The following is a 144179-nucleotide window of genomic DNA, read 5'->3' on the forward strand; positions in this document are numbered from 1 at the left end:
CTGACATTAAATTTAAAACAACAACAGCAACAACAAAACACAAGTCACAGAGCCCTGGCTGGTGTAGCTCAGTGGATTGAGCACAGGCCTGTGAACCACACGATTGCGGTTCAATTCCCAGTCAGGGCACATGCCTGGGTTGCAGGCCAGTTCCCAGCAGGGGACTCACGAGAGGCAACCATACATTGATGTTTCTCTCCTTCTATCCTTCCCTTCCTCTCTAAAGATAAATGAATAAAAAATCTTTAAAAAACAAACAAACAAAAAAACAAAACACAAGTCAGTGGGCTCAGCTGTAGAATGAAAGGCCAACCCTGAGCCCAGGGCTTACTTCACATTAGTTCTGACTAAAGACTTGGGTTTTCTGAACAAAACTAACTTACTTGGCCCTGGGAGGGAAAATCATAAACTATGTGCCTCAGTATTTCCATCTGAAAATTGAGCCGGACTGGGGAAGATGGACTAATGAAAGCACTTTGAGAATATAAAACTTCAGGTAACTGCAAACATTTAATCTAATAACATAATTAGATTTTGAAGGTTGTTTCTTGGTCATTTTGTTTTCTGAATGCAAGTGGGAAAGAACTCCTTTCAAGCTTGTTCTGTGTATCTTCCTGAAGTCATTAACTGTCCTGAAAAAATGGTGATCGGACTAGTGATCCCTTGGACAACGATGTTTTGAGACGCTTTTGTCTATTTTCTAATATCATTTATTCAATTCTTTGTTACCTTTTGCCTACGTGTTAACAGTAACTAACAATACAACATTATTTTGTGATATTAAATCTCTTTAGAACTTTTCGTTCGGGGCAGAGTGTAGTGAACGCAGGATGAGGCTGTGTTTTTGAAGGGGGGCGCACTAACCTCTTTAAACAGCAGAATACGTGACTTTATGAATTAGCCATGAAATTGTGCCTTGTGGAAGAGACTCATTAAAAAAAGATGAAACAAATTTCCTGTTTAGTGCTGACACTTAAAGGTCGGGGTTATGAGCAGTCATCTCCACCTGAGCCTCTGACTCAGTGTAGAGGTGGACGAAGTTTCCTTTCTCTGGGCTTCGGCCACAGGATGAGACGAGGGCACCAGACCACGAAAGGAGTAATTACAACGAGGCTCGGAAGGACACAGGATTTCTGTTCTTTGAGAAAGTTTCCTTCTTGTGCATCTGCTAACTATTATTACAAATTTGAGATACCATTAATCAGTAGCATCTTTTACAAATGAAGAGTGGATTGTTGCATAGTGAGGTTCAGCCAAGCAGCCCCATTAGCTGGCGTACGCTGACGCGCCCTTGCAAAAACATGTTTCTGCTATTATCCTTACAGAAGGCTGTGTGTTCACACACATGCACAATTAGGAGGCTGAACACTCCCTCCTTTTAGGGCTGCTCTTTGATCTTTTGTTGTTTTGCTGCTTGTGTCCATATGGAAATGTTACCAACCAGCAGGGTAATTCCTTTCCATTTTGATTTCTCATCCAGAATCTCCCCCCCTGGTAGTGTCTTATTTGCGTTGGGCTCCAGGTTGATGCTACTAATTTCAAAGGAGCACACCTCATCGGGTTCAAAAGCCCAATTTGCTTTAAGGAGCCATCAAAGAATATACTTAGATTTAAGAATCTTTTTGTGTCCGAGATTTCTGACATGCATTGACAACTTGGGCATCTCAAGAAAAGCACACAATTTTCAGAAACTTTTCAGCGAGACTGGGGGCATGTGAGATTAGGTAGGCAAGGTAGTCCATGCTATGAGGATCATGCTTGTTTTCAGTGTGGTGCTCTGCTCATTTCCACTGTGGCTTTCACCAACACACACACAAACATGACTTCGTCTCATCCAAAGAAAATTTACTGAGAATATTTAAACCCTTAAAAAGCTCAACTCATGGATGGTAGTTCATATTCATTCCTACATTTTCTTCCTGTGCACTGTAGCCAGAACTCTAATGCTAGAAATTCCGCACCCACCCCCCCAGCCCTTATTATACTGGAAAATACCAACAATATGAGAGCATAGAAGTATGTGCTTACTAAGGAGTGTTCCTTTTTTAAGAGCCTTCTGCAGCTCCTCCCTAGGAGAGATTAAATAAAGTCAGTGCTTTCCCACTTCCCAAGACTATCTCCACACATCAAACAAATGAAAATCCGTCCAAAACTCATCTCCCTTCATGCCCACACTCAAATGTGCTGTTTAATGTGGGTCGACCAAAGTCTTTTTCTGATTTTCCTCCCCATCTGTTCTTTGAATAAACATGCATCCCAAAAAGAAGGAGGACTTAAAGGATCAAATTTGGTTCCTGTATTTGGAAACGTTTTCAAAAGACCACACCGCACTTGGCTATTTGGTCAAATTAGGTTCCGTTTGCTTCTAATAGCACTTAATTACCTCCCACATGCTTCTCAGACTCTTTCACCTCTCAGTCTGCACAGCTTAGCTATTACAGAATCTGAAAACGTTTTTCAAAAATCCAAGGGTGTGAGCTGGTGGAACTGCTGTCTCTGACTTTGTCTCCAGCATTCCATGGCCACCTGTCGTTCAGGTGAACAGTGACTCCACCAGGGTCTAGAATTGTAGAACCCAACGAACCAGACACAGAATCCATTGGTTTTTAACTTTTTAAGTTGTTGTTTGGTTGCTATAGGCACAGTGCCTCGATTTCTTTCTTTCATAAATCAATTAATACACTTGAAGGATTTAAAAGTTGAATTGGATACAAAGCAATCCACATTGATGAATCTCTGAGAAAAAGTACAACCCAAAGTATGAAAAATCCAGAACAAATTATCTTATGGTATCTTCAAGATGGGATTTGGTTGTCCTAATTAATGAGCTGCTATTTTTCTTTTCCAGATTAAAAGGGAGGGGAGGAGGGCGTAAGGAACTTCTGTGGAATGTAATGCATTTTTTTCGGTTTTCAACATTTCCAGCTTAAAATCTTTAAAGAAGTTAAGAATATGTTTGTTATTTCGAATTGCATTCCAATGGCATAATGTATAAAAACTAGTTTTTTTCATTATTGTATTTAATTTAAAGCTGGGTTAGGCATTTTTTAAAGAGCCAGATAGTAAATGATTTAGGTTTCGAGGGCCCAGGCACAGTTTAAGATATTATGTGGGAACTTAAATGACAAAGAACACCTCTTATCCCACTGCAGTACCGTTTGTCTCCCAGGCAGTGGGCACATTTTGCACAAGCTACTGTCAGCTGGAGACATTCTCCAGTTCCAGGGTTCGGGGCCTAGTGGGCTGGCAGGAGTGTGTGGGGCACAGGGAGTGAGCATGTGGAGGGGTGGTGGTCCCCAGCTAGAGGGCCAGCACTATAAGCAGGAGGAGGCTCTGGGTTTGAGGGGACACCCTAGCTTAGCCTCTGTCACTGTGTCACAGTGTTAGCACGTGAGAGTAGTGCCCCAGGGTCACATAAAAAGTAGGCTTTGGCTAGTTTGGTCCATTGACTATGGTTTGCCAGCTCCTGGTTAAACACATATCTGGGCACTGATGACTCCCCAGTTTTTACCTCCAGTGTGAGCTCCAGCTATTTGTTGTACATTTCCTCTTAGCAACTTGGCAGGCACTGTAAAGAAAAGATGTTTTAAACTGAACTCATTATTACCATCTTCCCTTTGGTTTTACTTCTGTAAATAGCACCACTACTTGCCCAGATGCCCACATCAGAAACCTTGTGTTCATTTACAACTTCTTTTTTCCTTTGTCTCTTTATTCCTTTGCCGTATAGCTCCTGGGTTGGAAACACTTTAAAGGCGTAAACAGATCTAGCTTACATTTAATTTCTAACTCTTTGTGGAGTGCCCAGCATATAGTAGGCTTTTAAAAATTGGTTGTTGACTTCATCTAGACATTAACAAACTCAGTCGATTCTTCTTGATTATTTCATTCTTCTGTTAAAATTCTTCAATCGCTTTCCATTGGACAGAAAATAAATACTAAATATTTAGCAGACCATGCAAAATTTTTCCTGTTTTGACTTTGCCAACCATGAAAGACTGACCATATAGAATCACATTAAGGGTACCAACATCTCTCCTCCTTCATGTGTCTGTTCAGGCAGTGTAGTTCCCTCTGCCTGGAACCCTCTCCCCCACCTTTTTTTCCATGGTAATCCCTACTCATCCTTCCTGATGGATCTGCCATCATCGGCAGCAATGCTCCCCAGGAGCCTCCTTCCTCACGGGGTGTTTGTCCTCATGGTGCCAGGTATCCCCAGTCTTTCACAACACTCCGTCAGTGCCCCAACTGCGTGTTAGATGCATTTAGCCCTTACTGGATTATATACATCAGGAAGGCAAGATTTTGGCTACGATTCCTTGTATCTTAGTTTGGTTCTTGGAACGTGGCAGACAGGAAGTGATCATCCAACTGAACTAAGTGTGACCCCCTCAGTGTAACTGAGCATCCTGAGAACCCTTTCTGCATCTACTCAGACCTAAGAAGACCTATCCTGGGCCCCAGACCTTCTGTTTGTCTGGAGCCAGAGGGACCAGATGGCAACTAGTCTCTATCAAGGATCGTGTTGTGTGTGGAGAGGCCCAGGGCTCCAGAGGGACAGGACCGGGAAGGAGGGGAGAAGGAGGAAAGCACTTCAAAGACCTAAGACGTGGTCTTCGGTGTAGAAATTTCCTGGGCCCTTGGTTTGCATCGCACAAAAGGCAATGTATTGCACTTACAAGGCTAAGCCTGACTGTGGCTGGCCATTTGGGTCGGCACTGGTGTAAATTGGGTCTTAGAGTCACAACAGAGATGCTCAAACAACTCCAGAGAAGACTGTAAGAGCCTTGAGATAGTTCTTTCTATGCTTAAATGAAGGCAAGTCCAGAATGATTATTGTACTCATGATTATATCACCCTCAATGTGCATGTTGATATTCAAATAAAACAATCAAACAACAGCAATAGACTTAATTTCTTTCTGAAGTTTGGGTAGGCATAGAATTACAAATAGGCAAAAGTAGAAAGGATAAATGATCATATCATTGTGTTAATTTAGAAAGTCTGAAACAAGTCTTGGTGGCAATGACATAAGGAGAGAATATGTAGAATAACAACTAAGTTATTATTTGGATACAAGCATTATGTTGCTTAATGCATCCATCATAGAATTAGGCATTGTTAAAAATCTTTCAATGTACCCTGATGATTGGGATATAATAAAGGGGGGGAGATAATAAAAGGGAGAGATAATAAAGGGAAGGTTATAGATTTTTGGAGGAGGTTGGGTTTTTTAACTTAATAAGTGCCTAAGGACATGTATTCGGACTTTCTAGCTATATTCTTTCCTTAAGTATGAAGCACTGGAAGTTAGATAAATTTGGGTTATGACTATTTAAAAAAACGCTACACCATTGGGGGCTTGGAGAATGCCTATTTTAATTTGTTCTCCTTTTCATTTTTCTTATCTCAGTAAAAAGGGATAAAATTTTTTCAAAAGTTTTATTTCAAAATGATTTAGAAATAGGGCTTTTAGCAACTGGAACTCCCTCCTTCCCCAGTGATACAATCAATTTACCAAACCTGTGATTCAATAACTTTTTTAGGAAAAGAATCATAAGAAGGTAGAAAACTTCTTATGCTTTCCTATCTTCCTGTTTTCTGTAAAAGAAGACAATACATTATGTTGTTGACCAAAATTACAAGAGAACAGAATTAATTTTTTCCCTGAAAATGTTGATTTCTGAGAAAAGTGGGAAATTGGGATTTTTTTCCTTTTTTTTAAACATTAGGGTAGAAACTGGCAGAACTACATTGTGGACCAATCAGACCTCCGGAATAAATGAGATACCTCCAAGTAGAACTCTCTCTGAGGCCAGGTTTAGGCTCTGGGGGAAAAATGTGTATGTTTGTGGGACTTTAAAGATGACAACTATTTCCTTTGCATGATGATATGGAAAAGGATTTATGCCCCTCCAAATTTCTCCAGGGTCCTCACTAATAAAATAAAATCAGCTGAAAAATCGCTCTGCTCAGCATAGACTGTGACCTCTGAAAGGCTTCTTGAAATTTATCAGTATATTTTTGTCTTATACCATCTTTGTGCTTCACAACTAAAGATGCTTGTTAGGGCCAAGTGAAGAAGAGAGGTTTTCCCAGACAGGAGGCAGCAGCGATCTTGGCAGGTGTCACTTACTTGCAAGGTGGGCTGACACAGGCTGAGAGCAGTGTGCGGTCAAGGTTCTGTATGCTGCTGGGGCTGATATGCACAACGAATGGGGCTGACAAGGCTCTGTATTAGCCCCTTTCTCTGTTCTAGATGATTTTGCTCTGGAGTATTTCACACAGGCTTCCAAGAAAGACTGGGCCACCACGCTACCAGGCAGAATTTAAAGGGAGCAGCCAGGAGACATGCGCCATGTGCAGGGCACTGCACACGGCACTGGCAGAGTGGCGTGTTCCTTCTGGGAGACCCTAGTGATTCCTTCTAGGCCTGGTGTTTTTACGGTTTACTTTAAGACTCCGCCAAAGTGACCTTGTCCTTTTAATTCAGGCATGTCTGTTTTTCTCATCTTAGAATTGTTTTTCAGAAGGTAGGGACTGTCTCTGGATTTTTTCAGCTTTGTCATAGAACTTTGTTCACTGCTGTGAAGAAAGGAGAGAGCTGTTAGAGAGAATTGGAGAAATCCGATTGTGAAGTGAATGAGTCAAATGATGCATAAACTCTTAACCTAGGGCAAAATAGTGCTAAATTTTTTACTTTTGAAATTTAAATAAAATACTTAAGACGACTTTGCATGTTAATGTGTAGTTTCACTTTATTTAATTACCACATAAATTTTTTTCTGGCCTCTATTATTTCTGCTTCCTCCTCTTTCCTTAGTTGAATCAATACATTTATAGTGAGGCTTTATGTGTGTTTATTCAGAAAAAAATATTCTAATTCTAAACCTATAGTCTTACTTTCTGAGACTTACTTTCAAGCATTTTTTGGTATATTTTGGATCTATTTCTTAGTGACAATGTGGTAGAGATAATGTTATGTGTTCAACAATTTTCATTTGATTTTCCTCTTCCTTGGGTCCATGGCAAATCACACACCCCAGTCCCTCTAAATTATGTGCTAGCGGATGTTGGACTCGGGCTAATAAAGTGTGAAAGGAAGGAACATGTGTCAGTTCCAGGTTGAGACTGTGAATAGGCTTCCAGGATTTTTTGGTCACTTTCTTACCCTGCCATGGAGAATGCAGAGATCTCATATGGAAATGGAATAGTCTCAAGTTCAAAGCTACTTGGACCATTGTGTCACTGTGTGGAGCACAACTGCCAAGGAGAATGGCCGGAACCCACTGCCAGACTTTGCATCTGTTCTGCTTAACTATTTCAGTACTACGAAGGCGGGGTTGTTGTTTATGCAGCATAAACCTAGCCCAATCTAGCTGATACTGAAAAGGTGCTGTAGGAATGCTTGTTTATTTCCCTGTGAGCTTCTGTTTCATCTTTGGGGGTAACTTGAGCTTTAAACAATAGTCTTGAGCTGAGGATCACGGATTTTGGGGCTGGTAGACTACTAAATTATTATTAATGTGCTAGTCACATTAAATCAAAGGGCAAAATAATGAGAATTAGAAGAAGACAAGACACTGCAGTGGATAAACTAAGATAGTCCTGGATAGGATTCCTAGTATGCCTCTTACTATCCCTATTTATATGAGTTTTGTAATTTACTTTCTAAATCTTGGTTATCTCATAATTAAAATGAAGATAATAAATATCTGCTTTATAGATCTGGTGGGAGAATGTGTTGGCATGTGCTTGATTCTCAGTAAAACTCATTGGATTTTGTTTTCATCACTAATAAGCTACATGCCCTTGAGAGACACACTTGGCCTTTGTGAGCATGAGGGCTTTTTTTTTTTTAATGTTTAGAGGTAGAAGTAGTATCTGTCATGGGGGTCATAGTAAAGATTAGAGACAATGTGTATATTCTACACTGTCTGCCACATGCTAAAATCTCAATAAATGATGATTTCTTCCATGACTTGAGCAGGCCCATTGGGATTTACTCTCCAGAGTGATATTTTTTAAAAAATATTTTATTTATTTATCTTTAGAAGGGAAGGGAAGGAGAGAAGGAGCGAAATATCAATGTATGGTTGCCTCTTGTGAGTCTCCTGCCAGAAAGTGGCCTGCAACCCAGGCATGTGCCCTGACTAGGGAATCTAACCGCAATCCTCTGGTTTGCAGGCCTGTGCTCAATCCACTGAGCTACACCAGCCAGAGATCCAGAGTAATATTTTTAAAGCCTGGGTCTTATGTTTTGATCAGTGGCATGGAGAGTTTCCTCCATTCAAACAGTTTCCTTTTGATATACTTTCATTAGTGTGGCGGTGCAAACTGATAAAATGAAACTACCCTTTGTTGTGCTTAAGCCCTGTCATTCAATATATTTATAGACAGCTTTTCAAGTCCATTTTGGATTGTATAGGCTTCAAGTATGGCTTCGTATCCGGGGTTATTATGTCATAGAGATGAAACCTGGTTTGTGTTTTCTCGTAACTTTAAAAAACCAACCCCATTGTCTACCACTGACTTTCATTAGTTAGTTTCTTAAACCACTCTAATATGAGTTTCAGAACAAAAACTCAATGGAAACAAGAGATAGAGTTTGCTCTCCCACATCTGCTGACAGCTTCTCCCGTCCTGACTTGCTCCCTGGTTTTGACAGTTGAGTTCATTTGAGAAGTGGAAGCACAGATATCAAGCTGGCATCTTGCATACATTATCTTGCAGTAATTCACAGTACAATAAACAGCTGTTAATGAAGAATCATCTCAAAGCAGAGATATCTAGTTTTATGACTACTCTATGCAACTAATTAAAAAAGAAATCTTTATTGCCGCTCATATCCATCTAGCCCCTTCACATTTATGTCTTTTTAGCATTTTTCCTTCAAATTTTGTGAGTGATAGGGGCCCACATTGTCTCATGCTCCAGATGGATTAAGATATAACTGTAATCTCTTAAATGTGGGTGACTACCTTTCTTGGAGACTACTTTAGGCCTTCCACTTTTCAGGAGGAACAATACCCTCCGGCTGTCCTGGTCCACCCGCCAGCAATCTGTTAAAGGAAATAATCTTAAGTTTCTAATGACTTTACTTGCACTAAATGCATGAATTTAAGCAAGTCACTTAACCTTTTGGTGTATTCCCTCATCTGTAAAATAATGATGTTTGATGAGATTACACATTATAAATCTTTTAAGGGCAAGGGTTTTAGAGCAAAACAGAAAGTACTACATCAAGAGCTTTAGGGCTTTCAAACAGAAGACTGAAGGAGGGGATGCTGAATTTAACCAAATAATGAATTTCTAGTGATACCCTCTTATACTTGTTGACAGCTGTATGTCGGACACATCTCGCTGTGCAGCACAGGGGAACTCAAATAAATGTACACACGTTGCTCCTGCCCTGAAGCAGTTTTCAGTTTAGGCATGGAGGCACGTGTGACAAACTTCATGTCCAAGAGTTCAATTAAATCAATTGATGTCATAATGGAGTTACAATCAGCAGGGTGGCTGGTTTATGCCCATTTTAGTTAGCTGGAGATAATACAGCTTCTTATGCAATCAAAAATAGGGTCACTTTAAAAATGAAAAAGCTTATAATTGTTTCCTGCATTCTATTTTTTTAAAAATATTTTATTTATCTACCTTTAGAGGGGAAGGGAAGGAGAGATGAAGAGAAACATCAATGTATGGTTGCTTCTTGTGCATCCCCTGCTGGGAACTGGCTCCTGCGGGGAACTGGCCTGCAACCCCAGGCATGTGCCCTGACTGGGAATCGAACCGCGGTCATCTGGTTCGCAGGCCCGCGCTCAATCGACTGAGCTACACCAGCCAGGGTGTTCCTGCATCTATTTACAGATGGGAAATCCCCTTGTTTATTGCAAAGAACATGTTTTGTATGTTCTCTACACACACAGTAAAATCTACCACGTCGTTTTGAATTTCTAGGAAGCAAAGAGATGGATTCAGGGTAAAAAGGAGGCATTTTTGTGACTTCAGACAACCGTTGTAGCTTTGCTCACAGTTTTATGTGTGGGTTAGGTGTTTAAGAACGACTTGGCCAGGTATAATTCCTCACTATTCCATGTGGGATCACCCGGGGTTGGAGAATCCGCTCCCATGATGCTTCTTCGTGTACACATCTGGCACTTCTGTGTTCCTTGGCCTTTCGCCACATCCTATTTCTTTTTCCAAGGTCTCTTCACATGGCTGGAGCTTGTCTAGCAAGATGGTCTCAGGTAATCTTACTTTTTTACCTGCTAGCTGATTCTAAGAGGACGGGACAGAAGTATCCATTTTCTTAAAGATTAGGCACAGGAACCGTCTGATGATCACTTCTGTCATACTTCATTGGCCAAAGCTGTTAGAGCAAACACTCCTTTCAATGGGAAAATTTCAGGGGTGAATCATCTCAATCTGCCATATACTTTTGAGTAGTATGAAATCATAATGCTTGGATTTTTTGTTTTCCTAATTTCTTTAAGAGTAAAAAATAAATAAATGGTTAGTCCAGCCGACTTTCTTAACAGGTAAACTACCGCCATTTTGAGTGGGATCGTTCTTTGTGAGGGTGTACGCTGAGTTGCAGAGTAGATAGATCCTTGGCCAGCACCTCTGAAAGCCAATTGTGCTTTACCCCCATCATTGGACAATACAAACATGATTTTAAAACCCTCTTTGTTAGAGTGGACAGTACTTCTTCCGGGTGAAACCACAGACTGTGGCTTAAGGGGGTAGATTTCCTAGTGAGGCGATGATCAAGGTACTTTTTGGCTTGTATGGATGTAGATAACGATAAAATGGTTTGTTTCTGGTTCACTCCAATCCATGCAATTCACAGTTACTACTGAGTGCTTGCATCCTCCGTGGTCCTGTCTTCTACAGTTGTTGCAGAGCTGCAGGAATGTAAAATACGCACCCTGTCCTCAAGTAGGATATAACATTATTGTAGAAATATTATCCAGTCTTCAATAAAAACATTTTATGCTACTTTCAATATGGAAAAGGCATTTATTATAGGACACCGGGAATCAGAAAACTAAAAAGTACATACACACACTCCTGAAGCACACAATTCAGATGTACTACTGTTGACATTCAATGGTTATCATTCCAATTATTAATATGTGTATCTATAGGGGAAAAGTATAAGTGTATATGCATATATAATATATAATACATAGTACTTTATACTAATTTCTATGTGGTACAATAAAATATATAGTGCATTTTGTAATATGCTTTTGATAATTCTTAACACTAAGAAATAACAGAATTTATATTTAACATAAAACATTACTTAAGTTAGGTATTAAACAGAATCAAAGTGTAAAAATGTGTATAAGATATTGACTAGAGTTAGTGGGGAAGCCTTCAGGTGACAATTGAAGCTTCATAGGGAGTTTGGAGAATGGATAGATTTAGGATTACAAGGTCCTAATCAATAACTCCATGGTAAGAATAAGCATAATATAATTAGAAGACAATCTAGTTTGTATCTGTGTTTTCTTCTACCTTTAATAAATTTTAAAATTTTATTAGGTTTCACTGCACAAAGCTTTGAATTTGAAAATGCTAATGCATTCAAGAGATATGAGGAAGTTGGGAGCAAGCATCGGTTTTTAAAATGTTCTCAAAGATGTCACTAAAGTCTGAATAGTGTTCTAAATAAACCAACAGATGGATTCAGTGACAGCTGTGATATATTGGTCTTAAATGAAATTGTAGGGTGGGAATTTCAGAAGCTTGTGAGGGAGGAAATAATGAAAGGCACCCTCTAAAGGACATCCATAACTCACAGTGAGATAAACTCCAGAATTTCTATTTCTTATCCAAAGTGAAAGGAAGGACAAGGCTTCCTCTTATTGTTTTCAATTTACTGTTATCATGATATAGAGATTAGATAGTTATTGCCAACCACCTTGGCAGTAAGTATTATATTCTAAAAAATATCAATGCATTTATTAATGAGTTATAGAATCAATAACCAAATTACTAATATATCAATAAAGTTAGGAAAATGAATGTGAATTACATGAGGGCAGAAATTTTATTTTGTTCTCCTCTCTCTCCTGACCAATTAAGAGTAATTAGCATATAGGAGTGCTGATAACTGAATAAATGAAAGTCTCACATTAAGGAGAATGTACTTCTTTATGAACAGAAATAAGTGCTATAAAATAAAATAAAGAATTATTTCCATAGAAAATAAGAAGTTTTGACTGCAAAAACTAGCCAACAAAATGCTGTTTTGAGACTATTGCAACATGATTGAGTATAATCTATCCAATAGTAAATCCAGAACATCTTGGTGTAAGCAAAATAACATTGAGATTCTTACCTGCAATTAGGTATGGCTTATTTGGCTATAACTAATATAAAAATATTCAAAATGACTAAAAAATTATTTTGTTAAAATTTGAGAGTGTATGACTGTTATTAAAGTTCTTAATGTAATTATATAAAGAAGAAAAACAATATGGTAGATGGAGAAAATGCACTGAGACATACAAGACCTGTACTCAGAAAACTATAAGACACTGAAAAAAGAAATTGAAGGAGATATAAATAAGTGGAAGCATATACCATGTTCATAGATAAGAAGACTCAGAAAGACTGATGGATCCTCATCATCAGAAAGAAGGATCCTCAGAAAGAAGAATAAAGTTGGAGGACTTATACTACCTAGTATCAAACTATACTATAATACCATAGTAATCAAAAGAACATGGTACTGGCATGAAGACAGACGCATAGATCAATGGAACAAAATAGAGAGGCCAGAAATAAACCCACACCACTAGTCAGTTCATATCTGACAGAGGAAACAAACACATACAACTGGCTAAAATACTTTATTCAATAGTGTTGGGAAATTTGGACAGGTATGTGAAGAAAAGTGAAACTAGACCACCCTCTTACACCATACACTAAAATAAATTTAAAATGGATCATAGACTTGAATATTAGACCTGAAACCATAAAAATTGTGGAAAAAAGCAGAGCCAGAAAAATCTTGGACATTGCTCCTAGCAAATTTTTATTGGATATATCTCCCCAGGCAAGAGAAACAGAAGGAAAAAAACCAACAAAAAACAAATGAGATTACATCAAACTAAAAGATTCTGCGTAGTAAAGGAAATCATCAACAAAGTAAAAAGACAACTCACGGATAGGAGAACATATCTGCCAATACATCTGTAAGGGGTTAATATCCAAAATTTATAAAGTGCTTACAATGCTCAACACCAACAACCCCGCCCCCCAAAAAACAAACAACCGATTAAAAATTGGGCAAAGAACTTAAATAGACACTTCCAAAGAGGACATACAGACAGCCAATAGACATATAAAATGATGCTCAATGTCATTAATTATGGGAAAAATGCAAATTAAAACCACAATGAGATATCATCTCACACCTGTCAGAATAGCTCCTATCAATAAATCAACAAACAACAAGTGTTGGGGTGGATGTGGAAAAAGGGGAACCCTTTGGCACTGTTGGTAAAAATTTAGGTTGGTGCAGCCACTGTGGAAAGCAGAATGGAGATACTTCAAAAAATTAAAAATGATTTACCTTTCAACCTAGTGATCCCACTTCTGGAAATATATCCAAAGGAGACCCAAACCCAAATTTGAAATAATTTAAGCATCCTTATGTTCATTGCAGTGTTATTTACAATCACCAAGATATGGAAACAACCCAAGTGTCTATCAGTAGATGAGTGGATAAAACAACTATGGGAGATGTACACAATGGAATACTACTCGGCCATAAAAAAGAAAAAAATTACTCTTTGCGATAGTATGAATGGACCTGGAGAGTATTATGCTAAGTGAAATGAGTTAGTCAGAAAAATACAAATACCATGTGGTTTCACTCTTACAGCAGGTGGTAGTGGGAAGGTTAGGGGTGGAAGGACTGAGCAAAAAGGAAAAAGGACTCATGGACAGGGACAGCAGTGTGGTGATTGCTGGAGGGGTGGGAGGTATGAAAGAACTAAATGGTAATGGAAAAAATGCAATAAAGATAAAAAATGATTAAAGGATTATTTTGTTAAAATTTGAGAGTATAGGACTGTTATTAAAATTCTTGCAATTATATAAAGAAGAAAAACAATATGGTAGATAGAAAAATCTATAATTTTAAATAGCTCTTGGTGTATGGTAAATTAGATAATAAACATTATATAAATACTTGTTATTGAATGAATAAATGGTCAGTTTGTATTGTTTAATAATGGATGTGATTTGATAGAAAAAAGGTACCAAAGGTGGTTTTTTAAAAAAGTGTGTTAAAATAAGTTTTAGTTTATGAGCATATACTTGTAAATTTTTTATTAAAAATAATCTTTGCAAAATAACTTATAATGATAAATAGACCAAGAAATCCTGGCCAAATAAAAATAGTTTCTTAGTTAATAAGCCATACAAATACCTCACTTGATAACGTCTCTGTTGCAAGTAACATTGTTACTCTACATGGTAGGAATCATGAGTAGAGCCACTACTTAGGCGCAGCAGTGGTTAAATTTTAGTGGTCAGAAGAATCAGTTGAGAAAGTTGTTTAAAAGTCAGATTCCTGGGCGTCGACACTGAAGAATTCTCATTCAGAAAGTTTAGGGCGTGGCTCCTGTTTCTGCATCTGTAACCTGCACCTCGGGCGATTGTGGTGCTTTACCTCAGCAGTCTGCACTTTGAAAAACAGTTCTCAAAATTTCTGCTGCTGTATCCCTGCTCAGAAGGTTCAATACACTAGTAATTAATGGACCTGAAGTACTATAATTTTGGACGGTACATATTTGTTTTAGCTTCTGGACACTATTTTGGGTTTTCCCTTCCAACTAGATCAAATTTCTCTAAAACCTGTTTTGCCTTTCTGAAATAACTGCCTTCACTCAGGATTTGTATTCACAAGCAATACTGGTGTGAAAATGTATTTCTTGTGTAATCTTTATTGGGTTTAAGTAACCGTATTCTACATCTCTTCCTTCCTCTTCTATGCTGTGAAACAGATTAAATAGCATTAGAATCAACTGCTTTTACAAGCTTATAAAATTCCCTGATGAAACTGCACAAATGTGGTGCTTTTTGTAAAGGGGAAGACTAAACCACTGAACAATTCCCCCTATTTTATTTGTATTTGAACTGTTTGGCTACTTTACCACATTCAGAGTACATTTTACATTTTGGAAATTTATGTATTTCAGCCATGTTTTCAAAAATTTTTTGTTTATGTAGGATTCAGTAAACTAGTTTATATGTTTCTTTGTGTTTCATCTGTATTTATTAATAGTCTCCTTTCTTATTTTTTGTATTATTTTGATATCTCACTCTTTTCTCCACAGTTAGTCTATGGGCAAGCCTTAGAGAAAATGGCAGCAAGTAATTTAAAGAGAATGATTTTCAAAATAAGAAAAAAGCTTTCTTCCCCAGAAGATGAAAAAGCTATATACCAACACACATACATGTATTTACATAGGAATCTGCCATTTTCTATTCCAATTAATCTTGTAGTATCCTTAACAAGTGAGATTTGTGGTGTTCTAATGTATTTACACAACACTTATGCCTGTCAAAATATAAGTAAAAGAACGTGGCTCTAGGCCTGGCTGGTGTAGCTCAGTGGATTGAGTGCGGGCCTGTGAACCACACGATCGTGGTTGGATTCCCAGTCAGGGCACATGCCTGGGTTGCAGGCCAGTTCCCGGTTCCCGGCAGGGGACGCATGAGAGGCAACCATACATTGATATTTCTCTCCCTCTCTCCTTCCCTTCCCCTCTAAAGATAAATAAATAAAAAATCTTAAAAAAAAAGAATGTGGCTCTATTTTACTAATAGTGTATGCTGATTACACACTATTTAGTTTTATTTTTGACACTGATGTGCCAATGTTGATTACATTTTGAATATCTACCAGTCTGTATATCTACCCGTGAATTAAATATGATAAAACATTTATCAAGGGGTAAGAAAAGTTAAATATTTGGAAAATTCTCCTAACTACCTAATAAAGGCTGAGATCAGGAAATATAGCAGAATGAAATAAATAAGAAAGTGACACTTTATGTTCAGTGTATATTAATGTCAGAATGGTTATTTGTACTCACTAAATCTTTCCTAAATCTAACATTAAATTTTTATTAGTCATTATTTTATTGGCTGATCTGAAAAGTAAGAGAAATAATGCAATATTAAGTGTCTTCATTGGGTCAGCTAATATTAATCACATTTCACTTATTTTATTCTAATAGGTAAGGTCTCGTAGTCTTGCAAGGAGTACAAATTTGGAGGAAAAAGTTACTTAAGCTTGGCCTTTTTTGTGTACAAACATGAAATTTTCTTTTCTACAAAGCTCATTTGTAGCAACCAGAGAGGTCGTTTCTTATATCTGTAGGTAAGAGATAGGTTGAAGGTAGAATTCTAATAACTTTTCAACACATTGATGCCCGTAGTTTTTTCTTTCTCTTGAGAGTCGGGACAGTGGTGGCTCTAGTTATGTCCAGAATTGCTCTGACAAGGCTCTGTGTCATAATAGGTGCCAGGTGCACTGCTAGGGGCCAATAAGTAATGGATAATGATAGGACATATTCACACCTTAAACATAAGGTGGTGAATTTTTTGAATCTTCTTACAGAGTTCAGCACAATGGGAATTCCCAGGGCAGCGCACAGGACGAGGATCTGTCCCAGGGACAGCAGGTGATGACAGAGGGCCCTGCTCCAATATGTTTTGTACAGGAAATCACAGCTTTGGTCTGCAGAAGCTGGGGAGTTTTCATCAGTTGTACACCTGTGGTGTTACAGACTTGTGAAATCCATCAATCTGAAAGGAGTCTGAAAGCCCGAGCGTGACTTTTATCACAGATGACATTGGCATCCCCTGGCATTGATAATTAAATGTATGAAGTGAGAACTTCTCTAAAAACAATAAAACAAACACAACTTTAAAGGCAATAAGTAATGGTCATGATTTTCACGTTGAGGATGGGAAGAAAGAGCTTTTGACCTCATTTATAGCATCTCATATGACTACACAAAGTATAGACAAATAGATAAAATCAGAGTGCATTTAATCCTATTTCAATTCTTTAATAATTTCAGATTCTCTTTTTGTAAAGTTGTCTACTAGACAATTGTAATTGGGTGCCAGACTGACGCCTAAGGCCATTTCTCTCCTACGAGAAAAGGAGGAATTGCAGTATATTACTATCCCAGTGGGAGTCTGCATTGAATAGCTTCACAGAAAGTGACCCTGACTTAGTCATTTTGAACTTCACCAGGAAGACCGCAAAGTCTATTAATATTTAGTGGCCTTCATCCAGTATTACATGTGAAAAGTGAAGGTAACTCCATTGGTTCGGGGTTTATCTTTTTCCCGCTTATATACCCAAAGGGCAGCTCACTGCTATGAAGTAAGGAAAGGACAGATGGGACCAGTCCACCTGCTCAGTTCCTCACAGAGTCATCTTGGGTAGGTCAGAGAGCCATGGCAACTATATCCTTCCTGGGCTCACTGAGTCACCACTTGACCATGCAGTCCTGGCCAGCTCCCGTGGTCCTGTCTGACCTAGAGGTCTGCTCTCCACGCCACAGGAAAAAGGACAAGGTCACAGGAATAGACTCACTCCAGGTCAGGCTGACCTGTGGTTCTTAGACACAGACATTGGGCTTTTTTAAAGTAATTATTTCCCTTCTAATCTTTCCCTGGTATACATTTTCATCTCCTCTAATTCGCCCTAGTTTTTTTCATTGTTCTGGAAACAGCCTAGCCTTGAAAGGCCACCTCCCTCTGTTTTAGGGATTGCACAGAACTCTTTGAAAATCTTTGGGTGGTTTAATTATTTTGCTAGCAAGATATCAGCCCCTGAATATGTTATTTCGTAAAGCCTCATGCTAATGCTGTTTTATTACCATGTTGCAAACCTGTGAGTTTATAGCAGTCCAAAATATTTAGAAAGACCACGAAAAGGTAGTCAATTAAAACAAGTGTGATGTGTCTTAATGGCAACTCTGATTCAATTACTCAGCTTTAATGTCCTTGCTCTGGGATGTACCTAGATTTTTAGATTTAACCTGGTTCATTTCTGGTCCTCTGAAGAAGCGTCTTTGATTAAACGGAGTCCGCTCTCTCCCAGACCCTACTGTCTACCTCTAATTCATTCCTGGTGAATGATGGCAAATTCATAGCCTCAGGTAGCTTTTTGTTTCTTTCATTTCTCAAAGCCACCTTATCTTTTCTTCCTCTGTGTCTTAAAGTTTTGTTTGGGTATGCATTTGAGAGCTCCTAGGGTTTTATTTACCTTCAGATCTCTGGACTGGAGTCTTTGATTAAGTTCCTGCCAAGGACCGTCCAGGAGTCAGCAGTCCTGCCTCTCCATGTTGCCCTGTCAGCAGGATCTGCTCAGCACCGAGGCCAAACCCACTCTGGCCCCTGGAAGGATGGCTGAGACAGCTTATCCAAAAGCGCATGCCTACGGGATGCAGCTTGGGGCTCCCCCACAGCCTGCACCTCCACAATTTACTTTTGGGATTTAGAGAGGTAGAGTTAGATTCCACATATATTACCCATTTGCAAAATACTGACCCGTTGGAAAAGGCAGAAACCAATCAAGTTTATGAATAAAGGATGAGGTCGCCTGAGTATGGCATTGTCTTCCTTACTAGAATTTTCAGCTCTTCTCCCATGGGGATTAGGAGTAGGATTATATTACTGAGGGGGTGTCAGTCTTTACGTTGTTCCCACAAGTGAGCTAAGGGGCTTTTCTGAGCGAAAGTGCTATGATTTCAAACAATTCCTTTCTTTTTTTCCTAATGATGAGTGTGAAAGAGAAAAAACAATTGTGTTTGTTTTTTCAATTCTAAAAGTTTTACCTGTGGATCAACAGGTCATGAGTCTACACGTTGGGCTTAGAACTTCTGTGGGGGGTGAGTCTGAGCCACGTGAGACAGAGGTCTGGGGGGTACTCAGCTTGCCGATGTAGACTTCTATGCTGCCATCATTCACCAGGAATGAATCAGAGGCAGACAGCAGGGTCTGGGAGAGAGCGGACACGGTTTGATCACAGACTACCCTGACTACTGTTGCCTGAGCCAAGCGCTTGTCATTGTGTGTCTGAGGACAAAAGAACCAGGAAAAAAACAAAAAAACTTGTAATCAGTGAAAAAGCCTCTGCAAAACCTCTGTTAAGAATGTTGGATCCTTCATTGCATTTGACATGGGCCTCAGGTGGTCAAACACGTGTGCTTGGAACCAATGAGGAGACCTGAATGCCACATGGCTGAGGTTGATTTCAGGGTGGGTCAACACAGATTTTGTGCAGTAAGCTTTCCTAGGAACCAAGTTTAGTATATGGTTAGAAACTAAAGGAAAGTGAGTAGAAAGGCGAGGAACTTCCAACATAAGAATTCAAATGACAGCTTCTGTTGGCGGTGAAATGGTACCAGGTGTTAGTCTTTGGTTCAGCGTGCTCAGTCCTGGAGTTCAGGCTAAGAAACAATTCGGAGCCAAGACTCAAACTGTAGGAAAAAATTTGGTTAGAAAGTCACAGAGGTAGAAGAAATGAACCATAGAAGAAATGGGCTCGGGAAACAAGTTACGGAGGCAAAGAAAGGCTCTTGGAACTTAGCAGAGGGAGGGAGAAAGAAGGAGAGAAGCAAGAGGGAGAAGGGGAAGAGGGAAGGGAAGGGAGAGAGGATGAGGGAGGGAAGAAAGGAGGGAGAGAGAGAGATGTCTGTCTTAAGGGCTTTTATCTGGAGGTCTCAGGGGAGGTTATCAATAGAATACCATCAGCTTTACAGGTAGGATCCCTTAGGATCATGGTCTTCACTGGTCGGTCTGTGCCAGGGCAGGGGTACATTAGTCAATGCAGCTGGTGCTGATGTCAGCCATGGCATAACTTCATCTGATTTTGTCACTTCTCTGGGCTTGGAGCTGAAACACAGCTGAGGCCTAGATGTCATCTCCAGAGGTTAATGCTTCAGGGAGCAGTTGTGCAGGGGTTTGTAGTTTTGCTCATTGCTCGGCACCTGGAGCTTTCTGCCCTGGTGACCCTCTGCACCTGGCCTGTCTTTTCTCTTCTGCTCATACCTAATGACCTACTGCATTTTGAAAAGAAGCCTCATTTTCAGAGAAATGAAGAAAGTGCTAGCAAAACACTGAAAGGATTCAATGACAACCAGGGCACTCTCAAAAAAACTCTCAGGCAGATTGAGACAAAGGAGTAGATGGAAAAAATGCCTCATAATTTCTCTAGAAAATGGAAACTTAGGTTTTCTGTCAGAGGCTATTTTAATAGGATCTTGTGCTGTCGAGAGAAAAGTATAATCAGTGCAAATGTTGGGGTAATAAACATTATTACATATTAGGGAAAATCCAAACATAAATTATTTTTATGTCAGTAAAATTTACACTTAATCTGAATTATTTTATTTTTCTTTTTTCTATATTAACTGAATTAGTTTTAATCTAGAGAACGGCAGTTGGTTTTATCATGGTTTCCCTTGTTTTTTGGCCTATTAATTGATCATTTTATGTCTATTTTGGTCATTTAATATTAATTGATCATTTGACTATTTGGAGGAACATAAACTATTTCCCATTGTCTAGCTAAGGAATTAAAGATTTAGAATGTAGGCAAACCAGAAACTATAGCTCAGAGAAGCTACTGTGTCTCCTTAGAAGGAACAGTGACCTTTTTCTTTTTGTGTTTATTTATAGTTAGTCTTTGTCTGAGATTTTAACATTTATTGTCCACACGTTCATAATCTCTTTTAGGGCACCACAATCATGAGCCCTGTCTACTTTCAGACTCACATGGCAGGGTAATTTCTTAGAACGCACTTCTCAGAACATGTATCGCTGCCAGTAATTTGTACATGGGGGTTCGGTAGCTGTTCCTGTCAGTGGGACGGCGTTCGTTGTTAGGTTGGTCCCATTTTACAGTGATTAGTTCTTCCTTCCATACTCCAAGGGTACTGGTTTTCCTTTGCAGAGTATATCCTGAGCCATAGTTAAACTTTCCGCATTAATCTACCACAGCTCTCTCCATTGTGTGGCTGAAGGGAATTTTCAACTCACCCAGCTTTCTTGTATATAACAAATTGCATCTTGTGTTCCCACATGCCTTATAGTGTTGGCATTGTTTATTTGGGCATGGGAGTCCTAGGGACCTCTCAATCTCACTGGTTCTCCTAGGAGCTGTGCAGTAGACTTCCAGAATACCCATGGTAATGAATAATGATATATGATCATCACAGCTTATAATTTAAGAGGTTGTTGTGATCTTTTCTTGCCAGATAGGCCATTACAGTAAGGAAAATCTCCTGAGTGTTTGTACCTCTTATCCTGCCATTGCCTTATCACCAAACAACAGTCCATTGGCTACTGAATTAGAGATAATTAAAAATTTAAGAAAATGTCATTCAGCCAAGTCTGACTAGCACAGAGCAGAGACGCTGGAAATAGCATGTCACTTCTAAGTTAAAACGTCCTACTTTTTGTAGTGTTTTCATTTTAAAATGAGAAGAAGGATGACATTTGGCTGTCAGAGATAACATTTCTGACACGTTTTTCATGCCTACATATGTGGTTTTAGTTTTGGTTATGAAGTTGACTTAAAGTATTTTGGAACATTAGTATAGGACTTATAAAAGTAAAAGTTATTTCTTACACTCTATGTACCCAAGACTTTTGCTGCTGGGTAAACTAAATTCCTAAAAGAGTTTCTCTAGTCTAAATCACCAAAATCACCTCCATTTTATCTTCTCTTTGAAATAGAAGAGATGCATTAAATATGGTGAGATTGTGCTAAACTTTTACTTTATGTAGTACTGCAGGTAATTTGCCACTTACGTGTCCTTCCATTCCCACCTCCTGCCCCCAAATCAGTCACAGGATACTTCAAATTATGTGGGAATGGGTTCTATAGATGTTAAGACTGTACAATGTAGTGAAGTGCTATTGACTCCTTCAATCACCTCATTCCACTCCCCCAAATTCTTTCTTACCCTGCACGCAGGTGTGGCTCCCTGGAAGGGAGACCAACTGCCTTGGTTTGACTGGGCCTATTCCAGTTTTACAACTTGAAGTCACATGTTCCTGGAAATGCAGTCCCAGGCCGCCAAGACAGCTGGTCACCCTCCTCTGCAACTATGTTCTGGTTCATGAGTCTCTCCTATGGCCATTACTGATTCAGTGGGTGGTGCACATTGCTGTCAAGTTGGAACATTGCCTTCTTTGTCTTTGGCATTCTGAATGCTGAACTGAGAGAAACACACTGAGAACAGGAGGGTTTTTTTTTTCAATGTGATTTTGTTAAATGCAACTCTGTAGAAAAGTTCAATAATGCTTGCACTTTGAAATCACCTGGGATTCTTAAAACATACTGCTGAGTAGTCATTGCCCCACCCTCACCCCCCCAAACCTGGTTTAACTGGTTTGGGATGGGTCTGGGTATGATACTTCAAAAAAATCTTATCTGATGGTTCTTAGATGTGGCTAGGGTCCAATCCACTCCTCTAGAAAGACATAAAAACTCACAAACTGGTAGTGAGGCTTCTAGAATTGCCCTGATTTCTACTGTTTCTGAAGCTGGCTTATTCGACACTTTCTTGGATTTCATAATTTACAAAAACCCCTTTGAGACCTAGGTCCATAAATTTAGTGCCTATTTTTTCTTCTATGTATTTTATTGTTGCAGGTCTTACAGTCAAGTTTTCAATCTAGATGATACTCCAATATCTTTACAGTAAATAATTTAAAAAAATTGACCTTGAATTGTTTTCTCTGTTTTGCAACCAAACCCCTCCTCCATAAATATTATGCAAACATAGTTTTATTTTAAGTTTTTACTTTGGGTAAATTAAATGGAGAAGTAGATTGAAGCAGGGTACAGTGATGAAGGAGAGACTCGTGCTCAGAACTTGAAGAATAGTCTCCTAGTTAAGGCCAGAGCTTGTGCATGGCACACACTAAACAATGAACTGTTGTAAGTTGAGTGCATTCTTATTTCTCTTTTCCTCTATAAAGTTTGCAATTTTAAAAATTAAAATCATCTTCTTATATGAATCTTGTATATTAAGCTACTTTAAAGTTTCTTTTGAATTATCACAGACTAGGAAGAACAAAAGATACAAGAATGAAATGTTCCTAAGGGACACTATACCAGTTATTAATACTCATGTGAATGAGTATTATAGTAATACTAGTTATTAATACTTTCAGAAATTGAAGACCTTCTTTTAAGTTATGAATGCTGATAAATAAATAGTAGGTTAATAAATTGGGGGAAAATGTCAGCAGGTAAATTGGGAAATTTTAAAATATGTTTTATACAAAAAGCTATTATTTTAATGTATAAAAAGTTCTTATAATAAAGCTATATATAAACAAGAAGACAAAATGCCAATAAAAATGGGCAAAGATCATGATACAACAATTCACAAATAAAAAACTAATAATTATATCAAAACATGTTCAGCATTTAGAATAAAGCAATTAAAACAAAGATGAGGTGGTAGGCTTATTTGTTTATTTTTCAAATGGCAACAGTCTTAAAGATATTCAGGGTTGTCAACATTTTTTAAATAAAAATAACTGTTGGTTAGTATCAATAAATGAAAATGAAACAATATTTCTAGAGGACTAATTAACAATATAGATTAAACTATTCATATACTTCCACCATTCTAAAAATTAGTACACTCATATCAATGTTATACATGTTATGCATAATTTAAAATGAATACATGATAAAAACACATATATGTGCATGTATGTGCAAACACATGAATGCACAGACAATTAACTAAAATTTTTACTAGGGCATCGATCTGTACTACTACCATACATGAGTTTTTTATTTTCCTTTTTGTAATTTCTACACTTCTTCAACGGATATTATTTTAAAAAATAAAAAATCCATTTTCTTGATTTCACACTACTATAGTCTTTGCCGTTGTATCAGTTGTTTCTCCCAGATGCACTGCTGTTGAGAAGAGGGTGAGGCATCTGTCACTGCCATCCCATGTTGGGGACTGGAGGGTTTTTGCCAGACTCTGAATTTATTGTTAGTGGTTGGAACATATTTATCAATTGGGAAGGAGGGGGCATGTGAAGAAAGAAACCTAACAATAAAACCCAACCATGCTTTTATTCAATAAATTGTTTGCATAACTATGGATATATGTCTTGGTTATATATATTGTAGAAAATTATAAATTTGTATTTTTTTTATTGATTCTAGATAGAAGGGAAAGGAGGGAGAAAGAGAAGAGAATCATTGAGTGAGAGAGAAACATCTATGGGTCACCTCTCATAAGAGCCTTGACCAGGGACCAAACCCACAGCCCTGTTCTTTTAAGGATGATGCCCAACCAACCAAGCTGCACTGGCCAGGGCTAAATTTCTATTTTAACTTGTTTTTTAGAATCAATATTTTTCATATCATATTGAATAAGATATAGATGCTAATTATACTAACACAGAAAATCTCTTTGGAGGGTTAACAGTTATCATCAAAGCCTTTATGGGAACAGTTACATTTTGAAATAGAAGGTTTACTTAAAAGTTGGGAATATATTGATCATTCTTATTTCACTCTGAGCATTGTCTGTTCCTTATATGAAGTATATTTATATGCATAAGATTAACAATATACAGAAAGCCAAATTTTGTAAGGATTTGTTTAACAAAAAACTTTTGTAAAATTATTATTTGTATACATTCTTAAATGCTAGGTATGGGGCTAAGTGCTTTGCATGCCTGTAACAATCCTCTTATCAACCATTCAAGGCATTCTTCTCATACAGTGGTGATGAAAATAGGTAGTTTGCTTATAAGTGAAGTATCCGATTTCACCATCTTTATTTTTTAAATGTATAATTGGAATCTGCTCTCTTCTAAGTGATATACTCGTTTCATATATTTATTTAGTTCAATACAGTCTTGTAGGATATGCACTTTAAGTGGTCATAAACTGTGTATATGTTAATATAATTTAGTGAAGTAGAATTTGAGAATTTGAGGTTATTGCTTTAGAGTTCTTGCTCATAATTTTTGAATGTGTACTATCACAAATTTATCACTACTATTAATTGGTGAGATGTCTGAAAAACTCCATTAAGCATTGAATAGGGTGGTTCAGACTCACTATTTTAAAACAGCAAATACAAAGCCAAAATATAGTATAGGTGAAAGAAAAGTAAAAGAAAGTAAAATGCATATACATTATATTTCAAAATAATATTGGTAATATGAATTATCTTATTATTCTATTTTGTTTTATTAGAACCCGCACTTCCAAAAACACTCTCCCAAGAGTTTTGATGAAGCTGGTCTATACTATGCTTTTTAAAAACCCTTCAAATAAAGTGTTCCATGATTAAATAAGTTTGCCAAATAATGGGTGCAGTGAAATTGAACAAGTCACTTGGTGTGGGATTTCACAGTATTTTTAAATAGTTGATATACTTTGTAAATCTCCAAAAGAAAACCAAGGCATGCACCATTTCTCCAATGTATTTTACCACAGATTCATATTTAAAGGGAACATACCATGGGACTCTCATCCTGTGAAATAGTCTGAGAAAGAGTTTATGACATCTGGACCTGTATTGCTAGGCTGGAAATGATGAAAAGGACTTCATTGTTGGCAACTGACATGCACCCTCAGGTGACACTATTTATCCTCAAATGAGGAGTTATTTCCGGGTAATAACTATCAGACTTCCAAACAGCACCTGTATCTATTTCTGTTGGTTTGCTATATTGATATGTGATTTGAATTTAAGGGCAATTTGTTTATATTTTTTGGTTTATTTTTAATTTTTTTCTGTCTCTTTTTTTAAAAAATCAATTTTATTATTTTTTAAAAATATATTTTATTGATTATGCTATTACACTTGTCCCAGTTCTCCCCCTTTGCCACCCTCTGTTGGTACCCCTGTCTCTTCAGCAATCCCTGCACTTATTTCATGTCCATGGGTCATACATATAAGTTCTTTGGCTTCTCCATTTCCTGTACTATTTTTAACATCCTTATATATTTTGTACCTACCAATTATGCTTCTTAATCCCTGCAACTTTTCGGCCGTTCTCCTTTTTTCCCTCCCAGCTGATAACCCTCCATATGATTTCCATCTCCATGATTCTATTCCTGTTCTGGTTGTTTGCTTAGTCTGTTTTTTTTTGTAGATTTGGCTGTTGATAGTTGTGAATTTGTTGCCATTTTAATGTTCATAGTTTTGATCTTCTTTTTCTTAAATAAATCCCTTTAACATTTCACATAATACTTGATGATGATGAACTGCTTTAGCTTTAACATGTCTGGGAAACACTTTATCGGCCCTTCCATTCTAAATGATATCTTTGCTGTTTAGAGTAATCTAGGTTGTAGGTTCTTGCCTTTCATGACTTTGAATACTTCTTGCCAGGCCCTTCTTGCCTGCAAGGTTTCTTTTGAGAAATCAGCTGGTAGTCTTATGGGAACTCCTTTGGAGTTAACTCTCTGCCTTTCTCTTGCTGCTCTTAAGATTTTCTGATTATCTTTAAACTTTGGCATTTTAATTATGACGTGTCTTGGTATGTTCCTCTTTGTGTCCATCCTATCCATCTTGTGCTCTCTGGATTTGTATGTTTATTTCCTTCACCAAATTAGGGATGTTTTCTTTCATTATTTTTTCAAATAAGTTTTCAAATTCTTGCTCTTCTTCTTGTCCTCCTGGCACCCCTATCATTTGGATGTTGGTATAATTGAAATTATCCCAAAGGTTCCTAAGCCTAGCCTTACTTTTTCGAATTTTTTCCTGCTATTCTGATTGAATACTTTTTCCTTCCTTGTGTTCTAAATCATGGATTTGCTTCTCAGCTTCATCCTCTACACTGTTGGTTCTGTATAGATTTTTCTTTATTTCACTTAGTGTAACCTGCAGTTCTTCCCTTTTGTTTTTGCTGTACTCAATGAGTTCTTTGAGCATCCTGATCAGCAGTGTTTTGAACTCTACATCTTATAGGTTGGTTATTTCTGTTTCATTTGGTTATTTTTCTGTTTTTTTTTTAATTTAGGTCATATTTCTTTGTCTCCTCAATTTGCAGCTTCTTTGTATTTGTTTCTGTGTATTAGGTAGAGCTGCTTTGGCTCCCTGTCTTAGAAAAGGCACCTGCAAATTGTGTGTGGCAGAGCCTTAGGTAATCCCCAAGGTGGGGCAACCCCCTTCACCGCTTCACGGCTGTGTGTGTTGGGGAGGGTTTGGAGATGGAACAATGCCACTCCCTGACTTCTGGAGGTTTTCCTGGCACTCACCCTGTTTCCAATCATTTCACCCACTTCCTGTACACAACTGTTGCCCTTCCAGCGGTTGCCCTTCCAATTGTTGCCCTGATGGTGAATACCAGAGTGGGTGGGTTTGTGTACATTCTTAGTCCGTGTGGGCCCTTTAAATGGCTCTCCTGGAAATCTGTCAGTTTCTTCTGCCACCCAACCTCCACTGGTTTTTACAGTCAGAAGTTAGGAGGATTTATACTCCCGGCACTGGAACCCTGGGCCATGCAGTCTGTCCTGGGGTGGGAGTGCTCCCTCCTAAGGTATCCCTTCTGATTTGAGTCCTCCACACATGAGAGTGGGACTGCCCCTTTCTCTGCCCCCACCTCTCTGCACCGCCCTGAATCTCTGCACATCTCTCTCCGTCTCCAAGATCCCACCCCTCCGACCCATCTGGATGAATGTGGTTTCTTTAAATCCTTGCTTGTCAGACTTCCATATAGCATGATTTTCGGACAGTTCTGGTTGTTATTTGTTTTGAGATATAGTTGTCATTCTCTCTGTGGTTGTGTGAGGAGGTGAAGGGTGTCTACCTACACTTTCAGAAGTGGAAGTGTGATCTTGACCAGAAGTCCTGATTTAATCTTTATTGCATTTTTTCCATTACCATTTAGTCCCCCTTTACCCCATCCACCCAGCAATCACCACACTGCTGTCCGTATTTGTGAGTCCTTTTTCCATTTTGCTCAATCCCTGAACCACCTTATCTCTCCCCTACCCTCTAACAGTCATCTGCTCTCCTTCTATGAGTCTGTCTCTGTTTTGCTTGTTAGTTTGCTCACTAGATTCCACATATGAATAAAATCACATGGTATCTGTCTTTCCCTGACTCACTTATTTCACTTAGCATGATGTTCTCCAGGACCATCCACACTGTTGCAAAGGGTAAAATTTTCTTCTTTTTTACAGCTGAATAGAATTCCATTGTGTAAATGTCCCATAGTTGTTTTATCTACTCAAGTATTGATGGCCCTTGGGCCATTTCCATTTGAATGAGATATTTATTAGCATGTGTATAATAACATTTGATAAACAGAAACAAATAATATATTATTTAAGAAGGTCTTGAAATACATTGTATTAACACGTCACCAAAACGATTGCCTTATAATATCTTTAATAGCAACAGATATGTTTTTAATCTAATTTAGCATCAAAAAGGACAGAGTATTTTTAGAATAGTGGAATTAATCTGACTGATTCTATAATGGTGACTACATGTCATTAGACATTTGTCAAAACCCATGAATGTACAACACCAAGAGTGAACCCTATTGTCCACTACGGGCTTGGCGTGATGATGCTTCGGTGCAGGTTTATCGATTCTAACAGATGTCCTGATGTGCTGCAGGACACACAGAGAGTGGAGGAGGCTGTGTCTATGTGGGGGGTTGGTATGACTGGAAATGGGTATGAGTAAAGATAGCTTTCAACAATTAGCCATCTTTAATCTTTCTTTCATTACCTTATCTCTTAAAATAAGAAAAAAGCAATAGAAGTTTTAAAGACAGTATATGCAAGAAGAAAAATTATTTAGTAAAAGTTTAGGAATATTAATAACCACAATGTTATGAGAAATCAGTAAATGTCTCCAGTGGCTTAATATGATGCCACCTTTTCCAATATAAGAGAATCAAATATGATTTCCTTCTGGCTTGGTGATTCCCAGGGCAAGTCCTCTGGTGTGAGGGTGGGAAGAGACTTCTCTGTTGCAATGTCTAGTTACTGCAGAATATTTAATCTGCTACATGAAGTTAGCTCTCTCTGGGCATTCTGACAATGGGAAAACTGGTCCCTTTCCACACTTTTCCAGATGACCCCTAGGAAATGCAATGCCACTCCAAGGAGAAGCTTTCTGCTGGTAGGGTTTTATCGACTTAATTTATGGGAGATAACTTTGAGAGATAACTTTTTTGTACAAACTGGTGAATATTTGATGAATCAGAACATATTATCGCCAGTCCTTCTGACTGAGAATTCACTATTCTCTGTTTCTGGGTGCCAGTAATTACTATATCTTGTTCTAATGAAGACCAATTTCCCTCTCCACATGGTCTCATCATCACCCTATTAAAAGTTATGCTGACGTTCGCTAAGAGCTTTTAGCCATCTTTAATGTTATGACATCTAGATGATCTGTCAGAAAAATCTATTTAACCTTTTTACATTAGATATGAGAAGGAAATTGGCTAATTCTTTAATGAATATAATAATTTAATATGAAAGTCATAAATATTATGAGTTTAATTATTATTTACTTATTTAAATAAAACTGTAATAGGGAGATTAAATATAAGTAGAAGAGCAGGAAGGAATTTTACTTTAAAAAATAAGTGTAATTGAACAATAAAATAATTTAAAATAAGTAAGTGTAGTAGGGGACATAAGCCTTAAGCCTGGTGCCGATTATAAATAAATGTCCTCTCCGACCTGCATTTTATCACCACCTCCCTGGCCCTCAGTTTTCTCATCTATGAAATGAAGGATTTACATATTGTCAGTTACATTTAAAATTCAGTCTTTCCGTAATGTTCGGTTCATCAGTGTGAAAACAAATAAATAGCAAGGACACTTAAATCAGAAACAAGTATCTCCAGGACTACGTGTTATAACTGTCAAAGAATGAGATTTGATCCGGCAAAAAAGGCCAACCAAATTTTGTTGTTGCCGTGCTATTGATATATTATGGAGAAGCTAATTTACATAATGTTAACTCCTAGCAAAATTCTGGGTAAGGTAGCAATGACATCATTTTTATTTGGGGGTCAACTTTCTTGAGAGAGTTACAGTATGGTCATATGGCTGACTGAGGATTCATTCAGCTCTCTTTTTTAAAATGTGTCGAGTTGTAATACACTTACAGAAAATCACACGGAGTCTAGACATTATTGAATAGCACAGGCTGCCAAATCACACCAGAGGCAGGCCTTGGAGCTGCTTTCCCGCTGTTTGGAGTGTGACTTAATTCAAAATGAAAGACAAGTAAAGTATTATATAAACTTATCTTTTTTGTTCACCTAGTAGAATGAATTAATTGTTCTTATCCCAGGAAAGGCCAAAAATAAATTAGCACCTGTCGACAGTGTATTTGTGCTCATTTTCTTAGTTTGAATTATTGCTGGTGTGGCCAGTGATTTCAGACATACAGAACGTTTCCACTCATTGATCTAAGGCATTTGAAGTTCCAAAGAAGCAAGACTTAAATAATTTGTGTGTTTCATTCATTCATCCCCGATACATTTTGAGATTCTTCTTTATACCAGTCACCATGTTAAGGGATTAAAAAAGTGTGAACTGGGCTATTCTCAAGGGTCATCCAGTGGACAGGGAGAAACAGGCAAATCATTGCAGTTCTATGTAATTGCTGTGGTGGTGTAAGGTGTAGTAGTAGAATGGAAAATACAATACTGCAGTCAGTCCGGATGATCAGGAAAGATTTCGGAGAAGATAGTTAAGACTCAGAGAAAACTCAGAGGGAGCACTGGTCTTTGCTGTTACAGGCTGGAGCGGGTGGGTGGAGAGGGCTCAGGCAGAGACACAGCAGAAGTGGAGGCTCAGAGGACAGGGGGGCCTGTTGTGTGTGAGACACTGGAAGCAGGCGGGGTTTGTAGCTTGATCTGTTCGGGGAAGTTGAGACAGAGCAGGCCACAGAAGTCAGACCATGAATATTTTTACATTTTGTGCTGAAATGCTGCGTGTTGCTCTTGCTTCCCTACACGGGGGTAATTCAACCTCAGGGTTAAATGGGGATATAGCATTGGCTACTTGAGGTCATCTTCTGTGAACAGAAATGAAACTCCTCTTAAATAACTAGGAATTTCTATTACTTGACAAAAATATATAGTAAGAGCTAAAACACAAATATCATGAATTTTACAGATTAAACACAAGATTTCAAAGAAATTTCTCTAATGAAGGTGAAGTTTAGAGCTCTGTGCCCAGAGCCCCAGTGGGTTTTCTTTTGTTTCCCCTTAGTCCTTGGATTCTCTTTAGCACTGGGCTTTGAAGGCTTCCTGGGCAATGATGCACTACTGGCTTTCAAAAACAAATAGAGGGAGTTTAATTTTTTCTTGTGAGAATAAGAAATATGATATTTTCAGCAAAATAATCAAACTTCATTATCGGTATTGAAAGACTCGTCCCTTATAGTACTTACTGTGCTTAACAAGCTTAAGGAGTAGACTGAAAGGAATCTTTGACGATGAGGCAATACGGTGGTGTTTGGTATTACTCTGTGAACTAGGAAAATAAGGTAGTCCTGAAGGCAGACATATTCCCACACAGATCTCCCAGTCAGCATGAAGAGTTAATGACTAAGATTTGGGCAGTTTTGTTAGGCTGAAAATGACAGTTTATGTCATATTTCAGTACTGTTATAAAATGCTCAGTAGTTAAATAAAATGTATAACACGAAACCAAAGAGAGTTGTGAGACAATCATGAATATTTTCACTGGAGTTTCTATTATTCATGGTCCACAATGACTTTAAGTTTTTTAGCAAGTGATTGGTAATCTTTTTTATTTTAAAATGATTACTTCAAAGGAATTCAGTAACAAATGTCATATATTAAATCAAGTTTATAATTACTTAGCTTAATTAAACATAGTGATAACATGAAAGAGAACCATAATATCATTTTATTCAGTATTATTTCAGCAAACCAGTAAGAAAAAGCATTTTGTAATTTTAAAAAAATCAACTGTTGAAAGTTCTAATTACCATAAGAGAAGACAAAGGCTTTTGTTTATTTCCAAAGGTGGACAAAATAAAGATGTTAAAGAAAATTCTGCTTGCTCTTCTTATTTCACCCCCTGAGATCTCTCTAAGCTGGCAAGGGGGCTTCATCTCTCAGCTTCCGCTCTCTGTTTGGGAAAAGGATGTACAATTCACCTAGGATTAGATGAGATGATGCCTATACACTAGGACATCTTATGCAAATATAAGGTGGCACTATTATTCTGTTGGTTAGTGACCATGAACAGTCTCTCTTAGATTATAGTAATTTTCCATTCTTTTTGTGGAATTTAAATGACCCATTTTCTGTAGGCAAGCTGGTCTCATGCTTTAGGCTCTTTCATATTTTGAAACTAAATTTCATATTTTTGAAGTTTTGTATTGCCTTTTCATGACTTTGTGGTTGCCATATTCTCACCATTTAGGTAATTAAAGATAAAATTACAAGTAATAGAAATGTATTAAACCACATTTCCCCCTACCATCCACTCAAGTTAAAAATTATAGGAGAGAGGGAACAACCATATTTTACTCTCTAAATTCAATACACACACATATGGTACTCTACAAACACACATACATATATATAAAATATTAATGGCATCATATATATACATAAACAATAACCCATTTGTTGTAATAAGGTATTCATAGAACTTTTTTTAGATTTTATTTATTTATCTTTAGAGGGGAAGGGAAGGAGAGAGGGAGAGAACCATCAATGTATGGTTGCCTCTCATGCGTCCCCTGCTGGGAACTGGCCTGCAACCCAGGCATGTGCCGTGACTGGGAATTGAACCCCGATCCTTTGGTTCACAAGCCCACACTCAATCCACTGAGCTATGCCAGCCAGGTCTCATAGAACTTTTTACATAATATTATAGCATAAGAATTTTTCTAGGTAACAATCACCACCTTCTCTGTAAAGGGACAGGTAGTAAATATTTCATGTTCATAGGCCACAGGGCCTCTATCACCTGTACTCCATGCTGCCATCGGAGCAGCCATAGATAGTACATGAACAGATAGGTGTTGCTGTGTTCCTATAAAATTTTATTAACAAATACAAGCTGAGAGTTCTTTTGGAACCATGGGTCCAAAGTTGAATAATCTCTCATCTAAAGGATTACAAATCATTTTATTATTTAACCATAGAATTATTATAGTTTCCTACTGTTTTAAAAAAATATTTTCTTTTCCCTCACTTGGAATTTGCCTTAAAGCCTCTTATTTAATATTGGGCTTATTTTTTTCTACAGTTAATTTCTAAGAACATTGTTGAAGTAAAAATTACTGGTAGTTATATGTCTTCTTTTGTTTACTTTTGAGAACAGTACATTTTTTTCTTTTTTTATTAACTGAATAAATGTGATATGTAACATTGTGGAAGTTGAAGTGGTACAGGCTGTTATGTTGGTACACATATTTTATGATATGATTGCCACTGTAGCAATATTTATCATATTACATACTTTTGGTACACTATTATTGTCTATATTTATTATACTGTGCTGTAGATTTCTAGAGATTATTTACTGCTCATTGCAGGTTTGTACCCTGAAACACCATCAATCTTATTGCCACCTCACCCTCCATCCCTCGGTGATCACAATTTTACTCTGTTTTTTCTTTTTTTTCAACAGGTTTGGCTTTTTTAGATTCCACATGCAAGTGATATCATACAGAACTTGTCTTTCTCTGTCTGACTTAGCTCACTTAGCATAATGTCATCATGGTCCATTCATGTTGTCACAAATGGCAGGGTATATTCCTTTCTCATTGCTTAGTAATATTCCATATGTGTACATACCACATTTTCTTTACCGTTCATTCACTGATGGCCGTTTGGGTTTTTTCCATACTCTAGCCGTCAGGTATGATGCTGTGATAAATATGGGACTGCATATAGCTGGTCAAACTCTGGTTTTCATTTCCTGTGGGATATAACTAGAAGCAGAATTTTTGGATCACATGGTAGATTTAATTTTTTGAGGAACATCTATATTGCTTTCCATAGTGACCAGATCAATTTACATTCCCACTAAGCAGGAAGAATTTTGAGGAGGTTAGAATCCATATCATCAATTTACTTTTCTTTTTGAATGATTCTAACTTCCTACAGAAATTAAAAGAATAAAATGCCACTTTTCAGAAATTTTAATTGGTTTACTCAAGTTTATATACTCTTGACTTGACTAAATTACTCAAAAATTGTTTTTAACAGTCATACATGTGCATGAGGCAAAATTGTGAAACATACAAGAGAGCAAATAATAAAACATCTCCTCACACCGTGCTCCTCAGTCATCAGTGCCCTGTTCCAGAAAGCACCACTTTCCCCCCCCATTTCTTGTGTATTCCTTTACTGTAGTTTAGGCATATTTAAATTTGGTAGAAAAGTTTTGGTGAACAATATTATTTCTTTAATGATTATTGGTCTTGCTACTTTTAAAATTTTCTTTTCAGTACAATATTTGGCATTTAAATTTTTTTTGAAACATAGACATCTTATTAAATGTTTACACTTAATTAGATTTGTAGTTGTGTATGGTATTAACAGTAGTTAAAATCTTATTTGCAAGCAATTTCCCCAGTTATATTACATTGTATTTATTTGCAACTGGAATTAATAAGGTTAATAAGGGAGAAACCCTCTGTTTCGTGTTGGTGTATGTATGTGTTGTTGGCTCTTATTTTCATTGATTTTTTTCTTTTCTTTTGCTTTTTATTGTCTTGCTTTTAATTATATCTGCAAGTCTATGTTTTGTGAGAGTATAACAAATTGTTATTTATTAAGTTACTCATGTTAAGTTTTATTTCTCCCATCTAACTTGGTAACTTTTATCGAGCGTGCTTCTTTATTTCTTTTTTTAAATATATTTTATTGATTATGCCATTACAGTTGTCCCATTTCCCCCTTCATTCCCCTCCACCCTGCACACCCCTCCCCCAACATTCCCCCCCTTTAGTTCATGCTGATGTGTCATAAGTTCTTTAGCTTCTACATTTCCCACACTACTCTTGCCCTCCCCTGTCTCTTTTCTCCCCACTGTCTATGCTACTCATTCTCTGTACCTTCTCCCCCTCTCTCTGCCTCCCACTCCCCTGTTACTGACCCTCAATGTGATCTCCATATCTATGACTCCCCTTCTGATGTAGCTGTCCACTTAGTTTGCTTTTGTTTTAGGTGTGGTTTTTAATAACTGTAAGTTTGCTGTCCTTTCACTGTTCACATTTTTTAACTCCTTTTTCTTAGATAGGTCCCTTTAACATTTCATATAGTAAGGGCTTACTGATGATGAACTCCTTGAACTTGACCTTATCTGAGAAGCACTTTATCTGTCCTTCCATTCTAAATGAAAACTTTTCTGGATATAGCAATCTTGGATGTAGGTCCTTGCCTTTCATGATTTGGAATATTTCTTTCCAGCCCCTTCTTGCCTATAAGGTCTCTTGAGAAATCAGCTGACAGTCTGATGGGAACTCCTTTGTAGGTGACTGTCCCCTTATCTCTTGGCTGCTTCTAGGATTCTCTCCTTCATCTTAATCTTGGCTAATGTAATGATGATGTGCCTTGGTGTGTTCCTCCTTGGGTCCACCTTCTTTGGGACTCTCTGAGCTTCCTGGACTTCCTAAAAGTCTATTTCCTTTGCCAGATTGGGGAAGTTCTCCTTTATTATTTGTTCAAATAAGTTTTCCTCTTGTTTCTGTTCCTCTTCCCCTTCTGGTACCCCTATGATTTGGATGTTGGAACATTTAAAGATGTCCTGGAGGTTCCTAAGCCTCTCCTCATTGTTTTGAATTCTTGTTTCTTCATTCTTTTCTATTTGGTTGTTTCTTCCTTCCTTCTGGTCTACTCCTTTGATTTGAGTCCCAGTTTTCATTCCATCACTATTGGTTCCATGTGCATTTTTCTTCATTTCACTTGGTGTACCCTTCATTTTTTCATCTAATTTGCGACCCAAATTAGCCAATTCTGTGAGCATCCTGATCACCACTATTTTGAACTGTGCATCTAGTAAGTTGACTATTTCTTGGTTTCTTAAAAGTATCAGCTCTGGGGCTTTGATCTGTTCTTCTGTTTGAGCCATTTTTGGTTAGGTCATGCCTGTTACGTATGAGGAGTGGAGCCTTAGGTGTTCACCAGGGTGGGGCAACCCAATTGCTGGGTTATGATGCTGTATGTGGGGGCGGAGGCAGGTTCAGAGAGGGAGCAATGGTGCTTGCTCCACTCTCTCCGATTTTTGTTCCCTCTGCAACTTCCCACAAGCAAATTGGGCCCTTCTGGTGCTGGTTCCCTGGGTGGGTAGGCTTGTGTACATTCTAGTACCCTGTGGGTCTTCCCAACAAACTCTCCTATGAGGCTGGGAGCCTCTCCTGGCACCTCAACCCCCAAAAGCTTTTTCAATTGGTGCATTTAGGCTTTATTTCCCATCACTGGGGCCCTGGGTTGTGAGGTCTGTCCCACTGCCCCCTTTTTTGCTGGGTTTATCTGCATGCGAATGTGTGTCCTCAGTCAGCCAACCACCTTGTGTGCCTCATTTCCTCCCTGCACCCGGTTCTGCCAACCACCGCCTCTTCCTGCCCTGACCCCTCTCCACTGCCACTGACTCCGCCCCTCTTACCAGTTTGGATGAATGGTTTGTTGTTGTGGGACTTCAATACAGTTCAATTTTCTGTCTGTTCTGGTTGTGTTTTGGTTTCTAAATCTTTGTTGTCCTTAAGTTTGGTTGTGCGAGGAGGTACAGTATTTCCACCTATACCTTCATCTTGGCTGGAAGTTCGCCTCTTTATTTCTTTTTGCCTTTGTTTCTTTCATTTCATTGCATCTATTAATATTCCTTTATTAGTTTAGAAGTTATATATCCCACTCTAAGACTTGTAGGGCTTACACATAACTTGTTAAAGCCCATTCTCAATTTCTTAAAATTAGTAATGTATATATCTTCCCCTAAGTAAAACATCTCTTAGCACACCCCCCCACCTCATTCTACTTTTCTCCATTACTCCCATATTCATACTTCTAGAACTTATTTCTGGAGTGCTAACAATATACTTTTGTTACTACTTTGCTTACTTTGGCAACTCCACTAAGTTATTTACTTGACCTGATGTTTCATATGAGTCATAGTGTTCTGCTTGTTTTCAGAAATATGCTGAAACCTCTAAGGACTTGTCTACTTGTTTTGTCCTATCATTTAAGTGATGTTTAGTTGTTTATATAATGCTGGGCTTGAAGCTTTTATTCCTCATCATTTTGAATATATGAATCCCATGTTGCCTTATGACCTGGGTTGCTTTTCAAACCTGATTTTCAATCTAATTTTGTTCTTTGTGGGTGATCTGGTCTTTGTTTCAGAAGGTTTTAGAATTTTTAATTCACTCTGTTTTCTTAAAATTCTCTGTATGTTTCTAGCTGTGGAGTTTCTTCCTCTCCCCTTCCTTTCTTCCTCCCTCCCTCCCTCCGTCCTTTCCTCCCTTCCTCCCATGGCATTCTATGAGCAATTTTGTCAGAGGAAAATATTCATTATCAATTTGAAAAAGTCTTGTCCTTAGTTTTTAAATATGTCTTTTCTTTTTATTAGCTTTTATTTGGGAATTTCTATTATGTGAATCCTTCTCTCCTTCTATGTTCTTTCACCTTAATTTTTATTTCAGAAATCCTGTCTGTTTTCTCTCTCTCAGTGCCCTTTTGAAGAATTATCCTACCTGACCTTCCAGCTTCCTAACATTTTTCTTTGCCAATGTTAATTCTGTTATCCAAACCATTTGCTTAGTTCTTTATTTGCCCCATTGTATTTTTGATAGTATCTCCATTTGGTTTCTCCAACTGATGACCCATTTTTGTATCTTTTTTTCAATATCTTCCTTTATCTCTTTGAAAACACACTTATTTTATATTAATTCTGCTTCAATTATTATAATTTTTAAAAAATTGTTGAATTTTTCAAACAGCAGGTATGTTTGGATATTATTTTTCCTCATGAGATCATTTCCCTAGGGTATAATAATGTGTTCTTGGAGGGAAAGTCCTGCTAAAATACTTGATTGTATCCCTCCTGGAATATTTCAGAAGGAAGGAGATTGAGATTCTTTGTCATTGTAATCCTTCAAGGTGGATCATTCTCATTCTCCTTCCACTAGGAAATGACCTTCAACTCTGTCATTGTAATTCCCCAAATGCTGGCTCAAGCAGTTGCAATCAACTAGTCCTCAAAGTATTTTGCAAGCAGAGGGAATGCTCAGGGCCCACAGTGAGGTTGCCCTGGTTCTTATCTACTCACTTCCTGGGCCAGAACACTGCTTTCAAGTTACCCTTTCATTCTATGCTGGTGCTAGGCTGCTGTGACTGTGGATTTTATTTTACATTATTTACCCCAATTTTTTATATCCCACACAAGCTATGGAGGGCTCAACGGTGTGCTAAAGTGATGTCAAGGGGAATAACAAAGAATGACTAGAAAATCCATACATACTGCTATTTCCAAGTGGCTCCCGGCCTTCTCATTCTGGATTTCCGTTCCTGCCCCTCAGCACTTGTCACAAAATTCAGGCCCCTTCTACTTTCCTCATAGGGTTTTCAAGTCATCTAGGACATGTCCTCACAGCCACCAGTCTCCCCTTCAGTTGGGAAGTGCATCCCCAGGGATGCACTGAGGTGAAGGCAGCTGCTAAATCCCATGCCAATTCACTTTTTCATTAGGAGGTGAAATTCAGTTATTTCTTAAAAAAAAGACTTATGAAAACTGTGATTCCTCTACAGTCATGTCAGCTAAAAGTGTCTGTCATATGCTTGAATAATATTTTGGTGAGGTATGTTAATTAAGGGCCACAATTTCTTTCCTTGGGGCTTCATGTGCAGAGCTTCACTGCTGGAAGCCATTCTGGGAACTGATTATTTTCCCCTTTAAAGCGCCTTGGTTTCCTTGCTTTGACTTTCAAGATTGTTTTCTTATATGTTAGGTCTAGTTTTTAACAGTCTCCTTATTATGTCTGGTTATTAATTATGTAGGAATATTTATTTTTCCTGAGATACCAAGTGCTTCTTAAAGTTGCAGATCCAATCATCCTTTATTTCTGAAGCTTTTTAATTAAAAATTAAAAAAATCTGTTTCCTGCATATTTTCTCATTTTTCGGAGTCACCCATTATACCTGGATTAAATTCAGTATTACATACATGTGTTACATACATGTCATTTTCTTTAGAAATTCGTTGATAGTTTTTTCACTTCTGTTAAGCTTTTCTTCTATGTCCCTCTTATTCTTTATTTTTCTGCTTTCAATGTGGACTTCATTTTGTGACAGTTTTATTATTTACATCTTCTCTTTTAAGTTCTGCCAAATTACTTTTCATTGCCTAATCTAATGTTTCCTCATTGCTTTCTTAAATCCTTATATCTCTGCTGTAATCTCTTATTTTATAGACCTGGTATTTTCTTTAATTTCATTTGAATTCTTGGAAATGGCTTAGGTCAGGAATTTTAACCTGTTCTGTAACAGCCTGTTTTAAGAGCTATTTTTTGCCATTTGTTTTTTCTGGTTCCTTTCTTACTTTTTGAAGATACACACACACACTCACATGCATACATACACATTGCACTTGTTCTTTTTGATTATTGCTCATCTGTTTTAGTAAACAATACACAAGACTTAATAGCTAAAATAAGCCTAAACTGTATGGAAAACAAAGGAGGTCATTTAAAAAATACATGTATATGCTTTTCAAGTTTGTCTGATCAACATGTAGAGATTAAACATAATGATATTTTTAAATAACAGTAATTGTCACTAGGACTCATTCTAATCCTTTAAATAATTAGTTATGTGGAGGTCTATTTAGAATTTTTTGTTACCCACTCATTGTCTCCAGAAACAATGACTTATTATTTATTTTTTCTCTGGTACTCTTCCTTCTGGGATTCTGATGTATTATTTTTCTTTTTTAAAAAGTTCTTTTAACATTTCTTGCAAAGCAGGTCTACTGGCAACAAAGTTCCACAGTTTTTCTTTGTCTGAGAAAGTTTTTATTTCTCCTTCACTTTTGAAGGATAATTTCTCAGGATACAGAATGCTAGGTTGGTGGGTTTTTCCCCCTGAACTCTTAAATATTTTACTCACTCTATCATCAACTTGGTTACGTGGATTCAGAGAAGAAATCAGAAGTTATTCTTAATCTTTGCTCCATTATAGGTAAGTTTTTAATATTTTACTTTCTATAGTTTGAAAATAATATGCCTATGTGTAGTAAAAATGTTTTTCATTTATTCTGATAGTGTTTTCTCAGCTTTCTGGATCTGTGCTTTAGTGTCTGACATTAGTTGGAGAAAATTCTCTGTCATTATTGTTTCAAATATTTCTTCTGTTCCTTTTGCTTTCTTCTCCTCCTAGTATCCTCATCACACATATATGTCAGATTATTTTTAGTTGTCCCACAGTTCTTGGATATTCTGATATTTTGTTCTTCCAGTCTTTGTTTTCTTTGCTTTTCAATTTTGGAGCTTTCTGTTGACTTATCCTGAACCTCAGAGACTCCATGTGTAATCTACTAATAAGCCATAAAGGCATTCTTCATTACTAACACAGTATTTTGGAACTCTAGCATTTCTTTTTGTTTTTTTCTTAGCATTTCCACCTCTCTTCTTCCATTGTCGCTCTGTTTTTGCATGCTATCTACTTTATTCATTAGAGACTATTATTCATTAGCATATTAATCATAGTTGCTTTAAATTCTTTTTTTTAACTTTAATTTTTTTATTTTAAAAAGAAGGAAGGAGAGGAGGAAAGAAGGGGAGAGGAGCATCAATTGGCTGCCCTCCATAGGTACCCTGAGTGTGGACTGAACCTGCTACCCTGGCGTGTGCCCTGATCAGGAATTGAACTGGCGACCTTTTGGTTTGAGAGACAATGGCCAACAAACTGAGCCACACCGATTGGGCTAAATTATTGACCTACTAATTCCAAGATCTCTGCCATATGTGAGCGTTGTTCTGATGCTTTCTCTTTCTCCTCCACTTGTGTTTATGATGGTTAGTATCTCTTGCATTTTTTTGATAACCAGGCATTATGTACTCAGTAAAAAATTGCTATAAATAGGTCTTCAGTAGTATGGTGGTGGCATGTGAAGGGAGTAAAGGCATTTTACTGTTCTATGGCTTTAGTCTTTTAGTAAACTTATAATTCTAGAATGTGAGCTTCACTCGGGCTTCTCAGTCACACCCTCTAATCTTCCTGCCTTAGGTGGGGCGGGATGGGTGGAGTGGGCTGGAATTGGGTATTTCCCTTCCCCCAAGTTAGTTAGGCTCTAAAAGATCCCTAGCAGGTTAGGCTCTGGTTAAATAGTGTCTGTTCAGGGAGGAACTTTTTAAGAGGAATAGAATGCTCTGGTGTATTTCAAAATGGGTCTTTTCTCTGTGCCCCACTGGAAACATGAGGGAATTTTTCTCTAATATTCACTGTGAGGACCTAGCATAGATACAGGAGCTAAAAACTCACAGAAATGTGCCTGTCCATGACTGGGTCCCCCTGAAGTTTTTACCTTTGAGATTTGTTTACATGGAGCTTCCAGCCACTCCTCAATTTCAGTTCATCTTTCCCTACCCGCCCCCCGCCCCCAACCCCGCTCCCGTTCCACAACTTATTCCCACAGATGTTGCTGCTCCTGTAAATTGTTATTCTCTGTATTCCCTGCTGGTCTCTACAGTTTTGGAGGGAGTGGTTTGCCCTGTGGACTTGCTCCTCTTATTTTTCAGTTTGTTCAGTCTTTACTTATTAAGATGGAGTGATGACTTCCAAGCTTCTTATATGCTCATCTGGATACAGAAAGTTCTGCTTCTTGCTTTGAAATGTGTTATAATGGTTTCTATTTATGTTCCTGACATCTTGAGGGGGTCAAATGGGTTCTGAAGTAGCCGGCCCTTTTCCCTTAGTCTCTTGCCCTGAGTAAGGGAATTTTGTCTTGGTCCTTCATGACACGCCACTTACCTGAAGAGATCTGTGCCCCTCACACTGGTTTTGGGCTGACAGCTCTGGACACCTTCCTTGTGTGTGTTTTTTTACCGCTGCCCAATTTAATTGCCAGAGTCCTTTGTTTTATGTACATTAAATGTCAAGATCTTAATATTATCTTAATGAAAAATGGAAGAAAAAGAAGCAGAGATGTTACTAAACTGCCATCTTAAAATTGGAAAATACTCATTTTATTTTGCAAAACAACTGAACCTCTCTTCTTTTTTTCCACCAAATGTAAACATCATGCTATATATGTTTTCTTAAAGGAGTAGCCATGTAGCCATATTTCTACCCTTAACCAAAATGGAATTGTCAGGTTATGACTTTACAATCATGACTGTGTAACCTTCTTCAAACTAAATTCTTAGTTCTCCATCTCTCACATTAGTCTGTTGTCCCACTTTTTAGAAAAAAAGGAAATTTATGACCTTAATGTTCAAGACTTGTCCCAGTGGATTTCTTTCCCTTTCTTTTTCTCATTACATAGATTGAATAAAGTAAGATTTGTTGATCAATTGATTATGAAGCCTGACTTTCTCTAACTTCACTGCTGGTAATGTTTTTCTTGACCATTGATCTAATCACCTCAAGAACTGAGAAACAGAAAGTGGTATTTCTCCATGACACTATTAGTTGCCCGTGGGGACAATGGGTGGACTGGCTAATTTGAAGAAAGAAGGATAACTCCACCTTGACCTAGGGGAATCAGAGAGTGAATACATACTTGTTTTCTGACCCCTGAGAAATGGTGATGAGATTTGCAGACACATTCTTGTTCATAGATAACCCAAATTGGGAGAAACGTGTGCTGTTATGCTTTTTTCTTCTCTAAATTCCATTCAACCTGGAGCACAGAAAAGTTCAAAATGGGATTCAATATTTCTCTGCCAACATGCCAAACCATCAATGATGCTTTTACCTTATTGTTAATGTAGTTTTAAAAAATGCCACTAAACTATAAAATTAAGGTGAAATTGTTTTCATACCCATTTACTTCAAGTAAAAGGCATACTTTCTGTATCATCAGAAGGAGAAAAGACGCAGGGAGTGAATAAACAATTAGCGTGCTTTTAATTGAATTACTTATTCAGACAAGTGGCATCACTAGTATGGAGATCAGCATCCAAAGTCCTTCTGTTTAGTATCAATCTCTAACTTTGAATTAAATAGAAGAAACACCTCAAACTTTACAGCTTCAGTGTCTGATAGACAATTCTAGTGAACATATAACATCACATAAACAAAAGACTGATTTCAAAGACAACCCAAAGCATTAAGACCTCTAGGGTCAGATTCAGGAGAGTGTGTGTTTAGACTGGGTTGTCGTCAGGGGGATTCATTACTTCTCTTTGCTTAGATAAATCTATGTCTAATGAATCATTCAGGAGATGTTTATGGGGTGCCTACTGCCTTAGAAGTAGCAATGCTGGAGACAGCAGTAAGATATAAGGTAAATCAGGCATGGGTTCTTCTCTTTAGTAATTTACAGTGCAAGAGAACAAAGACTCTATGTAACATAAAATAGAAAGTAGAAGGTAGCATTATTGAAAGAGTTCTTGAAAACACCTGGGCACTCCATGTATTGTTGTACTGTTTTGTCCCACATCATCAGCTTAATATGAAGCTTAGCTCTTTCTGTGATTTCCACATTGAATATACAACCAACAACAAAAGGAACACAAACATTGACAGAACTTTGTAGATAGTTTGAAGATTTGGTGGAAAGAAAGAATGGATCATATCACAGAAATAAACAGAAGATTAATTTTTATATAGAATTCTTTTCATTAAAATATATTTGGCCATTCTGCTATTTTGACATTCATGCAGTCTTTGTATATAAGTACCATGTTCATCAACAAGTGGTGTGTTTTTAAGATTATGTTATCTGTTCTGTGTCAACAGCTTGCACATGAGTATAAATATATATCTCTAATAAGAAAACAAAAGTGTTGTTTCAAGGCAAGTAAGGAGATTTCAGGTCACTCATTACTTTGTTTAAGATCCACAAATATTCATAGCAAACTGTTTATGCAGCATGGGACGTGTATGGGGCATTGCTTTTCCATGGAGATCCAATTACTTCTATATGGTCCCTTTATGGGGAACTGGTAACCTAACAACATTTACGCATGGAATAAAAATTGGTCTTATGAACAATGGCCCATGTAAAAATGCATAGAAACTCAGGATACAAGACCTTGAAAGGATCATAGAGACCCAGAGCTTAACCCCTTATGTTACAGTTGGACATGGAAAGGTGTACCCAAGGACACCTGGCTGTCTTATGATTTCAAGCAATTTATAACCTTCTCTTATAGTTCCTAAGATTTATATGCCATAAAGTGATGGTATAAAGCCATAATACAGGGATTGTAGGACAAGATTTCACCCTTGAGAACTGTTCTTCAGACCTTTAGAATTTATGTGATTTCCCATCTCTCCAGATTGATCATTTCTGATGCTTTATAGTACATGTGAATGCAAAACTCAGATCCTAATCACTTCCATAGGAGAGCAAATATCAATTCAAAATATAATACAGAATCTGATTTTAATTTAAAAATCTAAATGAAAACCCTGCTTAGAATTAAAATCTTTTCTTCCTTAAATTTCTTAACTCTTATCTATCACTTTAATATTTGTTATATCTTTACTACTTATATAATTATTCACATATGATATTTCTACTAATTGACTATAAGCACTCTGAAAGTAGAGACTACCATAGCAATACCTTCATCCTAAGTGACCCCCTTATTTTCTTGTAAATGATCCATTAAATGTTTGATATTTTAATGAGTAAATGAAAGGAACTTCTGCCTGCTAAATTTGAACTCATTACCTTCTATCTCCCTTTTAAAAAAGGAGTATGGTAATTAAGGTAAAATGGAGCAAAGACCATTTTAGGTGAGTGGGCAGCTTTTCTGGCTGATTGAAGTTAACCTCTTGTCACAGTGAGATCTCTAATCATAAATGGGACTGCTTTTTCTATTATAGCTACCAAGCATTTTATTCTTTACACTACACAACACACTTTATGTTTATGATCCTTCTTTATTTCAAACCACTTAACACATAATGACTTACTAGGAGGATTTCTGATTTTTTTTTCCTTAACTGTAACTGGTTTCTTAACAAAACCAAAACTGGTTTTGTTTTATGACTTTACTTGTAATATGAGTTCATTTTAGCAGTCACACAGTGAGTTTGTGATGAAGATGAATATAAGGTTTGGTATTCTTCATTTTATTTGTTATTCCTAATTGCTGACTCTTTGAATTATTTAGAAGGATTTTTCATACACTATCTGCAAATTCATTCTATGGACCATTTTTCATCACAGATAAGGTTGGTAACATCAAGCTCATTTCATTAAGATCATCAGCGCATGGTCAAGCATGAACACATTTTAAAAGTGTCATTCCACATTGAGTCTTTGCTCACTTTCATTTTTGATGGAAAAAAGTTAAGGCTCTTCAGGTCAAACCCATTTACAATCAATAGCACAAAAATCACTTAAAAATAAAACAATCCATTATTGATGAAGCTGGATGATGGCATCACCCTATGTTAACATTTATAAGTCCCAACAGTTAATAATAAATCTATAGAGTGAGGAACATAAAATATTTAAAAAATGAATAATTAATTTGCTAGAAGATCATTCATTAAGGTTAAAAGTAATTCACTGATATGGAAATGACCGGGGAAAAGCCATACTATAATTCATCTTTGAGAAATTACCATTTGGCTGAGGAATAGAAAAGATCCAGAAAAAAAAAAAGAGCGAGAGAGAAAAGTCATTAATCTCAACTCTCTCCTCAGAAAAAAAGATGTAGGTTGCAGTACAGGTGGTTGAAGCTTTGTTTCTGTTGTTAGCCACACTATTAAAATCTTCCTGGGTGACATTTTACTCAGAATTGGTACAATAAAAGGGTTGAGGCAGGAGTAGGTCAGACGTTTGTGTTTATAGAAAGGATTAAAGGGCACAGGGCACACCTGTCCATTGTTGAGAGCGGTGTAGGGGACAGTCACTCTCCAAACTATTTTCTCATTTTGAGGGAAATCCGAAGATTATTTCAAGAAAGGAAGATTGCATTTCCCATCACGAAAGCCCAAAGCAGATATGAGTGGGCTGAGGAGATATATCCTTTTTATGGTTCCTGTTAACTAACATAGAAACACTTGACCTGAGCACAGCTCCTTCCCAGAACTCTGAAGTCTGGAGAAATGACCTGAGGTGCAGAGTCAGGGATTTCTACTGGTGTTGAGTAAGAGCCGAGAATCAGGTAGCAGAGCATCCAGAGGTTAGAGTGAGCATCGTGTCTACAGCAGCAGCCAGGCTGGGCTCTGCTCTCTTCCATTCTTCAAGACCTGATTAAATTAGTCAGAGTCCAGTCGATTTATCTGTACTACAGTTTCTTTATCAACAAATGGAAATTGAAAAGCGTACCCATCTTATGTGACTTTTGAAAAAATTTTATTTATTGATTTTAAAGAGAGAAGAGAGAAACCTCAATTTGTTGTTTCGCTTATTCATAAATTGATTGATTGATTTTTGTATGTGCCCTGACTGGATATTGAACCTGCAACATTGGTGTATTGAGATTATGCTCTAACCAACTGAGCTACCTGGACAGGCCTTACATGATTGCTTTGAGGATTAAATGAGATTATATGAAAAGTGCTTGGGCCTTGGCTCAAAGGAGGCAATCAATAAATGTAGGCTACTATAATTTTCACCAATATATCAACATAGTTGATATCAGTTAGATACTGCCAGAAAATATTTTGTCTTGGATGGATTGGTTAATTACCTTCTTAGTGCAGTGGACTAGATCAAATGACCTTTTATGGTTTTCTTCTTTAATTTCCAAAGGATGTTTATTCCTCTGTGGTAAGAGTAGCTTTTGGATTCTTGTGCAGGAAAAGGGTGTAGTTCTCAAATTATCATTGCGTGTTTAATACATAAGAAGATGCCATTAGAAATGTAGTAAAGCAAATTACAGAGTAATTTTAGAAATATCAGATTAGTGTTTTAAGTCAAAGTTGAGGAAATTCTATGGTGAGTTTGTGATTATAGTTCAGTGGACCTGAAACAAACAGCCTCTTTGTGGCGGCATTGGTTGGCTTGGCCATGGTCCCGTGTTTTCTGAGGTAGGAGACTGAGTCTAGGAAATGGCTGAGGACTCCAATTTTCTTAGGTCACGGAGCCACGGGTTCATATAAGACCAATATTCCCATGTTGTTGGGGAGGAAGTTACATTCGGTTTCTTTACAAGAATCACTCTGTCTATCTCCCTCCTGAGTCTACCCAGCATTAATATCTGCATCATATTCCTCAGTGGGATATGCATATACCATTTGAGCTCCTGTAGAAATGAGTGTTTTTCAACAGAAGTGCTATGCATGTTTCAATTAATTCTGTACACCCATCACTAGGAAGGATTATTACTGTTTACAAGTGGAAAAAATAGGCATAGAAATGTTTCATAATTCCTCCATGTGAGATAATTTCAGAGTGAAACTGGGAATGAAGGATTGCTTTCCTGAAACTCAGCTTGAAGTGTAAGTATATGTTAGGTCTTTGATGAAAAGAGACTATTTTTCTAAAACCCTCTATGTTAACTTTTGATGCAAACAGATCATTTTTCTGAAGTTTTGATTTAGAAATAAAAACCTCTAGAGAGGTCTAATTTTAACTGATGAAATGGTGGTACTCTGTTAACTTGAAGATATACCCTTTTAACCAAAATCACTTAACTTTATCATCCATACTCTTCTCTTTTCACACTTATTTATCTTCCTTTCACTGACTCAGTTATCTCACAGTTTTTGCATTTGTATTTCTATTATGTGTCGTGTATTCTGATAATTTCTGAGAATGTCAAGATAAATAAGGCATTGTTCTTACCTAAAATTGTCTCACTTTGATGGGGATGATGGAAACTTGATAGAAGAGTATAATTTAGCAGTAGATTATTTTATGCCTGTGCCACCAACTATTAGATTATATGCACCAAGAGAACAGAGACCATCTGGTTTCTAGCACAGTGCCTAGAGTATAGTAAGCACTTAAGGAATATTTGTAGAATTGATGGGAATAGTGAATCAAGGGGAAGGACAGCTCATCAGAATGGATAACTGATTTTATCTATTTCCCACAAAAATTACCAGAGGATCCCATTACATATTGTATTCTGTAATTCACAGATTACATTCCATCCTAATAGATTAATTTATTCAGTGCTTTGATCCCTTGTTGGAAATCTGATTTTTATATGCTAGTAAGAAATGTAGGTAAGAAGTGCAGAAGAGACATAAACCCAATAATACATGTTTTGTTTTTTAGGTTCATGGTGTGCCAGTCCTGGGTCTTACACCACCTCCGCAATATAATTGGAGGTATTTGTCCGTGTCTCTGCTGGTCTCACTTAGTACCCAGGTAGTGTATGTCACTGCTGCTCATTACGTTGGTTATTCTACATCGCTGTAGGTGAAGGGTGATTTTCAGCACTGAATGTTTTTATTCTTTGTCCAATATTGTATCTCCACCAATTATACCCTTTCTTAATCTACCTTCTACCGTCAGCAAATCCTTCCTGGTATTCAGATGAATGATTTCTCTCCTATTTTATCCTGACTCGTTGTGACAACATACTTCCATAATAATTTTATGTTGCTTTTATTAAAATATGCACTAAATATCAAAAGTAATTCAATAAAATTACATAAATATCCACAGATTCACTACTCTTCATTTATCTAATCCTTTCCCTTGTAGTATTATTAAGTTAAGTTAAATTCTACTTTTTTCTTATCACACATAGATGGGTCAAAACTCATTTAAGTTGTTAGAGAATTGCATAAATTGCAACATCAACTTGATATCCTAAATTAAGAAACGAACTCCAGTTACTCTTTGTCTTTTGTGTATTTTTCTTGCTACACTTAAAATAGAAAACAGATATTCTAGATCTTTGCTCCCTGGATAAATGAAATACATACATAAACCCCTGAATAGTTTTTTAACTAATTAATTATGTTAGGTTTTTCTATCTCATGTTCATTCTTTTACATATGCATTTATTCATACATTCATTCAACAAATGTTTACTAATCATGATAAGACATAATGCTAACAGTACACATTAAAAATAAAATAAAGACAAAAATACAAATTGCATCAGTTACTAAAGGAAATAGTCATCTTTTAAGGTCAATATTAAATTAGCATTTAAATTATTTGTACATATCTGCATTTTACATTTGCATATGTGAAGTATTTCATATTTTTATTTATAAACATTTAACGTTAGTAATTAATAATTAACTTTTCCCTTGAATTTCTTCCTAAAAAAGATGCCTTATCAATGTTGGTGAGAAATACTAAACGTAAATCAAAGATCTGAGCTCATTGTTCGTCTGTTGTTTATAGGAGAATATTAACCTAACTTTACCATAATGGCAACTTCATTGCTTTTTACTACTTTGTATGCTTTGCATCTCATATTTCACCTCTTATTGATCTACTGCCTTAGTTCAGACTATGGGCTTCTGATTATATTAGGATAGGCTAAGTTGCTACAATTAAAAAAATAAATATGAACCCCCAGTGACTTAGAACAATAAAGGTTTGTTTCTTGTTTACACTATATGTATGTCCTATATGACTTAATTTGGAGGAGGGAGGGAGTTCTGTTTCACAGGTCATTCGGAGACTCAGGTGGACATCGCTGGTCACTGAGGGAAAGGAAGACAAAAATTAGAAATCGTGGAGTCTTTTGATCATCTCCACCTGAATTAATCACATGGCCCAAGACTATGAATGTGTTTCCTTCTTAGTGTATTATCTACATTCACTTTCAAGTCTATATATGCAGTCTTCACCATTTAAAAAAAACAATGCTCAATTGTCTACTTATTTATTTTCAAATCCCTATGTACATTTTTACCTGGATATCTTCCAGTTTCCTTAAACTTGAACTTGGCTTCATAATCCTTCTTCCTTAAGCAGATCATTCTCTGCATTTGTAACTTGCTCCCCAGTACTTCCACTGAACCAGATAAAAGACATGGAGTTGTTTTAAATTTATTTCTCCACACCATGCTTCATGGACTCAGGTTCTACTAGTGTCTGCCTTGGCATGATTGCCTCCCTAACTTCACTCTCCCTTCCCAGCCCTGTGGTCTGTCTGGGCCTCTCTACTGTTCCCTATGTTTAAGTTACTGAAACAGCTTCTAAAGGCCTCCAATCAAATCTACATAAAAGTATCAGAGCAAGCACTGTTAAGATTTCGTTTACATTCACAAAAACCTTTATCTCTTTATAAATATTGGGATTTCTGACTTTTTGTAAGGCTCTCCATAAATTGTTCTCTAATTTCATCAATTTTCTGTCTTACAACATGTTTGTCTCTTTTTTAACTTGGGCTTCCTTGTCTCATTTCCAGTTGCTCAAATCCAAATCCATTTCTCTAGGCCCAGCCTAGCGATAAACAGTCTTGCAGTCTTTCCCGCTTTGTATTCAGCTTGTGGATACTCTTCTGCTCTGATCTCCTCAGGCCCTTGATTGACATAGGGTTAGCCTCAAATTGCAGGTCCTTTTCATCCATTAGTTTATTAACTGACTGGCTATATGCGAGAAAACATGCACATCACTGCGTATGCGGGGATAAATAAAACAAATAATGTTTCAGCTCTCACAGAGAGCACTATCTAATTGGGCAGGCAGATATTAAACAAATGATTACTCAAAATGAATACATAATCGTAAATGATGATTAGCGTCATCAGGGAAAGTTAGAGGGTAGTCTCAGAGAGAACCACTGAGAAAGTTGCTATGGAGATGCTGCAGAGTACAGTGCTAAGGACATAGAGTCTGAACAGAATGTGCCATGTGGTTCGAATCCTGCCTCACCACCCATACGCTGTGAAATCTTGTGCAATTTGTTTAACCTGTCCAGGACTGAGTGTCCTTAGTTATGTCGTGGGGGTGAGAATCATACCTGCCTGGCAGAATGTGTGGGTTACCTAGCACCATGTTCATTTCCAAGTCTATCTCTCTTTATTTGACTTTGGTTATGAGAAAAGATACTCTCCAAGCCTTCCTGGTCAGGAATGGGTCACATGGTCAGGGGATCATGTGACCCATTCCTGCCCTGGGTCAAAGTACTGAAGGAAGTCTAAAGATTTTGCTTTTCTGATGTGGAAAGGTGGTATAAATGTACCAGTTTCCATGGGGCTCAGTGTGTAACAGCTAAGGCCACACACTGAGATCCGTCGCTTTCCTGTGATCCGTCACTTTTCACTGGATATCGCAGGAAAATTCATGGCCTAAGGTGCCTTGATTACACCTCTGCTCATCACGGTGTGGAAATGCCTGGCATGTCCTCTACAAAAGGCAGTGGGCTGAGCCAGTGCTCTGTCTGCCTGGAGAGCTGTCTGTGTCCACTGTAGTGTTCCCAACGTTCAGTGCCAAGAGAGGTGATGTGGCCCTTTGCCCCTTGGCTGAGCTGCTGAGCCCGCACAGAGCCCAGGGGAAGTGCCAATGTCTGAACATTGCTCTCTGACATTTCCTTTATGTGCCGGTATGGAAAGCTGGGAAAAATATTCAAATAGTTCAAATGCATTACCACCACGAGTGTCTCGGAAGGACATAGGAGAAGTCTTTGGTGGCAACTCGATGGCTGGCATGATATTAGCCAAATGGTGCCAACTCAAATGTGACATTGATCCATGACATAAATTGTAGACATTACAGAAGCTCCTGCCCCAGGTGAAATGGGGTCAGGCCTTCATGTGCTCTCCCGGGTGCTCCTTCTCTCTTGTCACCCACCCTTTAGCTCACAGGGTCCTCTGGCCATCCAAACAGCTCCACAGCCATCAGCCTCGGCCTGCCCTCTTCAGCAGTGCCCAGTGCCTGCAAGCTGACTCTGGGCACAAGGTCCACCCAAATAGACTTGTCTTTGTTTTCAGTTCCTTCCAACACTGTGTTCTTGGCTAGAGTTAATTGTTTAAACTAAATTATGCTCAGGTATTCATGGGGTTTTTACTAAAAGCATCACAGATGCCTACGATTTTTTTGTAGGTTAATAGGAAGGCTAAAGAACAATCTAAAGCAATCAAAGTTAGGTAAAAGTAATATTCGTTGAACACCTATTATGGGTTAGCCACTGTGCAACGAGATTTTATGTTATTTTTTGAACCTCATGATAAGGGTATTATTATTTGTAAAGTAGAATGAGGACGTAGTAAAAATCTTATGAATTTTTCATACAGCTAGTTAGTGATGAAGTTGAGATTCAAACTTATTTTCTTTAACCCCCAGTCTGATGATATTTCTGTGTTGAGAGTAGAGTATAGCCTAATAGTTAAGATCATAAATCTGTAGCCATGCAACTTGGTTTGATATTGATTTTGCTGCTAATTAAATATATGACCTTGGACCAGTTATTTAACATCTCTTTGTTCCAGTTTCCTCAAATGTGAAATGGAGACGATAGTAATCACAACAACAGCAATAATAATAGCTTCCCCATAGGATGATTATGTGAAGATTAATGAGTTATTATCTGTAAGGGCTTACAATGGTATCCAGACTGTAGTAAATGATGATCAAAGTGTTTACAGTTACACTGCACCATAGGCTATTGGTTGCCTAGGCATTTCTGAATCTCACAGAAAACTGTCTACTTGATAATTTTAACATCAGCATCTGTGAGATCTAAGAAAGTATAGTTGAAGAAATTCTAGACGAGTCTCTCATGTAGACCTGTTAAAGTACAATAGACAATTCAGTATATGACAAGGTCTGGCCAAAAAGTATCCAGCTACATAATATGAAAAATAGAGACATTTATTGAAGAAGATACAACATATAAAACATTGTACATAGGACAATGATGTCTCAGTCCCCTTCAAAGTAGGCACCTTGGGACCTCACACAGTTCTAGTTGCCATCAGCTGCCTCGTTGTATTTTTCTGAATCTCACTGATAGTCTGAAATCTCTTCCCTTTCAAAGGTAGTTTTAGTTTTGGGAAAAGCTGGAAGTTGCAGCTTTTCTGCAGATTTGGCTGCCAAATCTGCACTGTAGGAGGGCTGAGTCACCTGGGTGGTTTGATGTTTCGTCAAAAAACTCTGCATGAGACATACAGCGTGAGTGGGTGAGTTGTCCTGATGAAGCTGCCAATCACCAGTTGCTCATAGCTGTAGCCTTCTAAATCATCTGAATAATTTCTACAGGAGAATGTTTAAGCTTAATGCAAAAATTGATGCATAGTCATTGCTCTAGTCACTCAGTTGTTTTGAATGGAATGGCCACACAGTACACATGCTCATTCAATGGCATTTACCATACCCACTGACTAGTACAGTGAAGTCATCATTGTTCACACATGTGCATTCCAGTCCCCTCTCCTGGGCTGCCATATTACATAGTTGTAATGCAAACTGTTCTTGTCATATTAACAATGGTTAGATGTTTTTCCAGACAGATCTTGTATGTGAAACATTAGTTATACTATTCTGTAGTCAGAATTTAAAAGTATCACTTTTAATAATCCTTAAGCAATGTATCTATGTCTCCAAATGGTCACATATTAGCTTGTTTTCTTCAAGTCTTCCAGGGCCTTCAAATGCAATTTAAATGTAATTTTATCTTTGACTATCAAATTCACATTTACATCCATGAAAAAATTTCCAATCCCATCCTGTGTCGCTAAATTATAGTTACATTGATCTTACATATATCACTTTTATGGCATAGACAACTTAGAGTTATAAATATTGTGTCCTTATAATGTGCTTTGTGTGCAGTGATGCAGAGGGATGCAAATGGAGCTGGGAAGGTTTGCAGCGTAATTCCAAGCATGCAGTGGTACCCATTGTATTCAGTGCTGATTTGATTTAGGCTGATGTCCAAGGTAACGTTCCACACTAAATCAACCCCTGCTATTAGTCTAAAAGGTCTCATCCACTGAAAAGTATATCCACACACATCGGTTGTGAAGATATCATTGAAGCCAAGCAGCATTACATGGAGAAACCCATGGTCTGCACCTTATAAATTTTTCATCAAGCTGCAAATTTGTGTTCAATTCAACACAACAAACACGTATTAAAGAGCTGTCTGGAAATTATAGTTGTAAAGAATTGTATTGTATAAATAAGGATTCTATAGATCATTAATCATTCTAATTAAAAGTATCAAGAGCAATAGAAACAAGGATGAAAGGGCACATGGGAAGTTGTTACATCCAGTCAGAAAATGCTAGCTAGCTCTAAAGCTGAGCAATCTTAATCAGACAATGCAGCAACCTGCTATTTAAGGAAAAATTAAAGTATTTTACATATATTGTCTCATTTAATATTTACCTCGCATAGTGAAGTAGGTGTTATTTATTTCCATGCCTTTTACATGAGGAAATACTCAGAGGGCTAAGTACCTAGCACAAGGTCACAGAGATAAAACACTGAGCCAAGATTCAAGTTCTCCCAGTCTGGTTCCAAAACAAAGGTTTAGCTCTCTGTGCTGTTGAACTTTTATAAGACTTCAGTTTATGCTTTCTCCTATGGTGAAGACAACTAAATCATTGCATTACTTATTTTGTCATCTCATTGGTCCTGTGACAATCAGAAGTAGTTACCACTAAATTTATTTTCCGAGTGAGTAGACTGAGCTTAGAGAAGTTCAGTAATTTGTCTAAATTGAAAAATTATTAAAGATAGAAGCAAGGGGTTTAACCCAATTCTAAGCCTAAAAATCATGCTTATTTGGGAGAAAAGAGGGTCATTATTAAATTTATGTCAATGGAACATGTAAAAGGACACACGGACAAAACCAAAGTGGGGTAGGATTGAGGGCGGAAGGTGGGGATGGCTGGGGTGGGGTAGGAGACAATTGTACTTGAATGGCAATAAAAATAAAATTAAATAAATTAGAGCCAAGATGGAGGTGTAGGTAGAAACCCTTCTCTTCCTCATATGATGAAAAGGAGAATAACAACCAAGCTAAAGTCAATAAATAACCAGAAGTGCCAGAGAATCAGACTGCATGGAACTCCGACAACCACAGAACTCAAGCAACAATCAAACAGAACAACCAGACAGGTAAGGCTGTGGATGGAGAGAAACCTCCATGAGCCAGTGAGCCTGCAGGTGGGCTGGCTAGCTGGCTGTAGTGAGTAGGCAGGCTGGGCAGGAGGGGCCGGTTTAAGGGGAAACTGAGACTCACAGGTGGCTGTGGACTACGGTTGCCGCTGTGGGAGTTCCTCCCAGTCTCTCCCGAGAGTCCTCAGTTGAAAAGTGCGCTAGAGCTGAGCAGGAGAGCTTCGGCGTTCCCTCTCCGGCCCCTCCCCCACAGGCAGCCCTGCAGCGCAGCAAAGAGGGCTGCCCTGCCCTGGTGAACACCTGAGGCTCAGCTCCCTTACAACTTATCAAGGGCCCCGAGCAAAGAAATAGGGCCAAAATGAAAGAAAAGAGCAAAACCTCAGAAAGAGAGCTAAATGGAGAGGATATAGCCAACCTATCTGATGGAGAATTTAAAGCCCTGGTAATCAAAATGCTCACAGAACTGATTCAGCTTGATCAAAAAATGAAAGAACAAATGAAAGTTACCCAAAATGAAGTAAAGCAAAATATTCACAAAACCAGCAATGAGAGGAAGGAAACCAGGATTCAAATCAACGATTTGGAACAAAAGGAAGAAATAGACATCCAACTGGAACAGAATGAAGAAAAAAGAATTCAAAAAAGTGAAGAGAGTCTTACAAGCCTCTGGGACAACCGGAAATGTTCCAATATCTGAATTATAGGGGTGCCAGAAGGAGAAGAACAACAAGAAATTGAAAACTTACTTGAATAAATAATGAAATAATAAAATAAAATTAAATAAATAAAAAATACAAAATTTATGTAATAAATTTTGTGTTTGCTACCTCTTTTTCTTCACAGGAGGTTCCCTCATCACCGGATGACCAGAGTTTTCATTAAGGTACCTAATCTAATCATTATTTTTTCCATGGATTTGTAATTAAGGACTATGAAAGGTAATGCTTTACAACAGGAATGTCTAGCTGCTGGTAAGTTTTCAGCCACTCACAGTTACTTTGAATAGGAGATTCTCTTTTTGTGCTACCTCAAAAAAAGTATGCAAACACCCTGTTCAATCCCCCCCGCCCCCCGCCTTGACTATGCTAATCCTCCAATAGTTAGACACCCCATTTACAGGCCCGGCCAACCCCAAGCTTGAAGCCCTTCACTCTGGTTGTTTTTCAGCTCTCACCTTGCACTGAGTTCTCATCACCTAATGTTTTCCTTACCCGCAAGCACAGACAGCCTGACAACTTTGCCTAAATTTGTGTTTCAGTGTCCTGCCAATTACTCAGCGTCAATGACTAGATCTTGAGCCTTCCTGGCTCTGGAATGTTCTACACTCCTGTGAATGAAATGTTGTCAAGGAGCTGAATGTTGCTCCCAGTGCATTTGCTCTCTGGGCAGAGTAATGAATTACTGCAAAACTAACAGCTTAAAATAATGCACATTTATTATCATCTCAGACTTTCAGTGGGGCAGAAGTCTAAGCACACCTTAGCCATGCTTTTTGTTTAAGTGTCTTACCAGGTTACAGTCTAGGTACTGGTCAGCCCTGTGCCCTCTAGGTACTGGTACTTTCCCCTGAAGCTGAACTGGGGAAAGATCTGTGTCTCAGCTTTACCCGGTTGCTGGCAGAATTCATCTCCTTGCAGCTGTTGGGCTGAGGTCACAGTTTTCTCATTGGCTGTCTTGGCTGGGAGCTACTCTCAGCTCCTACAGGTCATTGCCAGGTCTTTGTCACATGACCCTCTCTAGCCACTTTCTCAGCATGACAGCTGACTTCAAAGCCAGCAAAGTGGGAGTCTCCTGCTCCAGTCTACTTACACAGTCTTATATAATGCAACATAATCATGGGAATAATATTTTGTCAACTTTGCCACATTCTGTTGTTAGAAGCGAGGCATAGGTTCTGCCAGGATTCAGCGGGAGAGAATTATACAAGGGCATGACTCATTGGTGAAAGGCAATTAGGGTGTATTGACCACATCTGGTAACAGTTTTCTTCAACACCAAAGGCCACTCCTGTGCGTTTCTGGGACCTCTCACTCTGAGATCTTGATTTCCCATCTCGGCCCATTTGATGGCTCGGTTGAATCAGCACAGGCCTGATGGGACACTGGGTGGCTCAGTGATGAATGTGAGCTAAGCTTCACTGAATTAATAAAAAATATGATGCCAGTAAACTGAAATTGTCACATGTGGCTTTTACATAACAAGTAAAACATAATCAGAACAGTCTCTAACGAAAAAATTTGAAAGCTTTTCATCTGTGTAGACCTGACTAGATCAATTTCGAATGTGCAAGTAGGAATCACAAACGGTAATTCTACCTGAGCCGAGGTCGGCCTTTCAACTGGCACCTGGTATCACGTGAAATTGTGCAACCAACCAGTGCTAGACTTACTACAATTAGTCATGAATAACTGATTTCTTTATCATTTGTTTTAAGCCTATATTTGTCTTTCAAATATCTGTCTATTGCACAAAATTATAGTCTGAGGCAATTCCTAACAAAGCGTTACTGCACATTAGGTTCATGTAATGATTTCTTTATTCTGAACATTAAATATTTTTGTTAATAGAAAATCAGTTTCTTTCAGCCCTCTAACTAAATGTTTAATAGAGATTTAAAGATGTTGCTTTCAAGGAGCACCAAGAATTTACTCTAAGATGTCTGTAAGTCTCCGCAGGGCCATGCCTGTCAGGAACCACTTTCCATACTTAAATTTTCTTTTTTTCAGAATAAATACCTTTGTTATGTGAGCTAAGATAGAAGGGAAGAGGATTTATTTGCCTTTCCAGGCCTTGATTTCCTCAGGTAGAGTCCCAGCTTCTTGCCTCTCCCGCCCATAACCACTAGCTAGGCACCCCCAGCCTGGTCTTCAATCGAGGCAGGCAAGAGGCTGGCTTGCTGGAACTGTCCCTCTAGAAGACTGCTGATTCTGGTATTTTCTTTCCTTTCATCATATTTCTTCTGAATTAAAAAAAAAATTAATATAATATCATTTTAATTGCTTTAATGTTGTTCTAGTACAGTTGTCTCCATGTCTTACCAATGTTCCTCACTGCCCCTCCCATCCCGACCCCCCCCCCCCCATCAATCCTACCCCTCTTTGGCTTTGTCCATGCTTCCTTTAAACATGCTCCTTGATGGCTCATCCACTTTTCCCCCCATTTTCTTTGATCATTTTTTGTTTAAAATCTCTCCTCAGGAGTCAGCTTGCCCCTCTTCTTGTGGCCCAGGGGCAGTGCATTGTGGGACTCATACCTCATCAGTAACCGCTTGTCTAAATTGCCACCTAGAGATGGTCATGCCCCTTTGGTCTTCTGAGGGCCCACTTCTCTGTTTGTCCCCTTAGTTTGCCTCAGTCCACTTGTAGGTTTAGTTCCTGGGGCCTGTCCTCTTTTAATTCCATGCTCTTGTTCTATACAGAGCTGTTTTGGGAGGTATGAGGGAGTTGGGCAAGCAAACCTTGAATGATGTTTTATAGTGCATTACAATTTATAAACATGGTATCATGCTTCATTTCCCTTGATCCACACAATGACTCTGGTAATAGGTGCATTTCAACTTGGCATATGATAGACTTTATTGAGAATGGGAGGAGGGAGATAATGTTTTGTAATTGGTTCTTGTGTTTCATTTTGGAGCAACAGAGAGACCTAGACTAGATCACCCTGTGGTTTAACTTTTCTATGATATTAACTTGGCCTAAGGCCACTATAATATGAATGAGTCTTAACTTGCCACAGGTTGAGGGATATAGACTTGAAGAAATAGCATCTTGATCCCATTTAGTAACACTGAAATGCACCTCTCCCTAACTTAGCAAGATTGGTGACCAATGCAATTGGTTTTTTATTTTCACATGACACAAACTATGAGAGAAATTACCCCTTTTTATTATTGTGAGTGAATAAAAAATGCACAAACGCCAAGTTTAGAATCCCTTTCATTGTGCCAATTGAAGACTAGAAATGCAGCTAAAACAGACAAAGAATGGAAGTAGATTTCAAATGGCAAAAATATAGATCAATGAAAGCAAGTTATTAGAAGAGGGGAAGTCAAGCAAATGCAGCTTGCCCAGACCTGCCAGAAGAATGTGTTTTCTGCTAGATGTGACAGAATGTGACTCACACAGAATGAATGAGAATTAAAATCTTTAAACCTAGAAAGTCTCTCCTGTTTCTTCCTCTCTCTCTTCCTCTCTCTCTTGTGTGCATACACACATAATCATTTACATATTAAGATTTTATATAATTCAAAAACACATTCATTATCAGAATGAAGATGGAAGTTCACTAAAACCTGAGAATCTATTATTTATAAAAATCTTTTCAAAAAATCTTCACCCAAGGATATACTTATTGATTTTATAGAGAGAGGAAGGGAGGGAGGAAGTGACGGAGAGAGAGAGAGAGAGAAATATTGATGTGAGATAGAAACACCAGGAAGCCCCAGCCCAGGACTGAACTGCAACCTAATTATATGCCCTCCATGACCAGGGCATGGAAGCGCAATGTTTTGGTGTATGGGTTGATGCTCCAAACAACAGAGCCACCTGGCCAGAGCTCAAATATAATTTTCTATGTGTTATGTTCTGTGGTAGGTGCTGCTAGGCATCGAAACATAACTAAGAATCTGTTCTAACCCTCAGAGTGTTTAATTCAATTTAACCAAGTGGGAATAGTTAGTGTAATGGACAGAAACTTAGGTTCTAAAGCAGTCTCCAAATTCTGTTTGTAAATGATAATTCAGAACAAACAACATAACAGTGTCTGTATCCCATAAAGCTAACCATGTGAATTTTGTGGCTTCGTTAGTGACTACAACCTTTTCCATAAAAATCTTTTCTGCACCAAATTCTGGTTCCCCCTTGCATCTCAGTTGCTTTTTCTCACATTTGAATCCTCTCTTCTTTTATTTACCCATTAGATGTTGGTATTTCCTTAGCTTACATTTGGCCTCTCCTTTCAATTCCATGCACTCCCAGGTGACTTTTCAATGCCTGCTACATCCAGTGCTACCTGGATGCTGATGACCACAATCAACATCTCTGTTCCAGGCTTCTTTTCTTAGCTCTGTACCTTTTTTTTGGGGGGGGGGAGTGCAGGAGGGGGAGCTTCTTGTTGTAATTAAGTAGATATTCCTCAGGAAAATTCAACACTTTTAAAAATAGAATTACTATCTTTCTCTCTAGATTTGCTTTTGCTCTTATGTATATACCAAAAATCTGGACATAATTACAACTGTCTCTTTTTCTGCCAGTACCTAATCTCTCATACCCATCTGGTCACTGGATGTTATAGGTTCTACTTACTTAGCATCTCTCTATCTGTCAACCCGTCTCCAATTTCAGACTACTGCACTATTTCAGGTCTTTATCATCTCCCTTCTGGACTATTTTAAGATTTTGCTCATTGATCTTTTTTCCCTGAGGTTTCTCCAAGTCTGTCTTCCACATTGTTGGTAGTTAAGTTTTAAGAAAAATGAAAACATTTCATTTTACTTCCCATGCTTTAAACCCACTGGTTACAATATAAATCATTATCATCCATGCATGGCTTCCAAGGTCTCCTATGATTCAGTCTTTGTCTACTCACCCCACTCATCTTCCTTTTTCTCTTAAGTTCCAACTCTGCTTCCATCACAGGAGAACCTTGCTTCTGCAGGTTGTCATGCTTTTGCGATTACCTCCCCCACCTCCAAGCCTTTCTCCTGATGCTTTCTCTCTGTCATCAGTCTTGACTCTCTAAGGATTCATTAGGACCTAGATCAAGCGCCATCTCTTTTGTGAAGTATTCACATCTGTTTTCTCTCCACTCTGCTTCCCAAGAGACTGTAATTTCTTCTCTTGTGCCAAAATAAGATCTTATTTGTTCTACATTGTTAGTCTTTTAATGTAATAGTGTATTTACACAGGTATCTTCTTTAATCTAAATTTCTTGAGCTAATAAACCAAGTATTGGTAATTTCTAGTTTCAAGACCTATCACAGGTCATTTGACAATAGAGCATAATACCAGTAAGATATATATTTTTTTGGCTGAGAAAGACATTTTCATTGTGGGGAATGAATTAACATCATATATACAGATTTTTCTTTTTTTCTGCCTTTTCTTCTCCTTCCTTTCTGCTCTTTTAATTTCCTTCTTTCCTCTCCTCCCTCCTTTTCCTCTCTCTATCTCTTATTTTCACTTATTTTCTAAGCTCACATTGAATTATTACTCCATCATTTACCAGATATTAAGCACTGTGCCATCTTCATAATTATGTATTTATTGGATAGTTCCAAGTACACATGGATAAAAAAGCCTGTCTTGACTTATTTTTTCTCATATAAATTATGCATGGGTGAATGCAAGCATATCTTAATGAAAAGAAGTGATTCAGTGAATTAGTTATTCGGAGCCACAGTGTAGCAACCAAAATGAATTGAAGTGAACTATGTGACTTCTCTTATGCCTCAGCTCAGTCCTGCTTTTGTGTTGACTGTACTGATGAAGTCAGGCTTTAAAAGTTTATCATGATGTTTCTGGGTGCACCATGAAAAGGCCTTTCCTTTTCCATCTGCATGTTTTGTGTTGAAAATGGTAGCGTTTGATCTAGTATCAAAAACTCTGATATTCTGAGAATTTTAAAGGAGGTGATGATATTCAGTCAACCTACTGGACTGAATGCAGCCAGTGTGTGAGATGTACATGTTCTTACACATGAGGGATTGCCCTGGGTATGAGGCCGTGGGGGACATGCCTCATTCCATGTGTAACCGTGACAGGCAGGCACTAAAGTGTCCTTCTTGAAGCGATTTCCAATTCCATTATCAATTTAAGTAAAATTCCTCGATCTGAGGTACAACCTTTTAGGATAGGTAAAAGAAGCCCCTCCAACTTTTTGGTTTGCAACTAGAAAAAAAATTTATTCCCTGGCCAGCAACTGTCCATCACAGAAAATACTGTAGCATGAGCAAGTGCATGGTAAAGAGAGAATGCATGCAATTCCAAACTGCCTCCAGAAAATACTAGGCACTTGCTGAATGTCCCAGTGAAGCCTTCAATTTTGCATCAGCAGACTGAATCACGTATAAAATATATATTGTCTTTCATCCTCCTTTTTTATTGAAAATGCTAGGGGAAAAGGGGGCTTATCCTATGGGAGGAGCTGCATTTATTTGATAAACCTCTCACATTGACTTCCTTTGGTTCTTACTACTAAAATGTAAAATGCAGTTGTTACTATGAGTCAAAATATTCATGTATTGGACCCACGACATAAATAACATTATAATGTGTATTTTAGATTTGGCCCCTTCATTTGGAAATATGTTACCTAAAACTTCACTTTGAAGAAACTTTTAGGTCTCATCAGCCATGGATGTGCTTTCTTATTTATGAGACCATTACATCTTTCCAACAACCAGGCTCTCCCACTGATTACTTTTGCCCCATTTCTTCACTTATTGCATATAGACTAAAAGCTATTTTATGCCAGCAAGTATACTGGGTCCAAAGGCAGAACTGAACAAAACCAGCAAAGATCTCTGCCGCCATGGATCTGACAGTCTAGTGAAAGAGATGTGGAATCAAATATTTCATAAACAAATATAAAACCATGATCACTATTGGAAGAAGTACATGGCTCAAAGAGAAGGTGAGTATAACAGAGGTGATCAAGACCATTTACCGAAATAAATGAATCTTGAACTGAAGAGATTCAAGGAAGGGAAGACTTAATTAGGTGATGAGGGAGGGAAAATATTTTAGGCAGAAGGAAGAGTATTTATTTGATTTCAAATACTTGCTATATGTTTCTGATGTAATACAGAAGCAATATCTGCTTTCGTTAGTCCCATATTTATTTTCTTTCTTTTAAAATTGAATATTAGGATTTGATATATGCATGTATTGCAAAATGGTCACCCCAATAAATTTATTTATCCATCACTACACTTAATTACAGATTTTTTTCTCATGATCTTCTACTTTCTTAATGACTTTCAAACACAGTATACGATGCAGTGTTGTCACCGCAGTCACCATGCTGCACATTACATCCTCTGGGTAGTTAGTTCGGTTAGTCCTAAATTTGAACCCTTTCTACTCTGTCTAACTGGGGGTCCTTGGGAAAGTTTTCTCACTTAAAAATTTTCACCTGAGGCCATATTTATCGATTTTTAGAGAGAGAGGAAGAGGAGGAGAGAGACAGAAAAAGAGAGAGCAAGAGAGAGAGGGGAGGGAGAGAAACATTGATGTGAAAGAGAAACATCAATTGTTGCCTCCAATAAGTGCCCCAACCAGGCATTGAACTTAAAATCTACATATTTGCCTTGACCAGGGATTGAACCCACAGCTTTATGGTGTGTGGGACGACACTCCAACCAACTGAGCCACCTGGTCAGGGCTAAAGTTTTCATTTTGTACCCAGAGATAAAATGTACCTCTATGGGTTATTTTAAGAATTGTAATGAAGCTAAAATTACTAGTTCTGCTTTGTTTCTTTATCTTATATCTTACTTTATTCAGATAAACTTTTTTAAACATAAGGTTCTTCCATCAGTCATTAGAAAAAAGGGGTTACAATATCAAGAAGTACCATTCTGTTTCTGTTAAGATACCGAGGGATGGTTTTGAAGACAGTGTCTTGATTTTTTTCAACATCTTATTTGTTTTATTAATTTATGGTCATCTTTTTATTTTCTGTGGTACTTTAAAGTATTAAGCCCAATTACCTCTCAAAAATTTTAATTATCTTGTTTTATAATTGTTGTTATTTAAAAATATAAGGTTGGGATAGATTGTCTATGATAATGATTCCACTTCTTCACCTGTTCCTTCTTGCTATGCCTTTGGTCATGTGGCTTTGCAGCTTTCTCACTCAAGGGGTGGAGTCTGCTGCCCTGTCCCTTGGATCTGAGCTGGACTTTTGACTTGCTTTGGATAAAGAAGTGTCAGTTAGCAAAGACAGCACAAAGAGAGGCTAGAAAAAGCCCTTGTGTGTTCCTGCTTGCCTCTTGTTCCTCTGAAATTGCCATGAGAACATGCCCGGGCTAGCCTGCTGGAAGGTGAGACACGGGGAGGAAAGCCAAATCATCCCAGTTGTCCCAGCGGATGCCATCCTCCTCGGCAACAGCTGGGCGAATCCCGGCCAGAGCTGCCCAGCCAAGCCCAACTGAACCATCACAGTCACTGACATGGAGACTTATGAGCAAAACAGATGCTTATTATTTAAAACACCGAGGTTTGGGGTGATTTATTTTGCAGCATTATTGTGGCAGTTGAAATTGAATATAAGAGGAAATTCTTATTTGCAACTTTATTATGTCTTCATAATTTTCTTCAGCAACCCACACTTGATTTCCCAATGGAAGCCAATAAGAAAATTGTAGAACAGATATTTGGCTATGAATCATCCTCCAGGAGGCTTTAGGCTCTCCGAGTTGTGGTGCACCTATCTATACTCAGACACTGGCCATTTACGGGAAAAAACCCCTACAACTCACTCGTTTATTTTTTATAACTATACTGAAATGCAATGAGTATGTCACAATGAAATTTGTTTCCCTCATTTGAGAAGAAATTCAGATCACCCTATGACTCTGGTCTAGAACTGAAAATGCCATACGAAGACAGCATGGCCACTTGCTTTATTATGAAAGGTGTGAAAAACTATGCTGGTGTGGAATTTTATTGAATATAAACTCATGTTAGTTTTATTAGTTGTAAAGAAAGTTCCTCATATTCCTACTCTTTAGAAAAGTGCCTGTCTTCTCAGGCATGGAAATGTGACTGCAGTGCCAAGTTTGACAGCTGATTTTGTAGAACCACTTAATTTCATGGCCCTGAAAGGGAGTGAGTCTGAAAGCAAACAAATGGGAATGCCTGAGTTACGTAAGTTAGGGTGTTGTGGACAACCAGCAGAGTCACACACATTGGGCATTGCTTACATTTTTAACTAGTTTCTATTAAAGAAAGTTGTGAGGTTATTAGAGAACTTCAAGGTTTTAGATTGTTTTTCCCAGCAACTCACATGTATCTGGTCTTTTCCTTGCCAACAGTCCAGAAGATGGGAAAGTTGCCTGACCAGTAAAGCTCCCAGCCTGGGAGGAAAGGGTTGTAGAATGGGATATAGCAGAAAGTGGCCCCGGGGTGTGTGAGAGGTCTGGGCAGCCTCTGGGGGCTGCTTTATTTTAACACAGCCCATGCGCTGCAGGTCATTGGCTTTATAACTGCCACTGGCTTTGTAAAGGTGTCCTGTTTTTTGGAAGATGAATTCCTCTTCTCCAACACCATCTCTGTGAAGGAACAGCTATTTACAATGTGTTCAGTTAGTTCCAGGTTTACTTTCACCTGTAGATAATATTAAAATGGTTATTTCCTGGACCATCTATCTTATGGAATATTATACAACAATAGAAATGATGCTTTATGGAAGTTTTAATGACTTGAAAAAATGCTTTATGATGTAGATGAAAAAGGCCAATTTTAACATTGCACATGAGGTATAGTAATAACTATTTGCACACTCAAGGAAGTATACCAGAGTGGTTATCCTTATGTAATAGATTTATGATTATTTTATTATTTTATTATTTCCATTTCACTTTTTGAATTTTCTAATTAAAAAGTGATTAGATAAGAATTTATGATTAGATAAATTAACGTACTAATTAAAATATACTTGTTTAAGAGCACTTTCAAGACAAGGAATGTATTATTAATTTCCAAATTTTAGCACTCTAACAGTGCTTAGAAGGTTGTAGGGGGAAAGACATACTTGATAAATGAAAAGAAGACCTCACGTATGAATCCAATAGGATGAATAAGGCCTTAGTTGGTAAAGCAGAACACTGAGGCTCTTTTAAGATGCAGTTAATAAATAAGCAGACTCTATTTCTTTAATAGTTACCATCATCCTTATTCCCAAATACTAGGACCTGCCTTTGGATTATCTCTCTTAATTGCTTTGTGTTGTTTTTCTATTGTTAAACAGGTTTAATTATTTTTGAATTTATCCTTCCCTTACAAAAGCACTGCTCTAACTGGTATATAATATAAGGGTGATTACGAATGACAAAGAAAATGAAGGGAGCATTTTTTTCCTGTTTGAGGAAAACCTCATTCTTTCCTCCAGGAAGTCTTCCTTGACTTCTGAAACTATCATTCTGCTTAACTATCTCTATTATATTCTCATTCAGCCGAACACTATGCCAAGTGCATAGTTTCCTACTTATTCATTATGGTATTTTTCTCCACAGGCAGGGGTCATTGCATGGGACTTGTCTACTATACAGTGAAAGCTCTGTGGTGGACTAACAAGCATGCAGTTGCTTCCCATACACTGGGTACTGCTGTGAGCCCTCTGCGTTTGGGCTCATTCATCCTCTCAACAGCCTTAAGAAGCAGGTAATTCCTCTCATTCCCATTTTACAGATGAGAAAGCTGGGTAGGGAAGTTAAGGACCTTGCCAAGGTCACATCCCCTAGCTCATTAAGAGTGGAGTTTGCCCTCAAGTCCTTGCTCCTAAAGAGGCAATTTATACTGCCTCTTTAGTAACATTAGGAAGTGCTTAGTCACTGTGTGTTGACTGCTTAAAAAGAAGGCCCAGATATTTTAGGGACTCCAAAATCATTGTGCACTATAAATAGAGAAGAATAACAGTAGCTGATAAGTTTGACAGAAAAGTTGGAAAGCTTGATCCTACTTTCCATAAATCACAAGCTATTATTTGAATTACTCAAGGGAATGTGAGACGATGTACCTTTGAGATGAGTTTATCCATGTGGATCCATTAAAATACCTTTTTGTGATGTCATGAGAAGTAAACACATTTGTCTATTTAATTCTGCGTTTTGTTTGGTTCTTTTTTATTTGCATATGCAGCTGATTTCTAATGGATGTAAAAAAAAATAAAAGGAACTGTAAAGACAACCTGTGTACATGTTTAAATCAGGCGGTCAGCTAATGGGACTGGAAGGCTGAAACGACACGTGGGTGCAGAGGCTTTGCCTGAGCACAGGGCAGGCTGTTGAGAAGGAGGGCTCCAGAGGAGTCGAGTGATTCTCCGAGGACCAGAACCTGATCTGCGAAGGCGGCTTCAGTGCTTTCTCTCAGCTGCGACCCGACTCCCATGTGCACCCTGAGTCTAATCATTTTCCTTCTCTCTGCTTGAGTTTTCTTATCTGTCATTTGGGGAATTAATAACCAGCCTTTCCTTGGAAAGCATTTTGAAACCATTCCCTGAAAGGTGTTGGTTGTCCCTGTTGTTATTAATATTACCGGATCACCGTTACAGGCCAGCCCTGGCTTGGAACGGAAAAAGTGAGCCGACCTTGCGTGACGTTATTGTAACCCTATGAGCCAGTCAGCTTTCTTTTATTCCTGACCCTGATGGCCTGGTGCTACCCGATGAGGCTCAGCCTTTTGACAGCTGGCCCAGGGTCATCTGGTTCAGAGCAAAAGTGGGCCCTGCGGACACAACACTTTGAGGGCTCTTTGAGTGATCCAGCTGGGGTGGGTCCAGGTTCTTTCTGTGCCAAATGGAAAATGAAGTCTGCGTCCGTCCGAGGGAAGCACAGCATGGGAAAGCAGCACACACTGTTCTTCTCCTTTTCTCTAAATTTATATTTAGTCTGAGCTGCTGCGTTTATATTCTTTATTACCTACCACTAACCACGAACGTTTCCAAAGCCCATGTGCTTTGCCTCTTGGCTTTGAACTCTTCAGCTATGACAGAAACTTTATATTTTTATGTCTGCTTGGCTGAAATCTACTCCTAGGGGAGAAAAGACAGTAATTGCCTTTTGGGTGATTTCACCTCCACTAATTCTTTTCACATTCAGAGTGGGTTTTTGATAGAACCTGAAGAAACAAACCTGTATCCTGGGCTATATCAACACGGGCAGAGCAGACTTCAACAGCAACTGCCTGTTTATAATCTCCTGGGCCTGAGTCTGTTTTCATTTTCCTGAAGATTGAAGTGGATATAGTGCAGAAAACAATAGCAGGATAATACTGTAATCCTCTTGGTTTCCACACGTGTTTTTCACTACCATGAATTCAGAGATGTATCTAAGAATCTTCCGTCTTTATACCCAAGGGTAAACAAAGGATCCCACAGTCTGTTGCCTGTCCCTGGGGGATTAAAAACAAATGCATACACTGTAATATTCCCAAAGATTAAGTTATTTGAAAGGCATTTTATTTTATAATCATGCAAATACATCTGTTCTTGTTTTTCAGGCTGGTAACCAGATCTCCAAGGGCCAGTAAATAACCGCCCTTTCTCTCTCTCCCTTGCTCCTCTATTCTGCGTCCTTCCCCCTCTGCTCTTTGAAGTGTAAGGTGGGATGGGTGGACAACCAAGAGCTGAAATCCAGCTACTGAGGATCAGTTTTCATTTCTTTCTTTTTTTTTTCTGCTGCTTTTACTTATCTGGACTGAATACAGTTAAAGAAAAGGCTTGGGAAAGAGGTTGGTGAGAAGGTCGGTCTATTTTGTCGCCTCTCAAGTCTGTGTGTTTGCCCTTCCTAAGTCTGTTTACAATTTGAATCACTTGACATGCAGCTCATTCTTCTATAAAATGTGGCTTTGAACAGCGCTCTTTGGGCACCAGGGAGGCACACTGAGTAGTTCTAGGATTTGAATAGGCAAAAGAACTAGGGGATAAGTTTTTATAAATGGCCTAGGAGGATATGTCTTCCTTAACCAGTGGTGAGCAATTCTGTAGTTTTTCTTTTCAATAAAGTAAGGTTGTTATGCATAATATATGAAAGCAGTGTTCTCTTACAGCAATAAAGTTCACATGGAGTATGTCCATTTTTGGTTTACCAAACGGAAGTGGCCATTGTGAATGCTAAGCATTGCCTTTATTTACATAAATAATAAGAATCAAATGTTACAGTGTGCCACTAGAGATGACTTGATCTATTACTGTAGTTCTGGTAAAATTGTAATTAAAGGGTTTGGATAGAAAGGGTATTTTTAAAAAAATATTTTATTTATTTATTTTTAGAGAGAGGAGACGGGAAGGAGAAAGACTGGGAGAGAAACATCAATGTGTGGTTGCCTCTCATGTATCCCCCACTGGGGACCTGGCCTGCAACCCAGGCATGTGCCCTGACTGGGAATCGAACCGGCGACCCCTTGCTTCACAGGTCCGTGCTCAGTCCATTGAGCTATACCAGCCAAGGTGAGAGGGTATTTTTTTAAAAAAGAATACCTTACTGTATTTTTATGAATATATATTGCAACTAAAGACAGAATACTAGTAATTCATAACATATCTATTTGCAGACTTGAAAATTAGAGATTAGTATATACACAGTTTATTTCTGAAGGATAATCAAGTGCTATTCTAAAACCCTAAAAGTTGATTATAGGCATCATCACTTGAAAACATTGATTGAATCTGCCTAAAAATGTGATATATGAAATTCAAACATGATGAACATTTTGTGTCTATAATCACAGATGGATATTTAGAAAACAAAATGATTAAAACATACCATTCATCTTTAAAACTATTAATAATTACGGGTAATCAGATTCTTAGGCAAATCATTACTTGCAAGAAAGTTATTGTATTTCCAAAGCAAACTTCTTTCAATCATTTCATAAGTCATGTAATTTATGTTACCTCGTTGTAAAATAATTCATAACTTGACTATTTGAAAAAATCATCAATCTAACATAATCCCTCCAGAGGTGTTGGGGTGTGATTTTACTAAATGTGAATCTTCACGCTGGGTTCTGGCTCTCATTGGCATTTGGTTGGATAACCCAAATGTGTTTCCCTTCTAAGATGGAGCCACATAAAAACCAAAAGACTTCTGCATGTCAGAACCTAGGTTTTATTCCTTATCTGAACACGGAAGCCAAAGGTTGAATCAAGTTGCTCTTTTTATATTCTGTACTGGAATCATTAGGTATTTTGTGTTCCTCATTATAGGAGAATATATGGGATTATAGCAATCAGTAGAAACTTTTAGTTGCTTTTTCCTGCAATAAACAGTATTTTGTGTTTAGTCCTTAGCTATGGCATTTATTTCGAGCAGCAATTCTCAGTGCTGGGGATGGAGAGTGAAGGAAAAGAAATGGTAAATCAGAATCTCTGGGCAAGAGGTTTGGATTGGGTGTTGCGTTTCAAAAGTGTGCTTTCCTACTTGAGAATCAATTCCATAGTGAAACACTGTCACTAATGGGATTATAGTAGGTGAAAGTGATAGGCTCGAAGCCATTGATTTAAAGTATTTTTAGCGGAGTGGTCAATTTGAGTGAATGCAAAATCTCTCCCTCCCATGAGGGCAATTTTCCTGAGCTGGTATGCAGTGAGAAGTGTGTGTGCCTATGTGATTTTGTGTGTAAGTGCTTGTGCACACGCACTTTGTCATAAAGGCAGTCTGGAGAGAAGGTAGTGAGACAATCCTGACAGTGAAACTCACATGTTAGGGACTCAGGGTACTGGGAGGCACCTCGGTGGTGATTTGAGATCCTATAATATTCAGGTGTCAGAGGTAAACTTGTGAAATGTAAATATTAAGGTCAACACTTAATTTTTTCACAGTCTTGTGACACCTGGAAGACTTGGGTAATGTTGTTTTAAACTTAACAATAGCAATTAAGATAATGTGTATACTAATAATTCAAAACTCTAGGTAAGTGTCATACTGGAAGCTGAATTCCACACACAGAGAATCACTAGCATCAAGAAGATATAAAAATTCTGATTACTTTTGAGTGAAAAAAAAGCTTTCCAGCAAAATAACACATTCCAAGACACTTTACATGTGCAGGCTATAGACATAAGTATTTTAAACCCTTAGATAAAAGATAATGACTGAGATTGTTCTGACTCCAACAGTTTATTGGCTGTTTGACTTTTGACAAGTCTTTAAACTCTCGGTTCCACAGTCTCTCCATCTGTGGAGGAGAAGGTTAATAATACTCATCGCTCTACATATTTTGAGAAAAATGCTTCATCAATGTTTTCTTTTCTTTTCTTAATCCAACGACTGAAGCAAGGCAAAGCTCAGTTGTGAATCTAATTTATCAGAAAACTGAGAAACCAAATTTCAGAAAATTATCTGGGCATTTCTAATATTATTGCAGGATTCTCAAAGCAATCCCTGTATTCTCATTCTCCCAGCCGCCCTGCTCCTTACAAAACTCTATTGATGCTATTGAACATTATGCATACTATTTATTGTGATTTAAAAAATAATTCCTCTTTGCCAGCAGAGATCAATATTTATATGCTCAAAATTTCTAAATGCAAATGAGGCAAGCACTTTCTGCCTCAAGAAAATTTCTGGACTGTGGTCCAGGGAAGGGAAATATGAACAGGATCCAGCAATCTTGTAGAGTTGAGATGCTAGAGTTCAGAATGTCAAGGAGCCTAGAATCTATGAGGTGTAGTACTGGGAGGAGGGAGTTAAAGAGTGCCTGAAATGTACATAAGGGTCTGCTTGGTTGAGCATAGTTTGCAAATGCACAGGCTGAAACTACACAAGGCCAGACAGGAGCAACTTCCAAGGAAATAACTGGTACTTGGGGCTATAAGACAACAATTGCCAGAGCTCACACAGGACTGGGAATTTTTTATTCCCTCTAACTCAAGCCAGGGTGAAGAGATCTAGGGTATTCAGTAGATATCATAGAAAGTGCATAACTTAGAAGTGGGGCTATGTTAGAGCAAAAAATGAAACCTAGATATGCACCAGAAGTATTGAAACCCATGCAACAAGTGGATCAAACTAGCACACAATTAACTTAAGTATGTGCTGGATAAATGCCAGCACTCTAAAGAAGTACAACAAAATCCATTGTCCCAAAATGGAAAAATCTAAAGATATTTTTTAAATCTTTAAAAAACTTAAAACTTGAAAAAAAGAGAAATATAAAACATAACCATAAGAAAATAAGTCAATAAAACAGATTTAGAAATGTAAAAAAAGAAAATAGAAAAAGAAATATGCTTCATATGTACAAGATATAAAAAGCATTTTCCATTATTTCATTTTGTATAGCCTTTACTTCTTCCCCTTTTTTGTGACCATACTCAAAAGAAGCTGGACCTGAGAAAGCACACACCAAGGCACATCATAATTACATTACCCAACATGAAAGAGGAGAGAATATTTTTTTTTACATTTTATTTAATTATTTTTCAAGTACAGTTTTCTGTCTATTACTCCCATCCCATCCCACCCACCATGCTCCCCCCCATTTCCACCCTTCTCAGTTGTTGTCTATGTATCCTTTGTATTAGTTCCTCTAAATCCTTCCACTATTTCCCCTGAAATTCCTTCCCCCTCCCCTCTGGTCACTGTCCCCCTGTTCTCTATTTCAGTGTCTTTGGTTGTATTTGGTTTGCTTGTTTGTTTTGTTGTTTAGCTTCCTGTTAAAGGTGAGATCATATGGTATTTGTCCTTCAACACATCTTAAAAGCAGCAAGAGAAAAGGAGACAGTTGCCTACAAAGGAGTGCCCATAAGACTATTAGCTTGTTTCTGAAAAGAAACCTTGCAGGCAAGAAGGGGCTGGGAAGAAGTATTCCAAGTCATGAAAGGCAAGGATCTAAATCCAAGATTGCTCTATCCAGCAAAGCTTTCATTTAGAATGGAAGGGCAGATAAAGTGCTTCTCAGATAAGGTCAAGTTAAAGGATTCATCATCACCAAGCCCCTTTTATATAAAATGTTAAAGACTTTGTTAGACAAGTCTGCCTAAGAAAAAGAAAAACATAAAAAATATGAATAGTAAAATGACAACAAACACAACTATCAACTGAACATAAAAACAAACAAACAAACAAAAACCAAACTAAGCAAATAAGTAGAATAGGAACAGATTCACAGAAATGGAGATCTCATGGATATTGTCAGCAGGTAGGGTGAGGGGGAAGAATGGGGGAAAAGGTACAGAGAATAAAGAGCATAAATGGCAGTTAGAAAATAGTCAGGGGGAGGTTAAGAATAGTATAGGAAATGGAGAAGCCAAAAAACTTAAATGTATGATCCATGGACATGAACGAAGGTGGGGGAGTGCTGGTGGTGCAGGGCAGAGGGGAATAAAGGGGAGACAATGGGAGAGCTGTAATGGCATAATGAATAAAATATATTTTAAAAAGATATAAAGAAAACATGAACACAATTAAGAGAAAAATGAAACATATACAAATAATTTAAATATAACTTGTAGAGTAAGAAATACAATACCTAAAAAAATACACTGACTGAGAATTATTAAAGACTCCATATTAGCAACAAAAATACTAGTAAAACTAAAGTCATAGCAATAGGAAAAATCCAAAATAAAAAATTATGAATTAAAAATAAACAAAGCCTTAGTGACAAACTGGAAAATATACAGTACTATAACATATGTTTAATTGAAGACCAAAATGTTGGCAAACAAATATTTGAAGAAAGGATAAGATTTTGCAAATGTGATAAAAACTTTAAAGCCCCAAATATTTCAAAAACTCAGTAAACCTAAAGTAGAGTTACTATTTTAAAAGACAGAAACAAAGGAACATTACAATAAAATTGCACAAAACTAGTGACAAATATAAAATATTAAAACTAACCAGGAATATCTTATTATTTATATAAAATTAGAAAATAATGTAAGAATTTTATCAGACTTCTCTTAGAAACTATACCAGCCCCCCAAAATTAAGTGACATTTTTATGATGCTAAAAGAAAAAATATTAAAAGGTCAAATTACTATTCTATATATACCAAATGTAAAATATCTTTAATGATGACTTTTTCAGAGCTGCATTACAAGAAATGCCAAAGAAAGTTCTTTATGTTGAGAAAAAATGACGCTAAATAGAAATTCATATCTTCACAAATAAATGAAGAAAATCGGTTATGGTACACATGTGGGTAAGTATAAAAATTTTTTTCTCTTTGTAAATTTTCTTGTAAAGTATTGTCTAGAGCAAAAATGATAATAATGTGTTAGGTATCTATAATTTAAAGAATGACAGAGCTGAATAGAATATATTGTTATAAGGCTCTTAAACTGTATATTAATGACATGATATCTTAAGATAGACTATGATAAGGTAATGATGTGCATTGTGAATACTTAAAGCAATCACTCAAAATTAAACAGTGATAGATTTAATAAGTCAGTAGGAAAGGTAAAGTAGAATAATAATGAAAAAGTTCAATTAATCCAAAAAAATACAGAATAAAGAAACAACAAGTATGTGGGACAAATAGCAATGTAGTAAATTTACATTCAACTGTATTAATTTTAATTACATAAAAATGGTTTAAAAGTGCCTTTTAAATGACAGAGATTGTCCAATTTGGGAAAAAAAGGAACCAATTACCTTCTATATGCAGTCCACTAGAAACCCACCTTAAAAATAAATACAGGTGGGTTAAAAGGAAAAGGATAGGCAAATAATATCATCCAAACACTAATAGAAAATAATCTAGAGTGGTTTTGTAAATATCAAACAAAGTAGATTTTATTTTTTATTTTTTAAAAGATTTTATTTATTTATTTTTAGAGAGAGAATAAGAAAGAGAGAAACATTGATTCATTGCATCTCGCAAATCCTCTACTGAGGACCTGGTCCTGAATCCAGGCATGTGCCCTGACTGAGAATTCAGCCGGTGACCTTTCAGTGTGCAGACCAGAGCTCAATCCACTGAGCCACATCAGCAAAGACCAAAATAGATTTTATTTATTTTTATTTTTTAAATATATTTTATTGATTATACTATTATAGTTGTCCCATTTTCCCCACTTTATTCTCCTCTGCCCTGCACACCCCTCCCACCCACATTCCCCCTCTTTAGTTCATGTTCATGGGTCATACATATAAGTTCTTTGGCTTCTCTATTTCCTGTACTGTTCTTAACCTCCCCCTGTCTATTTTCTTCCTACCATTTATACTTCTTATTCCTTGTAACTTTCCTCGCCTCCTCCTATATGCAGTCCATTCCCCCTCCCTCTCCAACTCCCCCACTGATAACCTCCATGTGATCTCCATTTCTGTGATTCTGTTCCTGTTCTAGTTGTTTTAGTTTTTTTTAAGGTTCAGTTGTTAATAGCTATGAGTTTGTTGTCATTTTACTGTTCATATTTTTTTATCTTCTTTTTCTTAGATAATTCTCTTTAACATTTCATATAATAAGGACTTGGTGATGATGAACTCCTTTAACTTGACCTTATGTGGGAAGTGCTTTATCAGCCCTTCCATTCTAAGTTATAGCTTTGCTGGATAGAGTAATCTTGGATGTAGGTCTTTGCCTTTCATGACTTCAAATACTTCTTCCCAGCCCCTTCTTGCCTGCATGGTTTCTTTTGAGAAATCAGCTGATAGTCTAATGGCAACTCCTTTGTAGGTAACTGTCTCCTGGTCTCTGGCCGCTTTTAAGATTCCTTACTTTTAATCTTGGCTAATGTAATTATGATGTGCTCTGGTGTGTTCCTCTTTGGGTTCTACTTCTTTGAGACTCTTTGAGCTTCCTGGACTTCCTGGAAGTCTATTTCCTTTTCCAGATTGGGGAAGTTCTCCTTTATTATTTGTTCAAATAAGTTTTCTATTTCTTGGTCTTCATCTTCTCCTTCTGGCACCCCTATAATTTGGATGTTGAAACATTTAAAAATGCCCTGGAGGTTTCTAAGCCTCTCCTCATTTTTTTGAATTGTAATTTCTTCATTCTGTTCTGTTTGAATGTTTGTTTCCTCCTTCTGCGCCAAACCATTGATTTGAGTCCTGGTTTCCTTCCCATCACTGTTGGTTCCCTGTAGATTTTTTTTTTCCTACTTCACATAATGCAACCTTCACTGCTGCTTGGGTCTTTTTTATGCTGTTGAAGTACTCAGTGAGTTCCTGGAGCACCCTGATTACCAGTGTTTTGAACTGCATCTGATAGGTTGGCTATCTCTTTGTTGCTTAGTCGTACTTTTTTCTGGAGCTTTGAACTGTTTTTTCATTTGGGACATTTTTTCTTTTTTGTCTTGGCATGCCTGTTACGTAGTAATGGGCGGCAACCCATGTGGCTGTGTTGTGATGCTGTATGTTGGGGAGGGGTCAGAGAGGGAGCAGTGCTGCTTGCTCCATTCTGCAGGATTTCAGTCATTTCCCCCACTTCCCACAAGCAAACTGGACCCTTCTGGTGCTGATTCCCGAGTGGGTGGGTTTGTGTACATTCTAGGACCCTGTGGGTCCCTCCAACGAACTCTCCTGTAAGGCTGGGAGTTTCTCCCACTGCCACCTCAACACCTATAGGTATTTTCAGTCAGAGGTTTGAGGCTTTATTTCCCTGCACTGGAACTCTGGGTTGTGTGGTCTGTCTCGCTGCCCAGTTCCTCCTCCCACTTTATCTGCATGTGAATGTGAGACCGCCCACTCCACCAGCCACCGCCTCACCTGATCGACCTGCTGCTGCCTTGCCGGCTCTGCCCTCCAGCTCCCTCGCCGTGAGTCATCTCCATCTGTCTTCCCATCTCCACCCCTCCTACCGGTCTGAATGAATGTTTTTTCTTTAACTCCTTGGTTGTTGGACTTCCATACAGTTTGATTTTCTGTCAGTTCTGGTTGTTTTTTGTTTTTAAACTTGTTGTTGTCCTTCTTTTGGTTGTACACAGTGTGTCTACCTATGCCTCCATCTTGCCCAGAAGTCTCCAAAATAGATTTTAGAACAAGAAAATTTACCAGTGACAAAGAGTCATTTCCTAAGGATGAATGAATCTCATCATGAAGATATAACAATCATAAATGTGTACACAATTTCAAAGTATAAAAAAATAGCCGAGAGAACCAGAAGAAGAAATAGACAAATTAAAATTTAAAATTGTGGTTGTCAATAGTCTTCTTTCAGTATTTGATAGAACAAGTAGACAAAATTTAGTGAGGATATGAAGTGACTGAATAACACTATTAACCAGGTTGACCTGATTTTTATGTATCGCTCTACAGAACAATAGCAAAATACACATACATTTTAAGCACACATGGAGCATTCATTCACTAAATAGAGCATATTCTATGACATAAAATATTAAAAATATTAAAATAATATAAACTATGGTCTCTGATATCACAGAATTAGGTTACAAAAAAGGAAACAGAAAAGTATTTGCAAAATTTTCCAAAGTTTGAAAATTAACAACACTCTTCTACCTACCCTTGGGTCAATGAAAAAAATTAGATTCATTTAACTGCATGGAAACAAAAACACAATATGTCAAAATTTGTGAAATACAGTAGTGGTTGAGATGAAATTTATAGCATTAAATGGTTGTTACAGAAGAAAAGCAAATGGTTCAATGATTTAAGCTTCTATCTTAAGAGAAAAAGTATTCAACTGAGCTCAAAGTAAGAAGTAGGAAGGAAATGAAGTAAGTACAGGAATCAATAAAATAAACTATGAACAGACAAAAAATTAAAGAAACTAAAGTTTGGTTTATTATAGATATTAATGAGCTTACTAAATACATTGCAAAACTAATCCAGGAAAAGAAAAAACCCCACAAATTACCAATATCAGAAATAAAGCTAAGAACATAAGTGTGGATCCAACAAAAGATAAAAAAGATAAGAAAGTCTTATAAACACATTCATGTCAACTGTGACAAGTGTGATGAACAAGACAAATTCCCTGAAAGACAAAAACAGATAAAAAGCATACCCATAAAAAAACATAACATGAATAGACTTATAGCATTGAATTTGTAACTAAAATTCTTTTCACAAAGAAAATCTAGGTGCACTTGGTTTTGTTGGTGAAGTCTTCCCAAATTTAAAGAAAGGATAATACCACTACTACACAAACTCCTCCAGAAAGCTGACAAAAAAAGGATACTTCCTTATTTATTTGATTAGACCAGCACTATCCTAACACAGACAAATACATTACAAGAAAGTTGCATACCAATATATCTCATGATCACAGCTACAAAAAGCCTTGACAAAATAACAAATCAAGTCCAACAAAAGATAAAAAGAGTAGTACATACATCCACTTAGAGTTTACCGGGCAATGCAAAGCTGGTTTAACATTTTAAAAAGCATTCAGTGTAATTCTTCACATGAACAGCAAGGATAAGAAACCATGCAATCATCTCAAGAAAGGTGAACAACAACAAAAAAAACACACAACAATCAAACCTTTGGGAAACGTCAACTTATTTTCAGGGTAAAAAACCCTTAGCAGCCTTGGAATACAAGAGAATTTCTTCAACATAACAAAAAACCACTGCTAGATCATTACAGCTGACATCAACATGATGACTAGGATTGAATGTGTTTTTTGTAAGAACTGGAATGGGAAAGATTGTTTGCACCAACTACTTCTGCTTAACATTGTAGTGATAGTCCTAGTCAGTGTGATGTATGAAGATAAAGAAATAAAAGACACACAGATTAAAAAGAACAAAATTCTCATTATCTTTGACAGCATAATTATTTATTTAGAGAATTGTAAGTAATCAATCTCTAAAAAATTTACTAGAATAACAGTGAGTGTAGCAAGGTTGGAGGATACAAGAGCAAAACACAAAAATAACTGTATTTTATATATTAGCAGCAAGTAATTGGAATTTAAAATTTAATAGATAGCACCATTAACAACACAAATGTGGTGAATGAGGGGGGAAAGGGGTTGGTGGAGATAGAAGAGGGTATAAGGGGGATAAATGGTGATGAAAACATAAAATAAAAGCCCCCCTCCAAAAAAAATCCATGCAATATAGAGAGGTAACTATAACTGAATATATGCAAAACCTATTACACTGACAACTATAAAACTTGGGTGAGAAAAAGTAAAGATTATCTAAATAAATAAAGACGTATAGCATGTTTATAGACAGAAGACTCAGTTTTACGATGACAATTCTTCACAAATCTATCTATATATTCAATGGAATTCTAATAAAAATCTTAGTAAGCTTTTATTGGTAGAAATTGACAAGCTGATTCTAAAATTTAAATAAAAATTGTAAAGGGCCTAAAATGGCCAAAATGATTTAAAACATAAACTAAAGGACTCGAATGACTTGATTTCAAGAAGTACTATAAATCCGTAAACATAAAGACAGTATAATGATTGACATATGTTAGTGGAATAAAGCAGAGGGTCCAGACAGAGATCAACACACATATGCTCAGTCGCAAAGGCAATTCAATGGACTAGAGTCTTTTCATCAAACGATGCCAGAACAAAACCTGTATCCTCATACTATCTACAAAAATTCACTTTATATAAAGCATAGGCCTAAACATATATGCTGAAACAATAGACTACTGGAAGAAAGCAAAAGAAAAATTTGATGACCTTGAGTTAAACAAAGATTTCTTAGATCACAGAAAAGAATCATAGACTTAAGTGTAGAAGGAAACACTAAAAAGTTCTAGAAGGAAATCTTTGCAACCTTAGGTTAGACAAGATTTCTTAGCACAAAAAACCCATGTACAGTAGTACCCCGGTACTCATCATTAATTCATTCTAGAACTCAGATAAGTGCCGGAACTGGTGAGCACCAAAGTATTATGGGACTGATGCCCTGACCTCTGTTTCATTGTGAGAGAGGGGTGGCTGAGTGGTGAGCGAGCAAGCAACGAGTGATGGAACGTTTTTTTTCTTGTCAAAATGTAATGAATGCAGAGTATGACAGGTTCTGAAGCCAACGAGTACCAAGGTGTGACTGTACCATAGAAGAAAAACATGATAAGCTGGACTTTTAAGTTTTTCCCTCCAAAGTACACCATTAACAAATGAAAAGGCCAGTCACAGAATGGGAGAAAATAGTTGCAAGCATATATTTGAAGAAGGATTTGAATTCAGATTATATAAAGAACATTTACAAATCAATAACTAGAAGTCCAATAATCAACTGAAGAAAACCCAAAGAGTAGTAAATATTATACCAATAAGATGTATGAATGGTCAATAAACACAAGATGCTCAGTATCATTGTTTAATAGTTAAGTCCAAATTAAAACTACAATGAGATATCTCTACACACACTCTGGAAGGACTACAGTTAAAAAGACTGTAGATACCGACTATTGGTGTTGATTGTAGAGCAAATGGCAATATCATGTAATGCTGATGATAATATCACATGATACAGCCATTAGGAAAAGTTTGGAAGTTTACTATTCAATTAAATAGTCTTAATAAGCGTAAGTTTAAAGAAGTTTTCTGAACCAAGCGCAGTTTACTGGGCAGTTATGTACTCACCCACCTATTCACTTAACTAATTATGTGAGCAAGAGTCTTGTGATTAGAGCCGTTAACAACTACCACATGGTGAACACAACTTGGCACTGAAAGAGCTTACAGTGTAACAGAGGGGGCAGGAAATTAATTGGACTAATACAGTGTCCACTATGAGACCATATATGAAAACTGTTGTTACCAAATTTGTGGGATAAGGACTTTAAGTTTTCCCACAGGCTTAATAGTAAGGTTTTTGGAAATAGTGATGCCAAGTAGAAATTCAAAGGCCTTCTGAACACTACACCACAGAAGGTGATGTTGTGTGTATGGTGGAATTGAGAGGGAGTCCTGTATGATGAGCTCCTTTCTGAAAACCAGATGATTAATTCCAATAAGCCCTGCTCCCTTATTGAGAAGAAAAAGAAGAAGGTAAAAACTATAAATTAAATGGCAATACATACCTATCTATGAACAATTGAATCTAAAAAACAAACTAAGCAATCAAGAAGAAAAATAAGAGAATCGTGGATAGGGATAGCATTCTGATGATTGCTAGATGGGGGAGGGGGTGTGAGGCAAAGTGTGAAGAGGCAAGGGGATTAAGAGGTACAAATAGGTAGCTACAGAATACCCAGGGGGGTGTAAGGTACAGTATAGGAAATTGAGTAGCCAAAAGACTTACAGGCAAGACCTATGGACATGAACAATGGTGGGGGGATTGCCTGAAGAAGAAGGGAGTGTTGGGTGGGTGGGATCAAAGGTGGAAAAATGAGACAATTTTAATAGCATAATCAGTAAAGTATAATTTTTAAAAAAGTACTTCTCCCAATTAGAACAGCTGAAAGCAGCACTCCATGAACAGTGTCCAGAAATAGTCAACAGAAAACACGTAATCTTCCATCAGGATAACACAAGACTGCGTGTTTCTTTGATGACCAAGCGAGAACTGGAACAGTTTGGCTTGGAAGTTCTGATTCATCTGTTGTGTTTACCAGACATTTGCACCTTTGGATTTTCATTTATTTTGGTCTTCACAAAATTCTCTTACTGGAAATAATTCAATTCCCTGGAAGATTGCAAAAGGCACTGGGAACAGTTCATTACTCAAAAAGATAAGAAGTTTGGGGAAGCTGGAATCATGAAGTGGCTTGAAAGATGGCAGAAGATACTGAATAGAACAGTGCATACATTGTTCAATAAAGTTATTGGTAAAAATGAAAAATGTGTCTTTTATTTTTACTTAAAAACAGAATGAACTTTTTGGCCAATATATAATTTTTTTTTCCCTAAGGACTCAGGAGGTAGACATTACTTTAAACAAGGGATTTACGGTCCTTTTCTTTTTTTCATAAAATGCATTCTTTTACTGTTCTCTCCTTTTCATAATGTGCTTTATTATTTCATTTTTGTCTCCATCTTCCTCCATGTCTTTTTATTTCCCATTTGCTTTGTTTATGTTTCTTAGCTTGTGGAGTTTGCTTATTCCTTGATTAAATCAGTGGCTTTCAAACTTGAGTGTGCATCAAATTACTTACAAGGTTTGGTAAACACAGATGGCTGGGCTACAACTCTGAAGTCCCTGATTCAGCTGGGCAAGGGGAAGGATGTGTGTGAAAATTTGCATTTGTAATAACTTCCTAGGTGATGCTAATGTTGCTGGTCCTGTGACCACACTCTGAGAATCACTGACTTGTGTCAGCCTGCTGGTCTCAGCCAAAGGAGATTGTAGTGTTCGAGAATGGGCTGACATGAAGTTTAAGTAATCTGGAAGCCTAAGTATATGAGAACTATGCAATAAGTCTACAATCTCCAGGTTAATCATTGATATTGTTTTTAACTTTGAAATTGATGATATTTTGAATTCTTCTTATATCTGTTCCAGGAAATGATACATTTAGAACGTGTATGGTTTTGAAATTTTAATCTTTGTCGCCTCTTCCCCCTTAGCTTCCTTTTCCTGTTTTGCATAATTGCTTTGTAATTTTTAAGCTTTGTTGAATATTTTTTACTGAAAATATAAAATAGATATGTTATTAAATGGTTCTGACAGCTGAAGAGAATAAAAAGGAGTATGTCTGGGTTTAAAAGGTCAAGAATGAAGGAGCAATTGGTTAACGAATGAAAGAAAGGAGAGATCTGGATTGTCTGTACACTTTGCACTTCGCTGGGCTGAGAACTCGTCTTTACTTGCAGATTTGGCAGTTAGACTCTTCCAATGCTAAACATAAGTACGTTAATAAATAAAAACACACTGAAAAATCAGAATCTTCTTTTAGAATTTCCATTATCTTTAGAAAATAATTTTTCTTCTATTATTTTTTATACCAGTTTTTGTCTTCATTCGATTTCATGAATTAAACTGTTTGGTGGATTTACCATCCAGTCTTTTTATTATTCACTTTTTTTTGTCCTTCACAGTAAAGTTGGTTTCACCCATCTTTGAAACTCATTTTAAGCTCCCAGATTACTTTTTCCTGCTGAAGGGAGTATTGTGTATTTTGTGTAGTGCACTGAAAGCTGGAAACAATCGAGTCCCTATTAGCCAATTAAACCTGGCAAGATGTGGACTGTTGCCCAAGCTCTAGGGTCTTTTTGATCCAGACACATGGTACGTTTGACCTTAAAAAAATTCTCTGCTTCTCACCCAGCTGTCCCATTGTTTTTGTTGAATGGTGTGTGTGTGGTGGGGGAGGGGACAAAGATGGTAAGGAACAGGAGCGATTGGCAGAAGACTTCAGGGGAATCACAAGCTGCTCATCCAGAATCAGGATAAGTTGCTTGCTGTTAAAGAGCAAACCCACTAATTCTTTGTTCTCAAAATGCTTTTAGATTCCTTGTTCATTCGAAATTCAGGTCAACTGCTGGAGAGGACCATGTCACAAACACTTGGGTGTGTTTAACTATGTGCTTAGGAAAGGGCAGCGAGTGCATACCAGCCATACCGGCAAACACATTACACCTCAGGCCCTCTTCTGAGCCCTCCGGGAAAGTCAATGGGAGCTTTGTGTAAACAGGTAGCAAAGAACTGGGCTCATTGTGTTTGCTTCTTTGACTCTGGATCACCTGCGTTTGGATTTAATCTCCTGAACTGAACTTTTGTGAGTCATTATGGCTTGATTGTACTCTCATTCTATTCATTCCTCTTCCTAGGGGTACCATAGTAATTTTTACTTTGAGAGAGCTCAAACTGGTAAGTGTTCCTGCTCCCAGATAATGTATTAGGGATTAATAAATTGTGCCTGAGACTGACATTGTTTAGAGGCTAGCAGATGTTCGGAGATGAATGATATGAAGAGTTAGAGGAAAATCAGAATGGAGTTAGTGATTGTGACGTGGACGGCATCCTATTAGAGGCTTGATAAAAGGTTTTTAGTCCAAAGAGCTTTAGAAATTCTTTTTAAATTCTAATAAATCTAATATGTTTTAAATTCACATGTTGCATGAAGACATTGTTTTATTATAGACTTCTTAATGTTTAGAAATCTTTATGTAGACTTCCTTTTTTCCTTTTTCTTTCTTTCCTTTCTTACTTTGTTTGTTTGTTTGTTTGTTTATTTCTCCTTTTTGCTATACGGATGTTTTGTTTTGCCTAGAGTATATGAAACTCACAGTCCAAACGGCTCAGTTAAATTGAGCTTGAAACTGAAAAGCCATGACAATCTAGTGAGCACTGAGCAAAAGGAATAATATTTTCTGTGGAATCATCTGCCTTTTCTATTTCTATTTTCTCATTGCCTTCAGCAGTAGAGGATAAAAATTTATGAGTGTATAAATTTAAACTTTTTGAGATATTAAATTTTTATAGACTGGAACATTTGAATAACTGATGCAGTGATTCACGTTAAATGAACATTGGTTGTGAGCACACTTTATTGACCTAGGTGCAAGGAGATGCCCTGGTACTTCATGTCAACTTCCAACTGGCCATCACACAATTACCACACTCACTCCTGACAGCCACTAGACCTGTGCTGGTTGGCAGATTTGGCCAAAGGCCAGACATCAGATGGAGATGGAGGAAGCATTGCTTCTCTTGTTGCCCCCTGGACCAATCCCATCCTCACTGCAGGACTTGGACAGGCCAGCACAGGCCCCAGATAAACCTAGTGAAATTCATGTAGAGGCACCTGTTTAAGAACTTCAGTGGAATCGAAGAGTTAGACCTGTCATTTTCTTGTAATAAATTAGTTTCCATGTCAATTTTAAGTCTCAGAAAATTCCAACTGGTTGGGTCATAGACATGGCAACATTTTTTTCACTGGAAACAAAGATTCATGTGCAAAAAAATGTTTTGTGGTAAGACTTGGAAGACTGGCTGGCATTTTAAAATTTGTCTCTGCCTATTGATTTGGCTCATTTCTTATTATAAACCTTGTTAATTATATTTTGTATATCCGCTGAGGCTTTAAGACTGATAAGTTTGTGTTTAAGAAGAAAGAATGAAAAAGTTCCGCAATACTTGAATCAGGCCTACTTGGCTGCATGCATCATGATGGTGTCTTTCATCACTGCAGTAATCTCATATAGTAATCATGGGCAGCATAACAATAAGTTGCTTTTGTCTTGAGTTTTTTGAGCTTAGAGATTTCTCTTCTAGCAAACATTTTTCTGTAGAAAACACATTTTACTTAGTGTTACCTTCTTTGGGAAATAAATTGAGTAAATGGATATGTTTTGCATCTATTTGGCATTTTAGATTTAATGAAGAAAATCAATACTTGCAATTTCAACATTTTCCTTGGTTCTAAACATTTACTCTTACCATATGCACATAAGTGTCTTTATGTTATCCTTCTGAAGAGCACCTAAGTATGTGCTATATACAGCAAGTGAGGATGAGTCATGATGGGAGAACAGGAGAAGATAGGGGTAAGATGAAACTATTCCTATTACTTAAAAGATTTTAGGCAAGGTTTTTGTACATGTAGTCCTGGTGCCTACTGATGCTATGGTTGTTCATGTAGGTATGAAGTTGGTCTTGCCTGTACAGCAACGGCTTTGCTTTGTTTCCATATTGCTTGGACTAGAAGATAAATTCCAGTTCCTTGGGAATGTCCTGTGCTCTCAGGAATAGTGAAAGCAGCATTCAACATCAAATCCCTCCCCTTCTATTAGCTGGCCATTTGGATTCTAACATTCTTAGACCGAGGTGAGGAATTCATTCACTACAAGGTGAATAAACCTCACCTTCTAATAATAATAACATATGTTAAAATGTCCAGTTAAAGTAAAGTTTTTTTCCCATTTGGACTTTTGCTGTTTTGATATACTTGGCATCTGTTAAAGTAGCTAAAAAGCTAGTATGTCTTATGTATCCTACATTTGTCATCTTATTGATTGTAACGACTCTTGAGGCAAATGCTTTTATTGTTCCCATTTGTAGATGAGGAAACAAACATGGACAGTTAATTAATTTCTTCGAAGTTGACCAGTTAATGGTGAACCGGAGAACTCTTGCTTCTAAATGCTGTGATGCTTCAGTGTTCGATAAGTGAACATGGCTATGGTTTCGTTCATTGCTTCTTTGCAAATGAGCCGGTCCAGTGCTTGTATTTCTCCTTATAGGTAACTGTCTACCGACTTTACTATTACAACAATCAATATTATTTCAATGATTCAAGTTTTCATTTGATCCTTCTCTGGGTAGTAGGACTCATACTAGGGAAACACGATAGACGAATGACCTTTGCTGCTAGGTTCCTGCCCAAATCCTTAACTTAGGACCGACATTTGATATTGTTACTGGAAAGGGAACCTGGCCCTGAGTAGGTCTGCTTAGGGCTAGCTGGTAGAGTGTGGGTTTTTGACTTCATGCTGGAGAGATTTCACAATATGAGTCCAGGTGCTTTTGAGAGTACGTTTATTAAAGCTGGAGGCAGTGAAACAAGAGAAGGCTTAGCATAAAAAAAAAGCAATAGAAGAGAACCTAGGCAGGGCTGCTTTTGGTTCTCTAGAAATGTTATAGGAAAGAAAGGAGGCTTGGTGGTGCTTTTTATTTTTTAAAAAGATTTTATCTATTAATTTCTAGACAGAGGGGAAGAGAAGGAGAGAGAAGGAAAGGGAGAGAAATATCAATGTGCGGTTGCTTCTCACACACCCCATACTGGGGACCCGGCCAGCAACCAAGGCATGTGCCTCAAATGGGAATCGAACTGGCGACCCTTTGGTTTGCAGCTCATGCTCAATCCACTGAACTACACCAGCCAGGGCTGGTGGTGCTTTTTTGGCTCCCTAAGAAGTCAGAGAAAAAGGGGCCTTGGAGACAGGTTCATAGGGTTAGCCTCGGGCAAGCTGCCACTACTCATTGCTCCCCAGGTTGCAAGCCTTGTGGGGACCCCTAGAGTTTAGATGTGAAATGTGTGCCTGTGGGTGAAAAGACAGGGAGGGGAAAGGCACAGGCATGCTTCTGGGAGAGAGAGTGAGCACTGGGTCCATTGTTTTGAGAGTTTTTAGAGGCTGGGTGGTTTGGGGTTGTCTTAGGGGAGATCATAATAGAATACTCATTAGTTTTCCAGGTGTGCCCTTTCAGGGTCGAGGTCTCCACTGATTGGTCAGAGCCAGGTCAGGGGTTTGTTAGTCATTCCAGTTGGTTTTGGCATTGCCTGCCTGGTTTTGCTGCTTTTCTGGGCCTGAGGCTTCAATACAACTGAGGCCTAGATGTTATCTCTTGGTAGGTGACCTTCTGTATCTGGCTGCAATTTGCTCAGCCAGTTTGTTTAGTTTTCTGTCCCAGTTTCCCCATTCCACTTGCAAAGGAATTTTCCTAGCTTCTTGCTACCCTGCCTCATTATCAAGATGACCAGAGCGCAGCATAGTCCCTTGGTGGCCTCATGGAATGGGGCCACTGGGAGAGACAAACTTTCCCAGAGTTTCAAGTGATCCATCCATCCCTATTCTTATATTAACATTTCCTAAATAAGTAGTGGGCATTTCTTATACACAGGTTACTCATCCTTAAACCTAATTTGTAAAGTTTCTTTAAAGCTCTGATATCTGAATGGGTGGCCAGGACCACCCAGCCGTCACCTGGAGAATGAAACAAATTAAAAATCTTGGGACCCACCCCAGATTTACTGAAAGCGTCTGCATTTTAACGAGACCCTTTGATGATTCATATGCACAGCAAAGCATAAGGAGCTCTGCTTTAGAGAACATGAGTGTCTACAGTGCCAGAATGTGGTCCAAGGACAAAGCTCCTGCCTCTGTCAAATACTGGCTGTGTGAACTTGAGCAAGCTCACAGAGACTCTGAGCCTCAGTTTCCACATCTGTAAAAGAGAGAAAATAACTGATGGCCCAGAGCTGTTGATGGATGAAAATAGATAACGAATTTAAAGCCCTTGACGTGGGCCTGGTATAAGCTATTAAATGACTCTGCTCAGCTTGTGTCAGGCTGACCTTCTTTGGATGTGACACTTCATGTCAGAGTGATCCTAAGGCCAACAGCAAGCCATTTTTTTTTTTTTTAGGCCTGTTCATGGACTTCAGCAAAGAAGTGTGGGGCGGGCAGCAGTGGAGGAGGCAGATGGTGTGGGGGTGAGGCAGACATTCATGATGGCCAGAGGCCTGAAGCTCTGTCCTCAAGGAACATCCCAAAAGTAGGAGGAAGGAGGCAGTTCAGGGAGATCTGCTTCTTAGCTGTACTTGTATAGTACTTGTACTTGTAACAGATAATCAAGCTATAGTGGCTTTATTAGTATATTAACACATATGGGTCATCGCACACATAGCCCAAACCCAGGGGCCTGTCCAATGTAGAAACTGAAAAAGGGAAGTCAGCAATGAAGGACTTGAAGCATAAGAGAGAAAACTAAGGTGACAAAGAGGGAGGGCCGATCGCTCCCAAACTCTCACAGAGCTTTGGGGATATCAATAAGCCCATGAGAAGACATGTGCTACAGGCAGGCTCGCCCAACTTCGGCCCTCTCTGGGATTTTTGGGCAAGCACATTGATGGAGTGGGGGTTTTCCTATTGTTGCCGACAGGCTCAGGACACATTTTCAGAACGCATTATAAAACCAGCATTTCCTCAGCACCACGCACAGCGGTCACACTTCCTGATCAACATGGGTTTTGTTAGAGTAGTTTCTTTCTGTTGACAGAAATGTAGTTGGCGACTTCAGGTAGCCTGTAGCTGGAACGTGAGCCAAAATAATCACGCCCTTTGGTTCCTCATAGCTTTAGATGGTTATAGTTTTTGAATATGTGCCCTGGCAACATCCATCGCTGTCATTGTTATTTCAATTTATTGCTAAACTTTTTATAGTTCTAATAAAGATATGTATTCCATGATAGGACAAGGGTTAGCCAAGTTCACTGAAAGAAGAGATAATGCAAAAAGAAGTGTTAAGCTGCCTGGGGAAGAGTTTTATTATTATTATTTTCTTTTACAAACAAGGGAATTCATGACCTTCTATATCAGCTTTCTAGTGTCCCGCAACCTGAATTGTTTTTCAGATTATATGGGCCACAGGAGCCACTGAGTGTAAAATATGCCACCTGGTTTTAATTCCCATCACCAACAAGTAAAATTAATAAAAATAAATAAGGACTCCAACTCCATTTCTTTATTACCATTTCTATTTTTGTTTTGCCATTTCTATGCATTAGATATTAAGGTGAACCCCTGATATTGCGGCAAGTGGAGTGGATTACAGGCCTTTTTGCTCTCTCTGCCTATCTCTAATTTGCTCATTCAGTATTTTCTCTTTCTCCCTCTTTCAGGTACTTTCACTGTCTCCCTGACTCTTCCAGGCCAAAGCCTAGCAGATGTGTATGTGCTGGAAACTTCCATGAGGCTTATTCACCGTGTCTGACATCCCACTTTCCACAGCCCTGCTTCCTCATCCTTTGCCCATTTCCTGCATATATTTTTATAACTTTAACACTTGTCATCTGCCTTTGTTTGTTAAGATGCTGCCTTCTCTGACCAAAAAGTGTTGTCACTTTTTAATCTTCCTCCTTTGCATCTACATTTGAACTGGCAACGTTATTATGAGCTAAGGAGCTTTGAAAACAGATGTATAGGATTCTTTCATTGTAATATGCCCTCCTCTGAGTCACAAAAAGGGATGATGAGAGAACATGATACTATCTCTCCACACCTATCAACTGTTAAAAGAAGTAACCTAACTCATGGCATCTTCTAGAAAACTTCAATTAAAGTGAATGGGGACATTATCAAGCAAGTAAACAATTAATTCCTTACAACTTGAGTCCTGAAGCCAGTTTCTTCCTTTTACTCTATGTCTTAGGGCCTGATTTAAATAGGAGGCAACATTTTCGTCCTCCCTCTCCTTGTGACTTATGGCCCTTGGTAACTTTGTCAGGATTTATCGAAGTCATGTTTTTTCCTTCCGTGAGTTGAAGTGAGGAGCAGAGAAGCTGGTGCATGACCTTCCTTCAGCAACTAGGGTCTTAGCCAAAGAGGAGCCACCATTAACTATCCAGCTGCCCCCTGCACACGACTCCCCCGGGAAGTTGCCTGAGGCACATCTATAAGACAAAACTCCCCAAGCACAAAGTGTCCTTCCTTCCCTTTTAGTACTCCTTGGGTTGTTCTGTCACGTTGTCACCACAGCCCTTCCCATCTGTTCTATGAGTGCCTGTGCAGTCTGCCAGCTTTTGTTTGTGTGTGCGTTTGTTTGCTTTATGGGTTAGAAAAAGTCTTGATGGAGACTAGAGGCCTTGCATATAAGGAGGGAAAAAATCCATAGTGGAAACTGCAACTGGGTTTGAGAAATTTTTGGAGGAGACTGGAAAATATTGACAATTACAGCATAACGTAGTAACTGCCAAGAGTGCAAGAGCTGCCGTGCTTGTAAATTTTGCTGAAGACTTTTTGAGCTTTCTCTATGCCCTGGGGCAGCATTGTTCGATCCAACTTCCCGAGGTCATGGAAATGCTGTGTGTGACCATTGCCACGTGGTAGGCACTAGCCACGTGAGCCTGCCGAGCACTTGATATATGGGTAGTGCAACTGAAGAACTAAAATTTTGTTTTTATTTGATTTTAATTTTAATCAATTCATGCTTAAATTTAAATAGTTACATATGCTATTGGCTTGTGTATTGGACCGTGCAGTTCTAAGGTCAGTCATGCGCTCTGACTGCTCCTACTCTTGGTAGCTCGTATTTGCATCTCACTTCCTGGAAGATATGAAGGGCATGGGCATACATGGCACACTCTTCTCCCCAGTATCACCAAAGTCATCGATAAGAAGCCTCCAGATGGGGACTAGTACTTCCTTTAGAAAACCATCCCACAGGGGTGAATGCTCTTGTAGTAGTCTGTACTTATGCCCTGTTGGCACTACAATTTCTTATTTGTTTGTATCTTCCTCACTAAACTCTATACCCTGAAGAAAGTGACTGCAGTGTCTTATCACACTGCATTCTGAGTGCAGACTATACTGTTAGACAAGTATTTAAAAATCTCCAGTTGAATAGATAGTTTTCACATGGATTATTCATGGAATAGTAAAATGTCAGAGCCAAGTAACACTTTATTATCATACCATACCCCACTGTTGTCTGCCCTAAATCACTTTTTATTTCTTCCTTTTGACTTGCAAGCCTTGGTAATATTGGGGTGACCAGACCCCTCACTGTGAAGCAGTAAAATATGGGACTTTCTTCCCAACACTAAGGGTAAACCGTGATGGTATAAAGAAATCATGCTGTCTGGCCCAATTCCTTTGGAAGTAATTGGTTTGAAGGTGAGCCTGTAACCCAGTTCTTATCGCAAAGATGTGAGGGTTTTCTTCTGAGAGTAGTTTGAGTAAAGATTGACTCTTAAAAGGGATGTACAGAAGAGGTGGCCTGTTTTTGCTTCTGAGTATTCCTACATCTGGATGTGAAGGCTGGCATTGCCACACCCATTCTGTTCACACAGGGAGAGTTGAACCGAGGGTAGAGAGTTGGGACAGTTACAGTCTTTAATGTTGAACTGCTTAACCAATCAACCCTGAAATCTGCTCAATATCTGCACATTTTGTTATGGGAGATCACAAATTTCCTTATTTTTAAAGCCAGTAGTATTGGGACTTTGATAGACTGACATGTAGGCATGGCTTAACTGCCCCTTGAAAAAAAAGATATAATCTTTTTTTTCATACCTGGAACTGTCTGGGAAAAAGTCCAATCCAAGCTCATACAGCTGGTGGCAGCATTCGTTTTCTTGCAGGCTACCAGGGTTCTTGACTCTTTTGCTAGCTGTTGGCCAGAGGCTGCTCTCAGCTCCTTCTTGTGAGGCTTTCTCTATGTGACAGCTCATATCTCCGCTTGCTGCCATAAAACCACTGAGAAAGAGTCTCATCAAAGACAGGTTATGTTCTTATGGAATGTAACCATGTCCATAGTCTCACCTTTGTTCTATGCTATTGGTTAAACAGCATTCTCAGGTCCTGCCCACACTCCAGAAGAAAGCACCCCACAAGGGCTTGATCATGAGGCCGCTCTAGTCTGTTTGCCAAAGTCCTCATTTTAAAGGTGAGAAAATAGGCCCAGAGGGATGATTTGGCTTTTGAAGATGTAGCTGCTTGGTAAAACAACTAGGAGTAGACACTTAGCTTTTTTAATTTCAGCCCAGTCCTTAAGCCAAAAACCAGCGCTGTGAAATTATCCATGTTACTTAATTGCTTTGAGCCCTAGTTTGCTAATTTCTAAGATAAGCTTTATGATATCTATCTTTAAGAAATTATTTTAGATAGTTTCATATAGTAACATTTTATGTGCTTACCGTGGTTTCTGCATATATTAGATATTAAAAATATTAATTACTTTATGCTTTCTATCCTTTTCAACTGTATCATGTACTCTCTCTCTTACCTCCTCAGCAAGGACTAGAATGTTTGAGTTGTATTTTACTCTTAAGGTTTATAATATAATCTGTTAAATTGAAAATAATGGTTAGCAAAGGTTTTTTTTTTGAACCATCTCAGAAATAAAAACTTAGGTCCTGAGTCAAATAGGGATCCATCATTTAAAAGGTGGTAGCATAACTGTGTCTTTTCTTGGGTGGCCACAATCTCTGAACTTAAAGTCAAAGAAATTGTATTGCTGGATTGAATACTGGGGATTTTCCCCTAGCATTTTGGTTTTAGATTTTTAAATCAAGGTCAGCTGGCTGCACTGGGGGCATTTTTTTTTGATGTCAGCAAATCCTATAAATAGTACACCAATAACTGCTTTAACAAGAGGATACAAGCTATAGATAGTTAATGAAAATTATTAAAGTGCTGCTACTGTGCCGTGATTCTTGAAATGAAATTGAAAAATTTCCATTGGTTCAAGATAGTTTAGCTCATAAAGACTGCATGAAAACTCTATCTCTTTTCTCTGACCCATGCTGGAGTGTTTTACAGCAGGAGGTCGACAGGGTACAAGTTCATTCTCACGGCGCTATCCAATGGCTCTCCTTTGGGGACAAGTTTTTATAGACTGGTGAACTGTCATGTGTGATATGAGAGTAATGTCATATAATAGACTTTGACAGTTTTAAGAGCCATATTATTGCCCCCTTCTTTATTAAGTTAGGCTCTTGGGGAAGTGATGTGTATTAAAATGGTTCCAATGATACTTGTGGCCATTTCTTTTAGGTTCTTAGTTCCGTGGTGCCATTCTGACCTTTATCACAAATCTGAATTGCTATACCTATGATGATTCTGTAGTCTCTGTCCTGATATAATACAAAAAGCTAACATTTATTGAGACCTTACTAAGTGCCAAGCCACGCCTTGTTCTAAGTGCTTTACATGTATGAAGTCACTCGGCTGTCTCAAATACTTCTGATATAAGAATGACAGTCCTATGAGATATATGTGTTTTGATCAGCTATAGATATAATATATGCCACAAACTTAAGTTTATTCTTATTTTGTCATCAAAATGCAAAATATTATCCATGATATGGGAGGGTAAAGGCAAATCTGTTATTCTTCTTATCTGAACATTTCCAACACAGCGTCTAACTGCTGATTGCCCCTGGCCTCTGCCCAAGTAAGAACCGAGACATCCAGCGTCTTACAGTTTATTATGAAGACACCACCAGTTTCCCTTAACTACTTATATCCTTGTTCATAAATGTTGTTCACTACATATTGTAAAATCAGTATTGGAATTGATATAAATATGCCTTATCAATTAGAAATGATTATCCAATATACTCATAGTGTTATGCTACAGACTTGCTTAGTATGTACAAATGTTTGGGGAGTTTTATATAGTAATGTTTATATGTACCTGTTATGGATTCTGCAGATATTAGATGTTAAAAATGTAATTACTTTGTATAATTTGTGTTTAGCATATAAGTAAGAAAAGAAACATTTTTAACTAAGATTTACTTAAACACGGTAATTAAAATAATAAGCATACCATGGTCAGTCCACATGGCCTATGAATATTTTTCAATAATTAATGTGTTCTCACATCCTCACAGTCATGAACCTTTGGAAAGGGCAAAGAGTTTGTGCTGGCACCAGTAAGATTGTGCCTTTTCTCTTGGTTGCTTTTTGTCATAGAAGGACTCTCTTATGATTTCTGTATCACACATGACTGTAAGGTCACCTATTTTTATTGGATTATCACTAACCAGAGCAGAATTTAACCTCTTCTCTTGAGGAATAAAACAGGATTATGTGTCTCTAATTTGGACTCTAGAATAGCTACCAGATTTTATCATTTCAGGAGCTACATTTTAATTAGAGCTCCAGCTAGTCAATCATCATCACGATGGAGTAAGCAACAATACTCAAACATTCTGTGCCCAATAGACATTCTGCATGATAACGATTTTCTTTTTTTAGCCAATAGCTGTAGATTGATACTTTCAAGTCAGGCCGCGTTCGAGTTGATGCGGAGGCTTTTCTGATGTAGCAGACCACTATTCCACCTGGTTTCAAGTGTTTCAGTATCAGCTAGAGGCCATAAAGAAACTAAAACCCAGCATCAGAAATTCTTTCAAGAAAACTATTAAAAAGACCTAGATATAGCACAGTTTCAGAGTTATGTATCAGTAATTCAATAAGTTCATTTGTGCTCCGCATTGTCATAATAGTTGGCTAATAAGGATTTACTTGAAAAGTTTTATTTCTCCCATTTGCATGAGGGTTGGAAACATAGATATGAACGTGATTCTTTGCACGGTACCCTTAAAGCCAACAAGAGGCTGACATTTTAAATGAACAGATAGGTTCATAAGTAGCTTGGGTGCTAACATATGGTGACATTTCTAATTATAGGTCCCTACGGCACAGTAGAACTTCAGATTTTTTTAAACTTTGCTATCACAAAACAAATCTTACTTAATGTCCACGTTTTATAAAGTCTGAAAGAAGTTGCAAACTAGTTGAAAGTGTATAACTAAAGGAAAATAATTTATTGTCTTAGACAATAAAAAATGTTATATTTAGAAAAATAAAGACATATGTATTGTGGGAGAAATTGGCTGTCTTTCAAAGCCTTATACAGGCTTTGCTTAGCTCTCAGATGCCTGGATGAAATTAGTGTATCCCAGGAGAAATCAGCAGGGTACATCTGCTGATTACATCTGGGTTGAAAACCCTGGGAAGACACTTTTTGACTTGGAGTCTAGTATGTGTGGAGTGGGGCAGCTAGGCACCCCACACCAAGTAAAGCTTTTTTTGGGAAGTCAGACACAGGTATAAGAATCTGAGGAGAATTTAATCCCAAATCTTTAATTGTAGTTTTAATTTTTAGTGTGTAGTTCCATATTTGTGTGTGTGTAGGTGTGTAAACTTTTCAGGAACGATGTTGAGGAGGGACTTTGTATACTTGAATGGTTAGCTGGCTTTATTTTTCTCTCCAGGGAATATCATGGTCACATTCATTAGCCCACATCCTGCCTCCAAAATTTTCTGCTAGTCAGAGAAGTCTTCAGATTCAATTACTTGTCAGTATTTCCAGCTTATATGAAAATTAAAATTTCTGGTCTCAGGGCTCAAAGTCAAGTTTTAAGCATTTATTTAATTTGCAGTCTCTAGATGAGTTTCCTGTCTGATTGCCAGAATGTTATGGCTTTAATTTTCAAAGTTTCAAATCCAGGGAGCTCTGGTGTGACTGCAGACACAGGTCTCTGAGAAGATATTGATTTGCAAAATAAAGGAAAGAAGAGATGAGAGGAATGATGAAAGTAAGGGACAAAAAAAGTGGTAAGGCAAATCTATCAAGAAATAAGTGAACAGGAAGTAAGTGAAGACAAAAAGGGACAGGAGAGAGAAAATATAAAGAAGAATTCTGCATTTGTTTGCAATGTTCTAAATTATACCTATACTAGACTTTTGAAAGAGCAAGGCTAAGTTTCTCAAAGTATTGGTAAGAAACCATTCAAACTACTCAAGTAAAACACTTTGTAATTATCATTAAAAAAATCTCAGAGTATAAAAGCTGGGTTAAGGGAATAAAATAAAGAAATTTTGCATGGGTCCTTCTGATAACAATTAAAATAAGGTGTGCCCCTCCTCATTAAATACTATATGATCTATCATGGAGCAAATGACTATTTCAGTTTTCTCTCTTGAAGTACATTTTACATGTTATGTTTTTACTTGTTATGCATCTCCTTGTTATGTTTTGCTTTGAGCTAATACTTGTAAGTGTAATTATTCAACATACTTGTTTGAATTCTAATAATTACTAAAGTGACAAAAGATGAATGTTTATTGATGCCATCAATTTTATCAGATTTCAGGCCTTTAAATGATCACTTTTTAATTTAACCAATAGTTGTTTTTCTTTCATGAGGTTCTCCCGTGTAAAATTCCCTAACTAACTAATAAAACTGTTGGAATCTCAAATTAATGTTTTAAACTAATACACAGTATTATAATGAGAGGAATAAGACTGGTTAGAATTAAGAGTTAACTTTTATATTGTTTTAAAATGAAGCTGTTTAAAAGATGACAACCATTATTAGTTACCCGATTTCTCCACATGCACTGGGAGAGTTGGTCCCTGGCGTCTGCCAGCCATGTTTGGCAGACAGGAGTTTGTGAACAATCAACTGTGTTGAAGGTTTGGGTTTTTTTTGCATGATGGAATCAATTTCCAGTGGCAATTGCTAAATTTTTAACATGAAACTGCCAATGATATAGCCTACCTTTACAAACTGCTGATCTTCTTTTTCCTCACACCATAATTTCTGAAATTTAGCCTTTTTTTTTTATTTTGGAGGGAGAATTACAAAGCTTAGTTTTAAACACCATGCCACTTATGGGTTATAGTTTAGCAACATTAGAATTGTTAGGGAATAGGTTTTCCATTATGATATTAAATTTACTTTTTTTTCTGTACAGAAATTAGAGTTGTTTCTGGTTTGAGAGTTAACATCTACATAGTAATAGCTTTTAATTTAACAAATATGTAGATCTTTTGAATAAACTTCTACTGGATAGCACTTTAAGTGAGAGTAACTTCAAGTTTCTCTGTGGATATAAGGGAGGAATTCATTAAAATATAATTTCAAACTTGCTTAACAAATGAGAGTAAAGTCAGAATGGCACTCCAGACCCAAAGCCCTCATGGAAATGTGAATGGATTTGTCTACAAAGTTTAGAGAGTTATAGGAAGGCACAGTATAGGCAAGCTAATTTCCATCTTTGACATTGGAAGGCAAGGAAGAAAAGCAAGGGAGGAAGCGGGTAGGGGAACGAGAGTGATACATTTGTCTTCTTCCCTGAATACTTTTATTCATAATAAAACATCCCACTCTTTTACTATGGCTTGCTGATTTGAAGTTACATTCAAAAGCCTTTTATAATCTTCCTACCAAGGGCAAAATATGATGGACAGTGAGATAAACAATAAGAAATAGCTTCCTGCCTTCCTAGAATTTCAGTAGGTTGGGAGTTCCCTAACCTTATACAGAACAACTGGATTTTCGGTTGTTTCCCTGTTTCAAAGCACAACATCCCTGGCAACAGCTGTAGAAATTACCTAAAACTGATTTGGAAAAGAAAGAGGAAACACAAAAGTAAGCACTGCATCACAATGCATCCATAATGCTTGGATGACTGAGAGCGGAGGACATCATCTTTCCTTCTTGACACCATCCCGAAGGAAGCTGACTGCTCAGGGTTAATGGCTGACCCAGTCTACTCCGAGAGGGAGTTTCAGTAGGAGATCAACCAGAGGCTGGGAGAGTTAAGAAGTCTTTTTCTAGGAACTCTAAGAAGCTGCAACCCAAAGTGAAAGGGAGATGTTAATTTAGTTTTCAAAAGAACTATGTCAAATCTATTTATGGCATATGTATAGTTTTCTGACAATCTTTGGCATTTCATGATCTAAGTGCACAAAAACTACTTTTTTCTAAGCTTGGTGTACATGGTCAACATTTACTCACACAAACAAGATTGCTCAAACTCTGAAACCAGGAGTTTATCAACTTACCTTCAATGTCTTTTAGTGTGAGTTTTTCACTGCTTAGTGTTTTAGAGGGGAGCATGCCTATTCTTATTTTTTAAAAGTTGATCTCTTTCTCTCACAGGGTATTTGTATATATGTGAGTATATTGTCTTTTTAGAATAACCTAGCAGGCATTTTCTATCATATGTATATTTTAAGTAATGTTTTAAAATTTATATATTAGAAATATCAAAGGTGTTTAGTATTCCTGAGAACCTGAGCATTACTTCTAATGAGAAAATAAGAGATTTTCCATCTTGAACTACTCTGATTTTGAAGCTCTTATTTATTCAGAGGGAAAAAAAAAAACTTCAGAGTTGGATGAATCCAGATGTACTTTCAGATTGTAAAACAGCTCAAGCTATTATGTAAATGTTTGGGTTGTGGTAGAAACCATAATATATCTTTCCAAAAGGCATTGTTCCTTGCATTTAAAACTTATATGCTCTTTGAGGGAAATTTAGTCCATGTGTTTGTGATACATTTATACTTAACTCATTAAAATAATGTTTGCTGAGGGCTATTGAGTATCCAACCAGCTTCTTATTCTATGGGAATTTTTTTGAAGTTTATTTTTTTCTCTCCTTAGAACTAAGAAGTCGATTTGATCAATCCACTTGAGTTTTTTTTATTTGTTTGTTTTAATTTTCCAAAAGGTGGAAACCTAAAAGATATAGTGGGTTAAATACAGTAAGATGCATTCTTATGTCAATTACTTTCCCAAGATTGGGATTATAAAAGAGATCATTAACTACTAAGAAGTGAGCTTTCTAGTGTTGCTAAATCAATTAAGTAACTACAGAATGACTAAAACTTGATGTGTTAAATGACAGTGATTAAAGAATGTAGTAATGAGGCTTGGCCATTTAGAAGTAGCATTTCCCTTGCTATTACAAACACATTTAAAAATAATCTAGTAAAGTATATAAAGAAATAGGCCAGCATGGTTAACCTGTTATTAACTATAATACAGTATTGTAGTTAACTCTATAGTATTATACTTAATGATACTGTCTTTTATACTTGAGATTTGCTGAAAGAGTAGATCTGAAAGGTAACTTTTTAAGGTGATGGAGAATGTGTTAACTGACCTTACTGTGGTAATGATTTTGACAAGTCACTTGATATGTGTACATCATTTTGAATGATACCTTAAACTTACACAATGTTATGTGTCATTTATATCTCAATAAAGCTGGAAAAAAATAAGACATAGGTTGTCTCAAGAAGAGGAAGAGGTTTGATAGAGCAGTGTAGACATTACTGCTCTACTTACATGAGTCAAAACTCACATGACACATAAAACAGAGTGTTGTCCAGGAACATTCCTTAGGGAAATACAAGAGATTTTAAAATACTTGAGTCAGAAAAAATATATTTATGTAGTTCTTTAGTTCATAGGTAATTTCTCCTCTAAGGTTTTTATAAAGTAGAAAAATTACAGATAAGCAGATGAATTTTGCCTCTTCTGAAGGGATGAGAACTTTGTAATGCCAAAATTCAAATTGGATGGAGTGAGGGAGAAGTGTTATCAAGAAAGAGTGAAGGTTCTGGCTGGGTGGCTGAGTTGGTTGAAGTGTCATACCATACACCAATAGGTTTTGGGTTTGATCCCTAGTCAGGGCACATACCTAGGTTGTGGGTTCGATCCCCAATCAAGGAACATACTTAGGTATGGGAGTCAACCAATCAATGTTTCTCTGTCATGTTGATTTTTCTCTCTCTCTCTTTTTCTCCCTCTCTTCCCCTCCCTCTAAAATCAATAAAACATATCCTTGAGTGAGGAACAAAGAAAGGAAGGGAGGGAGGGAGGGAGGGAGGAAGGGAAGAAGAAAAGAAGAAAAGAAGGAAGGAAAAGAAAATATGGACCACGAGATCAAAGAGATAGGCAGGAATTAGTTTGTGCAGCCCCGTTTGGGCTGTGATAAGTAATTTGTATTTGGTTTTGGGTCCAACTGTAATGGAAAACTACTTGTGGATTTTAAGCAAAGGAGAGACATAATTTGATTAATTTGATTTATGCCTCAGAGGTCCCTGGGCTGCTCTGTGGAGAATGGCTCACAGAAGGTGACAGCAGAAAAATCGAGACCAGTTAGGCAGCACTTGGAGTAAGTAGTCCAGGAAGGAGACTATGGTGATCAGGCCTAGGGCATCTGCAGCTCAGTTAGAGGAAAATGAACAGAAGCATGTTGTATTTTGAAGACGGATTCCACAGGACGTACTAACAGATTCCATAGTGTGGAAACAACAAAACTAGAGGTGACTCCTTGCCTGGCTTCAGCAGTCGGGAATATGGGGATATCATATACCGGGAGAAATAGGTATGGTTGGAGGGTCATTGTTTTGGTTTTGTTAAGTTGCTGTGTGGCCTACTGAGATGCCTATTTGAGACCCATGTATAAATATCAAAGAGTAGACAGTGGTAATGTGTATTAGGTATTGGCAATAAATATGATTGCTGTTAAAGTAGTTTAGATAAAAGTATTCTTCTACTCTCTACATAAACTCTTTAGATTGTTTTAATAAAAACTAGGGAAGTCAATCTGGTGGGCATGGATAATCATTTTGAACACCTCTTAAAGACACACTTAGAATTTTTTAAAGACAACTTAAAACTTTTTCTAAATCAAGCAGAGGAAAAATAGAACCATCCAACTACTGTTTGTGAAGTATTGTTAATTATTTTATCTGTAATTTAACTGTTTATTGTTTGCATCTAATTTATTCCAAAATGCCATACTCAGTTAATTCTTTTGTTATACTCATAGATTTCTTTAGGTATTAGTGAAGATAAGTAAGTGCCTCTTGGGTACCACCCACACAAAGTAGATTTATTATGCAAATCTAAATAAAAATAAATATAAATAATACATATAAATAAGATAAATATTAAAATGGATTTGTTTCTATAAAAGTAAAACATAAATATCATATATAGCATATATTTGATGTATAATTATACCTATATCCATTACATCATAACTATTACTTTTTTCTTTTTTAAAGATTTTATTTACTTATTTTTAGAGAGAGCTGAATGGAGAAGGAAAGAGAGGGAGAGGAACATCAATGTGTGGTTGCCTCTTGTGTGACCCAGGGGACCTGGCCTGTAACCCAGGCATGTGCCGTGTCTGGGAATCAAACCAGTGACCCTTTGGTTCACAGGCCGGCACTCAATCCATTGAGTCACACCAGCCAGGGCTACATCGTTGCTATTTTGGACCTCCCTTGCTTCCCACCTCCCCCACCAACCATCCCTGAGTCCTGTTGTATATTCTCAGCCAATCAGTTCTTCTTGGGGTTTTCTGAGTTAAATATATTTTGCAATTAGTTTTGCTTATTCAAAAGCACTGTTTTAACCTCTCTTTCTGCCAATTATTTATGTTCTGGCAAATAGTTTTGATCCATAAACTTGATAAAAGTGATAGTTCTTGATCTGTCACAGAGAGATTAGCATTATAATTGTTAAAATGCAAGTGTCCAGGTAACTTGAAATACCTTCAAGAAATGCCCCATTATGCACGTTGGGTGAAGCACCTTGTAATGTCAGAGAACTTCTACTAATCCCCGACTGCCTACTGATCAGTAGGCAAACTTATTTTCCACTTATTTTCCTCTGCAAAATAAGTGGGCTGGATGGGAGAGTGCAAAGGGGAAAAAAATTGGGGCAACTGTAATAGAATAAACAAAAATAAATAAACATAAATAAATAAATAAAGTCAGAACAAGAGTGGGAAAAGAAAAAGTACTTTGTTCACAGTACTTCAGCCTGGAAGAATTCACCTACTGTCACAAGAACTATAGCCTGGAGAAGAGAGATTTTACACCACATAGAGCTGGGTCAGTTAGTGATACTGTTTCCCGGTTTCATTAATGCAAAATGGGGTATTTACTTGTATACATATTCTTCTGATCTGAGTGAACACCAAATGAGCCCAAATTAAGCAGACCTGGTAGGCATCTGTCTCATAGATAGGTCTGAAAAAAACCTTAGATGAATGTCATATCTCATGTTAAATGAATTTATGCAGAATAATGTATCGAAGCAGCAGCACTCAACTTGCTTTTTTTTTTTTCCCTTCATGACACATCACTTGAATGGTATTTATTTTAGTAACAACTTGTGGTGTGAAATTCCCAACATCCCAGCTGAAACTCTCCCACGTTTTTCCTATTCAAGAAAACATATACAGGAATGCAAGTGCACTGTAATATACACATGCAGAAATTCTTAGGAAAACATGTATATCATTCGCAAACTTTGATTTTTGTTATTAACAGTTAATTATATCGCACACATCTCATAGCTAATGGCTATATTGATGAGTGGTTCTTAGATTCTAAGTATAGTGGATCCAAACACTTTAATGACCCACGTTTGACATCCCTCCCCAGGTCCATGGCAACTCTAAGACTGAACATTCCACAGTCCCCTTTTAGCATGCAGGGTTTTTTATATCATACAATTTGACAGCTTCTCTTGTATGCCATTTGGGCTGCAAGCCATACTCAGAATGGCTTTCTATTTTCCAAGGTTTTGTTTTAAAAAATAACTTTTAATTTCTTCTAGTGTTTTTATGATTTAATTTATTTATGTATATTTGGAACCTCTTCCGATGGAGCCATGGAGAAACACTATCTCAGCCAGCTACTTGCCTTAAAATAGTCAGCTCAAAGGCTTTTACCACACATGGAATCTGGAACCAAGTGTTCACAGACTTTAGGGGTACTAATCAGGTTTTAGAACTAAAATTGACTATAAAAATCACCTTTTATAGTGTCTTCATTTTTGAGATGGGGAAATGGAAATGACTATAGAGAATGCCAAAGTAGTAAAGTGTTTTACCGAAGGCCCCACAGTGTCTGGGGTCAGAAGCAACAGCTCCTTCCATGCTCATGGGATTGCTCCCTTATTGTATTCATCTCTCTGCTTCATCATCACTTAATTCACAAATCTTGTTCTGGGTATCACGTGATTCTAGTTGGCCACATTTATTGATCCTCTTGCTTAATTTAAGAGGATAAAAAGTACTTCAGGTTTTTAAAGCCTTTGGGGGAGATGGAGTCCAGTATGACCCAATTGTCAGATTGTACATATTTCACTTCTTGTCCAGATTCAGAATATCATCACTGGTTATTATAAAATCTAAGGGTTAGTCATAAAAATGCCCATCGATGTGAAACCAATCTGGTTTCTCTCCCTTGGCTTTATTTAGCACCTGTAAGAAGGTTGAGAAGAGGAAGTTAAAAATTTGAGAAATCCTCCACTGCCCTCGGAGCATCAGAGTACCCTAAACCAGTGGTATATTTCCAGTGTTATTTCCCAGTCTCACCAGATAACAAAGTCAGCAAAAGGATACTTTCAGAGGGAATTGAGACTTAATGAAATGTAAAATGCAGAACTCAGTTTTCTATGACACGGACATTCTGTAGTCTCATTTTCTTCCCATCCATACAGAGAGTCGTAACTACCAAATGCATGGTCTACCTTAGGGAAGCCGTAGAAAGACTAGATCTGTTTCTTTGGGGAATATCCCTTCTCTGCAGAGTCTAAAGATTCATGGAGCCACCTCTGAAATAGTTTCCTTGGGACTCACTGTTTCAACTCACAAAGTTGCAAAGCTGCATGCAGATAATTTTGAACAGTGACTATTGTTTTAGAGAAACCAAATTGCTCTCCCCCCTTCTCTCAGTCCATAGTAGTGTCTCAGGCAGCTTTAAAAAAATGACAATGGGTATAAATAGTAATCTAATTATAGTTTGAAGAGATTTACAGCTTTAATTACAACTGCTGTTAAATTTCAAAGGGACTGACATAAGCAATCAACACATCCCATACAAGAATCCATCTTGCTATTGTAAAAACTACCTGCCAATTGTTTGTCAGTTGAATGACATGCAACGCTGCACACGTTATCTCCAGAATTAGTGACACTGACAGTCTTGCCGTGTTTAAGGTACAGAGGTGGATAATGCAAAGGCATGGAGCCTAAGAATTACTCAATCAGGGGCTGCCACATGGCCGATGTTGCATATTCCATTATGTTATCATCTCTTTCTCTCAATGGCATTTATTATTATTATTATTATCAACAACTACATATTCAGAAATTCTCTCTGGTAAAAGTGTCCATCCTGTGACACACACACACACACACACACACAATGTCTCTGTTAGGCATCTAGGCAAAAAGTATATATACCCATCTATATGCACATATAGATGGATATATATTATGTAACAAATACTAGGTATTTGCCATGTGTCAGTATTGAAATTTTATAATAGCCTCTTATGAGATAAAGAGAAATTCTTTAATGTATATACTATTGAATTATTCCTTGGGATAATTTCTGTTATGTAGTAAATACTATAAATTTTTTAGAATGAGGCAGATAGATACACATGCACACACACACACAAAAGTTTGTTGATAATATGTACAGGCTGAGGAAAACTGGTCAAAACATATCTCAGCCCCTAGCTTCATCAACTGGTCATAGCTGAGCACACTGCCCTGCTCATCTGAGGCCTCAAGCCTACGTTGGTTGCAGGACCATCTAGACAAGGCATACTCAGTTCATTTCAGACCAGTTATCTAATGGGACTTCACATGAAGGATGTCCTGTGATGTGGAATTCGGGTGTCTCAGTGCAAACCACCTGGCTTCCAGGGATGTTCTTTAACTCAATGCCCCCCACTTCCCAGAATGGACTGCTTGTCAGGGCTCCTCCAGCCCTGGGGATCCTTCCCTGGGACAGGGACTCTGTTAATAAAGTGCAACTTGGGAGTGAGGCTCCTCTGTTCACCTTGCTGCCTGTCTCAGCCTTGCTGTCTGTGTTCAGACCCAATCATAAGAACTTGGTGACGTATTACTTACATACTACTTGTGATAGACGTATTACCCACACATTCTGTCATCTCCTTAGAACCTGCTATTTTCTGGCCTGGAAATCTCAGTCTGACGTTAGTGAAATCACACTTAGTATTAGAATTGACTGCCAGATAATTTGAACCAGTGTGGGAATGTCAGTCGCTAAAACAGGGTGCTATTTCCTGCCAGTTGGTAGAGCTATGGATCCCAGGATCTCCTCTCACCCCCAAGTCCTCCTCACCTCCCTCCGCTATCAAGGCCCCTCTCTCCAGATTCCCAAATGTGCCTGATATTCAGCAACCTAAGGGTTACATCAGGCTGTACCCCCTGACACATCAGGAGATACATGGCACACTACACGCCCTAAAATTGCTATCCATTCTACTTGGTTGGTGGTTGTATTTGTTGTGTTATGTCTGTTAAATATTTGAATGTTATTCCTTGCTATTTCATTTTTGGTTTAGACAAAGTAGCAGCCTTCTGTTTCTGGCTACAGGACAGGTTTTCTGCCAGATCTTTACTCCTATGTCCTGCACGTTGCAGTGAGAAGCCAGACTGCCCTCTTACGTCCCCTACCTCACAAATGCTGGCTAGAGATTTTCATTTTTAAGGTCTTCCTTTTTTAAAATCACACAGTTGTGGAAAATACCACTTGTTTGTCAATATAAAAAAAGAATAAAGATGCAGTAAATTAGCAAAATGAAGGACTTTTAAAAACAGGGGCTTGGCAACGAGTGTGACATAACTAGACTGTAGGTCAAGGCAGTTGGTCACGTCTCTGGTTCAGCGACATTCGAGGGACAAGATTACAGTAAGACCACCACATTCAGGCCAACATGAATAGTTTCTTTCTCGAGATAACTGATCCCAAAGGATGGTAGGAATTATTTTCTTATGTATTCTACTGGCATTTGTTGTGTCAGAACATAATGAATTACACATAAATCCTGTTTTATAAATGGTATGTTGGGCTTTAAATACAGTCCTATATGTCATTCTGTCAGAGATTAGCAATAGCCAACTGTTTTGTTGATTGATTCATTATTCTCAATGCCCAACTGAAAAAAATATTACTGAATTTATGATGAAAATTTGTCTTTAAAATTAATTATTTAAATAGTTTGTGCTGAAACAATAACAAAGGCATTTTTACGTTTTGCATGTTAAAATTGTCTCTGGTCACTGACATGTCATCCTCATCACCCTGAGAATTCTCTACAGCATTAATAATGTATTAGATGGATGAATAAATGATGCTTGGTTACACGTAATGTGGAGTTTGGGAGATAGCATGTGTTTTTTTTTTTTAATGGTACCTGGCATCTTTCAGGAAACTCTGCAACTTAACTACATCAACTCGATTTTTAAAAAATTCCCATTCGTCTACATTTTTGAATCTCTAAATGCCCTTGCTGAATTAAGAACACACAGCTTTGGCAACTCAATACTTGTACTTACATTATAAATGACTAAACTCAAAAGATTACATCTAAATAACACTATTGAATCAGAGGCAGAATTAAGCCTACATTATCATTAAGTATCTGGCTTTGTCTTTTTGGCAGCAAGTAACTTGATTGTCTGGATTTGAATAATAAAATAGTAAGTCCTTGCTCAGGTTTTTGTCTACCAATCTCTTTAAGAATCCATAGTTTCAATTTTGGGGGCTGAACTGGAGACTTTTTGCCTTCATCTTATTTATGGTTTCCTGGTAAAGTTTATTATCATTATCCCTTCTGAACTCTAGGCTGATTACCATGAATTAAAAAACCTGAGTTTTCTTGTCTGTAAAAAAGTTTGACCTAACTTCTGTTTTTGTTTGTTTGACCATAGAAGTCTTTTTTATTCAGTCTAAGCAACCCAAAATAACCATCCAACTCTAGGGCTACTTTTCTAAGAGGCCAGATAAGGACAAAAATTTGATCTGGCTGTTGAACAAGGCATAGAGTTCTCTTTTATCTTGTTATGGATTAGGCAGTGATCCTCTGATGATTGGAAATCCCAATATGGATGGAATATGTCCCTGTTTTACTGCTTTGGTTTCAACTCTGAAACCAAAGAAGAAAATTTCCAAAACGGATGACCTTAAAGGGCCCTTTTAACCTAATTTATTCTGTTAATTTTCAAGTGGAGCTCACTTCTGTACCTTTTTCCTTTCAAAGAAGGAGTTGGAAGATCCTCATAACTTTGGAGCATTAAAGTTACTTTTAGCCTAAATAAACTTTTTCATAAAAGTTAAGGTTTAGAAAGTTAGGTCACTCAGATTGTTGAACTTACATGAACAAAGGAAAGAAAGGGAAAGAAAGAAAAAAAAACACCTTGTTTTGAACTGTTTTAACAGTTTTAAACTGTTAGTAGGAAGAAATGAACTTCTCAAAAATGCCCTGAACAAAGCACTAAATCTAAGTCAATAGAATTCACTGGAGAACACTTGGCACTAAGTAAAAAGGTTGAGGTATTGGACAATAACCTGCAAAGAAGTAACATGAGAGCCCTAACCCAGCTGAACACTTTGCTGAGATAGAAAGCCCCAGTTGAGTTAAAAGTAAAATTGAATCTGTATTAGAGTAAAATTTTATACCTTTTTTAGACATTTATAAAAATATGGGGCCTTATGTTAAAAGTCTAGATATGTATTGTCTTGAACTGTAATGGTGCTTTAAAAGTATTGTTCTGACAAAGACAAGAGTCTTTAATAAAAGTCTAATGAATGAAAAAATTTATATGAGAGGCAGTTGATGCATTCTTGGATTCAATCTACATGACATCTAAGAGAAAGAGACCTGGGAAATTGAAAAAATGCTCTCTTTTCAGAAGAAGTAGAAGTCAATTTTTGTCCTGTTTGACATATAAGTTAATTCTGTAAGTATACCCATGATGTAAAATTGTTAAAAAATTGAAAAAGGTTAACAGCTTAGGTATTTCTAAAATTTTATTTTTTCCTATGGTTACTATGAATTGATAAAAATAATTTCCTTAAAAATTCGTCCTAATGTCATTGCTACCATTCAGACCTGACTTCATAAAATTTAAATGATTTAAGTTTCTTCCCTATCAATGCGTATCTTGAAACATTTTACATATGTATATGCTATGTATCTATCTAATCTTAAGATATATATCTTAGGTCAAGTTCATTGGCAAAGTCAAGTTGTCAAGACATGCAGGAGGCTTATAGGAGACTATTCGTAAAAACATCAGTTGTGTGGGAGTAAAGGGGGAAGCATTGGGCAGAGAGAGGAATTACTGTATTTTGCCATGTATAATGCATACTTTTTTGACCAAATTTTTGAGGGAAAAATAAGGGTGCACATTATACTTGTACTAAATCTGTGTCTATATAAATGTTTTTAATTTTTTTATTTATGCTTGTGTGATAAAAGTATAGCTCTAAAAAACAATAACAATATTGGTATTCAAAATAATACCCTGGAATATAATTGGTGGGTTTTTTAATATAAATAAATAAATAAATAATTTAAATGAAAGCTATTTTTCCTGAAAGCTTAGGCCAAAAATATGGGTGCTTAGCATACATGGGAGCACATTATACATGGCAAACCTCACAGTAAACTGTGATACAATCATAATAGAACCTTTAGCCAATTCTTTAGAAAACTTCACAGCAAGAGGCCTTGTCTTTGTACCCTGTGTCAGTCATTGGCCATGGGCTGCCCCTGGCAAGGGTACGTAAACTTGAATGAAGCAGCTCTCTCTGAGGGCAATTCCCAAGGGAGGCGACTGTGAACCCTCAGAGCGTGACATTCTGGCAGCTTCAGTCCTCAAGGGGTGACTGGACACCATTTCCATCTACGTGCTTTGTCACAAAATTTTATCTCACCTGGAAAGAGCCCCTCCAATTTTCTGGTTGGTTTCCTCTACTTAGGAAACTTGTATGAGGAAGGTCAGTGGGGAAAATACCGCTCCACTGCTGCGTATGGCCTGGCTTCGCACCGGAACCCTAGGGTTCTGTGTTGTGACCCTCCCATGGTGACTTTCCGTACACTTCACAGAGTGTTTCCTGCCACAGATATCTCTAAACCACATCTCTCCCAGGTTACATGACCCATGCGGCAGTGCTGGTTCTTCTGCAGAGACCTTGTTCTGACACACAGCTGGCAGACTTCCATGTCTCTCGATGAGTTGGAGCAATATTCCCAACTGTGGAATTGGGTGTGTCCAGAATCTAAGGAGGGCAACCAAGCAGTGTACTTCCTTCTTCAGAGGGAAACTGCAAAATGCAAGAATTTGCTCATTACTTTGGCTTACTCCAGAACACTGGGTCACTGAAAACTGTACTGCTGTTTCAGGGCCAGATATTTTCATCAGATTTATGAACACCTATGTTTTCACTTGGAAGAAAAGAAAATTTTCCAGATCGTACTCCAGGAAATAGACTTGGAAGTAATCAGAGCCTTGTTACATCCTTAGCAGGGCAAACGGGTGGTAATGTAAGAGCATAGATGGCAAAGCATTAGAAGACATTTTGAGGGGAGTGATTGTTAGGAAACAGGCGGTTTTAAAAACAACCAGATTCTTTTTTGAACCTTAATATGACTTCTGTCTTTTGAACACATCATCAGTCTAACAGTCATTGTTTTGATACTCTTGGTTATATGAACCTTTGTTGAATGATCTCCTTCTTCAATTCTGTGTCCCTTTAGACACTCACTTATTTAGAAAACATTTATTAAATACCTTCCTTATTCTAGGCTCTGGGAACATAGCAGTGTACAAAAAGGCAAAGTTCTTCTCCTCATCCCTACATGTAGGGATAAACTCATCCCTAGGAGGGATAAACAAATACAAAAGCATCAGTTTAATATCTGCCTATTATCTATCTGTCCATCTGTCTATCTCTATATCTATCTATCTACTCATCTATCTATCATCTATCTAGCCATCATCTATAAAAACAGTTTACCTGAAAATGGCAAGAAATTTTTTCTGGGAGAAGAATGGTCTAGGCAGATGGAACAGAAAATGCAAAGATCTTGATGCAGGAATATGCGTGTCATGTTTTAGGAACAGCAAAGGTGCAACATGACCAAAATGGATAGAGCAAGGAGAAGAGTATTAGATGAGGTCAGACCAATAGCAAGAAACAGCATCTTATAAGATCTTGGTGACTATTGCAATAACTTCAGACTAAAATAGGAAGCCACTGGGGCATTTTCAGCAAGGGAGTAATATGCTCTGATTTACATTTGACAGTAGTTCCCGTGCCTGCTGTGTTGACAAGCAGCAGCCATTACTGAAGAAGAAATGTAGGTAGGAGGTGATTATGAAAGAGTGAAGAGAGTGTGATGTTGTCTTAGGTTAGACTGATACAGTTACTAAGTAGTAGGGTTCTAGGTTATTTTGATTTTGAGTATGTAAAGTTTTCTAATTAATGGTAGATGAAGTGTGAGAGAAGGAGAATATTCAGATATGATGCTGTTGATTTGGGCTAAGCTATTGGAGACATAAAAAAAAACCAAGAAAAACAAAAAGGGCTTGTACGTTGAATGTATGGAAGGTCTTGATGATGTCAAAGAAAGTTGAGACTAGAGATAGGCCCTGGTGTGGCTCAGTGGATTGAATGCAACCTGTGAAACAGAGGGTTGCTAGTTCCATTAGCAGTCCAGGGCACGTGCCTGGGTTTCGGGCCAGGTCCCCAGCAGGGGGCACATGAGAGGCAACCACGCACTGATGTTTCCCTCTTTTTCTCTTTCCCTTCCTCTCTCTAAAAATAAAATCTTAAAAAAAAAGAAGCGAGATAGTAGTCAGCATATTGTTTTTACCACCAGAACAATGGCTGACACCAAATATTTGTTCACTAAATATTTGCTGTTGAATGAATAACACCTATTAATGAATTATATAACACACTCAAGAAAAACTGAGCTGAGTAGGCAACAGCTCTGGATCTGTCCATTCCTTCATTCATTATTTCAATGAAAACTCACTTATTGATTGAGAAGCTGTTACATGTCAGATACTGTTTTTCCCCTCTTTTGTTCTTTTAAGCCAAGGTGTCTTCTGGATCTTTGACTTGACAAACATCATTTTGAATGTCTTTAAAATCATTGTTACTGAAGAGTAAAATTAACATATTCTCCCAAGTAACATTATTAAAGAATGTTTAACATTTACAGAGGCGCAGGTTTACATTTAGAAATGGATCTATTTTTAAATGTGTTATATTATTATAATTGCCTATCACTGCTTATAACAAGCTACCACAGATTTAGTCGCTTAAAACAACATAAATTGATTATCTTACAGTTCTGTAGTTCAGAATTTAACTACAGTGGGGCTCTCCATTGGCTGAGATGAAGGTATTGGTAGCCTTTTCTGGAACCTCTAAAGGGGAATGCTTTTTTTTTTAAGATTTTATTTATTTATTTATCTTTAGAGGGGAAGGAGAGAGGAAGAGAAACATCGATGTATGGTTGCCTTTCGTGCATCCCCTGCTGGGAGTTGGCCTGCAGGGAACTGACCTGCAACCCAGTTATGTGCCCTGACTGGGAATTGAACCGCGATCCTCTGGTTCACAGGCCCTCGCTCAATCCACTGAGCTACACCAGCCAGGAAAGGGGAATGCTTTTTAAAAAAAAATTTTTACTTTATTGCCCTTTCTGGCTTCTAGGAGCTGCCCGTTTCCTTTGGCGTGTGGTCCCTTTCCTCTTTCTGCCTCCCTTGTCCATATGCAAGAAGCTTGTAACTCCACTGGCTAACCCAGATAAATCCAGGATAATTCCTCCATCTCAAAATGAGCTGATCAGCAACTTTTACTTCCCTACAACCTTAATTCCTCTTTGTCATGTAACCTATTATATTCTCAGGCTTCAGAGGTAAGAGCATGAATATCTCTAAGGGCCATTATTCTGCTTACCACATGCCGTGTGGAAATAAGGCAGCAGATATCATCACGTTGGAGCTGTCTAGGCTTCCGAACTTTCAGAATCATCGGTCCGCCTTAAAGCCTCTGCATTTGCCGGTGGGAGTGCAGGCTGGAAAGTCACCCACAAGCCCGCATTCGCTCCTGATTGTTTTGGATTGAATATCATTGAGTCGTGAAACATTCAGTTTCTAATCTTCCAGGCCTTACTCACAGAAATCCACAGCACTATCATAAAGCTTATGATGTTTTTTCTAGATAGAGAACTTAATACATCTCAGCACAAGAATGCTTGAAGAGATTTTACTAAAAGAAAAATGTGATAAACTTGATAGCAAAACAAGTTGTGTTTTGGGTTACCTCCTGGAAATAATTCACTTTCTCTTAAACAAAAAATAATGGCAATTCTGTTCAGACTAACAGAGCTGGGCATTTATTTGAAAATAGGAATACTACCTCTTATCACAGATTGTCAACGTTTGATTGTAATTTGCCTCATCTGCCCAAACAGCAATGCAGGCTGTACAGGTTTCAGAAGAGGGTTTTGTACTTGCTGGTGTCTTCAGGTCTTGAGCCATGTGTCTCTAAGGACAAAAGGCTTAAACAAAAAGGAAAAAAAACACTATGAGACTGAAATGAAGGTCAGGAAAACTAACTTCACGTAAGAGGTATCACAAGGCAGTTAACTGTTGTTATTTTTTAATTAAATGAAATTACTCTCCAGAGAAAAGGGTAACTGGAGGGTTCCTCTAGCAAAATAGAAATTCAGTGTTTAATGTGAACATCAAGGTGAAAATCTACTAAGTGTACTTCATACAGAATTGTCTAGAGTCTGTTTCACATTAATATATTTATTATTAAAGTAGAAACTATATTTAAAATGACTTGGGAGTTATATCAAAATTATATAGTTCTTTCCTAAGATGTACATGTTAGGAATGTGGGAGCTTTTCTTCTATCAGTATTTTGTCATGCCAGAAGAGAGAAAGTTAAACACGCACGTAAAATTACCACTACACCTTTATATCCTTTGGCTATTTTCCTTCTAGACAATTTTCCTCTTTGTTTCTTTTTAAAATTCCATTTGAGACTATTTTCTCAATCCTCATTAAAGTGTTCATTTTACAGAATATTTTTTACTTTTCTTGTTTATGATTTAATTCAATATATGTTCCTTGAATTTGGGCAATGATTTTTTAAATAATAGAATTATTCTTCCACCTGTGCTTGCATTGCAATTGAAGGTATGTTTTTGGAAAACAGATCTGAGCATTTCCAAGATTATTGACCTTCAGTTCACCTTTGAAAACAGAAGTTACTTAAAAAAGCATGGCATTGTGGGATTGAAAGGCAGACTAAAATCTGTAAGGAAATCATCTGTATCTCGATTTGCTGATCTGATGTATCCATTTGTACCAGCTGGGGCACCGTTGGGCCCATCCTGCTTGTCCTGGCCACAGATTCATAAAGCCGATTGTGATGGTGACACGTTGTTCTTATATCTGACAGTATTTTCACTCATAACATCTTCAAGGGCACACTGTTTTTCCTCTGCTATCAAATCTAGTCCTGCGACCCTGGGGGACACCATGCTCACCACCTGGATTTTGTTCCTTAATGACAGGTCCATAAAACTGTAGAACTGGAGGAAGCCTTAGTTTGTAGGATTCTGGAAGGTCTCTGAGACCTGCCCTCAGTCCCTACCTCACTATGCTCTGGGAAGAGAATAGTGAGAATAGAGAATAGTGTTTTAATATGCTTTCTATCATAACTTTGCCTGGCCGAGGAGGGGTTTTCTGTCCAGGAAGCCACAGAAGGGTGCACAGGGAGAAGCCTGCCTGGATTTCCGTTGGTCACATCTGTACCCAGGGCTTGAAGGGGTGTGCCTTTCTCCTTCCTTGCATTAAGGGTGAAGTTTCCTCTTCAGTTCACATGAAAGGAGGCTCAGACAATCATTGATAGGCAGATACATTTCAATACATACTGTAATTAACACACATTGGAAGTGATATTGTAAGTATGGTGTTTCCACTTTGGGTGAAGATGGTATGCATTTTCACACAACTCTTTTGTTCCATACCAGTATTGAAGGTAGATAAAATATAATTCAGGAAAATTAAATAGATTTAGTCAAGGCTTAGAAAACTGGAGAGTATCTGCATGGACTAGAAGTGAGATAGAAGTGTGAAAGTGGGAGGAGTTGAAGTGAAGAGTCTGCTGAAATCTGGGTCCAGAAACAGGCAGTGACCCCTGGAAGTTCAGCTCCTGTGGAGCCTGAAAGTCCTCAGAAGAAGTTCTAAAGCTCAGGTTACCGGGAAGGCAGAGAAATAACAGGGCTTCTGGGTCACAAAGAGTACCTTATTCCCCCCGGAGCAAATGTCAAAGGCTGAAATAAACTACCGCTAAACTGCTGTCTTTGGCTATGCATAATGGGGCTGGTTTTGGTGGCCAGGACAATAGTTGATTTGGTGATGGGTGATGCAAATCCCTCAATCTCACTGCAAGACAGGGGCTTCACCCCATTGCCCTTAGACCTGCTTCTGGAAGGGTGCCCCAGAGAAGGGGATGGGCAGAGATGATTTAAAAAGCAATAGCAACGTGTACAAAACCAAGATTTCAGCAAGAAGTGAAGTGAAACCAGAATAAGGATATAAAAGATGGGACAACAGAAATGAAAAACTTGATCTCATGGGTTTGATCTACTAAGTATGTGAAACTCACCATACCCACTCCCCACAAATAATATACTTTTGAAGTGCATGTGGAACATTTGCAAATATTGGCCACATACCAAATCACAAACAACGTCTTTACAACTTTCACGAATAGGTATCATGCAAATGAATGCTGTAAACTTCACAATAGAACTATTTTTATTTTTCCTTTTTCTAACCTCTACTGAATAAGCTAGCTTTTAAAAATTATCTATCTATCTATCTATCTATCTATCTATCTGTCTGTCTATTTATTTTACAGAAAGGGGGAGGGAGAAAGAAAGGGAGAGAAACACCCGTGTGTGGTTGCCTCTTGCCTGCCCCATACTGGGTACATGGTCCACAACCCAGGCATGTGCCCTGACTGGGAATCAAACTGGTGACCCTTTGGTTCCAAGCCAACACTCAATCCACTGAGCCACACCAGCCAGAAATGAATAAACTGTCTTGTGAGGCTCCTATTTCTTATGTCTGGGAGATCATTGAAAATTGCTATAAGGTATGCATCAAAAATTAAAAGTATAATGGTGGGTTGACTAATGGTGGCATCTGAGGCAGGAGACATCCATTTAGAGATCTGTTCAGTTCATCCAGTTCTAGTAAAAAAGGGATTTATTCCCAATGTGTTGGAAGGTACCTTAGAGTAACAGTGGAAAGATCATGGGCCTTGAATCAGAAAGACTTATATTGACTTTAAGCTTCACGACTAAGTTACTAAACCCTTTTGAGTCTCATTTGCCTCATGTGTAGAATGGAGATAGCCTGGTCTGACTTTGCAGGGTGATTGTGAGGACCAGTAATACAGGTACACACCTTTGCAGTTCCTGACATGTAATTACTATGTGCCAAATGTTAGACTGATGGTCATGGGGAGTGACAGTTTGTGGCATCTGAAAGCTAGTGGCATTACCATATATAATACATACATGTAGTACTACATACTCAGCGTTGTCATAATACACACTCATACAACTAGCTGTACTTGGCACGCAGTAGAAGACATTCAATAACTGCTCTTTTTTTGAAATAAGTGAGATTATTTCCAAAATACATAAAGAAAAAATTTGTTTTATTAGTTATATAGATATACATTCTAACATGGTTTATAGTATTTTAAATATTTATATTATTATTATATGATATATCTATGTGAAAAACAAAATGAAAATGACTTGTTAACTCACTTTATTTTTGAAACACATTAGAATAAAAGACAATTCCATGAGCTACAGGAAATAAATATTTGAATAAAATATTTCAGTAAAAATTGAATACAAATGTTTTGTAATTGTTCCAAACATCTAGTCATTTCTGTGTCTAGATAATTAAGTGATTTTTTTTTTTTAGCTTTCACTCATACATTTGGAGTCATGTCAGCAGCCCATAGCCTACAAATCAATCAGGCAGTTATATAAGCACCATTTTGACCATAGCTAATGATTTTTTTAAAAAAGATATAAAATAAATATGGAGCATCTAAAGTTCAAAATCCATCCAAAATAGTATGTCACTATTTTCAAATTGTATTCAGGACATAAATCTGCCTCAGGTCTCTTTAAAATTGGCAAATGCACTTTTCTTACAACCAATGAAAATTTATCTAAATTGTAACTCACTTTGCTGTTAATAAAATAGAGCCTGATCTGAAGTCCAATGTCTATGTTATTTTCTACATGTTAAGTGATTCACAATATAAAATTAAGAATAAAATATGAGTCACTTTTAAAATAAATATTGCAAGATTTAAAGATCTTGATATTTAAAACCCTTTTTTTACTGAAATACATTTATGATAAATCTGATTTGTATATGGGCTAGTCAGAGATGACATATCTGATTTGTATATGGGCTAGTCAGAGATGATTTTAAAAACATCATTTCTAATTAAAAATTATGAGGGGAAATTTTTTGAGCCATGAACAGAAAACACAAAATATATTGGAGGCTAAAATATATCCATGTATTTTAATATTATGGATGGCTAGTGAAGTGGGAGCACCGGGAGAAGATGGAGAACAAATCAACAAACCAAATAAGCAAATAAATAAACATGATAGGCAAGTGTGGAAGAAAGGTGAGGAGAGACACCGATACAAAATACATGGAGAACTTTGTAAACCTTCTAAACAGGGAAGCAGACACATGTTTGGATACAGCCTTCTTGGGAGGCAACGTGATGTTAAGCAAACACTGTATCTCCTTTCGCACTGAAATATCTCATGATCTGTCCTTACTATCCGTACCACCCCCTTTAGATGCAAAAAGAATGATGTCCTCTCTCCGTTTTAGAAAATTCCAATGGGATCTTTCGTTCAATCATGTTATCTTCCTTATTTTTATAAACTTCTATTCAAATCTTTCTTTTTGTCCTAATATTGCCAGTGTTTTCTAGAATTCAAAGTTTGAGATGCATTAAGACCAAGATGCTGCCATCTGTGCTATGCCTTGCTTTCTTCACACTGTAAAAAGGTCGTCAATGAGCCTGATACATCTGCTGAGTGCATTTCCTTGATATCTGGTCACTTCATGACGCCAACTAAGCTGAATTCTTGCTGAGCAACAATAACCCAGCCAACAAATCCAGTTGCCTTTTAAAGTCTTTTCTTTATTATGTTTGTCCTTAATAATATAAACACCTCTCTTACATATTCTCTCTTCATCTAGGTTTTGTAAAACCACAAAAAGCCTAGTTCTCTACCTACTTACTCAGACCTCTCCTTCTTTGTCTCTTTCCAAGGTTTGTTTATTTATTTCCTTATTTTCCTTGCTTCCCCCCAAAACACAGATTGTTATGACTCTCTTTCCTTATTTAATATTTATCCCATGACAGGCGTCTCACTTAACTTCTCAAATTTTGTTACTTGCTTTCAATGTAATGACTTCTAAAGATCCAGCTTTAACTCTGACTTTAATCTACCTCTCTGGACACCTACTTAACTTTGTACTTTCTCACCTTGTATTTCCCTGCCACTTAAAAATTAAAATATCTGAAAGTAAATGCCTCATCTCTCCCTGTAAGCAGGATGACATGCCTAATTTAGGAGACTTAGAAGCTATGCTTCTGGTTGATTCTGCCACTCTTTGGATCAATTTATCTAATTAGGCATGTAAAATAATCTGGATTTTCTCTTCATTGTGCTTTTAGATCATATATATATATATATATATATATATATATATTTCATTTTCTGTATTTTTTTCATGCTGTCGAGTATCCTTATAATCATTACTCTAAACTACCTGTCTAATAAATTACTTGCCTCTATTTCATTTAGTTCTTCTTCTGGAGAATTCTCTTATTCTTTCCTTTGGGGCATATTTCTTTGTCTTCCCTCTTTGGCTGCTTCTTTGTGTTTGTTTCTAAGTACTAAGTCGATCTACAAAGACAAGTGGAGACCTATGTCACATGCTGCCTGTGACTGGCCCCGGGCAACCTGTTTCGAGCTAACAACAACCCACAGCTGTGTGGCTCCCTTTGCTGGGCCTGGGTGTGTGCAGACAGAACCAAGCTGCTTCCCAAGGCTGGCTTTTACTAGCACTAGGCCCAGGGGAGGGTCAGCTAATATCTCAGAACTCCCAGAGATCTGTTTTCACCTGCAGGCTTTCTGTTAAGCTTAAGCACTAAAATTGCTTCTAGGTGTACCCCTTTGCAAACTGGCTTAAGCTCCACAGGAGGCCAAGGTAAGAGGGATTCATGCAGGTGGGGCTTTTGCTTCTCCTCGGGCAGATACCGCTTGGAGGGGAATGCTCTGCCTGAGAGAGATGGCTTCTGCAGTATGGAGAATCACTTACCCTGTCAGAGCCCAGGGTAAGTAGCTGCAAACAAAATTTTGCGCATTGCCCTTTAAAGAAGTGCTCTGAGCACTCTGCTTCTTGAGCCACCTTTCCCTGGCAGACAGAAACTCTGGTGTTTTTCACAGCCAGATGTTATTTGGCTTCCTTTCCTGGTTCTGGTGTTCTAGGCTGGGGAGGTCAGCTTGGGCTTTAGACCCCACACTTCTCTGGGAGAAGCCCCATGGCTGCTGAAATATCCCTCCAGAACTTCAGCTGTTGTCTGTGGGAGCCCAGCCAGCGCCCTCCCACCTCTGCACTCCCTACCAGTCTCATCGTGGTGAAGTGTTTCCTTCCATAAGTTCTTGATTATGCAGTTTTTTTCCAGCTAGTGTTCAGTTGGTTATTCAGGATGATTTTTCCATAATTTAGGTGTAATTCCAGTTTGGCCCAGGGAGGTGGTTAGTGTACCTTCCACCTACTCCGCTGCCATCTTGGATCCTTTAACTCTTATTTATGTGAATTAGCCTACAATGGAAATTAGTTTTGTTATATACAGTTGTTTTGCTTAAAGTCACAGAACCTATAGATAATGTTAAATGAGCAGTTACTGTATATATGAGAAGTGATATTTGTTATGCTTTTATATGATTCAGTGCCTGGAAGAGTGTGTTATACCATAGTCAATGATTAATAAGGATCTTTTCATTGACGTTGCTAACCTTAACTTCATTTAATTACATCTCCTCTCTCTGTAGATTTTCTCTCCTAAGACTTCATTTTTTATTTTCATCTCTTCATATTTTCCAAAATATCACGTTTAATTCTTAGCTATCGGTAAACAAATACCACTCTTCTGAAATTCTTGTGTCATAAGGAGTGAATTAAATACTATTGAGGTAAACCGACTTCCTACCAGCAAGTTATCTGATCTTTTCACTGGTAAGAATCGGTTTTGTGAACCAACGGACCTAGCTTAGGGTGACATTGTCCCAGGTTTGTCTGAGACAACACTATTTTATGCATGTTGTCCTGGACTAACTGTTAATAGTAGCTCCTTCCACTCTCAAAGTGTCCAGGTTTTGATGATAAATTATATGTTTACTTTACCTATACTGCCTCTTGTGAAATTACATTTGCTTTCTAGTAGAAATTTTTTAAAAGATCTCTGTAGTATTTTAATCATATGTCATTTAATACTTCTTTTACCAGCATTTTTATTAATGAGCTGAATTTTCTGGTTTAGATGAGAAATGTGTTTGCTTCAAAATGGCTTCATGATATTTGCTAGTCTCATCTTCGATGATGTGCACTGAAGTGTGAGGCGGGGCTAAGGTTTATGAATTTATAATCAATGCCACACTGAGAAGGGCTGAAGGCAGTCGTATACGACTAAAGGAAACCACAGAAACAGCTTTCAAAGAACAGGGTACCCACTAACTTGCACTTGGCTGGAGCTATTGCTAACTGAGCAAAGGAAGTAGATTCTAAATTTGACTAAGTTCAAATCAGGGCACTGAAACTACAAACTGGTGAGCAGAGAGCAAAGATGGATGAAGTCAGAAACCTATAGGGAAAAGAAAAGAGCCATGCTTAGTATGCTGGCCTTGACCTCAGGGAGAATGTATGGCTGCCATGGTTAAAAGAATCCAGAAACTGTTTATGTATTTCCTCTGAGACATTATGGCTCTCAAAAAAACGCCTTGGCAATGTTCCAGTTACACTACAGAAATCTGCTCAATGTGGACGCTCAGATTTCAGCAGGGATTTGCTGTCAAATATTTTGGTTTTAATTCACGGCAAATTTTCACATCATTTATAGGAAACTTTCAGATTGACTCAGGGAACGTACATGTAGAGGGAGCTGGAAAAGCATGTTTTAAAATCTTAAAACAAAAAAGAATGATTTCATAATCCTCCGTGTTATTCTTATATAAGAATCAGTCCATGTACTGTTTTATTCCTAGAGGGGTCTTCTGTTCCTCTTATTTGGGCTGCAATTTCTATTTAATGATTTATTCACTTGTAAATTATTTGCAGTCCACTATATAAGATCTTGCAGATATTTTATGATGACTTTCAGAAACCGGGCTCCTGAATGCTGTATTTGCTCTTTCTGAAAGCATGCTCCAAATGCCCTGTTGCTCTGTCTCAACCTTCATTTGTTATTCTTTGTGGATTCCAATGGACAGGCTATACTTGCAATTGAACTTCAGCCTTCGAAAGTTGTCAGTTCTGGTCTGAACTAGCATGTCTGAAGGTTCATTTGTCTTGTCAGAGTTCAAAAGGGTACCTGAGTATTGTCCCCTGGCCCCCTCCCTTTCTTTGCTTTTTCAAATAATTCTGCAGTGCTACTTGGATTTTGGCCTCAACTCCTGGGACTGTATATGCTGAGGGGTGGGGGAGTGAGGCTCCTTCTGCTCACCTTCCCAACGGAAGAAGGTAACAGTGGAAGGAATGGGAAAATGAAACCTGAAGGTATTAACTTTTAAATTCCCAAACCAGTGCAGTACTTGTCACTTCAGGCTTCTGAATTTCATTAATGTCGACAGAGATGAACAACACATCCTAACTTAGGGCTGGCGCCCGCAGCTGCACAGCACTGACTTCTTTATCAGCACCAGCGTAGGGCCTCATGCCCCGAGTCTGGTGTTCTTAGTGGTAAAACCATTTCCCTGGAATGGGTAGTTGGAAGGACAATGGAACTGCAGGCCAGTATCTAAAGAAAATCTCTTCTTTCTCTATTTTTGTCTCCCTTCAGCTACTTTCTTGCAATCCCCTTACCTCAAATATGTTGAAACAGTTCCATTTTTGTAAGTGCCATATAATATAAACAGAAGAGAAGAAAGTGATTAAGAACAGGAGGAAGAAAGTAGAGAAAAAGGAAGAGTATAATAGGAGAGGAAACAAGAGGAAAATTATTTAAGTTCATTTAAATTAATATCATGATTTAATATTTAAGTTCATTAATATCATGATTTTATACCTTATCTTGAGATCATTTATTTGCTCAATTTATCTGCTCACATATTGCTGCCTTTTAGTTTACTCAGTTATTAAAAACCACCCGGCTGGTGTGACTCAGTGGATTGAGTGTGGGCCTGCGAACCAAAGGGTCTCCAGTTTGATTCCCAGTCAGGGCACATGCCTGGCTTGCAGGCCAGGGTCCCAGTTGCGGGTGTGTGAGAGGCAACCACACATTGATGTTTCTCCCCCTGTCTTTCTCCTTCCCTTCCTCTCTAAAAATAAATAAAACATATTTTAAAAAAAATTTAAAAAGCCATAGCTTTGTGTCAACATCATGCCCATAGTGTAGATATGTGAATACAAAATTCACTTATGAGTGATATCTATTGTGATTTTATTCAACTAAAACTATTCTCTAGTCAAAAGGGTTCATGTGACTATATTTTTACCTACCATTCCTTATAAACATAGTTAGCATTACCATATATAATACATACATGTAGTACTACATACTCAGCGTTGTCATAATACACACTCATACAACTAGCTGTACTTGGCCTGCAGTGGAAGACATTCAATAACTGCTCTTTTTTGGAAATAAGTGAGATTATTTCCAAAATACACAAAGAAAAAAATTTGTTTTATTAGTTATATAGATATACATTCTCACATGGCTTATAGTATTTTAAATATTTATATTATTATTACAACAAAGAATTATTTAATATATTTGTTAATAAATTCAGACATTTGGCTTTTTCCATAAGCTATTCTGTTGCTATTCGGGGGCAGGAGCAGTAACAATTAAAAACATTTCATTTAGATAAGCATTTCAGACATATTTTTACCATGTATTATGTCATAATCTTGATAAAATCATTTAAATCACAAATCAGTAAGGAAAAAAAGAAGTAACTTTGTAGAACAATGGCAAATATTTTCAATGTGCATGTCATAAAAGAGACTATCCAAATGGCCTATAACCTCCAGGGGAGTTAAGATGGAGTCACAGCAAATAGCACCATGCAGTCAAGGGAACAGCTGCCATTGGAAAGGCTGCCAGCACTTTTACAATAACGCTCATAAATATCTGGTGTGGCTTTCAATTGTCGTAACCACTTTGGAAGACAGTTTTCAGCTATCCAATGAAGCTCTATATAGGCATATCCGTATCATTCAACAGTTACAATTCTAGGTATATGTGCTAGTGAAATGCACGCATATATGCACCAGAGGATAGAAATAAGAAAGACTGTAGTAGGAGTATAATTCAAAGCAATCATAAAGTACAAACAGCCCTAACATCATCAATATAAGAAGAGATAAATTATGAGTTAATGAAAATGGTTGAACTACCATTATAAATAATAGCATCAATGGATTTTTGTAAACCCGAGGTTAAGCCCAAGAAACCAGGCATAAAGAAATGAATGCTGTATGATTTTGATTACAGAAAGTTCTAATTGCATTGTGTAAAGAAGGATGTTTAAGCAGTAAATAAATAATTATCATAGAAAGTGAAGATAGTAGTTTTTTTAAGTTTGATGAGTTTTATTTTTATAAAATACTTAAATTTCATTACATTTTTGCATGTGTTTTATTTTTACTTAAGCATAGTTGCTATATAATATCATATCAGTTTCAGGTGTACAATATAGTGATTGAACATTTATATACCTTATAGTGTAATAACCACCTTAAGACTAGTAATCATGTGTCCCCATACAAACTTATCACAATATTATTTATTATATTCCCCTTCACTTTTTTTACCCATCTCCCACCCCTGCAGGGTTTTTTTTATTTTTATTTTTTTGAGGAAGAAGTAAGTTGGATTGAGAAGGTACATATAGAGTTTCTGGTAACATTCTATTTCTTGACCATGATGGTGCTTACTTGTACATTCATATTTTGAAAACTTTTTCTTATGTGTTGATTTCATAATAAAGTATGTATTTAAAATGCAATACCTTTAGCTCGGTGTACCTTAGTCCCTATTAGTTAATAAATGTGGACCAAGCAAGAATCTGAGAGAAAATCTACCAGGGAAAATTAAAGCCAGGAAATCAGGTTCAAAAAATATAAAAAAATAGAAAGGGCAAGAAGGACACAATTGTGTAGACGAATAATCCACACAGGTTGGGGCTGGATGTTACTAACATTTTATCCAATTGAAAGATACTGACAGTGACTATAAATACCCATAGTGTAACTGCTCCCTGAATCCAGTCATGTTACTTAAAAATCAGTTATTGACCTGGCTGGTGTAGCTCAGGGGATTGAGCGTGGGCCTGCGAACCAGATGATCGCGGTTCGATTCCCAGTCAGGGCACATGCCTGGGTTGCAGGCCAGTTCCCAGCAGGGGACGCATGAGAGGCAACCATACATTGGTATTTCTCTCCCTCTCTCCTTCCCTTCCCCTCTAAAGATAAATAAATAAAATCTTTAAAAAAATTAGTTATTGAGTATTTTCCCCCTTCAACATTATTATGCACCTAGGCTAATGGGAATATAACAGACAATATCACTGCCCACAGGGAGCTAGTGATGAGGAACAGAATATAAAAAAGCGTGTATAATAATATATAGACACATATGCCCCAATTTCCAGCATATCAGACCCAGGACACAGAAAAGGATTTGGTCTTGTTTGAGGACAGGAAGTCTTCTCCCACTGTAAAATATGACCAAGAATAAAGGATGAGTGGTGGAAGCAGGAAGAGTTATAGCTTAAATTTCCCAGGTAAGAAACTGGCAAGAGATTGACCACTATGAGTGAGGGCGATGGCAGAAATGTCAGAGGTTTGAGGACAATGTTAAAGTTTTAAAACAGCAGCCCTGGCTGGTGTAGCTCAATGGATTGAACACGGGCCTGTGAAGCAAAGGGTTGACGGTTCAATTCCCAGTCAGGGCACATGCCTGGGTTGCAGGCCAGGTCCCCAGTAGGGGACACATGAAAAGCAACCACACATTGATGTTTCTCTCCCACTCTTTCTCCTTCCCATCTCCTCTCTCTAAAAATAAATAAATAAAATATTTAAAAAAAACAGCAAAGAAACAGAGTAAAAGATGAGTATGGAAACACTTAAGTGCTATCTGACACCTAAGACCAACTTGGGCTGAAAATCATGAATTTACAACAAATCAGTACGGGTAATTTTCTCATATTTTTAGCCATTTACAACCATTAGATTTATCTATGATTGAGGTTGTTGAGTGGGTATGAATGAAAGAAAATTGAGAAATTGAGGAAGATTCAGGAATACTGGGCAGGAGAGTTAATTAAATTGTTTAAAAATTGAGTATTGACACCATATTGAAACCTTTTGGTTAATATATCTTAATAGTCAATGGTAATATCTTCAGGCTGAAGAACAGCAACCTGATACAATAGTAACTGGAATAGCCGTCAATCAGTTGAATGGTATTAATTTTGTTTTGTAAAGGCAACTTCAATTAGAGCTTTTAAAAAATTGTGTTCAAGATGAAAACCTCAAAGAGTTTGCGATACTGTTTTTTTTTTTAGTTTCAGAGTCCACAAAATATTTTAAAAAGCTAAAAAATTAGGTAACTTGAGGCATAGTTATTAGACAAAATTGGCCGTTTTAGTGATCAGCCTGCTTGAAAGTAAGAAAGGTTCAGATAGCATGATGAGTTAGGCACCACCTCATTATTGCACAGATAAACACTTGCACAGAAATATTTAAAGAAGAGCTAAAAAAAGCTGCACACAGGTTGGGGCTGGATGTTATTAACATTTCATCCAATTTGAAAGATACTGACAGTGACTATAAATGCCCATAGTGTAACTGTAAGTTAATCATCTCCTCTCAGAAAACATATTTTATGACCAAAGCAAACACAAAGAATAAAAATAATAAATCTGGTTTTTAACTTTTTAGCTTTTGATTATTAGTAGTAGGTAGAAAACATGCTACAATTTGTGTCCCTTCAAATAAAATTAAGCACAAAGGCCCGGGCCACTGTGGCTCAGTTGGTTGGAGGATCATCCCATTCACCAAACTGTTGCAGGTTCGATTCCTGGTTAGGGAGCCTATGAGAGGCAACCAATCAATGCTTCCCTCTCACATCAATGTCTCTCTCTTTAACTCTCTCTCTCTGTTTCTCTCTCTCTTGCTGCCACCCACCTGCACTTCCTCTCTCTAAAAGCAATAAAAAATTCCTAAGGTGAGGATTAAAGAAAAAACAAAACAAAATAAATACAAGGGAACTAAGTAGCCACTCAAAATGATTATAGGCTGACCTAGTAAAACATAATCAGTCCTGGAGACAGTAGAGTAAAATATGCTGTTGTTCATGCATATCTGGAAAGAACTTCTCAAGGGGGTGATGTAAACTTTGGGACACTAGTCTAGGAAGAATATTATTTGGTACTTTGAGATTCAGAGAAGCTATTACTCTAGTTCTGAAAGTTTCTAAACCTGGAGATCAGATTTAATTAGTTTATTTATTTTTAGCCCGGTAGCTTTCAACAGTGAGAGATGCTAATAAATCAAAGCCAGACTATGTGCTTAAAAACAGAAATCATGTGACCACCAGCTAGTTAGACAGTCTTGGAAAAGGCTTTATTTTCTTAGCCTCAATTTCTTCAACTTTAAATTTACTAAATAACTTCTAAAAATCCTTTAAGTTCACAGGTAGAATTTTGTGGATTGCACATATTATCTCTCAACAATAATTGGTCCAGCTTATTTCCAATAAAAAGAAAGGGAATTATTCTGATATTTTAAGAAGGTGATATAACAGGTCTGTGGAGTGGGAAAGGGACTAGAAAACATACAACTTAAGTTTGTGCCTAATAATTTTATATAATGTTGCTGACAACAATTTTAGCATTGATGCCATGGAATTATCATGTACTCTTCCTGTTGCCTAATCAGGATGAAAGAATTTTGATCAAATAGCAAAATAAAAACTAGAAAAAAAGTATAAAAATATAAGAGATTTTGTGCTCTGTGCAATTTTGATAACATGTTATCACAAACCCATATAGTCGAAAGGCTGTGCTGAGGCATTGGGGCTAGGGGTACATGTATAGGTCTACCAGGAAAGCTGGGTTGTAGGCAGTTGCTTGTTAGACCAATCCCTCTCAAATTGAACTTTCAATACAAGCAGTTCTAGCTAATATCATTAAAGAATTATTAGGATGACCTTATAAGTTGATAAAATATTCATTAGAATGGAAAAATAGGTAAGAACACCCAACACAATTTTGAAAAAGAACGGTTGTGAAAGCAGTGGGGTAGGAGGTAGGGGTAGGAGGTAGGGGGAGATTTTCTTCTGCACAACAACAAAATATTTTAAAGAATGAATATTACAACTCTGTCTTTTGGGCATAAGACTAGTAAAAGATATCTTTAGTATTAAGAGGAGGAGAAGCTATCTAATATTCTAATTTAGAATGTTGAAAAATGAGAAAAACCTAAAATACTTTATTGTGATTATTTACTGTAGATTTTTCAAAAGGTTAAACTTGTACTGACATTCATAAAATTCTAAATGTAGGAGTATAAGAGTTATAAAATAAAATGTAGGGAAATATGTTCATAAATTTGATCTCGGTTAGAGTATATTCTTTATTTTATTTTATTATTATTTTTTACTTTATTTTATTTATTTATTTTTAAAATTTAATTCTTGTTCAAGTACAGGTTTCTGTCTTATACTCCCAACCCTGCCCGCCCCCCGCCCCATGCTCCCTGCCTCCCTCCCCTTTCCACCCCCCACCCTTAGTTATTGTCCCTGTGTCTTTTATACTTGTTCATGTGAGTCCATCCCCTTTTCCCCTGTGATTCTCTCCCCTCTCCCCTCTGGACACTGTCAGGTTAGAGTATATTCTTTATCAAGCTACAGTATGCAAAGCCATAAAGAAAGAATATTGAAAAAATAACGAGGTGCTAAATCAGATAAAGTTCAAGGATGATGTACAGCTTAGAAAATTATATATAACAAATGATTAATATTGAGAATAAAGGAAGACTTGTTGAAAGACTTCAAAGGTCAGAAAGGATGAGGGAAGGAAAGAAGAAAGGAAGTATGGATAAAAATTTTTGTGCATAATCAGACAAGAAAAAGAAATAAAAGTCATTCAAATTGGAAAGGAGGAAGTAAAACTATCATTTGCAGATGACACTATAGTGTACATAGAAAATCCTATAGACTCCTCCAAAAAACTACTCGACCTAATAAATGAATTTGGCAAAACAGCTGGATACAAAGTCAATACTCAGAAATCAAAGGCATTTTTGTACACCAACAATGAAACATCAGAAATGGAAATCAGGAAAATAATTCCATTTGCTATAGCAACAGGAAAAATAAAGTACCTAGGAACAAACCTAACCAAGGAGGTAAAAGACCTGTACTCAGAAAAGTGTACAACACTCAAGAAAGAAATTAAGAACGACACACACACACACACACACACACACAAATGGAAGCATGTACCATGCTCATGGATTGGAAGAATTAATTTCATCAAAATGGCCATACTATGCAATGTGATTTATAGGTTCAATGCACTACCTATTAAAGCACCAATGACATATTTCACAGATATAGAACAAACATTTCAGAAATTTATATGGAACCATAAATGACCCCGAGTAGCTGCAGCAATTTTGAGAAAGAAGAAAAAAGCAGGAGGGATCACAATATCTGATATCAAACTGTATTACAAGGCCACTATAATCAAAACAATATGGTACTGGCATAAAAACAGGCACCTAGACCAATGGAGCAGAACTGAGAGACCAGAAATAAATCCAACTCTCTTTGGTCAATTAATGTTTGACAAAGGCGGGGAAGAAGCATATAATGAAGTAAAAATAGCCTCTTTAACAAATGGTGTTGGGAGATCTGGACAGCTACATACAAAAAATGATACTTGATCACCAACTTACACCATACGTAAAAATAAATTCAAGGTGGATAAAAGACTTAAATATAAATTATAACACCATAAAAGTCCTAGAGGAAACATTGGCAGGAAAATCTCAGACATTCCACATGGCAACGTCTTCACTGATATGTCGCCTAAAGCAAGGGACATAAAGAAAAGAATAAACAAATGGAACCCCATTAAATTAAAAAATCTTCTGCATGGTTAAAGAAAACAGCATTAAAACGAAAAGACAACCATGTGGGAAAACATATTTGCCAACGATACCTCAGACAGGGGTTTGATCTCCAAAATATATAAAGAACTCACATGACTCCACTCCAGGAAGACAAAAAAACTGTTAAAAAGTATGCACAAAGGACCTGAACATACACTTCTCCAAAGAGGACATTCAGAGAGCCCAGAGCCATATGAAAGGATCCTCAGCATCACTAGCCACCAGAGAGATGCAAATTAAAACCACAATGAGATACCACTTCACACCAGTCAGAATGGTCATCACAAATAAAGCGACAAACAACAAGTGTTGGAGAGGATGTGGAGAAAAGGGAACCCTAGTGCACTATTGGTAGAAATGCAGACTGGTGCAGCCACTGTGGAAACCAGTATGGAATTTCCTCAGAAAACTAAAAATAGAACTGCCTTTTGACCCAGCAGTTCCACTGCTGGGATTATACCCTAAGAGCCCTGAAACACCAATCCAAAAGAACTTGTGCACCCCAATGTTCATAGCAGCACAATTTACAATAGCCAAGTGCTGGAAGCAACCTAAGTGCCTATCAGCAAATGAGTGGATCAAAAAACTATGGTACATTTACACAATGGCAAACTATGCAGCAGAGAGAAAGAAGGAGCCTCTAGCCTTTGTGACAGCATAGATGGAACTGGAGAGCATTATGCTAAGTGAAATAAGCCAGGTGGTGAGGGAGAAATACCATATGATCTCAACTTTAACTGGAACATAATGAACAAAAGAAAAAAAGCAAATAAAATATAGCCAGAGACATTAAAATTAAGAACAATCTAACAATAGCCAGAGGGGACAGGGGAGGGGACAGTGGGGACAAGGGTGTTCAGAAACTACTATAAAGGACACATGGACAAAACCAAGGGGGAGGGTGGAAGCAAGGAAGGGAGGTGGGCTTGACTGGGGTGGGGAGAAAATACAGACAACTGTAATTGAACAACAATAAAGTAATTTAAAAAATTTGTGCATATTTTACACATTTATATTTTGTAGTACTTCCAACTTGCATATATTTATGCATATTGCATATATTTTATATATGAACATGCATAGAATGAGAGTCTACTCTTCTATCATTCACAGTAGTAATCCTTGGTAAGGAGGCGTGGCATGATTGGTGAGTTATCTCAATCTGCCAAAGTTATTGAACCACTAAGACTAAGAAGATGGACCAGAAATGAGAAGTTAAAAACTAATGGTAGGTCTTGAATTGGAGAAGGTGTAGCTGAAATTGGAGAGTTTAGTTGTAACAAAACAAGGTTTGAATGTAATTGGTGTCTTTAGAGTCTGGAGTTAATAAGCTTCCAACACCTTGTTACTTTTATACATGTAGGCTTAGAGTAGGGGCCTTAAAAAGGAGGCATCTTGAACAGATGCTTCTAAACTGAGTGTGGGGATAACTAAGGATAGGAAATCTGAAGGTACCAGTGCTCATTGATAGCACTGATAGAAGTTGAAGTCCTAGTGTGAGAATGAAGCTGCTCTACGCTTCTTAAAGACTTTTGGAATATTTAAAGATGTCCTGGAGGTTCCTAAGCCTCTCCTCATTTTTTTGAATTCTTGTTTCTTTATTCTTTTCTGGTTGGATGTTTTGTTCTTCCTTCTGGTCCACTCCATTGATTTGAGTCCCAGTTTCCTTTCCATCACTATTGGTTTCCTGTGCATTTCCCTTCATTTCAATTAGTTTAGCCTTCATATGTTCCTCTAATTTGTGACTATAATCAACCAGTTCTGTGAGCATCCTGATCACCAGTGTTTTGAACTGTGCATCTGAGAGGTTCGTTATTTGCTGGTGGCTTAGTTATCGGCTCTGGGGCTTTGAGTTCTTCTTGAGCCATATTTTGGACTATTCATGCCTGTTACAACATCCAAATTATAGGGGTACCAGAAGGGGAAGAGGAAGACCAACAAGTGGAAAACTTATTTGAACAAATAATAAAGGAGAACTTCCCCACTCTGGCAAAGGAAATAGACTTCCAGGAAATCCAGGAAGCTCAGAGAGTCCCAAAGAAGTTGGACCCAAGAAGGAACACACCAAGGCACATCGTAATTACATTGCCCAAGATTAAAATGAGGGAGAGAATCCTAGAAGCAGCAAGAGATAAGGGAACAGTCACCTACAAAGGAGTTCCCATCAGACTGTCAGCGGATTTCTCAAAAGAGACCTTACAGCTAAGAAGGGACTGGAAAGAAGTATTCCAAGTCATGAAATCCAAAGACCTACAGCCAAGATTGCTTTATCTAGCAAAGTTTTCATTTAGAATGGAAGGAAAGATAAAATGCTTCTCAGATAAGGTCAAATTCAAGGAGTTCATCATCACCAAGCCCTCATTATATGAAATGTTAAAAGGACTTATCGAAGAAAAAGAAGATGAAAAAAATGAACAGTGAAAGGACAGGAAACTCTTAGTTATCAACAACCACACCTAAAACAAAAGCAAACCAAGAGGACAGCTAGATCAGGAGTGGAACCATAGAAATGAAGAAAACATGGAGGGTTAGAAACAGGGGGGTGGCTTACTCCTTCCCACAGAGAAGTGAGTTTGAGGTCCCCACCCACCCTCTGGCCCCGTCNATACAATCTAAAGAACTTGAGACATGTGATCATAAACTAAAGGGGGAGGGAATGGGGGGAGGGAGTGTGCAGGGTGGAGGGGAATGAAGGGGGGAATAGAACAACTGTAATGGTATAATCAATAAAATATATTTTTAAAAAAAGACTTTTGGATATCAGATTAACCAGAGTGGATGCGAGCTGAGGGAATTGTACTTGTGTCTCCAGGTTTAGCTGGAACCAAAAAATTCTGTGGGAGGGACAGAAAAGTAGAACAGGAAAATGACCTACATACATGATTTTAAATTCTCTTCACAGTGGACTCTGTAATATTCATTCCAGAGAATGCAAAGGCAAATAAAATAAAACCTTCAACATCAAGTTTTCCAATGATGTGGTTTGGCTTAATCTAGAATTAAAATATATTCCAGCATTCTGTTCAGGTTATGAGAATTTTTAAATACAATCTTATGTCAAGGTAGACTAAATTTCCATCTGCTTTTCTTCTGTTCTTACCTGCTTAAAGCTGTACTTACAGTTATTTATGTGAAAATAGCCCCTTTAATCATACTTTAGGCTTGCCAAAGAACAGTTAATAGATTTTACAGAGTTTGGCTAAGGTCTGAATTTATATGAAGAGCTCATGGTGCTCTTGTGTACACAGTTATGTTTTGCTTTAAACATAATTAGATTTCATTATGTGCCCAATAAACATTTTATTGAGGGTTTCACAATGTCCATGGCCATAGAGCTTTCTTCACAGCCAAAACACTTGTTGAGCTTCAATTTTTTCAGTCATGTTAATTGTGGGAAATTGATTGTTTGGGAACTGGAAAGACAGCCTGCTTATGGCTGAGAGAAAAAAGCCTGGGGGTGGCCTCTGCTCTCTCTGCCTGAGGTTCTGTACTACAGAAAGGTCTGCCTGCTCCCTGGAGGTGAGGCACACACCCTCTCCCGCCCTGAGAACAATCTTGAGGTCAGATGTCAGCAGAATAGTCCTATTGCAATATTGTTCTATCATTCAGTACTACACTCTCCCTTGCTTCTCTTCCTTGTGTGTCCGCATATATACAGTAGCTCCACATTGACTCTGAACAGAACAATGAAGCACCTTAGACAGGAAATGGTCATCTTGTGCTTAGAATAAATTAGAGACTTGAATTCAGACTTAAAAGCCTTCTGTGATCTCATCTTGCACCCGTTAACCTGCTTTTCTCATTTCCTTTCATATATCACAGGCTTCAGAAGTTACTTATCACTCTCCTGCCCTTGCCTTACATATTCTCCCTCCATCCCACCCCCCATCTCTACATATTCTAAATTCCGCCATTCTTCAGGGCCCAACTCAATTTCCACATGCTTCTATTAACTGTTCTCATCCCCTGGTCCTTTTTAATTTTTACTATCTTTAGAATACCCTTGATAACTATAAGACATTCATCACCTTCTATCTTAGCTTGTGGGTGTCTCATTTTCAAAGTAGGTTCTGAAAAACAAACTGTTAAATATTAAATGAAGAGAGAAACAGCCTGGAGGCTTTCTCTTTTTTCCGTATTTGGTTGTGGAATACTCCATTTGCTGAAATAGTGGTTTAGATTTCTCTGGGCAAGACCAATCAATGCCTGTGAATTCTGGATCATATTATGAAAATCTGGTCTGAGCAGGTCCATGCTTTATTGGGGCAAATCCTGAAGCTTAATATAAAGTACCTCACGAAAATTTGGCATAGTTCCACACGCCACTCTGTATAGTGGCCTATCAGGTGTCCATCTTTTCCTTGCATTTAGTGACATAACCAATTTTTATCTGTGTACATTGCTGCCAGCTAAAATATTACATGTCCACTCCTTCCTTGGGGTTCTGTGTAGGCCTGTGGCAGTGTTTTGCTCAGCAGATGTACTTGGAGATTTCCTTTATTAACTATCCTAAAAGTGTGCCTCTTCCAGCCCGTCTTCCATATTGGTGTTTAGAAAAGAACATGAAGGCTGGACTTCACCCAGCCATCTGGGACTGTTAGGAGAATGCCTTCCTGTAGAGACTGTGGGAAACAGAAGCGATTTAAGTGAATTGTTATGTTAGGATTTTGGTCACATGCAGCTGAACTCATTTCTAACTGGTATTTTCTGTAAAGTTGGGCTCACCTCTGCTAACCTGTGAGTTGTGACCTTAGTTCATTCTGAAACCATAAGGAAATGACATGTAACCGAGTCCCTGGAGTACTGTGTCCATTCTGAAAGATCTTGAACAGATCAGACTCTTTGAAACCAAGACCAGAAAGGTACTGACCTCAGACCAACACCCCAGGCATTTCTTTACTCTGGCCTCTCACAGTCTTGTCTCCAAAGCTATGTTTGGATTCAGGCCACCTTATTTCTTATTTGAATGACTGGAAAACCCTCTCTTCCAGTCTTTTCTTGTTCAGTTCTTCCTAATGCATACCACTAATGGAGTTATCTTTTCAAAGTATAACTTTGAATGTGTTGTTATTTGGTAAAATACAGTTTTATTTTTATTGTTCTTTGTTGTTTTTCAAGTTACTTACCTGGTAAGGCAGTACATGCTCTCAAATTAAGCTTATTGTCTAATTCTATTTCTGTCTACTCTTCCTTATGCAACCTGAGGTTTATCAATATTAATAATTTGCTGCTTTAATATGAGCTCAGCAATGGTTCACCTCCTGTGCACAGTCTTGTCCATATTGCTTCTGATATTTGAAGTGCTTTTTTATACCATCTGTAAATGATTTCATTCTACCCATTCGTAAATATTTAGTTCAAATACTACCTCATCTTTGACACTTTCTTTGATAATCATGATACCTCTTAAACTACTGATGTGCTAATCAAAATGAAGTTTTGAGTAACTACTGATAAGTCACAACTATAAATGATCTAAACTTTTATAGTACTTGGAAACTAATATTTTCAACTGTCAGTTTATCTATCTATCTATCTATCTATCTATCTCTATCTGGATCAGAGACAACATTCTGAAATGCCTAGGAAATCTTTCAGACTAAACTGCAATTATACACCCCATTTTGCATTGCACTCTTGAAGCTAGTTTTATAAAATAGATATTGTTTTTCCCTGGTGAGAGATTTTTCTCCAGACTCTAATTCTCTTTGTGCTACAAAATCTTACCTTTTATTTTTCTCATATTTTTCAACTCCTCTCTTAGTTCATACAGTGTCTCATATGTATAGTTCATTTTATATTTTCTGTAGTATATGTTTTCAAAAAAATAGGTTATTCCTTCAAAGTGATGTACACTTCATCTACAAACAATGCTAACTCAACACCATTGAAAATATAAACTTTTAAATCCTTTTGGGTTTTTATTTGGAATTAAATTTCAATGGTAAGAAACTTTATCCATCCTTAATTGAATGACCTGAGTTCTACATCCTGGGGTATGTTTCTTTTAGACATCAGAAATTGATATGAATACCTCTTCTTTTGATTTATCTTCAATAGAAACTACTATACCAAAGATCATTTAAGGTATTATAGAAAAGAAAGATATGTAATTGATTATGTTAGGTGGTGATTTATTGAGCGTTAAGACCTTGGGAAAGCAGTAAGAGATGTAACAGTAATTAAGAGATAAAACATTTTATTACATTAATTTACAATTACCAGAGTTTTATTCTCATTAAGTTTGATTATTGCTTTAATAAAAATAAGGGGCTGGAAGCATGAATTGCTGTCCAGAAGAAATGGCTATTCTGTGAACAGACATAGCAGTGGTACCCAGTGTCTGTTTGAGGACGAAAGGGGTTCTCTGGGTATTTCAGAACCAAACCTCTACTTTCAGAAACATGTATAGTTGGGATATTGAATTGTCTGTCATCAACTCTGTTTTTGATCTTGAGCAAAATACTTGAAAATATGCCTCAGTAGATATTTTCCTAATTTTACCTACCAAAGTCCACTGGCCTGAACTTGACTGAACCCAAGTTAATTCCTAAGCCAGTCTTTATAATTATTCCTTATAAAAATAATTGATTTTAAAAGCCACAGTAAAGACATATTCTCTATCTCTGGCATAATTTATTTCCATTGTCAGAAGACAATAACTGAGTAGTCCCCGAGTGTAATTTGACCTGTAGTTTGGAGTTAAGTGATTTTTTTCTTTTTTCAAAATGTCATACACCAAAATATTCCATTTCATTTTTATATGAATATTTGAATTTTAGTGTATAACTAGCTGTGTAGCTGAGTTGTGCACCAGAATATAGAAATTTTATTTCTATGTGTTTAATTTACTACTTAAAATTAATGGCATATTGTAATATTGTACTCTAAAGCAGCAAACTGCAAAATTTTGCCAGTGTACATTCAAACATTATTTCCCAGTTTAGTCTTTTGCTGGACAAATTTCCTGTGCCTCGCCTAATTTGAACACATTTAGTCATTTGTCATCAAACTCCAAATTTAACTGAGTTAACATATTTTATTTAATCTTCCCCAAAGGAAATATATTGAACTCTACTAAAATAGCAGGGTTTTTTTGGGGTAAAGAAGTTACATAATAAATCACACACAGAGCTAACACTTTAATATCCTGCATGCATATAAGGAAAACACCTGCCAAAGTAGCTTAAAGTGTAGTGAAACATAACTTTCTCCCCACATTTTCTTCTTATATCTGTTTGAAGAAAAGTACAAATATCTCCTTTATTTTAAAAATATCACTTTTAATATTTATTTAAATGTTATGTAAATATATTTAGTTCTTTCAATATATATAAGGAATAGAAGTTTCTTATCTCAAGAAGGGGCAGATGTTCTAAGCAAGTATTTACTAGAAATGCAAGAATAGCCTTAAAAACTCATGATTTTAACATAAGAGGAAAAGAAAGCAGTGAATACTAGCCCAAAGGAGGAAAATACAACTAAATATATTTATTCTACTGAATAACTTGAGCAGAGTAATTAAATGACAAAGTTGGAACTAAGTTTTGCAATAGGTGTTTAACAGTCTCTAATGTTTTTATTTAAGAAACTCATTAAGTTCTGAATAGTGAAGTAGCCTGGTTTCAGTCAAGAAAGAACTATGAACATATTTTCTAGTGATATGAATTATGAAAATAAAAGGTGGATTATGTATATAGAAAATGATTACTTTAGAATAAACTCTTATGAAAAAAGACTTCTGCCCCTGAACCAGGCTGAGGGGGAAAAGCCTGTAATTCAACCACTAATTTTGTCTCCAGCATAGAGCACATTTTTTGTTAGTATGGAAGAATTTGGTTCTAAGATGAAATAAATTTTACATTTTTCAAGACATCCTATATTAAAACATTTGTTCTCATGTGAGTTGACTCATATAACTTTTTCGATATATTTTTCCTCATTGATTATTATAAATTCTAAGTTACTTTCTCTAAACTTTAGACATCAAATTTTTATAAACATTCAGGCTAAATTGTCAGCTGAGTAAAAAAAATATAGATCATTATTAATATTTCAAGTAAGAGGTTGCTATATTTGAATTTTATGGTATGACCTCTTTTCCACAATCATGTATTATTTAGGTGGCATAATGTCAAATTTCCATAGTACATATTTTGACAGATTTTCTTCATTCAGGCAATCGTAATATGACATCTGATAATCACAGCTATTCCCTTCACTGGGCACCATTGAGAATATAAGACATGACTCTGTCCTCAAGAAGCTTACATGAAAATAGAAAAAAATAGAAAAATATACACAGTGGACAGGAGGAAAGGAGTTCTATGGAAATTAACCTCACAAGGTGATCTGATCATAAATTTTTATTCTAGGCAGATCACATGGGTAGTTATGCCCCAGGCATATAACTTCTTGAGTAAAAGGTTTATATTTGTCTTAAGTAAGCCTTGTCCATTGCTTCTGTGCATCTAGGTTAACACACCTTTGGAAAACCCATAACCATCCCCTAAAGAGTACATAATCTGAGCTCTTCTGTGATCACATTCTTGTCTTGCTTCTCCCACTGTTATATACTCTTTCTTACTTCCTCTTTAATTTCAAATGCATGCAATAAACTGCAAAATATTATTCTCAAAAACATTTCTCTCAGTCTGTTGAGATCTTATTTGTAAGCATAGCTTCTTTTGAGCTCAGATAAAATTTTATAAAAATTCTCTATAGGTTTGGATGTTTTTACATCAACAATGCCATCAAAGAAATTCACATTAAGCATCATGAAGCTGCTCTCAGTGAAAGATGTACTGCATTGGTTTTGTGATGGAAAATGCGTTGGCTTTAAGGCTAAATGACCACAGTCGAATCCTGGCTCTAATACTTAGTAGCACTGTAGCTTTGGGCATAATGTTTGATTTTTCCAGAACTCCAGTCTCCTTATCCATAAAACTAAAATACTAATATTTAAGTCATAGAGTTATAGTTATTATATGGGAACTCAAGAGTTAAGATTTTAGTCTTAGCTATAGTTGATAGGCTTAAAAGTAATCATTGCATGTGGAAAGCTGTTATTCCAGGAATTGGAATCCATGGCCTATGTGACTCCAGGAGGTCAACAAGCAATTCAACCTTCGTGTCCCAGGGGGTTGGCAAGAGATAGAGATGGTATCTGAGTGATTTATTTTAGGGAGGGAACACAGATCAAACAACTGTGGTACATTTACACAATGGAATACTACACAGTAGGAAGAAAGAAGGAACTTCTACCCTTTGCATCAGTATGGATGGAACTGGAGAGTATGATGTTAAGTGAAACAAGCCAAATGGGAAAAGACAAATACCATACAATCTTGCCTGTAAGTGGAACATAATGAACAGGACAAAAACAAATGAGCAAAATAGAACCAGAGGCATGGAAACGAGGAACAGACTGACAGGGACCAGAGGGAAGGAGGGAGGGGGATAAGGGAAGCAAGAAGGGGAAGGGCCTAGTTTAAGAACAAGTGTAAATGACGCGGGGACACCAACAACAAGGTAGGGATTGACTGTGGGAGCCGGAGTTGGGCTGGGCAGAGGAGAGAAATGGAAACTGGGATAACTGTAACTGAACAACAATAAAAAAATAAAGACAAAAAGCTTCTAAAAAAGAATTGATCAACAGATAAAGAAGTACTAGGAAATTACCACTTGAGGACTGCAACTCTTATCCAATTAATCTTGTTTTTAAATACCCTTACCTACCCTTTCTTCTCCTTATAAAAGTGTCAGCTTGTGATTAAATGTAAAGATGGTTTTTTGAGGGTATATAACCCACCATCTTCTCAGATCACTGCATCTCAATCAAGCGCCCATAAAGATCCTGTCCTTGTCTCCCCTTCTGGTAGTGGCAGGCAGGGTAAACACTGACTTTCAAGTTTCAGTTAGGACTGGAGATAATGTACAGAATGTGCCTAATATACCGTAGTTGTTGGAAGAGAATTGTCCATGATTATCTCATGCTTCTACATGGTTCAAAGCCTCGGAGAAAAGGCATTTATAGCCAACATTTGTGTTAAGAGGCATTCCAGGAAAGTAAAGCTGGATATATGGGGACATCCCCCAGACGTAAAGGTAAAACCTTCCCTCCCCTCCTCTCTCCTCTGCATCCCTTCTTTCTTACTCTTCCCCTTCCCTAGAGGAGATTGTTTAGATTCTAGAATAATAACCTCACAGAGCTCTTTACTTCCCAACCCTGGGGACATTTCAGTGTAATGATAAGGTCTCTCTTTTTCTGGAGGAGAAAATGGGCATACCTACAGCAGCTCTATGTACCATCAAAGTTTTCTAATTTTGAAGTTCATTTCCTTTGATGCACAGGTGGTATACAGCATTCATCACCTTCCCCTGTGGGAATAGAAGCATTAAGGAATCCACACAAAGGTATTGTTATTGCCCCCACCTGATCTCACTTTTCTATCTCTAGACCAATGTGCTGCCAACACGCCACTGGGGTGAAGTACTGTATCGGCAGACACCATGGCCCAGGGCATTGTGCTGGACCTCTGTCTGTTTTTACTAGTTTTAAGTGTAAATGACTGAACAGTTTCAATATGAGTAACTTTTAGGGAACTATTAGAGGTGAGTAGAATTACACTTAAAAGATGACAAGATGGGGGCAAGTCAATGGGTCTGGCGATCTGACCGCTATTGGAAAAAATAATCTCCTTGAGGCGAACAGGGGTGGAGAGTGAAGCAGGAGGTCTTTGACAGATAGGCATCAAGTCTTTATTTGAACTCAAGGTTTTTGCTTTTATCTCTGCTCAAGATAACTTCTGAGGAAGCTGGATGACTCTGACCAAATTTAGTAGAAAATCCAAGATGTACCTTAATTTCAATTAATGGGTCAGTCTGCCATCTTTATTTAATAAAAGTTTGGATACTTTGGGCCCATTTTAAACATTATTTGTCTTATCTTTTCTATCAGAGAAAATGGCTAGGCTCTTTAATATTGCTCTCCTTGATATAAATGTTGATTTATTGTAATTCTTGGTTTAAGTTCTGTGGACCAAAAAAAAAGAGCTTCTATGAAAAGTAACTCCACAGGGTGATCTGATAATAAATTCTAACCGGGCAGGTAATGTGGGTAGTCATGCTCTAGGCATATTACTTCTTTAGTGAAATGTTTATCTTTGCCTTACACAAGCCCTGTAAGAGTTTCTGTGCTTGCAGGTTAACACACCTTTGAAATAAATCATAACCACCTTGAAGAGAGCAGGTAATCTGAACTTTCCTGTAAACTGACCACTGATCTCTACCTGACCACCTCCAAGAATATATAATCTTAATTATCCTGTAATTCCTGGCCTGCCTTTCTTCCTCTCACCTTCATGTAATCTTCCTCATATTCCCTCCTGAATCTCAAATGCAGAAAATAAACTGTAAACTGCTATACTCAGAAGGATTTATCCTAATTTGCTGAGATCTTGTTCTCAGGTGTATCTTCTATTTGGCTCAAATAAATTTTTATAAAACTTTTCTGAAGATTTGGGCATTTTAATGGTGACAGTTCCATGGAGGCAATTTGTTTCAGATAATGAAGACTTTGTTATAATTGTCAGTGTACATTATAATAGTGAGATGGCCTCTCATTTTTATTTTTTAAATTTTTATTTTATTTTTAAGAGATTTTGCTTATTTGTTTTTAGACAGGGGAAAGGGAGGGAGAAAGAGAGAGACAGAAGCATCAGTGTGTGATTGCCTCTTGCACACCCCCTACTGGGGACCTGGCCTGCAACCCAGGAATGTACCCTGACTGGGAATCGAACTGGCAACCCTTTGTTTCAGAGGCCAGTGCTCAATCCTCTGAGCCACACCAACCAGAGAATCATTTTTTAAGTCAAATAAATAAAATTAAAGTTTAAAAAGGAATTTTTTGTAATATATAGAGAATGAAGGTGTCAGCCTCTGAAAACTGGTGACAAGCTAAGTTTTGTGGCACCTGGTAGAACTCTAATTTTTTTATCACATAGTTGGCAAATTTCTTGCTCTATCCCACTTCCACTCCTCCTCCCCCCCACACATGCCAGTTTCAGGAACTACAGTATTCTACAGTATGACCCAGAAGGTGTTTTAGGTCTATGATGAAACAGGTCCAACCAGTTCCTAGATAATATCTCCCTCCCTTCCCTCCCTCTTCTGCTCAGTTTCTCTCCTGGTCTGTTGGAAGTGTCTCTTCTAAGAGCCACCTGTGCCATTTGTTGGAAAGAATTGCTGAATTCTTTGAAGTTGTTAAAGTGTGAATTCAGGGATATTCTAAACAGTGCTTGACTCCTTTTAGAGAGCAGAGTGTTCCACATTTCCATAATGGTAATTTTGTAAATAGCTCTTTAACAAAAATCCTCGCCAGCCCTTTCCTTTCAAACATTTTTTTGAAGCTCAGACTACTCCATTAGGTGGAATCTGGGCTGGGACAAACAATGTCCTACAGAAATAGGTCTCCCACTGCTGATGAGGCTATCTTACTGGGCCATATTTGTCTGTTGAATTTTTTGTTCCCATAGAGTTATCTTCTAGGAAACTCTTCAGTCTCTCTTACTGGTAGCTTTACATTGGGTTTCCCCATTAATGTGCTTGAATGCATCTGTTTCAAAGCAGTGGACAATGTTAAGACTCTTCATTATCATATTCATTACATTTATAGATAAACATCCTTTGGGGGAAGAGAAAAACTATTTTTATGAAAATTATTGCTAAACTTACCAAGTTATCTTTTGGGGCCCTGTAACTGCTGAGGGTGGAATTAGATTCTAGAGGCAGCTCAAGATGGATGCATTACAGGTTTCCCAATAAGTGAACACAGCATTATTTTTATTATTGTTATTGTTATTATTGTCAATGACTCTCTTGAGGCAGTCATTCTTTGGAAATCTACTTGTGAAACACAGTAACCTCAAACAAGTAGCTACATGTCAAGATGACACCAGTAGACCTGCCAGACAGCCTGTCCAGGTCATGGACTGAAGGAAAGGGTCACAGGAAACGCCCGAGGCAGCAGGGATGAAGCCCTCCTACCCACTATCCAAGCGCAGAACCAGGTGACAGATTTTCCTGCTCCCAGGCAGAGACACGGTTGGAGGGGACGCTGCATGCAGCATGGGCAAGGCTAGTGGAATGTTTGTGTAAGGGAAAAGCCTTCCTACTCCATTCTGGTAGGAGGGGGGACTCTGTGCTGGAGGGGGGATGTCAGAAGGGGGAGGTGCTGTGCTGGAGTAAGACCTGCCAGTCTAGCCTGGGGAGAGGACAGGACTGGCTAGGGAGGCTAGACCTTCCCTGAGCACAAAGAAATTTGGGCCAGTAGATTTAAATGGATAAAAGGGAGGAACCCACACTCTTCCTCTGAGATCTACCATACACATGCAGGCTGGAGAGTGCTGCTGGGACCCAGCAGGCTCTGGAAGCTCCGTGGCTGGGTGGAGGGCACGACCTCATGGCCCACGTGATGGGATCCTGCATGATGAGCTGGTGCAGTTGTCAGCGGCCCCCAGGCTGGGGCATGGGAAGCAGCTGCAGCATGGTGATGGCAGCACAGGCCACAGGCACAGACTCTAGGGGACTTGTAGCTGTGGAGCCAGCAGCTTAGCAGCTTTGGGGCTTCAAAGGACTGATAGGCATGGAGCGGTCTTCTGGGCATGGGTTTGGGGTTTCAGTCTTTGGGGGAACAGATGGGCTTTGTGTTTTGCAGAAGAGATTGATTGGCCTGGGGTGGGGGAGTTCCCTATCCTCCCAAATTGTGCAACATTTTAATAAAGATCTCTCCTTCCTCACCAACCTTGTCTTCAGGATATCCCTGTGGGCAGTGGGCAGCTGAACCGTGCTTTTGTTCAGTAACAAAAATACATGTGCATTTTAAGATATGTGGAGTTTTGCTCTGAATTAGGGAAATGCCATGTCTACATACTCTTCTCAGTGTTCCATTGCTAGAGCCACCTCTGAATCTTACCAAGTCCATCTGGAGTATGTAGAAGCATCCCCAAGATCCCATGAGTATTTACATACCCCATAGCCTCTTTGGTGCTGACAAAGAAGCAAAATGGGCTACCTTGTAGTTTAGATCTCCCACCAGGCCCCACTGGGTGCCTGCAGCAGCTTCATGATCACAGATTTCCATCCAATGAGGATCTTCACTTCTGATCCAGTCTTCTTTCTTGAATGGACCCAGCATGCACCTGGCTTCTCTGACTCTGTCTGATAGGATCTTACAGGCAGTAATTTTTTCAGGCTCAAACAAGTACCAGCACTCTGAGTCTCCGAGTTTCCACATTCTATAATTATTTAAAATATACCTGCAATTCAGACACAAAAGTGAGTATGTTCAATTTAACATGTGTTATATTGAAGACACGCTTCTTTTTACTTTTGAAAGTAAATATCACAAGAAGAGTGTGTTGTTCCTACAGACCTAATAAATCAAGCATTTAAAATAGTTTATCCAGAAGGTAAATCTATCATCTAAGAATGCAGCAGTAGAAAGCAAAGAAAAATCTCCATATATGGTATTTCCCTTGTGCTTTAGAATTTAGCTCTTAAATTGTGTCTTAGATATGTTATACCATTTCAGGCAAGCAAAATGCTACACTCACTTCAAGGAAATGAAGGATAACTGAGCTTCTGACAGAAAGTGCTTTTTACATTTTGAAACTATTTTTTTCTAATTGTGAAAGTAACAGATTTTATTGTGGAAATAATAGAGTTATATGAGAAATGAAAATAATTTCCTATAATTCCATCCCTGAGTGTTAATAATCCTTAATGTTTTACTCAATTTACTTTGAGTCTGTTTATCTCTTTGTCAACATAGACACCTCCATCAATGCCCATAGGATATAATAACAATTATATTAGTAATAATGAAAGCTAACATTTATTAAATATTTTTATGTCTGTGGCATTGTTACTCCCATTTTTTCAGATGAGAAAACTGAGGCACAGAGAAGTTAAATAAGTTTTCTCAAGGTCACATAACTAGCACATGACAAATTTAGGAAACGCACACACACAGAGAAACCCATGGACCCAACATTTATATGCCTATATAATTACCAGACCCAATGCACATGTTGAGGGCAAGGGGAACTAGCCAGAACATAGCTGTAAGGAAGCAAAAGGTGTTTTACTAACTAATGCAAAGAGGCTCCGAGACACGCCCGAAGAGCAGGGTGTGTTCCAGGATGTGTTGTAAGAGCAAAGGTTAGTCAGGCAGATAGCCATCTGGACAGTTACTAGGCAGGGAAATTTTACCCCTGAGCACGAGCTCAACTGACCAATCAGGTAAAGGAGCACGAGCCAGTGCACGAGTTAACTCACCAATAATCAGTAACCCTATTGTGCCCCTGAGCCAACCGCTAACCGCCACATCTGCTTCTGTATCCAGCTTGCTTGCTCGCCTCCATAAAACCCTAAGCCTGTAAGCGTTTGGCGCGACTCTCATTTGCAGCCCTTGCGGGCACCNAGTCACTAGGGAGGGAAATTTTACCCCTGAGCACTAGCTCAACTGACCAATCAGGTAAAGGAGCACGAGCCAGTGCACGAGTTAACTCACCAATAATCAGTAACCCTATCTTGCCTCTGAGTCAATCACTAACTGCCACATCTGCTTTTGTATCCAGCTTGCTTGCGGGCCTCCATAAAACCCTAAGCCTGTAAGCGTTTGGCGCGACTCTCATTTGCAGCCCTTCCGGGCACCGTGTCTCCGGACACTTTGGAGAGTTCGCCCCTGCGCAGGTTAAACTTGGCCAATAAAATAACATCTTTGGAACCCAGAAAGTCTCCGACATTTGTTCTCGTGGTTGGTGAATGCAACACACACATATATTGGTACTTCATTCAGCTTGTTAATAGTTAACCTTTCCTGGTGAAAGATTTTAAAATAAGAAAAGCCAATTATGAAAACCATGGAAAATCACAAAAGGAAAAGAACCATAAGCTAGTGCCACCATTTAAACTAACAACTGTTAACATGTGAACTAGTTCCTTCTACTCAACTTGTTCTATGTTTTTGATTTTTTTA

This window comes from Sturnira hondurensis, unplaced genomic scaffold (genome assembly GCF_014824575.4).
Source record: "Sturnira hondurensis isolate 20B ecotype Veracruz unplaced genomic scaffold, ASM1482457v3 Scaffold0023817, whole genome shotgun sequence".
NCBI lineage: Eukaryota > Metazoa > Chordata > Mammalia > Chiroptera > Phyllostomidae > Sturnira > Sturnira hondurensis.